Raw genomic sequence first — 144,179 nt, 5'->3', positions numbered from 1 at the left:
ATCCGTGGGCTCTCTTTGGGCCATGCCTCTTCCCGGGGGACTCCACCTAGACTCTTCATTAAGAACAGAACGTTTTCTTCATTTCCACCACACAAAGGAAAGATATTATGAGCAGAATGTCTGTGAATCTTACGTGTGGGCCTCAGGCAGTACCACTTTCCCACACATAAATCTTTGGGTGAACTTAAGTCAATTGATACTTGTCTTCATAGGTGACTCTGGGGCCAAGCACATGTTCTTCTGAGTATAAGATCAGGATCCCCCCTTTCCAATGGGAATGAGTCCACAGTTTTAGAAGGCTGGACAACAGCTCAAGGTCGGGTTACTTGTCTGCCTTTTTCCTCCTGCAGTGCTCTGGCCTGGATGACTGGAAACTCGCTCAGTCAGCTGGAATCTCAGACTCTCGGAGTCTGAAGGTGTGGCCTAGTCACCCATCCAGTCCTGATGTTCCTCCTCAACATGTGCAGGCCAGCCTACATCCTCCCTTCTCCATGGGCACGGAGATGACAATGTCTTGGAGGTTAGTCACTCCATCTTCAGACAGCTTTGGTCAAATTATGCCCAACCATGAGCAGATGGCCAAAAAAAAAAAAAAAAAAAAAAAATAGCTGGTGCTTCCAGGTGATAGAAGGTCATGCAGCTACTCAAGATCATATTTTAGAAAAAAATTACTTCACCATTTGGGAAAAGGTTTATGATAAATTATGACATGAAAAGAACAGGTTATTAGACAGTATGTATAGTATAATGCACATAGATAGTTACAGATTGATCAATAGGTAAATCCTGAGAGATGAGGAGTGCTTCGAAATACTAAAGAGCTCTTCAAAACACTGGGATCTCAAACTGAGGAGCTGTACTTCTATGACCTTCTGTTTTGCCCTATCCCATCCAGAAAGGCAAGCAGCTAGAGTACATTCCTAAAAGAAAAACAATCTTAACTATTACTCAAACACAAAAATGCAGAGAATCCAGAGCATGGTGCAACACCAGAGAGTTTTATTCCAGTCTATTCATCGAGTCACCAGTGGTCACTGGGAGCCCTTCTTCCTCTGGTCTCTCTCTCTCTTTGCCTCCTCTTACACATTTCTGTAGCATCTCAACATCACTCTGGCATTAATAGATCATTACAGTCCTCCATAGAAACAGGTTTAAGGCTTCCAGGGTTTCCAGAGTGAGGGATTTTTGCTAATCCCTCTTGCTAATATTTAGCCCATCACATATAATTTAAGGGGTTATTTATAGTAAACAACACCCTATCAGGAGTATCAGGGGTGAGAGAGACAGAAAACCCATCAGGTTTTATTGAGTTTGCCATATATAATTAAGCAGACATGTGATGAAAGATCGTGACCCAGAAAAGGAGATACCCAGTTTTTATGGAAAACAGGAGTTAACCCAGTCATAATCATGGCTAGACTTAAAAGTTGCTTGTTTCTATGTTTTAAGGTATTCTTTTATTTCTCTCTCTTAATCATCATGCTACACTCTTTTATCTCCTAAAGAAAAATGACCACATCCACCATTTGCATTGCTTCTTAGAGAAAGTTTGATATGTGAACTCTCCTAAGTAAGCTGGAGCCATGGGTTCTGGACTGAAGCTGAAGTTACTGGAGCCAAAAAAAATGTGAAGACGTGGTCTAACAATAAATAAGAAAGGCAGTGAGCATCAAATAGGGAGGTGACCTCTCTAAGGTTAATTCAGAGGATGCACGATGGAGAGTTGGGGGCATAAAATGGATAGCTAGGATGGGGCTAGACATGGAGGCCTGAGGAGTCTTGACTTGGGTCTGGAGCCCACGGGAAAGGCAACCCTAGAGTTGAGGCAGCAGGGCCTCCCCTACTGCCCGTCTGCCATCACCCTCTCTCAGCTTCTGCCCCTGGCTCTTCTCCCTCTCCTCTTCCCAGGTGGGGAGCACAGCTGTTCTGGACAACAGAATGGGAAGTCACTTAAATACCCTGGAGCCTTGCTTTTGTGATTCTGATACAGGGGCATTAGACCTAATTTAATTTGAAAATAATATGGTAAAATGAAAGGAAATCCCATTTGAGCTTCTCGTTTTAAAAAGAGTTCAAAAAAAGATGAAGTGAGCCCAGAGACCTGAACCTCAAAGAGGGCCTTCTGGTCAGTAGAGGCAGACAGGCCAGATGTTTTTCCTATCTGTGCCTGTCCCCTCTGGCACGGGGCTAGCTGTGGGGGAGAGGCACAGCACAGAAGGACAGGCCAGCTTGCTGATGCTGCCCTCTTATTTGGCTCATGGAAATCTCATAGCATCTAAGGTCGAACTTTCCCCCTGGAGTTGAGGGGAAGCCATCTATAGTCCTCTTGAACTAGTTTCATGGAAGGAACTTTGTTACTGTGCAAAATTTCACCCAAGATTAATTGAACTTGACATCCCGAATGTCTTTTGCGTGATGTACTAAGGTAGTGTTTTTGAAAAATGTCAGTATCTGATCCTTGGTGTGTGGTTTTCAGATGTCCAAAGTATTCCCACTTCTCAAATTCCCTTCAAGAAGCTGGAATGCAATGCGTTTCTGGGTTTTCTTTAGTTTGCTTGAATCCCCACCTTGCTATAGCAGTACTAAATATACTCCGAATCAACAATTCATCACAATAAAAAAATACTGAATGATATCCAGAGTGGCTGGCCTCGATTCAACACGAACCGTTCTCTAGTTTACGGGAAATTAGGATCACAGGCCAGCTTTACATTAAATGGAAAGTGTACGCTACCATCTTGTGGACAAAATATAAATAACACTGAATCATGCTCCAGACGACCTGACATCTTTCGCATTACTGTGAACACCTACCTTGTCCTGGGTCCCCACATGCATTCATGGTGACCATCCCATGCAATTTAGAATTTTTGCTCCTAAATTATCTTTGTCAACAAATCCAGTATAGTTCAACATGAAGAAACAGGAGCTTACCGAGAAAATTTTGGAACACAAATACCAGAGGCCTGGGTCTTCATGTAACCCTGTCTTTTGACTCCCACCTCTCCAGTTCTCATTTTTCTCATTGCGAAATGAAAGTGTTGATTCTGGTCATCACGTAGTGGACACATAGGTTTTTGGGTGGTGTTGACAGGATTATGTTTGCACGGTGTCCTGTGAAGTTGAATGTTCTGTATGTAAGAGAAATTAATTTATTAACCAGTTATTTTCTAACTAATGTAACAATTAGCTATTTTTGTCCTGGATGATTTACACACACACACACACACACACACACACACACACACACACACACACACATGCATACTCTACTTGCTACTTGCTATGGTACTAAAAGAAATAACATTCTAGAATGTAGAAGCATGAATGCTGCCCTCACAACTGCAAGAAAGAAGTGGCAGAAGTCATAGAATCATGGCATCTTAGGGTAGGCAAGGACCTTAAAATTCATGAAAACCAATCACCTTTTTAATGCTTGAATCACTTTTACAATATCAGGATCCTCTTTGAATATCTCCTTCCAGAATATAAGAATGTACTAGCAATGGTAACCATGTGAAAGACAGGGAAACAGGAGATTTCTACTACAAATTTCCATGGATGTATTTTTGTGTGTGTGTGAAAGAGAGAGAAAGAGAGAGAGAGAGAGATTATCAAAATTAGTCTAGTCGTTAGAGAATCTCTGATGAGGAGTCTGTAAATATAAGTCATCTCCTACCGTGGGTGCTCTGGTTCTAGTCTATTTACAGTATCCAAGTAGCTTCTTGCCCACTAGAGATCAGAAGACCTTCTAAAGTTAGAACTTTTCAGTGTTGAAAGTTCTTTCATCTCTTAAAAAAATCAAGGTATCTACCACAAGCTAAAGGTCTGTTTTATTCCCTCAATTCTTCCTTTAAGTCATCATATCTAAGTTAGGGATATACGTGCAAATATGTGTGTGTGTTTGCATGCATTTGTGCATATGTTTGTGTATGTTCATGTATGTGTATGTTTCAGTGTGTTTCTTACTTGTAGGAAAATTATTACCACCCCTCAGGTTAATATTAGTGGCAAAGCACCACTTAAGGAGGCCTAACAATGTCCATTTTGTTGTGAGGAAAAAAAATATAACTGGTCTTGCATAGTTTTCCTAGCTGTAAAAGATTCGATAATCTATACATATATCTTCTCTACCTCCCATAGGGATATTTTGAAGATTATACCACCATCTCTCATGAGCTCACTAATCTCAGCATATATATACATATGCATATACACACACACTGAATATGTTGTATACTAAATATATCATATTACTGTTGAAATAGAAACATATTTCTATTACAACATTGCATACACAACAAAGAGCCTATTTCAAAAGAAGTACGTTCCCCCTCACTTTACTGTCAATGCTAAAGCACTGAGCTTTTGCAAAAAGAAAAGCCCTAAAACCACAACAAAATGATGATGATGATGACAACAGCAGTAGCAGAGACAGCACAAACTGTGTTTGTTCCCAGCACTGGCTGTAGGAAGGACGGGCTAGAATTAGAAATTTTACTGACCACATGTGAGTGAATGAACCAGGGCTCCCAGGCCAATTCTTCCTCTGCATTTTGGGTTTCTTGATCTGCCTCCGTGGGGGTCTCCTGTGTGTGTGTGTGTGTGTGTGTGTGTGTGTGTGTGTGTGTGTGTGTTGTTATATCTTGTGGGTGAAAGTATAAATATGGTCTGTGAAGAGAGGCCATTACTTTTAAAGGTCTGAGAAAGCTTTTAAAGAAAAGCTGATGGAAACTGTTCCTCGATTAGCTACTAAACCACCAGTGCTAAAGCACCTCAAAATCTATAAGAAAATTACCTAATCCAGTGAGGAGAAGGAACTTTCTATATCTTGTAATTTTCCACAATTACAAGAATTTTCAGTTTACATATATTTTTATGTGAATTATGAATTGTTGAATGCTAATACTAGCTTTTTATGAAGAAATTGTCAATGTTCTAGGTGGGAAAAGACTTAACTGCATTCTTATAGTTTTAGGAGAACCTAGAATTATTCTTGTCTCTGAAAGAACTTGTCTCCAAATGAACAGTGCAACTCAATGAGAAAATAGGGCTCCCTGTCCAGAATGTTTCCACACAGTCCACTTTTTAAGTACTTCTTTGTTCTGTGTTTGAAAAACCTGTAAAAGAAAAGGCGTAAAAGATAATCTGAGAGTAAAGGCATAGTAGAAATTCCAAGAAAAGTCCAAGAATAAGAAGAGTGATATTATTTATGAAATATCTATGATGTACCAGGTAGTCTGCCAAGACTTTTCCAAATTTCACCTCCGATCTTTACAACAGCCAGACCATCATCATTTCACGCTTGGTGCACATGAGTCACACAGTTACAAGTACTACATTTGAGAGTCAAAGTCTATACCCTGTTTATGCTGTGTGTGTAGTCCTTATTTAAAGACTGAAGTGTGGCCTGGGTGAGTTTTGATAGGAAAAGAATAAATTTTATAAAGCCAAATACTCACCCAGAAAGTGTCCAATTAGCATTTTGACTATTTAAGATTGGAACTTGGGAGAGAAGTCAAGGCTGGTGATATGAATTTTTGGTCACCTGCATAAACATCAGAGCTAAAGCTATTAGGAGTGAGAGCACTAAGGGACGATACAGGAAGAATGGAACACAAACCCTGACCCTGGAGAATGCCCTCAGGTAGGTGGGTGGGATTAAGAAATGAGCCCAGAGACAAGGGGTGGGTATCCTCACCCACCATTTACAGATCAGGAACTTGCAATACAGAGAGAGAAGTGACTTGTTCAAGGTCACACATCAAATCAGCATCCAACCTGGGACCATAAAGTAGGGCCCATGTCTTCCAGCTCATTGGTTTTGCCCCAGGACTTTGAAGTACAGTCCTTCTGTCTTTCCTAAGCCCGTAGTATCTCCCAGACAGGTGAGAACAAATAAATTGCGAAGCGAACACTCCAGCTCTGTCTGGCCTTCCCTCTCTGTTGGTCTGACAGCTTTCCGGTTCTCTGCTGCAACGATCCCATGTTAGGTCGGTGTACGTGGAGGGCAGGAAGGCAGACGGTGCGGGGAAGCAGGGATCAGTATTAGTTTTCTCATTTAATTAACTGCATTCAACAGAACTAATGCCATAAGCAAATTACTAAAGGCCACGAATACATCCGTTAAGGAATACTTGGGGCCCATTTTTTTTTTTTTTTTTGGCCCATTAGTGACCAGAAGAACAGCCTCATAAACCCAGGTCTGCCAAAGCCAAAAGAAAAATGTGTATAATTGGAAAAAGGTTGAAAACAATCCTGGATAATAAATCACACTTACTCAGTTCCTTTGTCCTTCCAACTCTACAGCAAGCATCGCATTTCATAAGGGAGCCACGGAGAAGAGGCAGATGCTGACAGGGAGTCTGTACTTATTAGGCACCAGAGGGAGGCCTCCAAGATTAGTGAAATCAGTTGTTTACTTAGATTCCGCTAACTTGAAGGGTGCGTCATGCCCAGGGGAGGCGAAGGCTGCCTGCTTCCCTTGAGGTCCAGAGCAGGGTCCCACAGTTCAACCATTATCTATAGGAAAGCTGGCAGGAAAAGCTTAACAAAAATCTCTTCTAATTATGTGTTCTGATAGTCTCCTAAATTCCCTCGTGCGAAAGCCAGCTACCTACCTCATTTCCCTGGACCTCCCGGAGTTATAATCTGGTCTGACATTTATTGGATCTTCCTCCCTGGGAGATAGCTGTTCAGTAAAAATGGAGCTCCTCTGCCTACCAAGAGCTTTTTCTTTAGCATGTGGATTTACATACATGCATGCACACACACACGTACACACACTAGCGTCTTGCCTGGATTGCAACCAGCTGGAATAGTTTTGTCAGGGAGTGCCAAGCTTCTGTGGGTCATAGAGCTTGACGTGGATCCTCCCTGTTTGCCGGGATGAGTCCTTTGCATGTTAGTTTATGCCGTTGCCAGTGATGTATGAATCCAGTCACTCAATCCTCATCCATAAAGACCTTGTGGGCCTCATGCTTTTACACCCACAACTCCTAGGGGAGGTGGAGGTACCAAGGCAGCTTGACCTCCCTGCCAAGAGGTTCTCATTACGGTCCCTCACCTGCCCTTCCATTTATCTTACCCATCTACCACGTAAAGTAGTCTTCCCTGCCATTTCCCATGTGGAAACGTGTTCAACAAGAGCTAGCAAGCCTGTATACATGCGTCGTACAGTGAGAGCTGGGAAAAGAATTTGCTCCTAAGAAACATATTCTCTAGAAGTGGCCCCTTCTTATTACTGTTAAAATACTCTTATTCAACTCACCCTTTTTATGACCTATTGTGAAAAGAAAGGGCAGTCTGTTGCATAGGAACATTCAGCAGCTAGACCATAACACAGTCTAAGAGCAATGAATACCTTTACGTAGGGGCACTCCCAATATTAGAACCAGGGGTCATTTCTGGGTGTCAGGAAGCCTTTGTGCTGTGATTGGAGGGGCCTTTCCCTCTCTCTGAGTCCCTCCCCCTGCCTTTTTTAAAGCCCTGGTAAGAAGGTAAGCTCTGGGGAAGGAGGAACCTTGCCTGTTCTGTTCACTCCTGCGTTTGCGCATCATGTATATGCATGAGTAAATACTTGTTGAATAAATGCATGACGGAAACCAAAAGTGTTGCCATTTGAAGAGTAATTACTTTAGGTCATCAGAGCTTTGAGGCAAATATCTCTGAGAAATGGGTCACATTTTCCGCTTTCTCAACTCATGACCCTGCAGACTTTCAAAATTTATTTCATCCTTCTGACCAAGGGAAATTTTTTAATAGGAATACTAATCGCAGACTCTTTGTGAAGAATAAAGATAATATGTGTCTATTTGGGAATGTGCTGTGTCAGCTGACATTATTTTATTCTTCACAATAAGACAGTGAAGACAATAACAATCAAACTTACAGGTGAGGGACCTGAAGCTCAAAGAAATTAAATAATTTGCCTAGGAAAACCCGATTAGCAAGTGGTGGATTTGAATCCGGATTGCTTGAGGCAGAGCTTGCTCTTATCAGACACCTGGGCAAGGTCTCAGAGGAGAGTGAAATCAATTGTTTACTTGGATTCAACCAATCTAAATGCTGTTTAAGACCGAGGGCTCCTGTCCTCTTTTTCAAAATGGATGCCGTTTCTTCTACAAATTGTGATCCGTGGGCCAACAGCCTTCATGTCAGAGAGCGTGTTGGAAATACAGAGTCTCAGATATCAGCTCAGCCCTACTGAATCAGAATCTCACTCAAGATCCCCAAGTGATTTGCATGCACACGAAAGGGGAGAAGCCCTGGTCTATCCACAACACACACAGCACCAAATTCTGAGGGCAGAAGCAAGCACAGAAAGAAAAACCTGGAGTGCAGCCAATGCTCAAAGAAGGAAAGCCTGCGTCCTGTGGGCCTCGTGGTGCTGGGAACTGAGTAGGGAAGGGAGCAGGCTGTGGACACAGGGTGGAGAGCTGACTCTCTTATTGATGACAGCAACACTTCTACCTTAGCGCAATAAACCCTTTGGTTCAACCGAAGGGGGCCTCTCACTAAAAAAGCCTCTGTTAGAGTGGCCAGCTCTTCCTGGTTTACCCAGAATTTTCCTGTAAGTCCTGCATCATGAGGAAATCTTCTATTCTGGGCAAACCATGTCAGTTGGTTACCCTAGCATTTGTATCTTCCTAAAGGGGTAAATAATAAACATTGCCTTAGACTTAGACACTGAAGATCGGAGTTCAAGTTCCAGCATCATCACCTACTATTTGTGTTATCTTACGCAAACCACTTAAACTTCTCTTTTTCTTATCTGCATAATAGAGATCATACCAACCTCAATCTTAATTGCAAGATTAAATCAGAAGCTATCGACATTAAGATCATCAAGACAGGGATGATTTATTTTCCATCTTGGTAGCCCTGAATGAAAGTTTGTGAGCACACTTTGTGAACCATGACATAGTCATGTATCCGAGATGTTGCCAGTATTAAAGGGATGTGTTCTTCTCAAATACCTCTCTGCTAAATTCTACCCAGTCTGTCCCACTCTGGATGAATTGTAGTCTCCTGTGTGAAGTCCCCCAACGCACTCCAACCATAGTGGTTTCTCTCACATTTGAAGAATCTTAAGTGACTTGAAGAAAATTGTTCAGCATCACCAACATTAAAAGTCTGTGCTCTGGAGTTAGTGGTTCAAATCTTGGCTCCACCACTTAATATTCAGGTGACCTTGGACAAATTACTTAACCTCATGAGGTTCAATTGCTTCATTTGTAAAATAGAAGTAATTTAATAGTATCTATCTAATTTATAGGTAGGCGTATGGAATGAGATAATGTTAAATCTATGGCTAGTGTAAACTAAAGGCTTAGGTATGCTAGTTATTCTGCCCTGAAATAATCGAATGCTTACATTCCTAGAATCCTAACTCTCCTAGAACCTGCAACTCGGGGAAGGATCCTTCTGTATTAATAATCTTTCATCTTCTTTCAACTTTTTATGTGTTTACTTTATCTCTTCCTAGATGGTAAGATCCCTGAGGTTAACAATATTAATATTATCTAGACCACCTGCTTCAAGACCAGCAGCCGTAATAGCATTTTCAGTACCTGTTATGTGTCAGGCTCTGTGAAAAACAAAGTGCCAGCAATGAGTGAGCACCAATTATGAAGCAAGTACTTTACTCAGGTTACTTCATTAATCCTACGTGGTAGGGATTATTGGCCCCATTTTCCCAATGATCGTTGATGATATATATGGAAATTAAGTAGCTTTCCTGTCAGCCAGATAGCAGGGACTCAAACTAAAGGCTGTCTGGCTCCAAAGGCCATGCCTTTCGTACATTGCTTAGGTGCTGGGCTGCCCCAGATCATCTAGCACAATTCCCCACAAACACACAACAAAGCAGTGCTTCTTGAATTTTAGTATGGTTGGGACTCACCTGGAGGTCTTGACAGACTTCAGACTGGTGGGTAAGTCTCAGGTGGGCCTGAGCTTCTGCGTTTCTGGCACTTTCTAGGAGGTGCTGACACTGCTGTCCCAGGGACCACACTTTGAGTAGCAAGGTTGTAAATAGTTGTCCAGTTGGTTGGTTAACAGGTGAAGTCTCTAGATCTGCATCTTCTGAACTTCTTGGGGCTAGGTGTGGGCAGGGTGGGGGAGTGGCAGGAGGGGGCTATTTCATGGAACTGAGTAAGTAACCAGTCCTATAGGTATTGTTCCTAACTGGAGCAGTCATAACTTGGCACCACTCTTATCTATTTCTCTTAAATTCAGTGGTATTGGCTATTCCTCAAATTCCCTTGTCAATCAGAATCACCCAGGGTACTTATAAACCATACCAATTCCCCAGCCTCGGTTCCAGGATGGGGCCCAGAAATTTGTAATTTTACAAGTACTTCAGGTGACTCTTAATATCAGAAAAGTTTGAAAAACACTGGAAATGCTATAGAAATTGCAAAGAGAGGGCAACAAATGAGGAGTGGTGTAATCAAAGAAGGCTTGGTCAGTGGGGCTGGGGGCAGCGGAGGAGTGGAGGCAGAGTAGGTAGTGGTTATATGGATGTGTACCTTTTGTGATAATTTGTTCAGTAGTACACTTAACAAATGTATGTTTTCTTCTATGAAAATATTTCAAGAAAACACAATATGGGCATGTACACACGTGCACACAAACACACACACTCAGAGGATTTTAAAAGAAGGGAGAAGACCCCAGTCACGGGTGTTCTAAACGAGGTTTGCATTGGTTCTGTCTCTCAAGATGCATCTCTGGGATATGACATCAAACTGGCATTTGGGGATTCCTTTCCCCCCCAATCATATGGTACAAAAATAATGTTTGGCATGTGGAAATGACACTGATTCTTCCCAAACCATGTACTTCTGCAGAAAATAGCCCATAGGTCACATCCATTTTTCTCTTGGAGAGGTATGTAAGCATCACTCAACCCTGTGGAGTAGTCTTATTCTTGATCCAGAGGAAGGGCCGAAATTCATTGCTTCTGGAAACCTGCCCTAACTGTTGAGTATCACAGAGATTTCTCAATAGCACATGGTCAGTCTCGTGATTAACTTGGTGAACTCGGTGGCCAAATGTTTCCACTCTCCATATCCACCACCTTCCCACAGATATATACGTGCCTATTTGTTCTGGCTTTTGTGACCAACCTTGCAAAATCTACCTTCCACAGCTCCCAAGGCATGAGGTTTGGGTTTTCCTAATTACCCTGCTGGTCCTTAGTCCTGGCATCTTCTTCAAGCCGGAGGCCTGGGTGGTCTTTGAGAAACCCGAGGAGAAGGTCATTAACAAGGGATCATCTCCCCAAAGTGACCTTTTATGAAGCCTCAAGCTAAAATCTCCCCTGCAGCCTTGTCTTCTAGTTGAGTAAAGACAGTATCATGCGAGCTCCAGCAAGCCTTGGAAGAGCTCTGAAATGATGCAAATGCAAACGCCAATCTCAAAACAACCCAAAGCAAATAACTCATTTTAATAAGTCAGTCAATTATACTTAAGGAGGGATTAATATGCAAATAAATATAGTGAAAGGAAATTAATTACAATAAGGGGTCAGTCATTTACCTTTTAGGATACCTGCGCCTGTACAGCAGCTTTTAAAATAGAGCCTGCAAACGGACAGCCTACAGGCCTAACATGGCCCACAGGTAGGTCTGGTTTGGCTGTACAATGTTTTAAAACTCAGGAACTTCACACTAAAATCTATACTTACGGCATCTCTTTAAAAACTGAAAGACCTGGCAACATCTCCACGTATTAACGATTTGCGGGTGCCCTTACCTCCCACTGCTTTAACACTAGAACTGCTTCACTCAGTTATGTTGTTGTCTGATCCCTTAAGGCATTTGTGTTTCCTACCCCATTAGAAAAGCGTCTGTCTTCACAAACAGGTTCAATGAAAGGGATGCACACCTGGCCCTAGGCTCTGTTGATAGGATGGGTTTGGAGTGTCCCGTTTTTTCATGATGACCTCTCACCCCACCCCCTGGCTTCTCAGCCGTGGCTGACTTCACCAGGACTGCACCTGATTCAAAGGTGGCCCATCTCGAAGCTTGCCAGGGACTTCTGGCCTGGCCTGGAAAAGTGAGCAACGGCAATGACATTGCTTGTTCAGAATTTCGGAATTAGAAAACTGAGCAACTGTTTCCAGCTAGAGAAAATTGGAGAGATTGCAAAATGCACATAGCGTCCCAGCAAGCCAAAGCTCCATGCGAGTTAAATTATGCGGTGGAGCCACTCCTTGGAGAGGGGAAAGTGGATCTCATGTATCAAAAGGGGCAGCGATAAGGCACCAGGTTGTCCTGAAAGGCTGAAAGCACAGCTGTGTCCCCTCCGTTTCTTTCTCAATTCTAGTTCTGGCGAAACACGATGTGCTTGGCTGCTAATGCTGGATGTCCATGAGTTAGGGGAAATTTGCCCCAGTTGACCTATAGCCGCCCTTCTTCTTGGGGAAATAATACCCTGAATTTCCTTAGGTGAACCATTCCAATATGAGAGAAAAGACCATCTGGGAATGAAGCCTGTCCACAGGGAGAGAAAAACCCACACCCTAAATATTTCAGATGTTTTCTATTTTTCCAGAAATGGTTTTACTCACTGAGACTTCGTTCAGCATACTTGCTTATTTGAAACACAATTGGGAAGTACAGTAATCATGAAAATACATTTTATAAACATTTATTGAGTATCATCTGTATACGATCCACCATGGTAGGGACTGAGAGGGAAGCAAAGATAACCAAAATCCCTACAGTCCAGGAGCTCACAGCCCCATGGGGAAGGCAGAACAGAATGAAATAAACATTCCAGTAAATACTCGCAGGTCCTCAGAGTCCTTAGGTGGAAGAGGGGAGGATGTGATTCTCTCTAACTGGGGGTGAGAGGCAGCTGGGTAATCCAGCTTCCCCGCAAATGACAGGAGGCAATGACAGGGAGCAGTCTGCAAGGGAACCCGACAGCAGGATGATGGTGATGGACAGGGAGGGAGGAGACAGAAAGAGAATATAAGACAACTGGAAGCACAGCAGGGCAGAGAGAATAAGGCCCTTCACAGGGACCTGGGGGGATCATTGGATGACACCCAGGGTGCCCACCGCAGTGGCACCAACACTGGGCATCAGGAAGGGTCAGAGGACCAAGAGGTCTCCGTGGACTTGGAATCCTTCCCAGGGAGACTGGCCTTCAAGGGAGCTTTCAAGCTTTTTTTACATAGGATTCAGAAGAGGGTGAGATGCAGCTAGATCCTCCCAGGTGAGAGGACCCACGGGAGCAAAAGCACAGGGAGGCGAAGGAGCTGACCTTTGGGGGCAGTGTGTGTGTGTTGGGGAGAGGGCGAGTGAGCAGACGAGACTTACTGCATCGATAGTTCACCGTGGAGAGTGGTGGAAAAACACTGTTGATAAGGCCGTCTGGAGCCAGCCTGTGGAAGGCCTTGGATTTCAGGACAAAGGGTTTGGACTTGATCCTGGAGGCAGTGGGAGCCAGAGAAGACTGGGGAAAAGGGTTGACTTGATGAAAGAGTTCCTCATTCACTAAAGAAAAGCACCAGCACAGCTCATTTTTCTCCTTAGAAAACAATCGCAGAATTTAGCTTTAAATGCACCCCCAGCGCAGTGAAAAGCATATACCAGCCCCTGCAAGGCTCCCGGGGGGAGTTCACAAGTTCAGACTCAAAGCACAAGATATGTTTTACTTGGCATTTAAGCATGTCTGTGGGTGATGCATGTCCTCAAACGAGGATAGACCGATAGGATTAAACATTTTATATCAGTTGACTCTCAATGGTGCCTTTTTCCTTTGCTGTTCAGCCTCCAGCCCCTCACTTCCAGACATCTAGAGTAAAATGGCTATAAGACAGATTGTATACTGTCTTAGTAGCATCGGTGAGGGCTAGATTCTCAGAGTAAGGGCTTTGCAGGAATTGACCTACTGCTTTCTCGAGCTCTCGAAGTCTCACTGGGTCGCTAGTCGTGTGTGAGAACACCTAGCATCCTGTCTGGCATGGGGTGTCTGGTGCATGGCAGGTCCCCGACCAGAACTTGTTAGTAACAATGTTTATGAGACATAGGGGTTTAAGCAGAAACTTCTGATGTATTTCTTCTCCCTTTCTCCCATCCCTCTTGCTCATTACCTTCCCACTATTTCTTCATTTCTCTTTCCTTTTTCTTTTACGTTTTCTGTTCAGCCCAATCTTCTCTCTTCCCCCTTCATTCCCTCTTTCTTTTTTACTTTCTATCTCCTAGTAACTTTCCTTTTCCCTACAGGAACTGGGAAAGACAAGGGTGTGTGGGCGGTCATGGCACTCCTCCAAGGAAAGTGTGAGGCTTTGGGCAAAATAGATCTCTCATTTCTTCCAAACATAGGTCTAATCTGAACTGTCTCCAGGCTCTAGTCTCCAGTCCAACTTCAGTGGTTTCAGTTGGACTCCATGAGAAGGGACCCCAGGGATGCTGTGTCGTTAGTCTTGTCTTGGAGAAAACCAGCCTTCTATGTGCCCATTTGTCTCGCAGATTGGGGCATCCACGTTCCCTTCCCTCAAGTCGCTAGAGCCCGAGAGAGACTTCTGAGTGAAATGCCTGGCTGAAGAGAAGCAGGACTTCATTAAGAGTTTGATTTATCCCCAAATGATCTATTGTTATGCATCAAACATGTTTTCCCTACGAACCAGTTGGCAGGGAGCACACAGAGAAATTACTACAAGATGTAACCAGACAAGCTGTTCAAAAGGGAAATGGTTCTGTGTGTGGAGCTCAGGAGAGCACATCTATAAACATGTGTCGGGAAATCAGTTCGGTATAAACTTGCAGAAAGAAACGGGCTGTTGCCCCCAAACTACCAGCTTGTTGTGCTATCTGACTGTTCTTTTGAGGTTGTCACTCACTGTCTCAGTGGTGAGGATGGAAAAACAAGGGTACAAACTACTCTGAAGTGTTCCCAAAGGGAGGGAATATCAGGTTTTCCATAGGCCGTTGTAAATTCTCTCCCTCGGCACAAATCATGTTAATCAAACATGTTTGCTGGGGAGAATGGGTCAGAGCGATGCTACTAGCATATAACAACATTTAATTGATGTTATGATAGATTTCAAAAAAAACACAACAGTAATATAACACTACAGCACAGTGCTATACAGTTTTAATATGGACGAAAAATCCCTGGGTGTGGCATCAGAGAAAGAGGAGTATAAATCTTTATCTGACCACATGCCGTAAGCTAGCTCTGTGATTCCTGGAATGTTTCTTAAATTTTCTGACATCTTGCCCTCTTTTATAAAGGGCCTAGGTATATATAAGTTGAGTGTCCCTAGCCCCAAAATCCAAAGTCCGAAATGCTCCGAAATCCAAAGCTTTCTGAGTGCCAATATGATGCCACAAGTGGAAAATTCCAGGCATAAGTACTTAACACAGACTTTGTTTCATGCACAAAATTATTTAAAATATTGTATAAATTACCTTTGGTCTATGTATATAAGGTATATATGAAACATAAATAAATTCTGTGTTTAGCCTTGGGTCTCATTTCTAAGATAGCTCATTATGTATTTGCAAATATTCCAAAATCTGAAACAATCCAAAATCCAAAACATTTCTTGTCTCAGGCATTTTGAATAAGGGATACTCAACCTGTACTACTTGCTGTGACAAGATTGTTGTAAGAATTGTATAACACATGCAGCATGCCCTACAACTGCATGGTGGCCAGTGAACTAAAATTAGTTAAATTAAGTGAAATTAAGTCTTTAGTGCCTCCAGCACACTAGCCACATTTCAAGTGATCAGTACCCGCATGGGGCTTGTGGCTATGGTATTAGGCAGTACAGATACAGAAGACTTCCGTTATTACAGAAGGTTCTACCGGACAGTGCTGCTCTAGAACATGCCAGACACAAAGTAGGAAATTTACACATAATTGTCGTCTCCTGCTTCGTCATTTTCAAACACTTTTATACATAGTACCTGATTAAAGGTCTGTTGACCCAACAAAGCTGGAATGCCCTTTGACAGTCATCTTAGTCATCTGTGTTGCTCTAAAGGAATATCTGAGGTTCAGTAATTTATAAAGAAAGGAAGTTTATTTGGTCTACAAGTCTGCAAGCTGTGCAAGAAACATGGCACCAACGTCTGCTTCTGGTGAGGGCTTCAGGCTGCTTCCACTCAAGGCAGAAGACAAAGGGGAGACTGTGTGTAGTGATCACATGGTGACAGAGGAAACAAGAGAAAGGACTGGGGTGCCAGGCTCTTTAAAACGACCAGCTCTTGCAGGAACTAACACAGTGATAACTCACTCATCTCCCATCCCAGGAAGAGCATTAATCCATTCAAGAGGGATCTATCCCCATGACCCAAACATGTCCCATTAGGCCCAACACTGGGGATCCTCCAACATTGGGGCTCAAATTTCAACATAAGCTTTGGAGTCTCAAACATCCAAACAGCTTCTTGGACAGGACTGTCTGTCTCTGTACGTGGTGTTCTAACCTGGCTGAAGTCTACAAAGCATGATGTTTGCTGAAAAATGGGAGAGGGTACAAAATAGAGGATTTCCAGGTCTTTACTTAAGAGACATCAAATGCATATATACAGTAGCCCTTGACTCTAACCACAAAACATACTTCAGTAGAGATGACAATGAAAGTAGAAATGAAGTGGCATCGGCAAAGGAAGAAAGAAAACCCTGTAAGAATAGTCACCAAATACTCTTGCTTTAAACATGATGAGGGGAGTCTAAATGGACCTGTGCTAACATGCTTAGAAACCTTCTAATGTTGATATAACTGTCTTGGAAAAAATCTCAGAGTAGATGAAAGCTACCCCAAGATATGCAGCTGAAGCTTAAGATACTTTCTCAAGGTCAAAGGAGAGTTAGTCCAAATTTGCTTTCATTTGGTTGAGGACCATCTTGATTTTCTGGGGTGAGTCCAACACATCTATGCAGCAGCTGATGGGATTGTAGCCTGCCGAGAAGGGCCTCTTTATCTTTAGAACATATTTCCTGGCAGAAAAAAAAAAAAACAAGCACAAGGTAAAGTTGCCTTCCACAGGCAGAAGTGAAAAGAACAAAAGCAATAGCTACATTGATTTGGGGCTTATTATGTACCCTGTTCTATTTATATTATGCTGGTCATCTCATTCAATCTTTGCCATAACCTTGTGAAGTAAGAACTATTAATATCCCCATTTTGTAGGTGAACAATTGAGGCAATGAATGGTTCAGAACTCAACCAAGGCCACAAACTAGTAAAAGGTGGAGCCAGGGTTTGATTCTGGGTGGTCCAGCAAGAGTTCATGTTCTTTAACTCTGTGCTCTGAGGCTGTCAGGGTAAGTGTCCTCTCTGTGGCTTCCTTAGTTAAGTTTCCAAAAATAATGAATTCTTATATGATGTTTAGGGGTTTCTCTCTGCAGTTTCTCTGGTCAATGTAGAAAGTCCTATATATTACAGAAAATTATAGCATTAAAAATAATGATGGAAATATAGCTTTCTAGATAAGGGATTTATAGATTGTGTATAAACAAACGTCTCATGAATAAATGAAAATAACAAATACAAATGAACTAGGTCATTTTATCCTTGAAGGTGTGGAACCATTTTGTCTTGAATGCTTGAGCAAAGAATGTGTCAAGTGAAAGCAGGCACTCAGATGGGGAGGAGTGCCCCATACCCTGAGGTTTGTAGGCCAGCTGCCTGTTTTGTAAATAAAGTTTTATTGGAACACAGCCATGCTCAGTCATTTGTAGACTGTCTATGTCTGTTTTTGCAGTACAGCAATACAGTCAAGTCATTGTGACAAACTGTATGACCCACAAAGCCTAAAATATTTATCGTCTGGCTCTTTACAGAAAACATTTGCTGACCCCTGACTTATATGATGGTGAGAAAATAGGATTATGTTCTGACACTGAGTCTAACTTCTGTGATTTCCAGTAAACTGGAAATGTAGGATTTCAATGCTACAATATCAATACCATTTGACATTGCTTAGTTTTACATAACCCAAAACTGCAAATAAGGGGCGTTCATAGGTCAAATGGCAACTGTTGACACTAAAGCTCTGTTGCAGTCCTGTATTTGAGAGCCAAAGGCAATGCCTAAATAAGAGAATGAGAAGCTGCTTTGTGATTCTCCAACTTCCATGTCTGTCTGATAACTCTAATGGTAAGTAATCATCATTATTATTCTTGTTATTGTTTTATTTGCAAGGGTTTTACCTCCCCTCCCTGTGAGCTACTTGAGGGGAGAAGATGTGTCTTTTGTTAGCCTGGTGCTCAGCACAGTGATTGGTAAATAATGGACTCATAGTCGTAGCTGAATGAAGAGCTACATAGCATAGAGTTGAAAATCCATGCCCAGGAGAGTTGGAGGCACAGCAACACAAATGGGAGTTTGGGCAGAGAGCTGTCTTCAAGACTGGGTGAGCCAGCAGTGAACTCACAAAGGTAACAGGGTCACTGCCTAACCAAAGGGTAAATATATCCCAGGCTGAGCTAGGAAATCATGGCTTTTACTAATCACACATTATATGCCAAAGACACACCATTCTCAGTTCCTTGCATTTACTTCATTTAATCTTCACAACTCAAGGAAATAGATTATTCTCTTTATTTCATAAGTGAGGAGACTGAAGCACAGAGAGGTTTATTACCTTATCCCGTGATACACAGCAGAAAATGGTAGAAGTAGGTTTTAAAACCAAAGAGTCTGAATCCAGAGACAAAACTTGCAATAATTATGCTATCTGTTCTCTATGTGGCTGCATCTATGACCTCTTCCTCTTTGAGGGATTTCAAGACATTCCATAGGCAGCTGTTCCCTGAGAGCGTGTATTTGCACTTTCCTTACAAAAACCAATAGCCCAAACCCAGTTTGGTGTATAGCTATGCATCTCATAGCCCACTTCCCAGTAACCAGCCTCTGTGAAATAAAGCATAGCTCGTGAATGAGGCAGGCATACCACACTCTGTTCTCTTCCTACTTCCAGCACTCTTTAGGAATTTTCTATCTCAGGTATGCTTTTCTATGTAATTAAAAATACATTATTTCCAATTTTGAAATACTAGAATAGCTTTGGGTATAAGTCCTTGCTAGTCGTATTCTAGTCTGAGGTCCAATAGCATCAACATCACCTGGGAGCTTGTTAGAATTGAAGAATCCCAGGCCCCACCCCAGATGGATTGAATCAGAATCTGCATTTTAACAAGATGACCAGGTGATTCCTATTGAAAGTCTGAGAAGTATTGCCTGTATCACTGTAATATGATTATCACTGACTCCCCAGAAGAGAACAATTTGGATACCTCTGGTTTGGCAGGAATGAGAGGCAGGCTGATAAAAGGAGCTGTGAAAATACCCAGTGGTTTACAGCCCTGACTGCCTTTACAAGCCCCAGGGCCCAGGTGTTCACCACACTCACCAATTCAGAACCTCTAGGGGTGGGATCAGGGCATCAGAATTTTTTAGAGATCCTGGGGTGATTCCAATGTGCAGACAGGTTAATCCCTCATATGAGCTGTTCTTTGTAGGGGAAGAGTGGATGTTCTATTTGCCTTGAGTTTTTCCCAAGAGATAGTCCCTCTACTGGACCCTCTTCATCAGTTTAACTGCTGCTCACCTTTAATATCTCAGTTTAAACCTTAAATTTCTTTTCCTCCAGGGAAGTCTGAATAACGTGCCCCTCCTACATGCTCTACTTCTCTTATCAAGAGCTGTTGTAATTTTCCATGCACTTCTCTGCATCCCATTTGACTCAAAATTTCGTGATGGCAACACTACATCCACCTTGTTCAACATGGACAACAGCAGCGGCAATTAACACTCACGGCACACTGACCATGTGTCAGTCCCCGTGCATATATTGTCTTAGTTAAGACCCATTACAACCCCATTGTCATCTCCATTTTATAAGTGACAATCTGAGGTTTAAGAAAATTAACTTGCCTCAGGGCTCACTGCTTGGAAGTCCTTAGTGCTTATTCAGTTCCTGGCACCTGGTAGGGTGTTCAGTGAAGATTTGTTGAAGCAAAGAGTAGAGGCATGATCTACCCTCCCCTGCAGTCTGCTCTCACTTTCTCTGGAGGGATGAAAGCCACACTGTGGTTCCCTTACCACCCCCATCCCAAACTCACTGGAGCTCAGCCTTGACATCTTTCCGGTTCTCTGCACAAAATAGATGGGCTGAAAGTCCCGGCCTGCACACACCTGAATGGCAGCAACTTCCACATCAAAGGGCTTGTATTCTGGTTTGTTTGACAGAATGTACTTAGAGGAAGAAGAAAATGAGAGGGAAGAGATTATATGTGTAACATTTCCCAAAGTGCACACTTTCGCTTAGAGTCTCAAGCTGTGTTTCTCAGCCTGAAGGTGGACAGCGTGGTCTGGGAGGAGCAGGGCATGGAATTGTGCAAAGGCCCTTCAATCTGTAGCCCTTGTGTACATTTCCTGGAAATAAAAATAAGCTTTAGTCTCCACTCCTAGATGCACTGTTGGATTGTAACATGGTCATAACAGTAAAATATGATCTCATTTAAAATGATCAAGTCCATATTAGCTTTCCATCGTCTTAATAAATACAAACAGCAGCACTAATACATTTTGTGGGGTCCAGTGGAGATTTTTGAAGTTATTACTAGAAATAAAAGTTCTAAATATATATACATATACATATATATATATATATATGGACTGGGTAGTGTACTGTAGATGAAGATTATCTCATTTAATTCTCCATCAACTCTTTGAGGCGGGAACTATTATTTCTGTTTTATGTGTGAGGATCACAAGATATTAAAAAGCATTGACAATACTATTTCTTGCTTAATAGTGCAGTGAAGACTGGACACCTGGGAGACTGTGTCAGACCAGTGCCAGGGTGGCACCAAGAGAAAGGGTCATGGAGGTTCACACAGCTTGGGGTGGGAGGTGGGGGATGCGGAGAGCCATACCCAGATGTGAAGGGGAGGGGTGGTCTCAGATAGACTGACAGTGTCTAGAGTTTGGGAGTGGGTTGTAGATAATTCAAGGAGGTGGCACATGCCCAGAAGATTTAGTAGGGGCTAACGTGGATTTTTTGACACACAGATGAGAATGATATCTGTCTACACAAATGAGTAATCATCTTGGGTTGGATGAGAAGAATATATAAGGGACCTGGGACATCCCATGCCTAGAAGTGGTTCACATTTACTCAAGTATTCATTGAGTCCTCACTGTGTTCCAGTGGCTGGGATATGGTTCTGAGCAAAAGAGATGTGGTTTGTTTCTTAATTGAAATTGTTTAGTGGAATTATTCAAACATTAACATAAGACATAATTTAAAACTGTGACAAGTCTGATGAAGGAAAGGTACAAGGTGCTACACGAGCATATAATAGGGGAATGTGATTTCATTTCAGGGGTCAGAAAAGGCTTTCTTGAAGAAGTACTTAGAGAAGAAAGCATTCCCGGCCAAGGGAACAGCTTGTGCAAAGGCCTTAAGGTGGAAGGAAGTGGTTGGATTTGAGAAAATGAAAGAAAGCCAGTTTGTCTGGACCCCACTGTGGTGAGAAAAATGTCTCTGTCCTGAAAGAGGTGGGAGGCTCTGGGCCGGCTTGTGGACAGGGGCTTCTACCCCAGAGAACAAGACAGGGAAAAAGCATTTGAAACTTGAGTCCAGGCAAAGACCAGATGGACTAAGGCTATTGAACTGTGAGTCTGAACTTCTTCGATTCGCCCCACGCGAAGGATGCAGGTGGTCCCAGGGTGGCTCTCACTACACGGCCTGACAAGTTTTGCAGGTGGGAAGTATCCTGGTCAGGGCCAGGAAAGTTAGGTTTCAGCCCTAGCTGTATCTACTTTTCAGTCAGGAAAGACTGGGATTCTGCTGACCCGTGGGATCGCATAGAACACTGCTACTCAAACTGGGGTCTTGGACCGACAGAATCAGCGTCTCTAGAGGTGGGGCCTGGGAGTTGTGTCGAACGAGTTTTATACAGTCACCGTCTTGGCAGTGCTGGTTCAGCGAAGTGGTCTTCTACCTTAGCTGCACATTAGTCACCCGGAGGGCTTTAAAATCACCGAAGCCTCAGCCCCACCCCTGCAGTTTCTGATTTCCTTGCTCAGAATGTTGGCTGGGCATTGAGAGTTTTGGAGGCTCCTCAGGTGATACTAGCCAAGTTTGAGAACCAGCAGAGGCAAGTTCCCAAATGCCAGGCCACAGATCAGCTGTATCAGAAGTGCCTAGAAGCCTTAGAAAGAAATCTCCATCCCTGAAACAGACCTAATGTGCCAGGATTTCTAAGGGTAAAGCCCAAAAATAGGTACTTGAAAAAAATTCTCCCAATACTTAAACATAGGACCACCATTCGGTGTTTCAACCTATCCGGGTTTGGGAAGCCCTAATCTCAAACTTTAATCTGATTCAGTCTGGGGTAGGGTCTGAGATTCTGCTTTTCTAACAAGCTCCAAGGTCCTGCTGTTGGTCTGAGGACCACACTGCCAGCAGCAGGGGTGCAGGGCACTCAAATGAAAGGATGGGCAGCCTTTATTTACCTAAAATGTGCCAACGGCTGTACCTGCGATCTAGTAGCACACAGGGACCTTATTTACGCGTCTCTCCTCACCAGATCACTGTCTTCCGGGCAGGGATTGGGTCTTTGTCACTTCTCCATCTCTAGCATCTAAACACAGTGCTCAGCACATGCTAGGAGCACAATTAATGGGTTTTGAATTGCCTAAATACCACGATGTCCTTAGGGTCCGAGCTGTGGAGCCAGCTGAAGGTGAGACATTGCTATAATGCCGGCCTTCTGCCACTTCCAGTCATAAATTCCAATTGGACGGGGTCCAACGCGAAGCTGTGTGTTACCAAAGCCTGCTCTGTAGGGGGTAGGGTCAAAGCAGGCCTCTGGAATATTAATAATTCTGAGCAGTGACCACAGCTATGATATTTACAGAGCCATGAAGCGCAGGAGACAGCCTGAGGCTGCTTGCACAGCTATAGACTCCAAGGACTCGCTCTGCTCCAAATGGAGCATGTATATTGCCCGATCCTGCCAAAAGCCATACGGTTCATTAGCTTTTACTATAGAGAGAAATGCGCCAGGCCTGGTGCTAAAATGACATGATAAAGCATATTTGACAGCAATAGTCAGAGGAAAAAGCACAGTGGGAACGGAAGAGCTCTGTGGGACGCAGCTCATGCCTTTGGAACAGAAGAAAAATGCCTCTGCCTCCTGATTTGAAGGCCCAGGCTGGTTGGAATCTGACAAGGACTTATTACTTTCGAAACTTTTTTCAGGGGTTTGGTTTCATCCCCTGGATTCTCTTTGCATGGTGATAGATGTTTTTCTCCTGAATATTTTTTGGTACTGTGACTATTTGTGCAGTTTGCAAGTTAGATATTGGGAGGAGGTCGAGAGAGAGAGAGAGACAGACAGACAGACAGACAGAGAGACAGAGAGACAGAGAGACAAACACACAGACAAAGAGATAGAGAACAGGAGGAAGAAGAAAAAGAAACAGAATTGTAAGGTAGAAAATAGCAGACGGAGAACAGTCTGGAAAAGAGATGGACGCCCGATGAGGCAGGAGGGTAGGAGGACCGAGGACAGGGCGCTCCCTTCGATTTAGATGGGGGTCTTTATGCTCAAAGCTGGTCTCAGTGTCTTTCGAGGGTCACTCACGTAATACCCCCCTTCCCCGCGGAGGCACAGAACTAGCATGTTTTGTTTCACCCTCAGCCCTGATAACTCCTTGCCTCCCCTTGCCATGAAATCTCACCCCTACTTTTTTTTCTGCCACCATCACTCCTTTCCTTTCTGCCGAAGCCTAGGTTATCTGGCTCGAGGGCATTTGCACTGCATGGATGAAAACTTTCTCAGGCTATTATACCCCAGCTGGATCTGGCTTTACCGCATTTAAATCCCACTGTCCACCGTCTCTGCACACAGCTTGGGGGAAGGTCCCATCCTCTGCCTTCCCCACTCCCCACTGTGTCTGGGTATAGACTCCCTCCGGATCGTTTTTCCAAAGCCCCCAGTGTTTCCCAAAGTGTGCCTCCTAGATCATCTGCTTCAGAATCATGGCAGTGGGGTTGAGGAGGAGGGAGAAAGAAGGATTTTTTTTCACATGCAGATTCCTGGGCCTGGTTCCCCAACCCCTAAATCAGACTAAGGATGGGAGGTGGGGGGAATTTGAGAAAGCTGCATTTTTAATCTTTGACCCAGATGATTATGAAACACAGTAAAGTTTAACCTCAGCAAGGCCAGCCTTCCAGCTTCCCAAATTCTTTCTCCTTCAAGATCTGACTTGGGAGATCAGAGACTCCCCTCCCCCAACACACAGGGAGACGTCAAGAGCCTGGGCTGTGCACCTTACACGGATCCCTTCCACCCTGCAGCCTGGCACTTTTTCATCTTAAAGCAGGAGGCAGCACTGAAGTCACAAATGGGAACAAGGACAGGAGTGAAGCTGGCCCGATGGGGATTAGGAGAAGCTGGAAGCTGCACTCTCTGATTAAGGGGGCCGCTGCCCCCCAGGTGCGGTCAGCTGTGGCTGGGAGGAGTGCCACCCAGGGACCAAACCTTCCGGATTTTTAAGGGAAGCTAGTAATCAGGATTTTTATGGGAAATTTCCTGATTTTTTTATTTCTGGTTAATTTCTTTTTAACAGGCCAAGCAAAATACATATGTGGGACACATTCAAGCTGTTGAATCCACATTTGCGACCTTTGAACTAGAGCTTTCTAGGGTTGCTTTCCACAGGAAGGTTCTGGCACATGGCAACCCTGAGCATCCCTGGTTGAATAAGTTGTCCTGTTGCTGGCTGAGGCTTCTCAGCTGGTCCTTCTCCTCTCCAGGAAACCCTCACAGCTCCACTAAGCAGGGCCTGATTGCTGGCAGGCCCTGTCTAGACCGATGGTTCTCAAACTTTAGTATGCATCACAATCACTTGGAGGGCTTGGTTAAAACCCAGACTGCTGGGCTCTACCCTCGAAGTTTCCGGTTCACAATGTCTGAGGCAGGGCCTGAGAAGCTGCACTTACAGACTCCCAGGTGGTGTTGATGCTGTGGGTCCAGGGATGGCACTTTGAGAACCACTGCTGCAGGCTCACCTGTAGAAAACCTGAGAAAACCTACTGTTTTCTCTCTCCTTAGAACTGGCGCTCAGTCCTTAGCTTCTCTCTCGTTCCTAAGCCGCTTCCTTCAGCACTCACTTTCCACCCTCCTGGGGTTGCTCCTGTGAGCAAGAGTCCATTTGAACACTATCTGTTGTCTTTGAGTGTTTACTGTGTGCCAGCCATTCATCTAAGCACTCTACTGTATTAATTTAAATCTTTATCACAACCCTGTTAGGAAGGTATTATCCTCAATCTCTACATGAGGAAATTGAAGCCCAGAGAAGTCAAGCAAGTTGCCCAAGGTCACACAGTTTAGTGAATGACAAAGCCAGGATCCAGGCCCAAACTGTGTGGCTCCAGAGACTGGTTATCATATAATTTATAGACCATGCTGAGACACTTTCGAGAGTGACAGGAGACACTAGTAATACTTATGCCAGGGCAACAGAGGTAAACCAGGACTGACCCGGGTAAATCAGGACACGTCACCCGACATAGTCTGCCATTTCAAATGTACTATGGGGACGGTTACAACTTTATGAAAAGGCCACAGGCTTTGCAGCTTGTCAAATCCAGCTTAGCTGAGCAAACGCATGAAAGGACCTAACACAGTGCCTGCTCTATGGTAAGAATTCAACAGACGAGGTCTGTTTACTTCAGTCGAACTTCTAAATCCCTGCTGGAGAACCTGGCAAGTGTAATATACGATCCTCATTCTGGAAGCCCTCACAATACAGTTGGTAGAAAAAGGAACATAAATGGAAACTTTAAAAGATCATGCTAAGACTTTAATAATCCAGGGCTGAGCATAAGAGTTCAGGGATGGTGACTTCCTCAGGCTTTAAATTTTAAAGGGAGTGGAGTTTGAGATGAGTCGTAAAGACTGAGCAGAACATAGAGGTTAGAATTGAAGACAGCTAAAGAAAGACTCAGAGTTTATGCAGAAGCGTCTCTAGGCCGGACGTTTGTCAGATATTTCAACTCCATTCCAACCACTGCAATATTCCAGGAAGAACAACACAAGGAAATATATTTTCCTTTTCTGTTCTGTTCTCTTGTTTCAGTTTTGTACGCTCACAAATCCCCCAAGAACCCTGATGAGGACTTGATCCTCCGCAGGCACAGAAGGACAGACATGGAAGTTTCTCGGGAGAATTGGCCTGTGGTTTCAGAGACCTTCTGAATTTAGGGATTTTGAACAACATCTTGCCCATCACAATGGTTTTTTACAGTAAGAGCAACAGCTGCTGGGTGCCTAGTCCTGCCTGATTTATGTAAAAAGGAAGGGCAATTTCATCATACTTTTTCTCAGTCTTAAGTGCAAGAAATTCTAAACAGGCTCAACACTGCCCTCTGGTGTGCAGAATGGGCAGAGTGGGGCTCGCAGAGCATGTGTGACAAAGGCAGCTGTAGTAGTGGAGAAGGCAATGGGAAGGAAACATTTTTGTACCTGCAGGAGGCCCATGAATTAATAAATATCCAAGTGCCCCAAGAAAGAGAAAAGTACTTCTCTAATAGAAAGGTCTAAGAGGGTGCTTCGGATAGAATATAACATTCTGTAAAGCAACAGTCCGGCATGATACTCTGTCCACACACCTCCTCGAAGGGCCCTAGGGTGACGTAAGTTAGGAGCCCTCTGCATGCCATTGCAGAGTCCTCTACAAGCCCCTGTTACAGAGTCAGTGTGCCGTAAAGGCTCTGGGAAGTTAGGCAGCAATGATGGAAACTCCATTTCCCACACACATTTGCCCCCTGAACTTTTTGGCCCTCATTAACCCCACATCATCCTCTGACACAACTGTACATGGAACATTCTTTGGACAATGCACAAATGAAGTTCTTACCTTAAGCTCCCCATATGATGAAGAAGTCCTCTCCCATAGGCTCTGACGGCTCCATTTTGCGTTGGGAGCTCCAACTCTACAGTGCACCAGCACAGCTGACCGAGGCACGGAAGGACGAAAGAACGGGGCAATGACTGAAACTAAACATCTGATCCATAGAGGCAAGGACCGGAAGATCCCACAAGAGGCTGAGGGATCATCAGCTTTGCTGCACCCCAACCCCATCCCAGTCTTCAGGCAGGACAGAGAGCCTTCTTGCGGCTCTCCTAATGCATCCTACCCGCTCCCCTGGCCCCATATCTCTGTCTATCGAAGTTCAGTTGCATCTGAGGCTTAGTCCAAGGGTCTCCCTCTTAAATTTTCTGACAACTCTAGGCCTCACCAAGCATTTCCTTTTCTGGATTTCAATGAGATCACCCTTTCATTAATTCATTAAAAGCACGCTGGACACTCACCATATACATGACACAATACTGGGAATACATATCTGAAAAAGACAAAGATCCTACCCTTGAGGAGCTCACAATTTCTACCACTGGAGGAAGGTGTGAAGAAGGGACAACACATTCTCAGGTCTGAGGAAGACCTCAGCAGATGAAGGGATAGTGAGTCATGAAAACATTGTCTCACAGAACACATCCAACCTCATTCTCACCATGATCGCGTGAAGTTACTAGAACACAGCCTAGCTCATGGTAAGCAAGCCATAGATGTTAGCTTTTATTTTTGTTGTTATTACTATTATTGCTCTTATATATTAATTTATTTTATATTATTTTGGTCTCATTTTGCTGTTACTGTATAATCAAACAGAAGGGTAAGATGCCATCTCCCCCACAAGTGGTTTAGTTTATAAAATTACTCTACCACTTAGTGACCTGTAAATACCAGTGCCAATGACACTTTATTTCTCTGCCTATAAAAGGATGCGACCAATAACTACCTTTTCAGCACAGTTCATTGATTCATCAATCTCTTCCTTCCTTCATTCAACTACTTACAGAGTTCCCATTATGTGTCAAACTCTGTGCTAAGGAAGGGGAACACAGTAATAAACAAGACAGACAAGATAGACATGGCCCCTGCCCCCATGGAGTTTGCTATGTCCCAGAATTTTGGAGATTTAAATGAGGTTATGCTATGTGAATGTATTTGGTGACATGAAGGGCTGGGTAAATGTAGAATATGATTATGATTTAACAACACACCACCAATACTGTAGTCAAGTTCAGGCTCCAGGCTCAGGAGCAGAGAACATCATTGTGCTTACCTGGCACTGTGCCTGATTTCATAGGCACTTTCAGAAACGTCTGCTGAATGAACTAATGAGTGGAGGAATTAATTAGAAGCATTATTACTGAAATTCCATTTGCTATGTAGATAGTAATCGTAATGAAAAGAAGGGGGTGAATGAGAATACCTGTGAATTAATGAGCTCCTGTTATGTGGTAATTATGCCATTGCGTACTTTATAATCATTGTCCTCCTAGCAACCATGGTGTTTAGTATCAATATTCTCATTTTAGAGATGAGAAAAAATGAAGCTCAGGGATATTAAGGAACTTGCCCAGGACTTCAAAATTATAAGCACAGATAGTAAAGGAACCAGTGGCCTGAGAACACACTCATATTTTCCTTCTCCTTTAAGGAGTAGTTTTATCCTTTCCCAGGACCCCATTTTTATTATTGAGGACCATGATCTTTCCCAGACTACACTAAATGGGAATGGATGAGGGGATGAGTTCTACCTAATGTGCCGCAGCTGGAGAGGAGCACCATGGCTATTAGCTGAAATGAATGCCCCGAAGGCAGTCATTACCAGCCCCAGCCTAGGAGGGACCCAGGGCATCTCTGATAATGCAGTCTGGATTTCCTCCCAACATTTTCCAAATAAATCGAAAACAAACAACAGATTTCCTTAACACCAAAAGACTGATAATCGCTGTGCTGAGTGAATCTGGATACAGAATTCAGCCACACAGTAACAGGACCAAACAGAGTCTGAAAGTCACCTATTTCAACTGCTTACTTGATAATAAATCTGCTCTATTCCATCCCTACCAGGTGTCCTCTAGCCTGTGCTTGGATAGCACCAGGGCTGGAGAACTCCTTCGTGCTTGAGGTGGCCCATTTGATCTTTGGAATGAGCTTATTGGAAAGTCTCCTATATGTTGAGCTGAACCTTCTTCACATGGCTTCTCCTCATTGGTTTTATTAATAATTTTCTCCCTTGGGAGTCAGTCGGAAATCTGATCTGCTATTCACTTGAGTAGTGTTTCCGCACTTGCCGTACCACACACACTTATACACTTGATTTTTTTAAACTCTTTATAACTCCCCCTATTTTAATCTCCAACTAAGCAATAATGTCTGTGAAATCATAGGTTGATGTGTTTTGTTTTTCAAATAAATATTAATCATGTTATTCATGTATTATTAATTATATATTATGTATCATTATGTTTTATTCATTGTAATGTATTATTAATTACATTATAACTAGTGTATCAATGTGGCAATGGTAGTTTGGGAAACACTATACATAGCCCTTCTCTACATGCAGTATTTGAAAATAACAACCCATCTTCACTGAGTTTTTACTTTTCAAGAACAAACATCCCTAGCACTTTCAACCATATAATATTGTATAAAATTAATTTACTATCCTAGTTATTTCCCCCTAATTTGTCCATATGCCTCTTTAGGTTTGGGGGCCAGTCTTAAATATGATTCTCTCATTACATTTGCTCTGATTTTGTTGATCTGTGTTTTCATTGGCCTTTTTGGCAGTCGAACTATGTATTTCTAAAGAATTCACTGGTCCTTAACATCCTTAAGCTTTTTTTATCCTCACTAGTGTTTAATCCTCCTTCCTCATCTCGTTCCTTGTTTTGGAACCTCATGCAAGAGCTTGCCTCAATCCTCACTACATTCCAACTTGGCCTATCAGTTTAAGCTGTGCAGATGCTTGCTGATTCCGATCCTGTTGCCTAAATGATTCATTCTCTCTCCTAGCCTCTAGCCATCTATACATCTAATAAACATGCGTTCTGTATTTTCCTATAAATCACTGACAGGTGTGCGGCCCTAGAAACCTGCTTCCAGATTGATATTGATCCATCAATCATCTTGCTTTAGGCGTGGTTACCGAAATCAAATCTGTGTTTCTTTATTATTAATCCTCTAGAGACTTTTATCATTTAACATGATTTATATCATACCCTGGTAACTACTTTTGACATACTTAACTACTCCTCCACATGGACGCTTTTGGTTTTTGTAAGATTACTGAAGAATTTCTTAAAGATCACTCAGCTCTGGAAGCTATAATAAGGTTTATTGAGTACCTACTTATCCATTCATTGTGCCAACCACTTGATATATATTGATCATTTTTATTAATAATATAGTCATCTCATAATGGTAGATATTACTAAAATTAAAGATACAGGGGAGAAGTTTCTGATAGATCATGACACCAATCAAGGCAACCCAGCTAGTAGGTGGAGAACATAAGGGTCAAACTCAGGTCTGTCTGACATCAAAGCCCGATCATTTCTATTCTAAGATGGTAGGCTCAGAATGAAAAATGGGTTTGGACAGATGGGCATGTCTGCTTTCAAGTTTGCTGGGTAGAATGTCTGCATTTGCTAAGTTAATGTGTAACAGCTATCCTGGAAAATATCAAGTCCTGTGTTGAGGGCTTTAATCTGGAAAAATGAAAAACTATAGTCACATAACCTGTACAGAGGAGAGGCTCCTATAGATGGAGATGAGGTATTCTTTGATCTTGCGAGAGGTCTCAAGCGTGGAAACTCTGAGCAGAGAGCAGCACGAGGAAGCATATACACTTGAGTGTTGTACTTTGGGGCAATAGAGACTGGTATACTAAGCCAGAAACCAGAATTAAGAATGAGTTTATATGTGGTCTTTAACTGTGCCACAATTCCATAAAAAGAAAGAAATAAGTGTTGTTTAGACTCATCCTCCCGGTTCGGAAGCTGCTGCCACAGTAGCTACCGCTATCTTGCTTCTGCTGGGTAAACAGAACAGTAATGCTGTCTCTCAGCCCACTGGACGTCTCCAACACACATTCATGGACACATAAGCAATCCAGCTCCTCTCTCTTTAAGAGTTGCTGCCCCAGAAAGGGGGCTGCATTCTTCCCCATCCTACAGAGGCTACAGAGGGCCACTTGACATGGGGACCATTTCAAAGTAATGTAGGAGCCTGATGGCACCCAAAGGAAAGACAGACTAGTATTAACAGCTGTACCATATGGCCTTTATTTGGTTCCTGGACATTCACCCCTTAGGGAGAGAGTTAAGAGGGCTGCTTTTCAATAGGTGCAGCCTCTCTGCAGCCTTGGCCCTGTCTCTAGCTCTTACAGGGTGGGTAGCAAGCAAACTTTTCCAAAAGAAGGCTGTGTTTCCAGGTGCCAAAAATGCACTTGGCCATGGAGCTGTTGCAGAAGGCCCCTGGGGGAGCCTCTGTGTTTTTGCATGGTTGTGGGTTGCTAGGTCTGGGATAACCTGGGGCAGGCTGCATTGCTCACCAAATCCTTAAATGAAGTGCTTCAGAAAGGGAACGTGGGGTAAGCTCGCCTGGCTTCTCTGTCAGGGTTGGTGAAGCCAACTACATAGCTGCCATGTCGAAGACCTCATTCAAGGTATGTCCAGCTGAAAACATGGAACAACTTGGTCAGACCAGATGGCTGGACCATGTAGGAGGGAGCCAGCCATCTACCAATGCTTGTTTAAGGTAATCTAAAACATTTTTTAATAACAATTTCATTAAATTTTTTCTCCCACCTGCTTCTAAATAGCAGTGAGGCCAAGTCCATGTAACTAGGGAGAATTTCATTACAGTGGAAACTGTCTTACACATGTTGTTTTCTTCCTTGGTCCAGTAACTACACTCCCAAGAGAGATCGGGCTGGGACTTCCCAGGATGTACTGTATCAATGATGTCAGTGCCACCCTGGAGCCCCAGAGACCCCTAAATCCGATGTGATCTATAACGTGACCTGCTTCATTGCTAGAACAAGCAGAAGGCCCTCCCATAGTCCCAGGGAGGGAGAGGCTTGAGTCAGCATCCATCTGGGTGAGGCCCCTCCACCCAGTGAAGTGAACCTTCCCCTGTTTTGGATGGACGCCTCTGAAGCCACCAACATGCCTGACAGCAGCTAGCTGACACAGCCTACTTTCTTTGTTGGGCCTATGGGGCTTCTCCTTGGGGGTTTCATATCTTGCCCCAACCAAACAGCCAGAGAAGTCTTTCTTCACAGTTGCCTAGTGTGCCCTAATGCATGTGGACATTAAGGTGTATTTAGCTGTCCATGCAATGAAGTGGGGGAGATTATGTTATTTTACAGACTGGCTGCTATGATGCCCTACCCCCCGCCCCCACATTGGCCATAAAATTCTTTCAAGAGCAATTCAAATGACTTCAAAGAAACCAATTTCTCTGTAACTCTCTAAATGGAAGCTCCCTCCTTCCATTTCCCCAAATACCTCAGGACCTAAAGATGAGGTAGGCATCCTTTGTGGTTGGAATTACTAGTTCTAAATGATTTCTACTTTCTCCTTTGAAAATCCAGTTTTTTTGAAGCTTGTGTGATCTTCCATGCTGCCATGTTGCTGACATTTGCTGACGTCTTGACGACAGGCCCCATTGGTTGAGGACTTTAGCACCCGCCTCACTAGTTCTTCTCCACCTCTCTTTCTGTCACCATTCTTGATAATTTCAACATCTACAAGTCATAAATTATGCCAAGGTTTTGAGATCTCAAATAGAGAGATGAGGTTGCCATTTGCTGAGATGGGGAAAACAGTTTTGTGTGTGTGTGTGTATGGGGGGTATCAAGAGTTTGTTATTACTCATGTAAAGTTTGAGGTGCGCATTAAATGTCTACCCAGTCTAAGGTATTTTTTATAGCAGCCTGAATAGACTAAGACAATCTATGAGTGGATGTGACCACTATGATCACATCTACCTGACTAGCTTTAATTACACTAGCTTTCTTTGCCTTCCATGAACATGCCAAGCACAATCTCATCTCAGAGGTTTGTACCACCTCTTCACTTCGTCTAGAAATTTCTTCCCCCACATGAATTATATGGCTGGCTTTTGTCATTCAGGGCTCAGCTCCAAAGTCTCTGTCTCAGAGATGCTTCCATGACCATCCAATATAAAGTAGTCCATTGGTTCTAGTCTTTCTTTGCTAGAATACCACTGTGCTATAGATTCATCACAGCACTTACTACTCTATGTTAGCTTCCTTACTTATTTGTGTATTTGTCTACTATCTTCCTTCCCCGGGCTTAATCTCCAGAATAATGTAATCCTCATGAGAGCAGGGACATTGTGAGTATTCTCAGGGCCTTGAATGGCAGTTCTCAAAGTATAATCCATAGATGTCTGATCAAACTATTAATATTTTCATAATAGTACTATTTAATAAGACATTAAATGCCTTTTTCATTGTGGTGACATTTGCAATGGTTGTGCAAATGCAATGGTGGGCAAAACTGCTGGCTCCGTAGCATAAATCAAGCACTGGCACCAAACTGCACAAATAGTCATTGCATTCTTCTTTTTCATATTCTTGTAGGAAAAAAGTCAGTTTCACTGAAGAATGTTCTTGATGAAGCAGTAAAAATTATTGTTTTAAAATTGTGACCCTTGAATACACATTTTTTAATATGCTATGTGATGAAAGGGAAGCTCCCTACATAACAAAGTATAATGATTATCTTGAGGAAAAGCATTTTTGTGATTATTTGATTGTGAGCTACACTAGCTATGAAATATCATTGTTACCTGAAAAGTGACTGATGGTCAAATGATGGTTACTTTGATTTGGGTATCTGGAAGATATTTCTTCAAAAATAAATAAAAATGTCACTTCAAAATAAACAACTGACAATATAGTTGTGCAAGATGAAATTCAAAATTTTGAGTGAAAATTAAAATTTTGGAAACCTTGTATCTGCCATCATTGGTTTGACAGCTTCCTAATACTTAAAGCCTTTTCTGATGAATTTGATGTTGATATTATCAAATGTATCATTTTTTTGGATGGTATAATATAATGTGTCAACTTTTAGACTGTGTTAATAACGTAGTAAACCAATATTTTCCAAGTGAGCAATTCATGAGGCTACAAAATTATGCATGACTAAAGGATCTATTCTGACTTTAAGATAGACCAATGAATTTTAATGTAAGAGTATAAAAAGTTAATTGATATAGTTTCAAATTCCTCATTGCAACTGACTTTTAAGAACTTACTGTTAGCTGAATTTTACTTTAGCATCAAAGAAGATTATCCACAATTATCTGAAAAGGCTATTAAAATACTTTCCCCTTTCCAACTGCATAACTATGTAAGGCCATATTTTCTTTATATCTTCAACCGAAACATGTATCACAGCAGATTGAATGTAGAATTTGAGAATCCAGCTGCCAGATGAAGCCAGATATTAAAGAAGTCTTCAAAAATGTAAAACAATGTTACTCTTCTCACTAATTTTTTTGTTTTGAAAAATAAAGCTGTTTTATAAAATTTATAAATGATATTTATACTAATACATAGTGGATTTATTATTTTAAAATAAACCAATCGATATTTAAAATTTCTTAGTTTTAATTTCTAAATCAGTAGAATTGATTAATATAACAATAAAACACATTAACAAAGGCTTTTTGGAGTCTTCAATAATTTTTAAGACTGTAACAAGATCCGGAGACCATAAAGTTTGAGAACTATTGGCCTAGAATCAGTGTTGGCATAGAGCTGGCATTCAAAAACTACTTATTGAATGATTCCAATATTTATAAAAGGAAATAAATAATAAAACTACACTCTCCATTGGATTATACACCATGTCTCTGCACATTACAAAAATATAATATTGTATTCATCTGTGTGAATAAGTATACTTTCATGGTGGCTAAAAGTGTATAGCTGTCAAAAAAGTATCTATCTCAAGTTTAATGATTTTAAAAGGAAACCTCCGTTTCCCATAGATAGCCAAAACCTCAGGTATTTTTAGAATTTAGGAAGTCTGTGGGCTTAAAATTAGTTCTCATAGGCCTTGCTTTGCCCAGTAGTGTTCTTTACCTGTAGCCAAGGAACATTTATGAGAAGGAAAAATTCCAGCACAGTCTCAGACAGCTAATGGATTGGTATCTATGCTCTACCTGTCAAATTGCCCAAAGACAGGGAGGGAAGTGCTCTCTGAACAGGAAGTCTGCTTTGGAAGCCCAGACCCTTGAAGTCTCTTTTCAACCGAGATGTATAGAACCAAATTCACAGTAAGAAACACAAAGTTGACCCTCTTTCTCAAGTTCCCCTTCAAGCCAGGGCATGATGACCAGAGAGAAACAGAAAAACTAAAATTATCAACTCAACTGGGGACCCTTTGGCCATGCCAATGTTACAAAGGCTAACATTAAGCAGCCCTGAAGGGAACATTCTGAATACTGAGACTCAGAGGTGACGGTGGGTCTTTGTGCCCAACACTTTCTGGAGCTGGCCTGAGATTTTCAACAGCTTTAAAGCAGACGTACTCTACAGCTGGCCAGATTTTGAACAATAGTCCTGACTGGCTTTTATAGGAAAAGTACAGGAGGTTTGCTTCAAGTTTGTAACAAGAAGATTGTTTATATCTGAATTACAGCAACATCTTGATTAAGTAGAACCAAAGTAACAAGAGCTACATTTAAAATAACAACTGAAGTGAGAAGAAAATCAAGTGACTTAAATAATGGAGTAAGGGGGAAAGGGTGACCTGCAGAGTGTCCAGGGTTAAACATCCTTTCAGCACAGTCTCTGTCCTTTCAGTGTTCAGCTGCACTTGATATAATGGCAACCATGGCTCAACACAACGATTCAGAGGCATCAAAGATTCAGGTACTCACCAACTCCTCATGAATTTTAGGATATTAATAGACACAATTTATTATTAAAAAATTTGCATCATGTTGTGGGATCACTTGGAAGCCTATGAAATTTTGCAAAGCTAGAGTGTAGACTATTGCAATGTGTTCCCCTGGTGTGACACAGTCAAGTTGACATAAAATTAACCATCACAGTGAGTGAAATGATCCTGTAGCAGAAGCTGGGTGGGGCTTTTAACCAGGAGAACAAAAGGCAGCCTGTGCATGACAGAGGGGAATAGACAATTTTCCCTAAGAATGCTCTTCAAGTCAAAGAATAGTTAGCATTAGAAGCCAGCAACATGCCCAGTTTCCAGGAAATGAGAAACGTCACTGTAGAGACCAGGAATGTCCAAGAATACCATCGCTCAAGGTCCCTAACTCTTCCCACTCCTCATGGGGTCACATGAACCACCCCTTCCCCTCTATATACCCAGATGCCACTTTTCAGAGGAGTCACAGAGGTAATCAGAAAACTGAAAACTCTAAGACACTGAGCACTACCTAAGAGGACTATTCAGTAATCAAACATGACTAAAGTTTTAAAGTACATAGCTAGGACTGACAGTTATTTTTCCCCTGCTATCAGGAGGCAGATTAGAATTAGTTATAGATAAAGTAATGAAATTGCATTTTCTCTGCAGATTCAAGTTGTTGGGTGAGGGAATTTGTGGCCAGCTACATATGAGGGCTCCACTAGGATTTCTAGATCTGTGGGCATCCTGTGTCTGCATCTTGGGTAGATTAACAAATAGCTCAAACTGAACTCGGGAAGGCATGTCATGCCAAGGTCAGAAACAGATGTGAAATCTTCAGCAGGAGGAAGAACAAGGTAAGTTATCATGCAGCCCTTTCTTAAATTCTGAAAGTTTTAAAAGACTAATTGTTCTTTCAGAAAAGAAAGTCCAATTCCAGCTGGAACTCAGATCATTAGTTCACTGGCTGGGGATTTCTGAGAGACCTCAAAGAAGAGAGGGAACTCCACACCATGACCATGAAGCCCTCAAGAAGCAATGCAGACCCCAGGGCCTGTTGTAGAAGTCCCTGGGAGGACGGGTGGCAGCCACTCTGGTTCTGCAAGAGCCGGCTCAGCAGTACTACTTCCTCTCCCAAGCCAGGCAGGCAGGAGCCCAGGTAATAATTTGAGGAGGTTGAGAAGGGAACGTGATGGATAATTGGGTGGAATTATCCGCTGATACCTGCTGTAACAAACCAGCTGCTCACTCCCAACTATATAGGACCCACTTGTGATTTAGTTCTGCACAGGGACACTATCTGCTCCAGTGACTGAGCTCCTCGGGGGAGTCAGAGAGCCAGTGTTAGATTGAGTGACGAGCCTTACTGGTAGGAGGTGAGATTTCATCAGTACTGAAGGTTACCAGGGCAGGAGTGAAGAGGGGTTGGAGGGTGGAGAGAAAACTAGATTGAGATAGAGACCGGAGCCCAACCCACTTGAATAGGGTGACCCTTAGATGTAAGTAAAAGTTGTCTATGGATATGCAAAACTTTACCAAGGGAAAAGTGAAATGGAGATAATAATATGCTTTACTTTTTGCTTTTCCCAGTATGTACATGGCTAGCGTATCAATCTGCAGAGAGGAGAAATTAGGAATGCTGCAATTAGAATGCATAAGAAAAAGCACATTAATAATTTTCAAAGTTGATCTCCATTATAATAGCCTCCCCATCACTCACTTGCATAGCAATGTGCTTTCTGGAGTGTGGAAGAGACGCGTCTGAGTCTCAGCTGTGAATTACACACATCCTACAATGGGTCTCCATCTCACAGTGCTTTATCTTGGGGCATGCGTTAAAAATGTAAATGACACCCACCATGTGTGCATTGGCAGGAAAAAGATCGAGAACTGCTTTAAACAATGAACTGTAGTCTGGATAATAAACAGCTTGGAGCAGTACTGGGGCCGGGAAGCAGGGGGTCCTGAACCTAAGCTGTGTGATCTTGGGCAAGTTGCTTCACTTCTCTGAGCTAAAGTTCTCCCTTCTGTGGAGGAAGATAGCTGAAGATGATTTCTACGAGAACCTCCAGAGGCAACAATCACAAACTCTTCCATGCCTCAGGACACAGGGCTGAGTCCCTCCCCAGCCTCTGAGTATGCCAGGCTAGACACATTAGTGTGTACAACGGACTCTTGGCCTGCCGCAGGGACCCTGGGAGGGGCTGCACTGGGCTGTAGAGGATCATTTTGGAGGAGGGTCACTTTGGTTACGTTGTCTCTGGCCTCCCTTTTCTTCTCTAGCTTCTTATTACCTTCCCCACTGCCTCATAAACCCCATAAAATACTCAAGATGCTGTCCGTTATCAAAAATGCTTCCAGATAAGCCAGTACCAGTAATTTATCCCTTCTTGTGAATTTATGCCAAAAATCACTGCCCTTAAGGAGTCACTGGGTCCCCTCCAATGGCATGCATTGCCCCTTGTAACAATATGCTTTCAGGTTCTGTGACAGCTTATATTCTGTTCCCTTTTCCCAACACGTACCCCACCGCTGCCCCTCACCAAGTCTCCAATCTCATCTTTTAAGGCACCCTAAATAGATGCCATCTTCTCTGTATAGGCTTTGAGGTCCTGAGCCCCAGGCAGAGTTTTTGCTCCTCCCCTGAGCTCTGGCAGCATTTGGGAACGTGCCAATTCCCCTCACGGCTCCCTGGCTCCAGCCAGACCTTCCCCGGGCTGACTCCTTCAAATGCATCCTCCTTCCAAATGTCCCCTCCTCAGAGACGCCTTCGCTGAGCAGCCTGAACTTCAAGTCCCCCCTTGCAGTTGTTCACTAACCCTATTTTGATTTCTTCCAGCACCCACGGCTCTCCTTAGTTGTTATAGTATGTTGACGCATTTGTTTCATGTTTATTGTCTGCCTTTCTCCATGAAGCTCGAAGCTCCTCCCCAACAAAGGTTGTATCATTCTCTGCGGTTTCCCTGGCACCTAGAACAGAGCCTGGTACGTTGTTAGGGCTGATAACTGTTGTCGAATGAATGACTCATGCATTCCTCGAGTGCTTGTCATGCTGTCCCACATGGGACGTGTTCACTTATGTCTCTCTCTCCTCCTTGTACTCACACTCAGTTGTGTTTTCAGCAGTAATTGGGTACTTCGTACACACGAGGAGCATATCAGGTATCTGATGAAGGAATAAATGAATGAATAGTAAGACTCTTCTTCTCGTATTAAGAGAAGTGTTGTCTGATTCTATTAATAAGTATTCGAGAGTGGATGAAGAAGGAGCTACTCTAACATCCCTGCAAAAGTTGACCCAGAGAGTACTGTCTGCTCTTTCCTTGAGTGGTGCGGGTGGCTTGGGGCCAGAAGTGGTATTGAAAATATATGACAGCTGCTATGGAGGTGTCCGCCTGTGCGTTCTGACGCCAGCAGTAGACTGGAGCTGGTCTCTGGGCCAGCCATCAGCCCCTCAGTGGCTGGTTTCTAGGATGCTGTAAGGGCACCAGGAGAGAGGCTGGAGTCATAAGGGCTCATGCAGGAAGTTTAGAGCAGCCGCTTTACCAAGAGGTTCAGACATACGTAAATATTTTCACAACCACCTCATCCCTATCCTGGGTCTTGGCTGCATCTTAGCCCTGCCCGGTGCCCTTGCAGGGAAGGGCATCCTCCCAGGAGAGTGTTCACGGGCATGGCCCTGGGGCTCAGCCCTGCAGGCACACACAGCAAGAGCAGCACATCCGGCAAAGCACAAGGCAGGCAGGGATGGGGTGACCCACCCTGCACTTACAGTTGAAGGGAGTGCTTCAGGGATGAGGGGTGATAGATGTACTGGATGTTCTGGAAGACCTGAAGAGAGAGGCTGGCAAGGAAGTCCCACGCTGACAGCAGTCCTGCAGTGGGTCACACAGAAAAGTCTGTTCTGTCTGCACGTAGAGAAGAGAATGAGCCGGATCTCTGACACAGCGTCCCGGGCCACCACCGTACTGCCAGATCTGCGGGGACAACCCCTCGCTGTAAGGGTAGATTTAAGGCCCAGGGAAGAGAGAGGGTAGCGAAGGGTCAACTAGAATCCAATCTTCGCCACGGAGATTAAGAGCACAGGCTTTGCGGTCGGCCAGACCATGGCCGCATTCTGGTTCTGCTTCATGATGACCGCGTGTCACTGAGAAATCCCTTCGATCTCACTGAGCCTCAGTCTCCTTGTCTATAAATTGAGAGCAGCTGTATCTGCCTCGTGTAATTCTTGGGAAGCCCTAAGCAGGGTGCCTGGCACACCACAAAGACTCAGAGAATGTTCTTCATCACTCATATGACGACTATTACTATCTGCTATCTAACTGCAGAATACTGTGATTGGCTCAATCCAAGTTTAAACTGAATGCTGGATTTATTTAGTGAGAGCTCAGACCCAAATCTGTGCCTCGCCATCCTCTGAACCCTATTTCTACCCCAGCCACACCCAGATTTGCCACCAAACTTCCGAAAGGACAGCTGACTTGACCAGGATGGCCACAGTTACCTAGAGTCAGCGGATCTATAACACAGTGCTTGGAGAAGAAGATTCTTTCTTTTTTTTTTTTTTTTAGCAGTTTTCTGATGAAATAGAGGTTCACCAGAGAAACTCTCTGTGATTAGCCCCATCGATGGTCCTGTCCGCGAATCTGAGGCTCCTCCCTGCTTTGGTGAAGCCCAAGATGGGGAATACAGACGAACTGCGCTGATTCCGAATCTGCGGTGCGAAAACGTGGCTGCTCTGAACCTAAATTATCACCATTCCACCAAACGGTCGCTCAGGCTGGGCCTGTAGACGGGATCCCAGAAACAAGACTAACTTGAACATCGTTTACCAAACCCTCACGCCAGCTGGTCCCTTATCGTTTTTGTCTATAGCCTGAAAGTAAAGAAAAAAGAAAAGAAGAAAGATGTCTAGTTAACTAAAGGCTATTTATTGCTCATTGAGTTTTAGTTAATGAAGAGGGGAAATGTCCTTCACACCAGCCAAGCCACCCCTTTGCCTCCTGTGTCTGAATTAGCCTGAAAGAAGGAAAGAGAGTCTATTTTTTTTCCCCTTGATTTTCAATATATGTGTTGACCTGACTTTCAGGGATCTGGGAGCCCCACCCTCTGTGTCTGTACCTAAGACCTTGGGCGAGAGATTCTAGAGTCCACCTAAAACATTAGCATTCTGGGATCCTAGCTAACAGGAAGGTGAAGGTTCCTATTGTTCAGTTACGCAGTTTTCCATGTTGCTGAAAAAGGCCCTTCCCACTTGCCAAAGAGGATCTCTGTGGACTGATATTTTATGAAAGACACCAGAAGAAGGAAGGCAGGGAAGAGACAAGGTGGCAGGAGGACAAGGAGGGCCAGACGCACGAGGAGAGGGTGATGGTCCTCGGGCAGGACTGACAGGAGCGCTCGGCTGCGGAGAGCTTGCAGTGCGAGCTCAAGCTTTCACTCTTGGCCTAAGAAAACCCTCGCAGGGGCCTAAATACAACTTTTAACTTAAAAAAGTTGGGCAGTAATGAGTTCCAGCTGTATGGCAGAGCAAATTCCCAATTCCAAATAGTTTCCCTAGAAAGAAACTATTGTGTCTGTCCCTGCCTCCTTAACTCTTTCATCCCTGAGGAGGAGACACACTCGAGCCTGTTCTTTGGTCGCTGGGAGGTGGACTAGGCAGCGTGGCCTTTGCAAGCTGGGCCTGGAGCGGGTCCCTGGGGCCTCCCCTGTCCTGATCAGAACCCTGAGATCGGCCACGGTTCTGCCTCCTCCGCCTCTCCCAAACCCTCTTCATTATAGCCGTCATCTAAATCAGGGGTTGGGAAAGTGGAGACCACTGGCCAAGGCCTGCCTGTTGCTTTTTGCCTGTGTTTGTAAATAAAGTGTTACTGGCCCACAGTAACACCTGTTCATTCACGTATTGTCCACGGCTGCTTTTGCGCTACAAGGCAGGCGTTGAGTAGCTGTGACTGAGAGAATACGGCCTGCAAAGCCCGAAACACTCACGAACGAATCTTCTACAGCACAAGTTTGTACGGCCCTGACCTAAATAAAATTTAAGGTTACTGGATGCTTGTCTATCTCTGTCAGTGTCAAGGCTTGGGTCTTTTTTCCCTATCTAATTGGATGAATAACAAGTATCTTCAGTAATCACAGAGTTCAATCCATTTCAGATATAGAAAAAAAAAAAAAAACATTGAGGCTCACAAAGGAAAGTGACTTGCCCAGAAATAGTAAATGGCAGAGCTGAAGCTGGTATTGTGTCCTCCTGGCTCCCAGGTCAGTGCTCTTTCCAACAAGGGAGCTAATCGCCACAGCAAGTGACCCAAAGTGACAGATCTTTGTTTTCCATGATCGATAGCAAAATACCCACATTAAACTGGTTTTCAGAAGGGACATTTTATTAAGATCTTTTTGCTATGTATTACACAAAGATATTCTAGCATTTGCTAAAAAATATTTTATAACTTGTATGTGTGCAATGATCTGATATTTTAATGGTTGAGTATTTGCATCTGATGATTAAATAATCATCAGTGTACTTAACCTAGAAGAGAGGCAAAAAAAAAAAAAATCAAACCCCATGAACGGTGGCAGGAACTTGCATAGTGATTTTAATGGCCTTATATACTTATGCATAGAGTAAGTTATCTTTTTCAACCAAGTTTTAATTTAATTTTTTCTAATAATCTCCCATGACTAAACTTTGCATCTGACCAAATAGATCAAAAGTTCCAAGAGGGCAAGTAAGAAATCTTTTGAGATTTGTGTATTCCTTCCAGCTTTTCTAGAACTTGAATAATATAATAACACAATAAATTCACAATGAACTGGAATTGACCTAAACCGGAGCCCTCAAATAACTGAAATTCGGTTTTGGGGCCACACTTCCCATCACTCAATATTTAGAGAATAGAGCCTCATAGCAACAAAACAAGTGGATGGAAATTTAGTTTAAAAATTGACAAAGCAACTTCTGGAACATGTTTCTGGAGTCAGTACAGACATGAGCTGGGGAAGATGAGTAATTTCCTGGGGTCCCCATAGTTTGTTAGGTATATGCCCCTTGGGGACTGGGCAGTGGATTCCAGGAAGCAGCCAGAGGAGAAGGTGGGGTCACCAGCTGGAGCTAGAGAAGAGAAAAGCTCATGCTCTTGTAACCAGCCCTGTATCAAACCACCCCCAGGCACCAGGGCTGGCTTGGCTCACACCCACAGACTCCTAGGGTCTTTGTCTCACCACCTCCAACCCCAGTGCTGAGCATCTGTCAAACTGAACATCTTAGGGTTCTCCCAAAGCTCCCACGCTCACTCTCAAGAGACAGAGGAGGATGGTGTGGACTCTGGAGCTGGATTCTCTGGGATCAAATGCTAGGTTTGTCTTTTTCAGCTGCGTAACCATGAGCAAGTTACCTAATCTCTCTGTGCCTCTGTTTCCTCATCTATTAAATGGGAATAATAATGGTGCCTCTCTCGTAGGGTTGTTATGAGGTTTAAATAAGCAAATACCTGTCAAGTGCTGAAGACACAGCCTGTTACTCCAGGATTTTCCACATGCTGGTCCTTCAGCCTGGAACACCCTCATGCCATCTCCTGGGAAAGAAAGGGACTTTCCCTGACTCTCCCCCTCCGTCCATCAGCTCCTGTACAAGCCTGGATCACGTTTCCTGCCTTTGGGTTCCCATGAAGCCCCAGGCAACTAGAAGGCACTTTATCTACTTGCCTGATTCCACCATCCGATTGAACTCCCTGAAAGTAGGAATTTGGTCTTTTACATCCCAGTGTCTGGCACAAGGTTTAGTACAGACTATCACTGAAAGTCTAGTTTTTAAATGAGTGCACAGGGCATGAATGAATGAATGCATGAGAAAATCAATGTGTGAATAAATTAATAAGTGAATAAATGAAACCCAAATTGCTATTCCTTCTGTCTGGACCCTAGATTGCGTCTATAACAAACACCCACCTATCCGGCTGAGAGTGAATTAGGAAAAAAGAACGCCCTTCCTCAGGACACTTCACTTCCATCTCTTAGAACATTATCACAATACATTGGTTTTGTTAGAACAAGACATTTTACTGTCATCTTCCTGAAAATTTTAATAATAAGTATATAATCTACAGTGTGTATCTTGGGAATGGTGTCCCAGGGATTGTGCAGTGCCTAACCTATGCAAAGAGGGTGGCCCTGCCTGAGCTTCCTAAGGCAGGAAACCAGACCATTTATCTCAGAAACTCAGGAATCAGATCATTCTGTGAACCATTTTGCTGTGAAGGACTGCAAGTCTAACGGCACACGGGAACATACCACGGAATCGGTCCTTTTGCTTGGTTCATCCTTCCTCCCCAGTCATTCCTACTCTGGGACTTCCATAGGCTTTTCTTCCCAGCAGTGAGAAATGCAGTGAAAAGAGCATGGACTGGAAGCCAAGAGACTTGAGTTTTATTTCCATTAGCTCCACCACTAATCACTTGGGTAATCTTGGTCAAATTTCCTAACTGATCTGAGACTTAGTTCCTTCTGTAGAAAATCAACCATAAAACAATTTGAAGACCACAAACTCTCTGCAAAAGTAAAGTGCTATCATCATCAATAATAATAACTACAGTGATAATACTTCTAATCGATGCACCACAAATGTCACATTTTAAATTGATTCGAATAGTCTATAAGTTAGATGAGATCTATTAGTTAACAGGGATTTGAACATCTGACCAGTGCTACCGTGATCTCAGAACAGAGAGCAAGATCCTAGGAAGGAGTGGCACTTGGCAAGTTTTGATCAGTGAGAAAGAGGTTGCAACAGGAGATGTGTTCATAACAGAAGAGCATGAACCAGGGGAACAACAGGAAGGCATTGATGTCTGCAAGGAAATAGAGGTCTTGTCATCCCCAAAGTTTGGCATGAAGATTGTTTTGAACACAGGCTTCAGGGCTTTCTGGTGGCTTCTGATGGATGACTCACAATTACGCTGTGCACTATAGTGTACATACTTGTTTGTGAACCAAACGCTATAGTGACCTTATTGGCGTCAAAGGGTCAATCCTAACTCTGGTTAAAGGAGAGAGGATCAGGAGGGAATTGTCAGAACAATTCCCCTTAAAATGGAAAGGCCCAGATTCTCCTGAAACCTGGCCATACTTTGGGTTTTGGGGCAATGTTGCAACCTTATAATGAAGATAAGATATTTTGAGTCAAGATACTAGAATGTCAGAACTGGGAATGCAGATAATGTAGCCCAGTAATGTTTCCCCTAGAGACAAAGAAACTGAGATAACTTGCCCAAAGTCATGCATCAAGTTAGTGTGAGACCTACAACCCCAACCAAATTATCCCAAATCTATGGATATTGATAAGCCACATTACTCCAAATGTCTATAAACGCAGGAGGCACGGGCAACAGATTCTGATGAACATCTGGAGTCTTCACCAATGGAGATTTCTGGATGCTCATATCTAGTTGCTCCATTTGTAGCCACCGCAGGCCTTAAGGACTAGCCCCCAAGTTTTTCTCTGAGGTTTGTCACTACACAACCAGGATATAACATCACAGACTGACAGGTGTAGGGAGGCGGCAATAATGAAGACAATGAACATGATGCGCTGAGCGATGATGTTGGGAATGTGCCTGTGTTGGGTCTCTAGAACTGCTGGCGAAGGTGGGACCAGGTACAGAATTCTGCCTGGGGCTGGCCTTCTTCCCTGCCTGCTCCCCGCTGTGAGAAGCATGTGTCACTGACCAGAAGTCCCCTCTCCTACCCAGGTTTGCACTTATCCCTACAAACTGGGGCTCATCACAATGCTGGATATCGTTTTGTTTTATCTGGGTCCAACTGCATTTATTTGTACCCACTTTATGCTCACCTCTGGATGTCAGGGGCTGTAAGCCAGGGAACTACATCTCCCAGGCTATTTTGCCTCCGGGGTTGTCTAAATGTGATTTAGCCTGAATACGATTTACAGTTTGCCAGTGAGACGCACTAGTGTAAGATGTGGAAGTGGAATAGAGACCAATGCCATTATAGCCTTCTGGAAGGAGCAGCACATGATGCCACGCAGACAGGTTTTCTAATGGTTTTCTGAAATGTACCTGCCTTGAGCCTGTGGAAATAACAGGTTTCTGAGCTCTGGAAAGCTTCAAAAGTTTCACAGCTCTTGGAACCACAGCTTAAAAGCTAATGGTAATCCTCCTCACTCGCCCTCTTAGCCTTTTCAGTAATTTGTGAGGACTTCTTACTCAGCATTAAATCCCTTCTCGCTTGACAACCCTAGAGTGATTATGTTTTATTGGCTGAACTGCATGATAAAAAGCAGCCACTAACCATTGTGTACATTGGGCAAGTGACTTCCCTATTCTGGGCCTCAACTTCTTCTCTGGCAAATGGCAGTTCAGAGGAGATGACCCCTAAGTTTTCTTCTAGTTTTAAGATCAGTAAAATTCCATGAAATTCTAAGCTCTCTCTGATAGGTTTGTGAAGAGACAAAGAGGGGGGCGGGAGGGACGCTGCCTTCTAAGAATCCAGGTGTGTTCTGCAGCTCAGGGATGTGGTTCTCTGAGCAGTCATGGAATTTCTCTGGTAGCTGAAAGGCATCCATGCTCTGCTTACAGGCGTGGGTTCGACAGAGGCCACTCAGTTTCTGGTAGAAAGAATACTGGCTACATTTTCACTCCATTGTGGCAAAGGATCTCATCTCACCCAGGAGGTTTTCTTGAGATCTCCACCCACACGTTGCCACTTCAATGAGCCCCAGTTATTTCCAACCATAGGTATTTGCATTGCTTTGCCGTAAGTGATTCCTCCAAAGCCGAGAAAGGCCAATCTGCCCATGTGCAAGCAAGCCTGGAACAGCCAGAGCATTAACACCCTCAATCAATGCCTGAAGGCCGGGCGCGGTGGCTCACGCCTGTAATCCTAGCTCTGGGAGGCCGAGGCGGGTGGATCGCTCGAGGTCAGGAGTTCGAGACCAGCCTGAGCAAGAGTGAGACCCCGTCTCTACTAAAAATAGAAAGAAATTATCTGGCCAACTAAAAAATATATATACAAAAAAATTAGCCGGGCATGGTGGCTCATGCCTGTAGTCCCAGCTACTAGGGAGGCTGAGGCAGTAGGATCGCTTAAGCCCAGGAGTCTGAGGTTGCTGTGAGCTAGGCTGACGCCACGGCACTCACTCTAGCCCGGGCAACAAAGTGACACTCTGTCTCAAAAAAAAAAAAAAAAAAAAATCAATGCCTGATAGGATGCTGTACGAATACCCCGGCTCTCTTGCCCCTGGGTGGGATAACTCAGAGTAGGTGGCCTGTATTCCATGTCATCTTTCAGAGATTTCACCTGGGACTAAGGCTAGGTTGCCCATGCTGGTAACTAGCTTAAGTTTATGGCTCTTTATTGGCTGTCTTCATTTCCCAGACTTTCTTTCCAAATAAAATACCTGCACTTGGATTCTTGCTCAGGGTCTACTTCTGAGGAAACTCAAACTAAGGCAATTAGTTTGCCAAATGCTTTTCTTCATGTCAGCCAGTTCCATACAGAGGCTTGAGATAGTGGGAATGCTCACAGGTAAAGAGGGAAAGTATTAATAAATTCCGGGGTTAGAGGTAAGAGCAGCCTGTGTCAGGGACAACAGCAAGTCACGTGGGGGCCCTGGGCACTGAGGAAGAGCCAGTAAGAGCAGGAAGCAGGGTGACACAGGACACTTCCTCAACTTCATCCCACAGAACGCTCGAGAACACAGAGCCTAGCATGTAACAAGGGCTCAAAAGTCTCTGCAGCTCTTACTGAGTATGTTCATTTTCTTTAGCACTAGCCTTGGGGATCAAGTTATTCATTCATTCTCTGGTTCATTCACATATTCACTCAGTCAATGATTTCCTAAATGTGTATGATGTGCTAGTCACTGGGGTAGGTGCTGGGATGGAAAGATGAAGAGGGTGTAGCCCCTGCCTTTAAGACCCTTCCAGTCAAAAGGCCCAGAATGGACGTCCCCGCTAGCACCAAAGATACCTCCCAACTCAAGCTCACTTGCCTGGAGAATTTGTAAAGAGGTCTCTGTTTGGCTCTGGAAGGGGTCGGCTGCACACTGTATTTTGCTCATTCAAAGCAAACAAGTAATAATGGAATGGCAGGAAGCCTCATAAAATGGTTATTTCTATTCCCGGACTGCTCTGGGGTTCCATCTAATTTATAAACATTGTTTTATGAAAAATTGAGATCATTCTTGGAAGTGCCCAGAGAGAGTGACCTTTGCTTGTTTTGGTGCAGTGTTTGTGTGAGAATGTGTACACGGCTATTGTTGCTAAGGAGGCAAAGGCCAGCCATGGGTAATGGCTGTCTTTCCATTCTGCACATTCCCTCAGTCAGGGCGGGTATAACTGACGCCCCCCCACACACCCAGCTCTCCCCAGAAAGACAGAAACGGAGTCAGGCTGGGGAGTCAGCAGCCTCACTGAGTGCTTGGGAAAAGGCTGGGCTTACCCACAACACAATTAGGACAAGTTCCACCCATGCCTCCAGGTGCTTTCAGACCCAGTAACCTTTGGGCCCAGGAGTCAGGTGGTTTCTCGGAGGCTCTTCATTTAATTTTCTGTGAGAGTCAGGCATTAACATCAAGCCCTGTCTCTAGGGATTTGCATCCAATTCCAGAACTCAGAGCTGGCAGAAGCTTAGGGTGATGGGGGAGTGTGCTTTACACTGGGGAAGGCGGTAGAGAATCAGATTCAAGTGACTCTTAGCAGTGCTTAGGTCCAGAAACAATTTGGCATAGGAAGAAAAGCATCGAGATAGAGTCACTTTCCAACTCTGCCACTTAACTTGCTGTGTGGCCCTGGACACATCACTTAACTTCTCTGTGTCCCAGTTTTCTCAAATGTCAGTAAAAACTCCTATATCATGTTTTATGGACTAATTGAGCAAATACTTATACTGTATGCAAAATGCATAGAAGCCAGCTCTGTTAGACATTTGGTTAGCCTATTTCCTTTGTGTGGCATGTTCTTTCCACAAATGTCTGCCTGAATCTCCCCACTCCCTTCATTTAAGTCTCTGTTCAAATGTCACCTCCATCAGGAAGTCTTCCTGCCCACCCCCTGCTTAAAGAGCAGAGCTAGCTTTTTTTTTTCCTCTATCCCCTTCCTCACTTTTCTTCATAGCACTTATCATTACCTGAAGTTATGTCATATATGTCTTTTTGTTGAAGTAGTTTGCTTTTATTTTTTGTTCTCCTAACTAGGATGTATGTACCATGAGGGCAAAGATGGTTTTGTTCATGGTCAAACCATCAACGCACAATGCAATGATGCCAAGCACATGATAGGTGCTCAATACGTGGTAAATCGACAGTGATTATGTATATATACTTGTAGAGTGCGTATTCTGAACTAATTTAGTAATCAATAAGCCTAAATTAAGCCTAAATGTTCATTAAAGTGCCCATCATAATTTGCCAGACTTAGTTAGGTTTGCAATTGAAAGAATGCATATTTTCCCTTAATAGCCACAGATACCACCCTTTTTTTCTGTGGGTACCATTCTGTCTCCTTCTTCCCACCAGTTAGTTCTCCTTTACAGTTTGTCTCAGCCCTGGAGCTATTTTAGAAGTGAATCTTTTGACTCTGGGATCATTTTTTATTCTTTTTATGGACTCGAAGCACTTGGGGGGGGGGAAGTATGCTGCCACCACTCCTTGGACAGCCCTTAGAGGAGGTTGCAGTGGGCTACACAGCTCCCCAGGGGCTCTGCTGGAGCCCTCGCATGCATGAGCTAATGGATACCCTCTCACACAGCCAGAGTGCACCAGAGCTAATTTGGAGAGTAAATTTCGAAAAGGTTGATGTAATTGGCCCCCAGGGCCCCTGGGTGGGGCCATGAGGAGAAGATGACATTTTCATTGGGCTGGCATGGCCTCACTCTGCCTAAACAGGAATTGACGGGTAGTGCACAAGCACTAATGAAATATCAATGTAGATGGTAACCCCATTGACTCTCTGAGGCTGTTGGCGGTCCTGTAGGGGCTGTGCTGAACAAGAGGTTGAAATAAGAAAACAGAAACCCATAGAGGTTAAGTGGCTTATCCAAGGTCACACAGCTTATGAGTGGCAGAGCTGGGATAGAGCCTAGTTTGCCCTGTCCTGAGCTGGTGGTGAGCAGATTTAAGACAAGGGCTGAGTCTGACTTGCTCATGCTGGATTCCTCAGCACCTAGGACAGTGTCTGGCACTTACACAGTAGGAACATCCCGTACATCCACACAGTCACCATTTTGAACTAATATATTTAGAAAAGAGAAGTCAAGGATGTAGAGAGAACAAAAGCTTGGGTGGCTGCAGTGTTCATCCCTGAGAATTTTGCAGAGTGAACTTTTCTGACTCTGTCCCCATTTCTCCCTCCACGTGTCCCTGGCATTTTGATCAGCAGATCCAGGGTTCTTCTTTGAAGAAAGCTTTGAAAAGTTTGATCCATTAGCATTATTGAGGAAAGAATCTAAGTATTATTGCTATTCCATTTTAAGGCCTTTTTTTTTTAAAAAAAAAAAAAAAAGAAACCACTTTTGGATTTATCATATCCACATTGTGCCAATGGGTCAACTGAACTCAATTTAGCAACTCACTGAAAACAAATTGGCTGACTGAACTGATTAGAGCTGACTAGATAAATAGCTTAATATGTCACTAGAAAGAAGTAAAATGATAGGCAGCATAGTGTGGGGCAAAATGCAGATTCCTGGGTTGGAAACCCAGAGGTTGTAATCCAGTAGAGCTGCGGGATGGCCTATGAATCTACATTTTAACAAGTTTCCTGATGGGTCAGACGCAGAAGATACAAAACCTTCGCCCAACATTGGGTGCAAAAGCCTTCATGAAGGAGTCAAGAGATAAAAAATTCTAGCCTAGGACATGCCTCTGGGAACTATAGGATCTTATCCAATTCACTTGACCTCCTCCGATGTGTCTTTCTTATCTAGACAATTAGCACATCAGTCAGGGATTGCAAGCTGGCAGCTTGGTGACTCCACATGGCTTCCAGAAAGGTCTGGTATTGCCATTTTGTTCAGCGCACTAGGCACTCTTTTTCTTGCAGGCCCATCAAATCTATCAAGCATGTTATAATAATGTCCATCATATTCCTCATTCTAAATTAAATATGATTTAAATTAGCTATAAAATAGCTGAATTGCAGGTGGTTGGTTGGTATATTACATTTTGTAGCTATCTAATTAAATATTAGTTTTTATTTTGTAATTTTATTTTTATGTTTTAGCGCCAAAACATTTTTTTCTAGCTCTTAAAGATTTCTAGAGGGTCTAAAAAAAATCTCAGGTCCCAGATATAAATGTCTTTAGTTTCTCTAATAGATGAAACTACTCTAATTGTGTTTGGCTAACAGAGTATTTTAACAAGCAGTGAAACTAGTCAGGAGTTAGCTTGATGGAAATATAAGATGCTTAGCCTCTAGGGTTTTATACACCATCCATTTCATGCTATCCAATTCTTATTACCTGCCTGGCCCTGGAATTTGTACTCATTATCTACCATGGAAAAAACATTAAAGATGCCTTCCCACCCTAACTCTTATTATTTTGTAAATGGAAATGTCCCTGTCTACAAAACATAGTTCCAGCACATCCAGTTGGCTTGTATAGTTGAGGTATACAATTGGCTGTATTCAATTATTTAAAATTATCCATTTAATGATAAGGAAGGAATAAATGTTTGGTTAGATCCAGGCCTTAGCTTCATATTCACCTGCTTAATGATGCTGAGGAGATGGACATATAGAGCAACACATTCCCTAAGCCTGCATGGCAGAGCCATCAACAAAAAGTTACACAAAGAATACATTCGTGATGATTTTAGAAACTCTTTTTGCAAAGTGAAAAGTCAACCCATATAAATGAATGATGAACAAATGAGTGAATGCATAGGATATGTTCAAGTTGAAATTTCCTAGTTTGTGTAATCTACTCCTGAGAAGGATCATCACTTGGAAAACAGGGAAAAGGAGAAAACACAAAGGAAGACATTTAATAAGTAGATTCCCACTTTCTAGTTTAGATTAGTTTTCCTCACACAGGTACTAGAATTAAGTCCATATGACTAAGAAGATCTGTGCACATTAGTTCCTGGATCATCCATCTTTGTAATCCTCTCACAAGGCTGTTGTCCCACTAATGAAGATTTGTGATACCAACGTACCTTACCCTGCCAGAATCTAAGTTCCATGAAGACAGGAATTATGTCTGTCTTGTCTAGCACACCTCCAGGATCTTGCCAAGAGTAGGCATGCAAGAAATATTTATCAAATAAATGAACTCCAGTTGCTTTTGAGATTTGTACCCTGCTACCAAGTGGCAATAAAGAAAACAGGTAGTCAGAATTTAAACTTACTAGAAAATCTGAAAATAGCATTAGCAAGAGAAGTAGATATGAGTTTGACAAAATAAGGTTGGCATTTGTTCTACCTATCTGGAGATAGGAGAAACTAATGAAAATCTTACAGAATATTTAGGTAAATTTTGGGTTATGCCATTATGACATGGTGTCTATGTAATATCATTGCTCCTGCTTTGGTCATGAGCTACATCACACTATGCCAATTGATTAATCTGCATAAAACTCTCTCGGGACAGATGGCCTTTCCGTAGTCCAGTACAATTAGCTTCTGGCTTAGTTCTGACTTTATTTTATCCTTGACCATCAACCAGGCTAAAAACTATCATGCAACATTGGCTAATGTCTCTTATAAGCAATAGTGATATCTTTTGTTAGAGGATACAATTTTCTCATATCAGAAAGTACTCTTTTAGAGTAAAAGCAACTTAATTTTCTTTAAAAAAAAAAAAAAAAAGTCCAGCCCCCTTAAACAGAAAATTTTCTAAAATATAATTTCTAAAATTTCTTAAGAAAAAAATTCATTATGAGAGTTATATTTCCATTAAGTGAGAACATTTGCCTGTTTGTGTAAATCGATAAATTTATCTCTAATAGCACTGAGTGTATAAACAAAGGTCATCAAATAGCTATATAGTTATTTTATTTTTATTTTGCCATATTGTAGTTGAGTTCTTTTATCATGACTAATTATGAGACTAATTATTAAATAGAATGTTCAAATCATTTTATGAAAATATACGCATGAATAATTGTGACTTCCTTTGTAAAGAAAGGGAATCAAATGTGAATGAAAAAGTTTTCTCCCAACTCTATTTAAAAGACAGAACCTTGGGCAGAATGTTTACTACCCTGTAGGGTAGTTTACTACCCACTGTGTAGGCCACTGGCCACCTAGGGTCATTTAAATTTAAACGTAGATTCATTAAAATAAAATAAAATAAAAATTTAGTTCCTTGGGCACACTGGCCACATTTCAAGTGATCAATGGGCACACATAGCTAGATATAGAATATTTCCATCACTATAGAAAGTTCTATGGATAGTATTGCTGTAAGGAATGTCTCTTGCCCTTAGAAAATAATCTACTAATTCATATTTTGTTCAAACATGTTTAATTATCTGTGTTTCAATTTCTATGTCAAATACCAAAACAAGGAAGTATGTTTGGTGCCATGGGTAATCAATGGATTGATGAAATGTTGTTTGATTAAGTGGATTTTGTATTATATTAATATGTCTTAATGTAAGGGTCAAACATGTAAGTTCTGTAACCACATGGCTTGAATTTGAAACTCAGCTACCACTTGTAAGCCCTGTGCCTCTGCCTCCTCATTTGTAAGATGGGGAATAATATTAGGCTTACTTCATAGGGTTACTGTGAAGAGTCACTAGGTCAATGCAGGTAACGCACTCAGTACAGAGCCACTCACAGAATGAATATGTCGCAATGCTGATTTTGTACCGAAAAAAATGCATTAAGTGTTCTGAGAAGTCCCGCATAATTAAACACCTGTTTAGCTTTGCAAAATGTGGAGTTTCCTAAACTTATTTGACTTTGGAATCCTTTCTTCAAATATAATTCTTTAGACTCTTCATGGGTCAATAACTTAGGAAACACTACTTGGAAGGCTTGTGTTTGAAAGCCAGGAGCTCAGAAAAGCAGCTGTTTTCCTTCAAGGTACTCTTCTGTGTGAGAGTATGCTGCCCCCAGGTGGACAGAAGGACCTTGGCCAGACACCAAGAATCTGCAGAGCCAAGCTCTCCCCAGGTGTAGTTCAGAAAAAGTGGAACAAATTATTTTTCTGTTAAGAAGCATTTTAAAATAATTTGAAGAAGAGTTCTTTACACTAAAATACTAAGTGTAAAAGTAGATGTTACCAGGCAGAGTGAACAGCAAGAGCTGACTCTAAGTTACTTCCCATAAAAAAGACATTCTTTCCATTTTTGTTTCCCCTGCTTGGAGCACTGTCCAGACAGGTGCACAATAGGTGATAGACAAATATTTGCAGAATAAATGACTAGCTGAGGGATTTATCTACATGGAGGGGCAGAAAATCTGAGTGAACGTTATGCCTCTAATTTGGCTGTCTAGAGAGCTCAAGGAACTGCTGAAGATGGATATAAAATTCCAGGTAACAGAGCTGGGAACCTTTTCCCTGGGATGATTCCGTACTCAACAAGGAAGGGAAGTAAGCTAATAACATTTTAACGAAGGTGTCAACTAGAATTAAAATTCAAAGGTGCTGAAAGTCAACCAGAAAATTCAGCTAACCAGGGCAGCCAACTCTATAAAAATTTCAACCCTATAATTTAAGTTTTTCTCTAAAACAGCAATGTGAGAAAGTGGAAAGTGGGACCAGTGGTTCTCACAGGACATGTCAAGGAAGTTCTCCTTTCCAAGTTTCTAAAATCATTGTTACTGCTTGTTCCTGTTGTCCTTCTCCTTGTCCTCCTTCTTCTCTTTATTACTGCTATTAAATATGAGCTCTTTTGTTGAATGCAGTTGGGAATCTAGACATAAAAGCAGTGATCTAATATTAGGGAAGACTGGGGTGACTGAGAGAAACCCTGGGCGTTGTTCAGTTAGGCAACTGAGGTTAGGAGCAGCAGTGAGTGCCTTCGGTCGGGTGAAGCAGAGGTGAAGGACTTATCAGAAAGGTCCTGGGAGCTCAGCTCTCAGTGTGTAGAAGGAATGAAAACAGAAAGGCTCAAGCCCCCTCAGCAGTGGAAATCTATGGACTTTCTGTCATGAATCATTAACAGTATTCATTTCTACTGACAGTCTCTGTGTCTCCATGTTTTCAATCTCAGCTTCTAGAGAGAGGGGAGCTGGTTGGCCAAACTGAGATCACATGTAGTGAATATTTTCTGTTCGCTCCTTCCGGTCCATTCTTCTCCCTTTTCCACACTTTTCCACTTTGCCCTGTGTCCCAGGGAAGTCAGTGTGTATAGACCGAGTCATGGGCCCTTTGCCCTCTAATCTCCAGTCAGGTTCAGCCGATGTGAAGCACTGTAGGAGATCAAAGGCAAAGAGGGGAGTGATTTGGGGTATCTGTCCCCCCAGCTTCCTCCCTGCCGGGCCACGTGGCCTCCCTACCTCCCTCCACTCCAGGTCATAGCTCCTGTCAATTATCTTTCCCTTTAAGCCTAGGCCAGGGCATTGTCTACCCCTTTTACATTTCCTTACACCTTGCCCACCCCCTGTATCTAGTCCCAGTATTAACCTCTTCCCAATTTACCCAATTTGAATATCCCTCCTATTTCCTGCTGGGTCCTGATAGGTACCAGAGATCTACTATAGAATCTGTCAGATAATTACTTAACCTCTCCAGGCTACAGTTTCCCCAGCTGAAATACTAGGTCAATGCCTCATAGTGTTATGGTGAGGCTGAAGTGTGTTAATGCATGTAAAGCTTGGTGCATAAAAAACCCTCAATAAATCTAGACTATAATTATTATCATTTTGTCTTTGCAATGAAGATATTAAATATATGTATATAGGTAAATGTTATTTAAATGTATGTTCCTAAGAGTTTTCACATAAGCACTTTTCAAACTCAGGAAAAATTAACGTGTGATCAAGTATCACCCTTTGAGCTAGAGGAAAGTGGGATCAGAATGGCTCTGGGGTCCTGTCCAGGGGTAGGTAGGTAGCAGATTCTCAGTGGTCACAGACTGACTCCAGTTAACATCTTAGAGATGGACTATGAATAGATTTTCCACCCACTGATGGAGTGCCACGGCTGAACACAATGAGAACCAGTCCTCAGAGAAAAACCAAAGGCAAACACTGCCCTCCCCCAGAAAACAACACTACCTGCTGGCCCATCCCACAGAATTAAAAATATAACCATGGAGAAAATAGTTCTTCCAGGGAAAGCTCTGAACGCAAGAACACTACATGAGGGATTTACTTATTCTCAATAGTGCATAGCCAGTTCCACAATGTCTGCTTTTAACTTCCTATGCTCTAGGTCTGTGGTAGCCTAGAAGGGAAGAGACTTGCTGAGAAGGCTCCATCCCTGGGACACGGGCCCATTTGTTCAGCCAAAGGGATTTTTGTTTTTGTTTTCTTTCCCTAAGAGAAGTTGCAGCAGTCCTAAGGTTGAGGAGTGTCCTTAAAGCCAGGCAGCATGGCCTGGTTGACAAAGTATAAGCTCTGAAGCCAGAGACACCTGAGTTTGAATCCTAATTTGGTCAGATATTAGCTGGGTGACCTTAGGGAAGTTACTCACCCTCTCTGGGCCAAAAGATTAACAATAGTAAAATGGGAAATACATCCTATTTCTGTGGGATGCTTGTGAGAACTGAGAGAAGATATAAAGTGCCTAACATGATGCCTGGCACACTCATTAAATAGCGGCTAGTACTGGCAGAAATAGTAATAGCTTTCATTGTTAATGTCCTTGCCTGTCATGCAGAGACACTCCATCTCACAGGCCCATGCATTCTGAGTTGCAAGGAGCCAAAATATCAAGCTACTTGGACATCCTCACTTCTGTGTCCCCATGCCAGACGGGACTCCGCAAAGCCAGTTGGGCAGAATGTAGGGATACTTCTGGGACTTTCAGCTGGCTTAAATCTAGCCACACAATAATAGTATGCATTTAGTGAGGGTCCACTCTGTGGTGGGCACTGCACTAAGACCTACATAAACATTCTCTAAGCTAATGCTCAAAACAATCTATGCTGTAACTCCTACCATTGCCCCCATTTTATAGATGATGAAACTAAGCCTCACAAGGGTTAAGTGGCTTTCCCAAGTCACATAGCCCATGAGTGGACCCGGAATTTGACCCAGCTGGCCTGATCTCAGAGCCCTCATTTTCAGCCCCTCCAGTGTACTGACTCCATATCTGCCTAAAAGATACAGCAAGGCAGAGCCACAGGCTCCCATGCCAGGATCACTGTGGGACTGGGATGATCAATCAGCACAGAAACTGACCGGATGGATTTGGGCACGCGGCATCTATGGGAAATGCAGGTGTCCTGTAGATCAGAGCTTCTCAACTCCGGCAGCGTATCAGGATCACTCAAGGAGTTTTTCAAAAGGTACCAATGCCTGGACCTCACTAAAAGAGATTTTTATTTAATTGCTCTGGGGTGGAGTCTGGGCATAGAAAATTTTTAAAGCTCCCCAAGCAGTTCTCATGTGCAGCCAGTGTTGAGAAGCCCTGGTGTAGACTCTCCTTGCCCTCATGGTGCCACTTAGTCAGAGAGCTTCTTGGAGTTCTTTAGGGGTTGAGTTTGTTTATCTTGACATTTAGTTCAAAACTAATTAGCTGATCCTCATACGCTAGGCAATAATGCATTGTGTAAATTCTAACTTGGGACACTACTTTGTGTAGAAATATGAGACTTTCCAAGGAGAACATTTTTCTCTATTACTAAATGTAGTCAAGTTTCCTTTGGAAAATGGCAACATCCAAATCTCTTTTTCCTACTAATCATGTGTTGTAAAAAAAAAAGTTGTCTTGAAACATTGCAGGGCAGCCAACACCATTCAGTAAATTACACCATGTAACTGGCTTAGGCCTCATTAGGCTTGCCCTCTTTGGCCTTATCAAGGGAACAGCCACTTCCCCTTGCAATCCCTTCTGGGAATGGATTTCTTCACTTTTCCCTGAAAGGTCAGGACCTCCTCCTTTCCCTGAATCCCTCATCAAGTAGTGACAGTTCAGCCTTTTGTTATCTTCTTGAGCTGCTCCCTTGAGGATGAATTTAACTTACAAATTAAAGATGTCTGCAATTGTAGACAATTTATATTTGAAAAAGAAATGGAACAATTTTATTTTGAATGAGGATACTTACGGTGAATGCTGTTAGATGTCCATCCAGCATTCCCCTTCTTCTTACTTACCAAGGCATGAATTTGTTTAGGTAGCTCTCTCCTCCTCCGTACAGCTCATGTGTGCTCAGCATCCCATCTGCTCCTCCAAATACACCTCTATCCTTCTCCACTCTGACCTAGGGTCTGGGGGGCTGATCTGATGATAGGTGTGCATGGATGGCATTAATGACTCCCTTACACTGTGGCTCTCAGAGTGAGGTTGGGTATTTATTGTGCTGTCTTCCTTCTTTGCTAGGTAGTTGCAAGCTGACAGCATCCTTCTACAAGTGGACAAAGATCCTTGTGGGCAGCCCTCTCTATCCAGTTCTCTGTGTGTATGTTCTAACAACACTCCCTACTCTTCAGGCTGAGGGCAGTATTGGCTTCCAGTTGTTGCCAGCTCCTGGGTGCTGCACCATCCCTTGCTGAGCTCCCTGAACTTTGCCCACAACTTCATAAATAGTCACTTCATTAAATTCTCCTCATTTAAACTAGCTTTAATAGGCCCTCGCCTTCTTGCTGGGACACTGACTGAGACATTGTGTGACTCATATCTCCAGTTTCAGAAGCTGGATTCTGACTGTTCTAACCTGGTCACCGTACCCCATTTACCAGTGATCAGTGCAGACAGCAGGATTAAGGGAATCAGTGCCTGGCACTCCCTTAGGAAATATTTTTGATGTGGAGGTGGACACCTGATTTACATTGGCCAATTAGATGGAAAAGAAAAGGGAAGCACCTGGCCTCAGCTTCTGCCAGTAGCCACCTTGTGAGTGAGAGGGAAGGTCCGGTGCAGATGAAGACAACAGCTCGCAGGGCAGAGCCCAGAATAATGGTATTGGAGCCCTGCTGCTACACCTCTGGGCTTACTGCTATGGGAAGTAATAAATATCCTCATAGGCTAAGCCTGTTCTAGTTTTTTGTTTGTTTATTTGTTTGTTTTGTTTTGTTTTTTGTTTTTTTTGCAATTTGTTGCTGAAAACACAATACCTGATATACTTTTGTTAGCATATCTTCTACTTGTGTAGCAGCCATAGTGTTTAAAGCATTTCCCATGCAGTGTGCCATTTGATTTTCTCAATAGCCATGTTAATGGTTATACTAACAGTAATGGCTAAGGTAATAAAGAATAATAATAGCTATGTGGTGGCACCATTCAAAATACTTTATACATGTTAATTTGGTCAATTATCACAATTCTATCATTATTCCTATTATGGTTATTAGATGACAGAGAGAAGGCCCCGAGATACAAAAACATACATCAGGTCACCCACCTGGTAAGTGGCAAAGCTGGAATTTGAACCCAGGCAGTCCAATCCCAGAGCCTGTGTTCTTTATCACTATGTTCTACCACCCATATTTCCGATGGGGAGACTGAGGCTCAGAGACCAAAGAGCTAGTTAGAAGAATCAGGACTTACATTCCATCCAGTGCTATTTCCACCATGTCACATTTCCATCCCAGCGAGCTTCCCATCAGGGCCTTTCTAATAATCTGTGGAGCAGTTAGTGCAAATGTGAGCTCTCCATCCTTCCAAATTGTCCTTGAAGTGAAACTGGGGCAACCTGTGAGGAGAGACTCCCTCTAGGGGCCACTAAATATAGTGCAGCCCACAGATTACACACATGGCATTCCAACCTTATCTCCCACACTCCCTGAAAGAATATTGCAAATCTCTATATCCCTCACATATATTTAAGTTATCATCAAAAATATTTTATCATATGTTGCAAATAATATAATTCATGATATATTAAACTATTGACATTTAAAATAAAACTGTCAGATCATTCTTCTATTGGTATCCAGTACAACATGTACATTAGCCTAAATTTTCAGCCATATTCTTAGGAAAGATAGGGATCTGCCTGTCAGATTCCTGCATGATGTTGGCAATGATGGTATTTATTTTCAGTGCAGATGAAAAGCCTGCCTGGAATCTTCTCCTGGAAGGATGAAGGGTATAAATAATAAGTTACAAAATGGAATTAAGACAAACAAGGGTGCTTCATTGCAGGGTTATAGTGGTCTGAGCTGAGCTCATACTTGGTTACAGGTTTGACAGTTGACAAGCTCGTATTTTCCTTGGAACCCAGGGAACTGCAAGAAACAGAAGGGAAAATATCTGAATTAAGAGAGAGAAAAAAAAACATTAAAGTTAATTATTTCGTAGGCTAAGAGCTTATAGATGGGAATCTTGGAAAGGAAATAATGCAGAAGCTTGTATGAGCAACACATACAATCATCATCATCATGATGATATGTACCTCTGACTTAGTTTGAGTTCTCCCAGAAGCAGACCCTGAGGAAAGGATTCTTGTGCAAATGGTTTAGTTGGGAATTGAAGATAGGAAACTTGGAAAGGGAGACAGGGAAAGAAAGGCAATAATTAAATGGCGTGTTACCTCATAGTTATTAATATTATCGTGGGCAACTGAGCTTAATGCCACTGATGAAACTCTGAGAGCCAGTGAGGGTCATTGGTAGAGGGCTGATGGGAGGGGGATGATTAATTATCAGGCATGTTGGTCTACTATAAGGGCAATAAAGGAATAAAACTCCTAAGAAAAGAAATTCTTAGCCATCCTCACTGAGGGGAAAGGGCAAAGGGCGAGGGTCACTGACAGCATCTGAAGTGATTCTGTTTTTAGAGAGCAAGAGGCAAGTGGGAGCTAACACTTACTGAATGTTTAGAATTCATTTAATTATCACAGCCACCATATAAAGTATGTATTATTGTTCGAATTTTGTAGTTAACAAAAAGTACAGAGAGTTAGCATAATCACTCATGTGGGAAAAGCTGGGAACTGGTAGAGCCAGGGGTTGAATCCAGGGGGGGTCTGACCCTTAAAGCCATCATGTTATTCCATCTAACTATGCAGACTGCAGCTTCAAGCCCCTTAACCTAGTAATCTCCAGCTCCATTGGTCTTGTTCACACTGGATATTTCTGAAAGGATCCAATTTACTTCTAATAGGTTTCCACTCCCCTTGATTTACATTTTTCCAGGTGGGATTAAGGACAAGAGTGATTGACGCTTAGCATTCTCCTAGATTCTTTACAGGTATCTCTCTCTTAATACTCTCATCAAACCTATGAGGTAGGTACTATTATATTCCTACCTTACTGATGAGGAAACCAAAGCACAAGGTGATAAATAACTTGCTTGAGGCCAGATACTCAGAGAATGGGAAAACCAGGGTTCAGTTTGGCTTCAACTCCCTTACTTACTCACTATGTTCTGCTGTCTCCTTGGTTAGAAATATTTGAAAGAACAAAGGTTTGAGTAGACTATGGCACTTGGCAATTTCAGAAACTTCCTTTAAAGTGGAACAGATTTGTAAGCGTAGCCCATCCAGGGAAATGGCAGAACTTTATTCTCAGTTTTGGTTCAGAAAGTCTGAACAGGAAAATACAATGATATGCCCCTTTCTTTTGGGTGAACACGTACATCACTGAGCTGTTGTTTTAAGGCATAAATAAACAGGTTGACACTAGATTTAGTGATGCCATATTTTACGTCAATTTTCATATGGACCAAAGCACCCTCAGCCTTGGAAGCAGGTCTGGATTTAAAATGATAGATCTTTGCTTTAAAGGACTGAAAAGGATCAGCAACTGATGTCTTCATGTACTTGTATATTTCTCATTTTAGTAGTATTTTTAGTACGTAAAATATTGAAATAAAGAATTTAAAAACAACAACAGAAAAAAGTTCAAATTACCTTCAACCACATCATTTTCCTTCTCTTCAAAACAGTATATAGAATATGTAAAGAGTAACAGTATATAGAGCAAAGAGAGAGCAGTGTCTGACCCTTATTCCAACCCCAGGAGTAACCACCGTCAACATCCCTACTCACCAATCCCTTTTTCCTCTGCCATCATACAAATATACATATACACCATGATACATATACACTATTAACAGATCTTTTTTTAAAAAATGAAAATGTAACCATTCTGGGTTTTTTTTTTCACTTAAAAATACCTTCTAGACATCTGTAAGTCAGCATTTATGGATTTACCTCATTTCATTTTTAGTTTCTTCATAATATTTTATTATATATTTTATAATTTATCTGGCCAATTTTTTACTGATGGACATTTGGCTTGTTTCAAAGTATTTGCTAACACAAAAATTGCTACAGAGATCATGTTGGTATACTTTTTTACATTCGTGAATTGGTGTCTTCTTAGAGCAAGTAGCACTTGCCTGAAGATATCAGGGGTCTGGGACTTTCCCCCCTGAACTAAGTAGGAAAAGACTAACTATTTAGTTTTCGGATTCTCAGACCGCCTTCCACAGATAATTCTTTCTTCTGATTCTAGTTTAGATGCCCACAACAAATAGCAATTATTTAAATTCTAAATCCTTAAAGACAGTAGCATGTCTCAATACATTCTCATTCTAATGCCCAACCAAGAAGAAAGCTTAGTAGACATCTTTCTGCCTCCTTCCATCTTTTCCTCTCCCCCTCAACCTAGGTCCAGCTTGCCACTCTGACCGCTGTCTTCCCAGCCAGCCCTGAGTCCTTTTGGGGTTCAAAGAGACCAAAGGCTTAGAAGCCACTGTTCAGATGAATTAAAATATGCCTCCAGGACTTCCCTATCTCCCCCATACACAAAGAAAGATCGCACTCCTTGAAAAAAGGCTGTGATCTGTGCAAAGCTTCTTCACTCTTGGAACAACAGGAAGACTTTTTCTCTTCGAGGTCAGCCCGCACACTTAGAGTGGGAGCCAGCAGCAAAGATCAGCCTGAAGCAGAAGGACCTCACACTCCCTCCACACCTTCCAACAGAAGGTGAGAACCCCCAAGCCCCAAACACAGCTGGGCCCTGGAGACCTGAGAGGGATCTCAGCTCTCTCCATAGGACCTGGAGATTGGCAGGTCAGGAAAGAGGAGGGGTGGGGAGTGTGGAGACCTCCCATTGGTTGGTGAAACGGGAACACTAAGAAGAAATATGGGTGAGGGAATTCCTTCCACGTCTAGCCAACCTCTTCCCTCAAAGAACCAGGTTAGGAAGGGCAAGAAGATGGCATGGGGAGGGGAAGGCTGAGGGGACTGCATTTACTATGTAGGGAAATATCAGCTCCACTGTGCAGAAAGGCCATCAGATACATCTCTCTTCCCTTTCCCTCATTTTTGGAAGTGAATGCATTTCCTAAGGGAAGCAGGACGTGGATGACATGTGCTGCCTTCAAAGTCAGCCTCCATTCTGTCGCTGGGGGTGGGGGCGGAGGAGCCGTCCCACAGCCACCTCTTCCCGGTTGTCATCCGCATAGGCGCTGCCTCCCCGCGTGGGCGCGGAAGCTGAGCTCCCAGCCAGCTGCAGACCTCTGTCTTCATGGGGCGCCCGTTTCTCCTCTCTAGGGCTCTGACTCCTGAGGAGCCTAGCTGAAAGCCCGGACTCCAGTATCTTAGAAGACACCTGGGGGCAGGTGGGGAGGGCGCAGGACAGGAGAAGGCAGATCGGGTCAGCAGCCATACTCTTGATCCTCCCCGGTGGAGCTGGAGAGCGCCCAGGGCTGGGAGGGTACAGGGGCCAGGGGGCGGGAGCGTTCCGTGGTTCTGGCCGGCGGGACACGTGGGTATTTAAGGCTGGACAGCCCGCCTACCTTTTGCTAAAAGGCAGGGAGGAGTCGGGGCAGCAGAGACTAAACTGGTTTTAATTAACCCGCGCACAGGCAAGGTCTGAGAGCCGCGTTTCTGCGCCCTCTGCAGCGCACGTCATTGCAGGGGCGAATCTGAAATTTTCTTCCCATGTTTCCCCTCACTGCCATCTCTCTTTGAGGACTTAGAAAACTTTGACTTTTTTGATGCCCCCCACCCCCCGGAATTTATTCACCACCTTCCAGTTTCCTCCCCTGTCCCACCACAGGATCTAGGAGGAAAAGCGCAAGGTGAGGGCTGCGTGGCCAAGTGGTCATTCCCAGCTTTAGTCCTGATCGCCAAGCTCCAGTCCAGGGCAGACTGGAGCTGGGATTGGTTTAAAACTCACCGCTCTGGCCTGTATGTCAAGAGGATGCAATTTTAAGTTCTTCAAATACAAGCTGCATTTTTGGAGCCGTGAGGTTTGAATCTCTGAAAATGGAGCGTGTGCTGTGGTTCCGTCTGAACCGATTCTGAGCCAGGACTGATGCACGGAAGGTGCTCTTCTTCGGGTCGGAGCGCTCCTGGGCGGCAAGAGAACAGGTCAAAGAATGAAGCGCTGCATGGGCAGAAACACAAATCTGCTCAGTCTACTCCGCGCGGTGGGGCGATAGAGGCTTTACAGCATGGCACTCACAGTAATCATTTCAATGCGCCTGGCCTTGCGCTGAGCGGGAAGAATGAAGCTCGGAAAATACAATAGGTTGTGTTTTTAAATATTGCATATTAATGGTTTTTCTCTTCCCCCCTCCACCCCTGTCAAACTATACATCTGATGGCAGATTTTGGCGACTTTTATTCTACACTCTTTCCATGAGTTGAACGTTCCTCCATACTCCTGGAGGAGCAGGGTGCTTTCTTATCACATCCTCGTATTTGAAGGACTGATATGTCCTACTGTATTTTGCAAGAATCGTTATTTCCATGCAGCCTCTTAAATTGGCTTCTTCTAGGGGTGGCATTGGAGCAAAGTGCCCACAGGGGGAAATGGTTTGACCACAGTGCCAGTGACTTTTATTTTTAAAATTGTTCTCCACTTCCTGCTCCTGAAAACAAAAACAGCCCTACTAAATTTGATTTTTAGTTCTAAGAGTTTTTTGGTGCCATCTTTAGTATTTTCTCTATATAAGAATTTTACTTATTTTTTTCTAATTTGAATGCTTCTCATTTCTTTCTGTTGACTAATTGCTGTGTTTAAAACTTTCAGTACTGTGCTGAATAGAAGTGACAAGAGTGAGCATCCTTGCCTTGTTCCTGATCTTAGAGAAAAAGGTTTCAACTTTTCACCACTGAGTATGAAGTTAGCTGCAGGCTTGTGATGTATGACACGGATTGTGTTGAGGTGTATTTCTTCTACACCTAATTTGTTGAGAGTTATTATCATTACAGGATGTCAAATTTAGTCAAATGCCTTTTCTGCATCTATTGAGATGATCCTGTGGTTCTTGTCCTTCATTCTGTTGAGATAGTATATAAAATTTATTCATTTATATATGTTGAACCATCCTTGCATGCCTGAAATAAATCCAACCAGACTTGGTGAATGATCCTTTTAATATGCTGTTGAATTGTTTGCTATTATTTTGGTGGGGATTTTTGCATCTAGGTTCATCAGGGACATTGGCCTGTAGTTTTCTTTTCTTATACTGTCTTTGTCTGGCTTTGATATCAGGGTGATGCTGGCCTGCTGAATGAGTTTGGAAGTATTCTCTCCTCTCCAACTTTTGGAAGAGTTTGAAAAAGATTGGTATTAGTTCTTCTTTAAATATTTGGTAGAATTCAGCAATGAAGCTGTCAAGTCCAGGGATTTTCTTTGTTGGGAGACTTTTTATTATTAATTTAATCTCTTGTTAATTGGTCTGCTTAGATTTTCTATTTCTTTATGCTTTAGTATTGGTAGATTGTATGTTTCTGGAAATTTATCCATTTCTTCTAGGTTATCTAATTTGTTGGTATATAATTTTTCATAGTAGTCTCTTATGATTCTTTGTATTTCTGTGATATCAGTTGTAATGTGCCCTGTTTTATTTCTGATTTTATTTATTTGAGTCTTCTCTCTGTTTTTAGTCTAGCTAAAGGTTTGTCAATTTTGTTTACCTTTTCAAAAAAACCAGCTCTTAGCTTTGTGGTCTTTTCTATTGCTTTTCTAGTCTTTATAAGATCCATTTCTGCTCTCATGTTTGTGTCCTTCCTTATACTAACTTTGGGCTTAGTTTATTCTTCTTTTTCTTGTTCCTTGAGGTGTAACATTGGTTTGTTTACTGAAGATTTTTAATATAGGCATTCATTTCCGTAAACTTCTCTCTTAGAACTGCTTTTGTTATTATCTTATAAGTTTTCATATGTTGTGTTTCCATTTTCATTTGTCTCAAGATATTCTAAAATCTCTCTTTTTCTTGTTCCTTGAGGTGTAACATTGGTTTGTTTACTGAAGATTTTTAATATAGGCATTCATTTCCGTAAACTTCTCTCTTAGAACTGCTTTTGTTATTATCTTATAAGTTTTCATATGTTGTATTTCCATTTTCATTTGTCTCAAGATATTCTAAAATCTCTCCTATAATTTTTTTCTTGGCTCATTGGTTGTTTAGGAATGTGTTGTTTAATTTTTATATCTTTGGGAATTTTCCAAAATTTCTCCTGTTATCGATTTCTACTTTCATATCATTGTGGTCAGAAATGGTACTTGATACAATTTTAATCTTCTTCAATTTGTTAAGACTTATCTTGTGGCCTCACATATGATCTACCCTGGAGATTGTTCTGTGTGTATATAGTTGGGCCTTGTGTTTTATCTATTCAGCCACTCTATGTCTTCTGATTGAAGAATTTAATCCATTTAAATTCAAGGTAATTATTGATAGGTATGGACTCACTACTGACATTTTATTAATTGTTTTCTGGTTATTTTTTAGATCCTTTTTTCATTTCTTCCTACCTTCCTTTGTAATTTATGAATTCCTGTAGGTGTATGCTTAGATTCCCCTCTCTTTATCCTTTAGCTTTATCTACTATATGATTTTGTTTTGTGGTTCCCATGAGGCTTGCATAAGACATCTTATACAGGCTATTTTAAGCTGATAACCACTTAATTTCCATTATGTATAAAAACTGTATACTTTAATCCTTTCCCTACATTTTATGTGTTTGGTGACATAATTTATATCCTTTTTATTATATATCCCATAAATTATTATAGTTATAGTTATTTTAATAGTTTTGTCTTTTAACCTTTATAGGAGAAATGTTAAGTGATTTATACATCACCATTTCAATTACTTTCATGAGCGTTTTATACTTTCATATGTTTTCATGTTACTAATTGGTGTCCTTTCATTTCAGCTGGAAGAGCTCCCTTTAGCATTTCTTATAAGATTTAGTGGTGATGAACTCCCACAGATGCTAGGTACTAAGGGTTTCAGAGGTGAAAATAAAGTCAAGATTTCTGTTTTTATAAAGCTGATATTTTATCAGTAGATTTTTAGAAGCACAACTAAACTATATAACTTGGAAACCTAGAATTAAAATTTAAATTCCTACTTTCAGAAACTTAATGAATATGAATGCCAGACACTTGTAATTTTTATATGCATTTATTTTGATTGTACACAGCAGGATCATCCATCAGTAGAACATTACTATTGTTTCCAAAATACTTCATTTACTAGAAATTAAACAAATAATAATAATAACACATTGGAAATGTGCTGAATCCCATTGCTATAGACTGGGCTTTTATATCTGGATAAAAAGAGCTAAGAACTGAGTAGCACATCACCAAAAATGCAAAGGTTATCTTCCATCCAGAATTTAATTTCTTTCTGTGAAAATCACAGCTTACCCCTAAACTTTAACATTAAAATATTTTTACTAGGACTAAAAATCACTGTTCAAAAATCACTATCATTCTGAAGTACTATTTCATATTTAAGTTCCAGAGTAAATAATTTACTTTTAGTGTGAAATAAGGAAACATCAAAATAGCCTATTTGCAGAATGTTTTGTGTCTAGGGGAAGGCCAGAGGAGAAAAGTCCATTTCTACTTTTAAAATCACTAGGTTTTACAAAGGCATGAGAAAATAGATACAGACATGAAAATTCTAACTTCAAAGCAATGAGACCCTAGACACATTCAGACTAAATTACTCTTTCCTCCCAGTGTATAGTTAGGTAGTTCTTATTACACCCCATTAGTGGATCAGGGACAGCTATTTGAAGACACATATGAGCATTTGAATCATATTTCAAGGCTGGAAAGGACCATGGTTTACATAGTTTAACTCCCTCATTGTTAGAGTGAAACTGAGATCTAAAGAAGGGAAGTGATTTATCCATGTCAACATCATTGGCAAGTGGCAGGCTGTCAGAAGTTAAGTTTTTTCAAACTTAAGGTACCCCGTATATTTGGCTGTGAATATAAAACTAATAACACTGGGGTACTTAAAAATGCAGGTCTCAGGACCCAACCCCAGAGATTCTAATCAGGTAGAGCTGTGATGGTGCCTAGAATTTGCTGTGGATGATGCCACAGCTGGTCTGAGAACTACACTTGAAGAGACACTATGCAAATCCTTTATGACTTAACTATTTCCAAAGTAAAATCTAAAGTAGTGTAAAAGTTTCAAATCACACCCTTAAAGACATTATTATTATCCCCACTGCTTCTTAGATATTCATATGTTCATGTATAATGCACAATTCACAAAAATCAAAGTCCTTTGACTGTCTGGTCATGACTTTGATTATCACAATGAGACCCTGCAATGGAAATCGGAGCCTCTGATCATTCCTTCGTGTTTCAACATTATCCAGCTAATGTATTTCTAAGGCAAAGAGAGGAATATTTCATTCCAGGAAATATTTGAAACTGCAAAAATTTGTAACTACTAATGTTTTTTCTAACACAAATAAAACTCTCACTTTTATAGTGAATTTTTTTTAAAAAAATATATTCACTAATTTATTCAAGGAATATTTACTGAGTATCAACCAGCAGGCCTTTAGTCAACATCTGCTGCATCATAATCTGTCCCCTAGAACAGATTTGACAATCAACTGGAAAACAATCCTGGAAATCGTGGGGATTAGGTGAGGAGTTCCATTACCTTATACAGCAGTATTTGTGATTACAAAAAAAATACAAAAATGTTTCTATATAATGCTATAGAAAATGTTTGTAACTATTTTAATTGGGCTCCTGAATTAAAGGAGATCTACATAGACACAATAGCAAAGCAATAACTGGAATCATAGTTAACTCAAATAGAAAATGAACCTTGTAGGTCAAGATTTGTATTAAATCCAATAATACAATTCTAATGACAGCCTTTTGTTTTACATTTACCCATATATACTCTTTTATGAGTTCTCTATGACAAGTAACAAAAGCATATATGAAGCTTGAATGAAGTAGGTCTCAATTTTAATTAATCTCATGAAATGTGACAGATTATTGATTTAACTCAACTACAAGTCTGGAATTATCTTCTCTAAATCAAAGATGACCCCAAAAGATCTACCATTATGTTTTGGGTATGTTTTAATATACTGTCATTTCAGATTATTTTGATTTATTTGTTAATTCCCTGTCTTGTTCCAAAAGGATTTAAGGTTGTTATTTCAAATTAACATGTCCTTATCAGACTTTTTTTCTGATGAAAGAAGTAGCTGGATTCCCAGCAACAGATTCTCTTTTGACAGATCAAGTTCTGCCCATGGCTTCACTTTATTTTCTGGAGGGCACTGCAAAGGATTCCAAATTCACCTACAAAAAAAAAAAACACCACCCGAATAAGCCACTCATATGAAAAACAAGCACCTTTCAGGTGTCCACAACATACATAGCTCTAGGGGATCAGTTGGCTGCACGGATAAGCTGGTTGCCACCCCAACCTTCAAGGAGTTTACAGCCTAGTTGTGAAGACAGGATCTGGGTAGTTATAGTATAGGTATTAACATGTTTTAGGGAGTGCTAGAGCTACTAACATAATTAGTTTCCTCTTTCCATAGGCCATTTCCCAGGGAAGGACTTAACAGGTTTCTCCCCAGGCAAATCAGTAGCTGCTCTGTTTCTCTTTTACATAACTATCTAACAGATGCTTCAAGAAGCTAAATAATTGAACCTAAAAGTATGGTTCACACAAATCTCTGGTGTCAGAATCACCTGAGGTCTACAAATTCCCAAGACTTATCAAAAATTTGGTAAATTTAGTCTGGGGCTATGACTTAGCACTATCAATTTTTAACTCGCTCTCCAAGTGATCCTAATGCACACTGAAGTTTGAGAATGCCTGGTTTGAGCAGATAACTCAGCCCAGATGGCTAGGATGAAGGTGCAATGCAGCCACTTCCATTCATGCCATGTTCTCACATGCCAAGGGGAACACAGGGACATAGACTCTTCATAGAGGTGGAATCTTGGATAAGTCTCACTCTCTCCTATATCCTGAGGAAGGAGAAGTGTAGACAGGCAATGAAGCCTTAAATAAGATCATATGGCTCTAAGGATGCTTTGCTGCCTAAATTTGTTATTCCATGACTTTAAAAACTCTCATAATAGCCTATGGAGTTATTTTTGCCTTTTTCGGGACAATGAGAAGAGAGAAAAAACAGCTATGGCCTCACCCCTCTGTCTTATATCCTAACTTCTGGAGCACTTGGCGGGCTTCTTCAGTGAACAAACCTACTCCAGCTGAGTGTCTAAGATAGAATCTTTGAGGGTGAATCAGCCTTGGACTTTTTCAACATGGCTGATCACAGGTGTCCACACCTAATGGGGGATGATTCTCACGGTCAGGGCCAGCTCTGGCCTTATGTATTAGAAGTGACCCCAAGGATATTAGAGGAACCCTTCAAGCCCACCTGACCTGTGGGCTTCACTGGCATTGCATAAAGCAGGGATGCCCCACTTGGCCTAGAGTTTCTCCCTCTGGGCTCCCCCCTTTGGAAGTTTTATCCATTCTTTCACCAGCTCTTGAGTGCCTGATGTAATTTTTAGAAATAGGGCTAGGAACTGGGAATTTGACAGTGAACCTGACAGAGCATGTTGTTCAGGTCTAGTTGGGGAGACTGACAAGTAAACAACTATATAACAATGCAATGATAAGTCCTCTGAGAGAGGAATCTGTAGGAATGCAAAGACACAGGACGGACATCCAAACCTGGCTTTCTACAAGAATAGACACCTACTCAAGACATAAAAGATGAACTGGAGTTGGGTGTCTCTTAATGGGAGTTGGAAGGAGGGTATTTTAAACATAAAGAACTGCATGGGCACAGGCTGTGAGCCAGGAGAGAGCAGGGGAACTAAAAGTCAACCAGCATTGTTGGAAAGGAGTATGAAGGGCTAGAGAGAGAATCGGGTGATGAATTAGGTGATTTAAGAAAAACTTATAATATCCTCATTATCAAGGAAGAGTGGAGGGCCAATAGCTGATGGCTGACAAAGTAGATGGAACCAGGCAGAGTCATACCACCTGGGACAGAGAAGCAAAGGAGAAAGAGCAGCATGGCAGCGAGTGGCCAGGTGTGGAAAGGTGGTATGGGAGCAGGAGGCGGGGTGGAATCTAGGAAGGTCAAAGGGACAAAGACACTCAGGCAATTCTGGCATTTTTGCCAAGTTCCTCACCCTCAATGAGCCCATGGTTTGCATGGAAATGCTGTTCTCCTTAATGTAATATTTAATAAATTTCTTATTGTGCCTCTATTACTGGGAACGAGACTGGCCACATAGGGTGTAAGTTACTTACTGTTGATGGAGTCGGCCAAAATCGTAAGCTGCTGGACATTGTCCAAGACCTCAATCCTTTGGGTGTAGGGGTCATAACGAACTGAGAAGGGCCGAGGGATTGTGGCAGCAAAGTTCCTGAAACCCAAACCACAGGACTGAGTGAAAGGCACCATTTGGAGAAAGGTAAGTTTAAAGGATTTCTCGGTGGCATTTTACTTTGCTATGAGTGGCACTGAAACCTCACTAGAACACGGGCTCCAGAAGCCAGGCCAAGAAGGGAAATGGAGTTTCAGTGAGTCTTTTTGGAAGGGCTTTGTGTGTCTGTGTGTAGATACAAACACATGTATGCACATATTTATTTAGTCATCTGCTCCAAAAAGACAGAGGTAGCTTACAATGAAAGCACAGAATACAGTAAAGCCACAAGCTCTTATCATTAAATAAAATCAAAAGAGTATAAAATATAGCCAAAGAATGTTATAGAAAAAAACTCTGAAATGCTTGACAAGTAATGCAAAGAGGGAAACAGTTCTCAAGGGTCGAAGAAAGCACTATGTTGATAATGAAATTATATGTGGATTGAGTGCCTCCTATGTACAGAACTATGTAGAGAACTATGTTAAGTCATAACTTCTCTATACTCTTTGCAAGTATCATTCCTAATTTAGCTTTCACAAAAACCTTAGGAGGTAGGTACTATTACTATCCCCATTTTACAGATGAGAAAACTGAGGCTTGGGAAGGCTATGTGACTACTAAGGCCATACTGTCAGTAAGCTGTGAAGCCGGGAAGGGGCCCAGACAGCCTGACTCCAGCCTGCACGCTTGGCTTTGCTGCCTTCTCAATGTACAACTTGACTCCCAGATCTGGGAGGAATCTGCCACGAGGGCCTGTGTGAGGGATATCAAGCAACTTAATTAACAAGATGTTCCAAAGTCATCACAAATGCTATTGCTAAGTTGGCCCCTGGTCAAAGTAGAAGCTGCCAGTACTGAAAAGACAATAGTAAGGGGAGAGTAGGGCCCTCCGCATTAGGCAAGTGTGGTTCCCAAGGTCCCGCGTCAGGCTGCTTGGGCTGAAATCTTGCCTCTGCCTGCTGTGGCCCTGTGGCCACGGGCAAGGGCTCCACTTTGCTGCACCCCAGTTTCCTGACTCCTCTGTAGAACTGGGGTGCCAGCAGTACCTATGTCAGAGGGCTGTAGCAAGTGCTGTTAGAGAATGGAGTGAGTGCTCTGTGAGTGTTAGCTGTTATCTTTCATGAAGAACAAATGGTCGAGTGCATCTCTCCACCTCCTCTTCCTCAGGACAGCAGGTGGCATGAGTCACGGGACGCACGTCTGTGACTTTGCTTGCTCCACACATCTTCCTCTTCTCCCCACAGAGCTCCTTGCTTTGCTGTGCGCAGTCTGTCCCTACCCCGCTGGACGTGTCTGTCAGGCAGTCAGTCCCAGGCCGGCCCTCCTCTGGCCCAGAGGTAGCACGTGATCCAAGCTCAGCCAATCAAACCTCTGCCTAGAATTTGAATCTGGAAACTGAAAATGGTCGGAGTTGGTTTCCCTGAGCCGGAGTGCTCTGAGGGGATCCCCAGAGACGCCCAGGTCCCCTCCTTGTTCTGTTTGACCCTCGCTATTCAGCACTCTCTTTCACCCCACGAGCCACTTCTCGGCAGAATGGAGCTTTTGTGGTTGTCTCCCTTGGGTCCTGGCAAAGCAGGTGGGCTTTCAAAGGCCTGGCAGGCCCGTGTCCTGCTGGTCAGGGACCGATCACTTGCTGTCTTCAGAAGGGCCCATCCAGATGTGATCTCAGTGGGACAGGTGCTTACGAACACTGGAGCTAAGCACCACTGCCTGCTCCAAGCCCCGGGCCAGTCACGACACTGGGACAGTTGCTCATTCATTCTATGCTTATGCACCCTTGTCCACAAACTTTGTAGTCTTATTTGAAGATTAAATTATTAAATAGTTAGTACATGAAAAGCACTTAGAACAGTGTTTGGCACATAATAGGCGCTAGGCATATACTATCCATTATTACTGTTATTAATTACCCAGGTGGGGTCATGCACTAATCCACTAAAATCCATAACCCTCAAGGGGTCCCAGGGAGGGCATAGCGGAGCCTTTGGAGGCTGGAGGGAGGCTAGGCTCCCAGTGTGGAGTGGGGGATTAGGAGAGAACTAGAACATCACTTGGCAGCCCTGGTGAGAAGAGGGAGAAAGGAAGTCATTTCAGGCCAACCCAAGTGGACTTGTGGGCCAGCACTGTGCCATTAATTACTTAAGCCCAGCGCACTGGAAGCTGACAGACCCAACTTCGTAGACTCCCAGAGGCCTGTACGTCCTTTGTCTATCATTCATCACTGATAAGATGTATATTTTTTGAGTAGTAACAAATGGTGAGTGTTAGGATACATGTCCAGGTAGACCCTCTGCCGGGCCTGTCTCCTGCTCGGATGAAAGCCTGGTTGAGGAGTTGCCCCAGCAAGCTGTAGGCAGGGCTATCGGAGAGCCGAGCGACAGAGGGTCCCCACACCATTCCTCAGCCTCTTGCTGAACCGCCTCTGAGACTGACGCCTTCGCCAATTATTTGCCGAGTGCTTACTCTGAGCCAGGCACCATTCCGGGGGCTGGGGAAAGAGCAGGAAACAGAAAGAACACAAAGTCCTACCCTCGTGGAGCTTAAATGCTATAATGTATTAGATGTTATTAATAATAAGTACTAAGGAGAAAAATAAATCACAGAAGCACGGGTGGCAGAGATGGGTAGAGATTTTAAATGAGTTGGTTAGAGAAAGACACACAGACATTAAATGTGGGTGAAGATACAGAGGAGGTAAGAGAACAAATTATGTAGCTGTCTGGGAGAATGGGGGAATAAAGTGAAGAAAGGACCTCCCAGATTGGAAGACTTCTTTGATTTGGTGGGGAGAAGTTTAGTGGCTATTCTGTGCCTGGGAGGGTTCAGTGACTAGACTTGATGGCTACATTGAAAAGGGACCAGGTGGCAGGGCTGTCTGCAGGGGTCAGCATGTCCAGCCTCCCACCAGCCAGTGGAAAGGGATGAGGGTGGAGAAAGTGGGGAGATAAGCTCTGTCTGCTGCACAGTTGCTGTGGGCTTTGGAGTCCACTCTCCTGGCCGACCACCCACAGATGAGTGGCACCAGCCTGAGTCAGGAGGCCCACAGAGCTAATGGCTCACCTTGGTCACCACCTCACCTCACTTTCTCTTTGGCATCATTGAAACTCTCAGCCACATAATACAGGGGCTGGAACTCCGTGACGGTGTAGTTTTGGACGGCTGTCTTCTCCAGCTCCAGCGGCAAGAGCTGCGGCTTGTCTGATAAGCAGTACTGCAGGCCCCAGGTGAAAAGTTTCCATGGTTAAATCAGGATCAGTGGTCCCTGCTACATCCCACAGGTCATTTGTGCACCTTCTCTCATCACACCCTCATGCCTTCTACGCCCAGCCCAAATGCAGCCCAAACGCAGCCCACGTTATTTTGCATGTACTAGATTCTACCCTTCATAGCTCATCTAAAACCTCCAGCCAGGATAGAAAGCAGTAATTCATTCCGACCACTTCTGAGTAAGGTGATCCACAGACAATGTGGGAGCCAGCCACACTTTCTGGCATTATGTTTGCATACAAACAAGGCTGCACGCGCAGTTCAACCTTGGGATAAGGAGGCCCCTCCTGCCCAGGCACCTGTGCACTTGCAGTTCAATTTCTACCATGAACACCCACAGCCATGATCAAATCATAGCTGCTAAGGTACCAGTCACTGGAGGGTGAATGAGCCCCTAGGTTGCAGCTCAGAATGGATGTAAATGGGGTTTCAACAACACCAAAAGAAAAAAAATGGTCTCCTGAACCCACCATTTTCAAATCCATCCTTGTTTCCAGGGTCATACCTGTAATTCACCAAAGGATGACAGGAGCCCAGCACCATATGCCTTTATGGAGTCTCCTTGTTTGCAGAGGCCAAACTCCACGGTAAACCAATAAATCTGGAATAGAAAGTTAAGCTGAGAGCACACCTGTGATGGTTAATTTTATATGTCAACTTGACTAGATAAGGAATACCTAGATAGCTGGTAAAGCATCGTTTCTGGATGTGTCTGTGGGGGCGTTTCTGGAGGAGATTGGCTTGTGAGTTGGTGAACTGAGTGGGGAGGTTCTGCCCTCCGTGTGGGTGGGCACTGTCCAATTGGCTGAGGGTCTGGATGGAACAAAAAGGCAGAGGAAAGCCAAATTCTCTCTCTCTCTCTCTCTCTCTCTCTCTCTCTCTCTCTCAGAGTAGGACACCCTTCTTCTCCTGCCCTTGGACATCAGAACTCCAGGCTCCCTGGCCTTCAGACCCCAGGACTTGCACCAGGCTGCCCTTACTGCTGGGTTCTCAGGCCTTTGGCCTCAGACCAAGAGTTACACCATTGGCTTCCCTGGTTCTGGGGCGTTCGAACTTTGAGCCATCCCACCGATCTTTCTGGTTCTCTCTCTCATTCCTTCTCTCTCCCTCTCTCCACACACACACACACACACACACTCCAGGGAAGGGGAAGGCAGCAGATACCCCAGGACTACGAACAGAATTGCCCAGGGGGGATCCTGTGCACGTTTGTTCCCTGGATCAGTGGTGACCTGTGATCACTTCCCTGGACCCTGCATCTCAGTCTGTCCAGTCACCTGTTGAATCAAGAGCTAGCAAAGTGCAGTGTGATGGAAGCATAAAGGGTGCTGAGAAACCCCAGAAAAATGCCCCCAACAAGTTGCTTTCCCTATGACAGGAACTATCCCACCCCTTTTGTCTTTTATTTTTCTCTGTAGCATCAACTAGCGTGAGATGTTCCTAAGATGCTGTTCTGTTGGTAGGACTTATCAGGCAATTGCATCAGGCACAACAGTGGGAGGTAGGGGATTGGGTAGTGATCGAATCAATGAGGGGGACATGCTGTCACCCACGCTAACACTTGGGGAATTTCTGAAATCAAGCATTGCACTTATTTTCCCAAATAACCAAGTCCTTTTCTCTCAGCAGCTCCCAGTCCAACATGCCTTACACACCCACTTTGGAAAAGAGTCGTGAGGTTCTGGGGCCAAGAGGAACCCAGGGCTCAGATAGCTGCTGGAGACAGTCACAGTTTTGGAGAATTAGGGCCAGTTAAGTCTGTTTATTGGACTAGAGAATGTTTTACCTGGGAGACTGTCAGAATCCAGTCGGTTTGACATCCTCACTTAGAGATGAAGAGAATTCAGCCCAGGGTAGAAAGTCAACATCGTATAGTCACACAGCAAATTTAGGGCAGAGCAAGACTCCAGGACTCTTATCAGCCCAATGTATCAATAATATGGGAGAAGTTAGGTTGGTGATCAGTCCTTTATTACTGTTATGGCAGGTAACATGATGCTCTGAGTTCCACGTTTATTTTCTCTGTGCAAGTGAGAAATTCTATCAAGCTTTACAGCGTCTTTGAAAGCTGCTTCTTGCATTTCTGCAGCATCTGTCATTTTAAAACTTGTGGTCACACAAGTTTTCCTCTTTAGACCCTCATGATACACTTTTGAAATGGACAGGATATAAACTATTGTATCCATTTTTAGAGATCAGGAAACGAAAACCACTTGCCCAGAGTCTATTTGCAGCTGGTGAGTGACAAAAAACCTTCTTGGAGTTTTTAGCCCTTCTGATGGACTGGATTCATAAACTTCTACGCTGATACAGTTTAATGATAGATTTACATGCATCTGTGGTCCCTAATTACATTATACATTTTTATTTTTCAACTTCCAGGCTGGGTACATTATAAGAAGTGTGGCTTAGTGATTGGGGAGGGATGTGCTAAGGTTGGGAAGGAGTGTGAAGGAAGGAGGTCGCCTGCTATGCAGAGTTGCTGCTTCCCCAGCTTCAGTGGATAAGTGTCATCAGATACGCTCAGGAGAGGGAAGCATTCGGCAGGAAGGGGAAGCCCGTCCCCATTTCTGCCTGAGAGAGGAAAGATCCTAGTGTATGCCACGCTCCAGTGCAAAGGAAGAGATGTGAATATGCCCTCTTCAAAGCCGTGAATCCAGACTACTTCATAACACACTTTGTGCCCAAGGGCTTTCAAGGGCTATTAATACAGCCTTTTGGTGTTTTCAAGACACTCTGTTTAAAATTATGTGTAAACATCTATATGCAGCTGATTTCAAAATAAAATCATTAAGGAGAAATCAAAATTGTGAAGTTTTATTTGTGCAAATGTAACCAATAATATTCTGATTTATTTTCCAAACGGCCTGGCTTCCAGGGAAGGAGCAAAGCCTCAAAGATCTGAGAGCCATAGCCCATAGCACCCCTACCGTTAACCGGGGGACAGAAGGGACTTACTGTGGCGAGTTTCTCAATGTACTCATCAGGCGCACCCAGAGAGGCAAGGCCAATTTCCTATAATTGGGGAGAAACAGAGTCATTGTCACAGCCACAGCTCATGTCTGCCTACCTTCAACCTTAACCCTCAGTACCAGCCTGGTACTTGACCACAGGAAGGTGATGGTGGCCAGAGGCCTTCAGAAGGGCCCAGATAGACTCTGAATATTCTCTCAAGTCTTTCCTGGCCACACATTGTAGAAGCACAGATCTCCAGAGCAGAGAAAACCTTTCACCATCACTTGGTTCTGTGTGTTCATTTTATAAAGGAGGAAACTGAGGCACAGAGAAGGGAGGTGACCACTCATGGTCACATAGTTGGTTAGTGTCTAATGCTTTATTTCTTGACTCTAGCTCAGTGATTATTCTCCCACTGCACAAGTGGAATATTCCAGGAGTATTGGATGAGTCTTAATCATGTACCCTGAGAACACCACAGGAGAACTGCAGATACGTGGTTGACATCCATCCAGGCATATGCATAGCAAGAGAGTCTGACATGCCATGGATCACTTCTCACCAGAGCTCCAATTGCAGGATTCTTCTAGTGGTCTCTTTGTCTTTATATAGTATTTTTTCCTGCCTGCCATGTGTGTGTGTGTGTGTGTGTGTGTGTGTGTGTGTGTGTGAGAGGGAGAGAGAGAGAGAGAGAGAGAGAGAGGTGTGTGTGTGTGTCTTCCCTACTATGTGTGTTCATTCATTCCAGACATATTTATTGAGTGCCATCTATGTGCCAAGCAGTGAACATAATTGATAAAGATACTTGATCTTGTGGTTTTTAGTAGATACAGAAAATAATACATATGTACATAAGTATGTTACAAGGTGACAAGTTTTTCAGAAAGAAGAAACAAAAGGAGAAAGGGACAAGGCAGATCATGAGTTCCAGGGGACCTGGGGGATGCTGCGATTTTAAACAGGATTCCAGGGTAGGCATCACCAAGAAGGTGATATTTGAGCAAAGACTTGGCAGAAGTGGGGTTGTTGGTTCTGTTGACATCTGAAGGAAGCACATTGCAGGCCAAGCATACAGCCAGTGCAAAAGCTCCCCAAGGAAGGGAAATGCTGGTTGCTTCAAGGAAGAGGGCAGGACCAGTGTGGCTGAAGCAAAGTTAGTGAGGCAGCCGTGGCAGGTGATAGCAAGGAGGGATCTGGAGCCAGATCATGTAGAATAATTTTAGGCATTTTAGGGCTTGGGCTTTTCCTTTCAGTGAAACAGGGAGCCATGGGAGGATTGTGAGCAGAGAGGTGGCATGGTCTGACTCGTGTTAGCAAAGACCCACTCTGGCTGCTGTGGGGAAGAGACTGTAGGGGTGGAGGGTAGAGCCAGACACTAGTAGACTTTAAGGCTTCAGGACAAAGGCAGGTTGTCAGTGAGGAGGCTACTGCCGTCACCAGGGTAAGACACAATAGTGGCTGAGACCAGGTTGGTAGCAGTAAACTTGACTGAAATGGTCAGATTCCACCATATATTTTGAAGGTAGAACACAGAATTTTCTGAAAAATTTGTTGTGGGGTAAGAGAGAAAGGAACTGGAAGGATGGAGTTGCCATGAACTGATAAGGAAAGGCTGTGGGTGGAGGTTTGAGCAGGAAGATCCAGAATTCCGTTTTGGACAGGATGATAGAGACAATTAATAGACATGCAAGGGGGGTTGTTGAGTAGGCCGTTGGCTATGGAAGTCTGAATTTTGAGACTGAAGACTGGGCTTCAGTGCATCAACAGAGTAGAGATGGTTTTTAAAGCCATAAGATTGGGTGAGAGCACCAAAGAAATGGGTGTAGACAGAGAGGAGGACTAATGATTGGGCCCCCTTTGAAGCATGGCATCTGCATCTCTGTATCCCTCCCAGACCCTGGCTCAGATTAACACTGTCTGATTCAAAGTGAACAAAATTCAGAGAAATTCTTAGCTTGACTCTACTCGCCTGCCCCTCTCCCATCTCCACTTCATTCATCTGCCCAGACATGCTACAGTCTTGAGTCCAGCAGAAGCCACTGATAAATCCAAGATCAAGATGGTGCTCTGTTCTCTTAGTCATTGTTCTTTGTGAGCCAGAGCTTGCCTAAAACAAGGGCCCCCATATTTCCCTATGCTCCAACCCCACCCAATCCTGCACTGTAGTAGGAAGCAAGTCTTGCTTTTGGATCAAAAAGGAATGTTCTCAGGGACTTTCAAAATGAATCCCTCTCTTGGGACTGTCCAGATCAAAGCTGGGACCAGATGACACTGATGGCCCAGGAGCTCCTGTCTGTTGACATGAGTAATTGTCCATTCCTCTATTCAGTTCCCCCAAAATGAAAATGCCTTGAGGAGAATCTCCTCTTAGCCTCTGACTGGGCAGAATAGCTTGTGGCAGTAAGAATAAAACATTCCTATTCTCCAAGGAAAATCCTGATTGTTTTGTGGCCATAGTAACAATTCCTGGTTTTAAAATTTTCCCAGGCAGTCAGTGACATCTTGACAGCAGTAATCACAGCTCTGAATGTCAATGAAGATGCTTCCACAGTTAAAGTTCAGCTAATCCCTAAACACTCTCACTTCTAAAAGTCCAACAATCTTTGAACCCCGTAATTCCCAAAACTTCATGTGAAAGTAACAGTTCTCTTTATTTAGATAGGTTGCATCTTGCAATGACAATTTTCCCTTACTTAGCAAACAATGGCTTCAGTCTTTCGCTTGTTTGTTTCAAATATTAAGTAGTACCCTCTTCATTCACCAGTGGAAATGTTTATTTCTTCCAGAAAAGGGAAGATGCTTATAAAATTCACATACAATCACATTGCTTTGAAATTCATACTTGGCCTTGTATTTGCTCATGGATCATTCCATTTGATCCTCATTCTTCCTTGTGAGGAAAAGGACTGGCAGGGAGGGCTTTTTACTAATCCACATCTGTGGAAACTGAGGCACAGTGTGGCTGGCAATGAGTTTTGGGTCCCACAGCTGGTCACTGGCAGTGTTGGGGGCAATGGGTGCATCGGAGCCTTCATGCAACCTTCCCACGAGCCCAACGCCCCAGCCATGGCTTTAGGCTGCCTTTCAGTGCCTGGCATTAGTAGAAGTCTCTCAGTCATCCAAAACCATTGTTTTGAGCTTGTTCACCACTGTGAAAGATGAATCAAAGTCTACGCTGCTGCTTTGATGATGGTGACATGTCATTTGGCTCTTCATTTTTTTTTTTCAACTATAAATCAGGCTATTGATTCTTGGCAAATATCATCTTCTTTAATTCAAGCATATACACAAATGACTAACTGACAAGGCAGAAAGTTGCAAAAGCCTTTAAAAGGTTGAGGGGAAGTAGTAGGAGAACTTGGAAGCAGGTGAGATAACCACTACATGGGGATCAGGGAGATTTTTATGGATAAAAGAGCTCTTTTATAACTACATCTGATAGGACAAGTGAAATCGGCAAATTCAATAACACACATAAAAGTCAGAGGGTGTGTAATTAACCAAACCCATGCTGTGGTCCCTGGAATGGGTATTTAGCTAGCTTCACAGAACAACACACTCATCTCAGGAGGGGTCATAGAATGGTCTGGTTTCCGTTCTTGCAGAGGGTGCAAGGGCCCCTCCATGGGCTCAACTCATTTGAGCAATCTGGGTCCTAGCCGTATAACTAGAAGGCTAAAGAGATCCATTCCTTACCTGGGAAAACTGGGCAAAGCTGCGATCTGAAAACAAGGGCACGTGTCCCAACAGTTCATGGCAGATGTCACTGAAAGACAGAAAGTACAGAGATTGGGGGAAGGAAGATTAAGCCAAGCCAGACTCAGTCTTTCTGCATGAGAATTGGGCAGGAAGACAGGAAGTAACTCATGGACTTATGACCTGTTTCCCAGGATTGAGTAATATGCAGAGTTTGGGTCAGATGAGGCAAGGTACAAGAGAAAAGTATGAAGGGGAAAGAAAAATAAGGGACAGGACACATTAGCCAGTGGTCTTAAGAGTATGCCCAGTGGGGTGCAGGGCAGAAGAGCCAATATTCCTGTGGGCATCCTCTCATACACCTAAGTGAGCTGTGGGTCTTGGATACTTCTCATCCCAAGTCTTCTCCTTGGTAATAACTTCCCTGGGCAGGTACAATATACTCAGTTATTCACACTGGGAACCAAAAAAAAAAAAAAATAATGCTGCTCTTCTCTGAGTCTGGAGAGGGGCAGTACTCAGGGAGAAAAGCTACATTTATTTAACACTTTAGGTGCCGCATCCATTTGGAACAGGTCTTTCCTGATTTGTAGCAGTGAATTTTGTAGACATAGAAAAATAGTTTGGGGATGTCCTACTGATTTTTTTGTTTAAATTGTGTAAGTTTTATCTGACTAAGGATATGGCTAAACACCAAATAAGAAGCACAGTGGCTGGCCATTCCCTATCTCTAGCCAAGACACAATGTAGACAAGGAAAGATTAGAATCATCTAGATATGTATTGAGGAGGTGTTGAGAGAGTTTGGCTGAGACTTGTTCCTGTTCCCATTTGCAATTTCACATCTCTGACTTTGAAACTTGAGGAGGTCCTCTCATTTCCACTGCCAGGGGAGTTCTGAATCCTTGGATCACAGGATGCCCAAATTTCCAATCAGTCTGGTGGATTTGGACGGAGAAAACATTCAGAGTTGATGATTATCTTTCTGCCATCAAACAATCCACACAACTAGTCCTGTGGACCAGCCAGCAACGAACCCAAACCTCATTCCTGGAGCAAGAAGAGGTGACACTCACTGTACCTGGCAACTGGTAGCTAGAGGACAGTACTCACGGTTCGGGTGTGTACATGGGCTTGGATCCATGTCTGATGTACTGTGTGCAGTGGAAGACTCGGAAGGCCAGGCCACCCAAGAAATCCCGAGAGGAAAGCAGGCCAGCCACAGGTCGGAGGCGGAAACCAGTGCAAGCTGGGAAGCAAGAGAAAAAGAAAACTCAAGGCCCACGACAGCACAGCCAGAGAGGCCTGAAGACCTTCAGGCAGGGAAGAAAGTACATGCAACTGCCCAGGAACATGCCAAGTAGACTTGGCTTCAAATCTCTGCCCCATTACTTTCTAGTTGTGTGATTTAGATCAAGTAAATTCACATTTCTGAGCCTTAGTTTTCTTATCTGCAAAATATGGATAGATACTTCTTTTGGATATTTCACTAATCAAAAGAGAAAGAGCTAATAACTATAAAGTGCTTAGCACAGAGCCCAGCATATTGGAAACACCCAATAAATTTAGCTTTCATTACTGTTTGTTAGGGTGGAACACTTATTCCTTACTTCTCTTGTTTCCAGAGTAGGAAGGGATTTTCACTCCATTTTCCAGAAGGGAAGAGTATGAAAGGAACCCTTCTTGCTTCTTACTGCACCTCAAACAGTCCACCCCATAAGGAGCAGTGACTTGTCTGGTTGGAGCATTTGGGAAGAGGAAATGAATATTCTCAATGTAACCCTTTCTGTACTGCTCTTTCTCTCCTGATTGCCCACAGAGGAGCATATTCTGGTCTGCTCCTGGGGGCCCACCACCCAGAAAATACATGTACCTCCTAAGCTGCTCAGATTCTGCTCTTGGCTATACAATGGACTGTGCTCCGTAAATTGGCAGGTAAGTTTACCTAGTCAAGGAGAAGAATATTGGAAGTCCATTTGGCTACACATCTACACCACAGTCTCTACATAGGTTTTTTTTTTTTTTTAAGCTGACATTTTGATCACCATCTCTGTGGTTCCTATATCTGTCTCTTAATTTTTTCCAAACTTGGAAGGAGAAGAATAATAATAGTTAACACTATATATTACTTGCCATATGTCAGACACTGTTCTAAGCACTTTATGTATACTACTGATCCTCACATTAACCCTATGAGGTAAATGTTCTAATTATGTCCACTTTACAGATGGAGAAGCTGAGATGCAGAGAGGTTAAAGTTCTGGTTCAAGGTCACAACCATAGGCAGTGTGGCTTTAGAGCCTGTTCTCTTAGTTACTATTACATGACTTTCTAACTTGCAGTATTACTATTTTATTATTCTCATTATTGGCCATGGCAACAGGGGTAATCAGCTAAAGAATATCTTTAGGATCCCTTGGGTTTCCCTTCATGTTCTGTGTGTCTTTGGGCTGAAACACACTGTGCTTGGATTCTCACATGTTTCTTTAACTGAGAAACAAAGACTCTCTAAATGAAAAGGACCCAAAAGGTCATCTAGCCCACCCCCGATATAACCCAATATATCCCAGCTACAACCTCTCTCCCTGCTACGTAGTTTCTCTGGCTAACTGCCCTGGCATTGTCCATCTCTGCACGGCTCTGTGCATAGAAAATTCTTTATTTCTGTAACCTGCGGTCTGTCTCCCTACTTTTTCTCATTCTATCTGACACATAGTAGGTGTTCAATAAATGTCAGTTGATTGTTTTGTTTTTGCAGAATTAACACCTTCCTGGCAAAAAAGAAAACATTAATCACCCCTGGACATGCTGTGCAGAGGCCCACCACCCAGACAATGCATGAGCCTCCCAAGTTACTCAGACTCCAATTCGGTCCAAATTCACAGAGCACCTACTGTGTATGCAGCACTATGCTGGGTGCTTTCATGTGCGACATCTTATTTCATTCCCACAATTTCCCTATGAGAAAAGCTAGAGTTGACACAGTCTCCATTTGACAGATGACAAAACTGAGGCAAGTTCATCCAGCTAGAGGGGATCAAAGACAGGATTCATACCACACGCACAGACTCAGAGCTCAGGGCTCTTGGTACTGCCCCCACAAATAACTCATTTCTTAGACGCACACTGCAGTCAACTCATAACACAGCAGGAGCTGCCCGGAGAACCCTCACTGGGAACCCGGGGCTTGAAGTGTGAAAGAAAATACTTTTCATATGTATACAGCCAAATCCACACCTGATGTCTTTGCTTGGATGAAAGTAAACTAGCAGTGGAGGTTAGAAGGAAGGCATAGCACAGCGAAATTCAGTTCTTTCTGGGAGAATCAACCTCCACACATCCACAAGCACACATGCCCCTACTCACTTCTGTGTATGGTTTTTCCTCTTCCCTTTCCTCTGCCCTAGCCCTCCCCTACTTCCTGCTGGGCCCTTGCCCCTGATGTGCACTTACATTGCAGGAATTGAGAAACATCTTCCAGCTGGGGAATGTTATCTTCGTGGAAGCCACAGTACTTTTCCAGAAGTGGAAAAATGTGATTGTGCTCGTAGCAAGCGTGGGTTTTGTACAAAGACTTCAGAGTCCTGAACACTGTACCCCATGTTTTCTTTTCTTCCTCCGTGTATTCCACTCGAGGGATGGGCTGCCCACTAGAATACAAGCACAAAATATGTGTCCCCAGCAGGGCAGGGGAGGAGCAGAGGACACAGGTAAGATTACAGACAGAGTGGGGATCCAGAGTCTGTGAGCTGCAGCCACTGACTATAGTGGATTTCAGAAGTTATTTGACAGAGGACAACTTCACTTCTTGATACAGGAAACACTGTTTTGGAAAGAGTGATTTGGTTAAGCGATGCTACAAGCCTTACAACTGCATTGAGGATTTGCTCTTACTCTGGGAAATCACTTGGTTTTCTGTTCTTCTAACTCTCCAGTTGTTTACCTCGTGTGGAAATTCACTTACCTTCAGGGGCCAGGCAGGTAACACAAAGGCATATAGTACCAGGTGTAAGGCAAGGAGAGTGAGGGCTGAGACAATTAGAGAAGAACGCATTCTCTTTCTAAACAAAGACATCTAAGTTCAGTGGAAGCAACATAACGTTTTGTATTATTTCAACTAAAGCAATTATACCTGTGGGCTAAACTGGATTTCACACGTGGGCCATGAGTTTCAGAGTCCTTTGTTTAGTGGGCATGTACTTATTGGATTTGATATTTCTGCTCCTGGGAAGTTATAAAGGTATTTAAATACCTGCTACGATTCCACAATGTATACATATATCAAAATATCATGTTGTACACCATAAATACATATAATTTTTATTTGTCAATTAAAAATAAATACATTCTAGATCAAAGGTAATAAATAACTATTGGAACAAAGAGGGGATCAATAAATAAATAAACAAATCCACACTAGACTATATGATACTATGATGCCTTATACCTTACCTGCATGGAGCTAACTCATACTGAGCTTGTTAAAGTACAAACCCTGCCTCATAGATCCTGAATCTTTGGCAGAAGGGAAGGCCCAGGTACCTGGATTCTAATAAATTCCCCAGGTGACTGTGATGCAAACTATATTTTAATAGCCATTAGTTTGAAAAGTCATTTTGTAAACTACTTAAGAACGAGCTGTGCTCTGAATGGCAAAAACAAATGAAAACCAAACAAAGTCTGACTTCAAAGGCCAGTGACTATTCCCTGGGCTGGAGGTCTGTTTCCCTAACAGGGGACACAGAGTCTGGGACAAAGTGAAACTGTTTACCTCAGAATTATAGATCATCATCAGGCTCCAAACTAGGTCTCTCCTGTCCTTTCAGAGTTGTAGCCCATCCAAGGACACTAAAGCAAACTCTTTGTTATTTTCTACGGAAAGGTGGCAGGGATCAGGGAGAAAAGACAGGTTTTTTCCTTAAGAACTGAAAGCAGGGCAAGCTCAGAGGGCCTTGTGGTAGGCAGAAGGGATGACAGTGAAAAACATATCAAGTCCTTGCCTAAGAAGGCAGCACTATTTCAGGGCTAAGCACTGAGGGAAGAGAAGAACAGAGAGAGACGGCTCAATGCTTGGTCCTGCCACTCACTAGCTGAGTGATCTCAGGCAACTTAGTAAACCTCTCTGAGCCTCAGTCTGTGCAGCTGTTACATGGGCTAATAATAAATAACTATTTGTAGGGTGTGGATGAAGTTCAGGGAAATACTATGTATAAAGTACCTCCCATTGGAACTGACAAATAATAATCACTGGATAATTGATCATTATCATCATTACTGATTCTCATTTAAAAGAGAAAGGCAGCTGCTCTTTCTGCAGAAAATTTCAAGAGATGGTAACATTCTGGACCAAGATTCCCCCTGGTTGACATTTGCTGTTCTAGGGACCCAACATCTGTTCCCTCTTCTTCCAGGAAAGCACCTTTCTCCTCTCTCAGTCTGTGAGGTTCAGGTGAGAAGAAACCCCTACCTTCAGAGGGGAGCATGTGACCAGACTATGCCAACTGGAGTGTCTCAGTTCTCTGGCCACAGTGGCTGCCTGAGAGATGGGCCCATCACCTAATCAGAGCCAGTGAGACTCAACGGCAGGACTTTGGCTAACATTCTTGGAAAGAGACAGAACCTCTAACTGAGTTGAGGTGTCAGCCTAGAGGTGCCAGGGTTCCTCTCCAAGAGATGAGGCCAGTGCCTGAGGGCAAGGCCAAAGCAGAAGATACTAGAGCCAGAGGTGGGGAGCCCTGGAGCTGCCTGTGCCTAACCCATCTCCTTAAATTCTTCATTTATAGGAGCCATGAAGTCCCCCTTTTTGTTTGAACTGACTTGCAGCTGAAAGATACAAACTTCTATGATCCATTTCATCTATTCCTAGATATAAAACGTAAAAGCCTCATCCCCACCCCCGTAATATAATCAAAACCTGCTGCAGCTGCGTTTTAGATGGTTCTGGACACAATTCCCGGCTCTCCTTCCAATGCACCACATTGACTCTTCATTCTCATATCTTCTCTTGGATTCATTCATTCATTTAACAAGCATTTACTGAGCACCCACTGTGCTCTGTACAGCAGTGAATAAAACAGTCAACAACTCCTGCCCTCATGGAGCTGACATTTCTAGTGGGGGCAGACAGAAAGCTGATGTGATTCTGTTAGGTGGTAGTAAGTGCTATGGAGGGAAAAAAAGAGCAGGGTGGAGGGCAAAGGTATAGGAAGTATCAGGGAGGGTTTCAGTTTTACATAGGGTGTGGTGAGCGCCTGGCTGAGAAGATGACACCTGAGTAAAGATCGGAGGAGCTGAGGCCTCCCTGCTTCACTTTGGAGTCATCTTTTCAGCCTGCACATACCTGTTTGAGGTTCTAACTGCACTTTCCTGCAGTCTGCTCAGCACCACTCCCTGAAGTCTGGGGCAGTGACAGCCCGATGCCTCTTGTGTACTTCCTGGGCAGCTCATCCTGACCCAGATATGTTAGTGCCCGAGAGCCCCTGCTTTCCTGGGAAAAGGCGAGAGAGCCTGAATTCTAACTCTGCAACTTCCTAGCTGAGTGAGGCCTTGGACAAGTTTTAAAAAGCAAAATCACCATAAAAACACACACAGACACATACACACAAAAGAATGTGAAAACGTGACACTAAATAGGCCACGTAAAGGTTATACGTTTATAGTGCGAGAGTGGAAACAGGAAGGCAGAGTGCTGCCTTGTTTGACCTCAGCTAGAGATGTGAGCCTCAGTAGAATCAAATTTTCCCTGTGCTTTGCAGGTCCTGGAATGACAGTGAAAGTAGACAGCGAGTATTGATTTGGGGGTCACAAACACACTTGAGCAAGTAGGCAAGTTCACAAATACAGGATCTGTGAATCATGAGGACCAACTGTACCAGATGCCAAGGGGAGAGGCAATTTCAAAGGAAGGGTGGTAAACAGCATCGAAAGCTTGCAAGAGATGAGATAAAATGAGGTCTGACATAGGCTTTGAGTTTGAGGACAAGTTCAGCCCTTAACTAGTGAGGTGACCCTGGGCACATCACTTAACCATCTGGGACTGGTCTATCAAAGGTGGGAAATTGACTAGAAGATCTTTGATGTCTTTCTGAAAGCCCAGCCATCTATGGATGGTTTTCATAACCAAGTTAACTGATTCCCATCCAGGATTGTGAGGCATTCCACCAATTCCATTCTTCATTAGGTTTAACATTTTTATGGAAAGGAGGGTGAGGAGGATCATTTATACCCTGGAATATCAACAGCCCAGAAGTGAGGGAATGTGCCCCCCAAGCATCTCCTCCTTGATGTATGGAGAAGTGCAGTCTCCAGCCTCAGAGTCCCCAAACACTCAGGGATGTGGCTGACAATAACTTTGGAGGTATAGGACCTTGGCAAGTTCCTTAACCTTTTTAAGCTTTAGTTTTAAAAAAGAGGAGATGTTATCAAGACTAAACAAAATAATGCACACAAAGCATCTAGCAAAGCCCCAGGCACACAGCAAGGACATAATAAATATGATCTGTTATTATCAACTATCTGAAGAAGGTCTCTTGCCTGTACCTGATGGGATGGTGTCCACCTGTCCATGCTGGGGCACAGGTGGGCACAGGGGTCACCATTTTCAGTGATCCCTGCTTGACCCAAGCCAAGGCCCAGATGGACCTAGATCTGTCCAAGGGCGGCACAGTTCTGGATCCTTCCAATACCAGGAGTCATTCAGAGAAGAAAATTGTCTCAATTTCTGCGGAGGTCTTCATGTTGAAGGTAACTTGGTATTCAGTATACCAGAGGCTCATCACCTCGGTTTCCCTGAGATTCTATCAGAGCTGCTAAAGCAGTGTTCTGAACAACTCTGAAGTTTCTTCTTGTGCTTGTCTTTCTCATTTCTGTAACTCAGGAGTGGCGCTGTCCGCAGAACACTAAGTTTCCCATGGTAGCATTTCTGTAGTTCCTGAGTACTCCAAACAGCGCAACTATTCTCGTTCCAAACAATGTATTTGATATTTGCATTTTCTTTTGGCTAAAATAGGGTAGGGGAGGAGCATAGAATCCCAGAAAGAAAAAAACCAAACCCATCCTAAAATTGCCCTTCACAGCTGGGTCAGACCAGATAAAAGTAAAACGCTGAAGCTTGGCTGGCCTGAAATCTCAAATGATTCATTATTTCTGCAAAGCAGCCAGTTCCTTCTTGAATGTAAATGATTCTCTTTTTCCTTCTTCCCTGTTTAACGTGGAGAAGACCAGAGGCTGCTTTATTCAGGACTGAGGCCTTTTATAATTACTTCAGACACCACTGCATAATTAGACAACAAAGCTGGGGAGAGAGCCGGGCCCCAGCACAGTGGGTAATTTTGTTTTGTCTAACAGCAATTTTTTAAAACACATGTTATCAAAGGGGGGTGGGGGCGGGGTTTACACACACACACACACACACACACACACACACACACACACACACACACACACGCAGAGAACGCAGGACTCTCCACGTCTGTATTTTCCAACCTCGACTGGTTGAAGGCAAGGGAGAGGCAGGCTAGGGGTGTGCTCTTCTCTCTTCCCCCCAACAAACACAGCAGACTTACTGGCGGTAGTTGTAAGCAATATCAGCAAACTGCTTCCGTCTTCCTCGGTACACAGGATCTGTAAAACCCTAAAAGAAAAGAGACAGCTGATTCCTCAAGACTTCGGAGGGAAAGGACTGGCACCTTTATGAATGCCTTGCATGGGGACCCTCGAGCTGTGACAGTTCATGTCTCCTTTCTCAGTGCATGAGACAATGCATGGCTCACATCATGAACTGAAGTGTCACCTTCAAGTCAGCATGAGCCTCCCTGCTGTGGGCTTCCAATGTGCAAATGACACACAGGTACACCCCAGTCTTAAAGAAATCTCATCTACAGCACATCTAACTTGTAAACTTGCTAAATTAGGCAAAGTTGTAAGATGAACGTCTGTGATGAAGATATACATATCCATTTAATTCCTGACCAATGAATGGTGTGTGTCTAGCACTGCCTCCTAAGTTTTTGGTAGACAGACAGGTATATGCTTACTGCTATTGCAATTTTTAAAATTTCCATTTATTGAGTGCCTACTGTGTGCCCATCTATGTACACTACGAACTTAATTTATTTATAACTCTCATAACAAACGTGTAAGGGACAGCAGTGTGATCAGCCCATCCTGCCCAGAAGAAACAGTGAGTCAGAGCACTGCAATCATAGTGAAGACGAGGCCAGGACTTGGGTCACCCAGTTCCCTGCTCTTTGGACCACACACCAGTAATTGTCGACCTTTATACCACAGTGGGGGCTCAACTAAGTGAGAAATTGTTCTTGGGATCTAAAAAGGATGATAATGTTTCTCCTCTGTGGCCGACTTGCAGACAGCCTTTTCCCAAGGATTTGTAAGCATCACATTTCCAGGCAAAAAGAGGCTAAGTGTGTCTTTGAGTGTTTGGGGTGGGGGTGGGAGCACCTCCCTGATTCAGAAGTGATCCCAATTGATTAAAAGAGCATTTTCCAAAAAAGTTGATTGCAAGACAAACGCCTGGTGTCATCAGAGTAGAACTCTGCTCTGTTTCCTCCAAGCCTTTCCCAATAAGCCATGCCACCCACCACCGCAGCTTGCAGTTTCTCTGCTCTACCAACCCTCCACTTACTGAATCCCAGACAAAGGCTTGTATTATGGAGAGCAATATTTAAAGGAGTCTTTTAAAAAGAGAAATATTCCCTGATTTTTAGATAATGCTTTTTGTTTTGTTTGCTTAATTGGTTGAGTTGTTGCTTTTTGGTTTTCTATTATTTATTTATTTATTTATATTAGAGTCTGTCTGTTGCCTGGGCTAGAGTGCAATGGCATCATTATAGCTCATTGCAACCTTAAACTCCTGGGCTCAAGAGATCCTCCTGCCTCAGCCTCCCGAGTAGCTGAGACTACAGGTACATGCCATCGTACCTGACTAATCTTTTCTATTTCTGGTAGAGAAGGGGTCTCACTGTTGCTGGTTTCGAACGCCTAACCCCAAGCAATCTCCTGTCTCGGCCTTCCAGAGTGCTAGGATTACTGGCGTGAGCTCGCCTGACCTGGTTTTTGATTTTTAAACAGGATCTACCAGTAATTGCAAAGAAACAGGTCAATGTATGTAATATAATTTCATCTGTGACTCTGTAGCATAGAGTCTGGTACACAGAAGGAACCACAAACACGTGTTGAAAGAAAGAAGAAAGAAAGAGAAGGAGGAAAAAAGTTTTTTAGTTTGCTTCCTAGAATATATTTTGAAGAATAGAAAAATCCAAATGTTTCACATTGGAAAAGTGAAGTAAAATTATTACACTTTCTGTATTCCAAAGCTAACTTATAGATAAATTAAGTGATTCTTCAGTTTAGAGAAGATTCCATGCCAACTCTATTGTTTTCCTTAGAGCACTGAATGGTCTTGAATAATTAATTATAGGTAAGAAAGTTTAGGAATCTGAGAACTTAAAGCTACTGTTGGCCCTCAATTTCACTGGGTGAAGATAAGTTGGTTTGAGATATGGTAAGAAAATTGGGCATGACGAATTGATTTCCAAGCAGCACTAAGATACCCTTTTAGAAACCTGTCTACTGGACTAAATGAAGAATACTTATTTATCCACATTTCCATACTTATGATTCAAAATAAAACTTTAGTATTAAGTCAAACATTAAGGTTTGATTGTTACAGTCATCCTCACCTGTGAGTCTTATTCAATAGTCACTAGTAAATGGCTTTCTTCAGCCTCTAAGTATAAAATGTAGACTTTTGAACCTGTAAGTCACCATGGAGACCATCTACTTCTCTATTTTGACCCAGAAATGACAAAATGAAGCTCATAGGGCTATTTGCCCAGGGGCCTTTAGGTGCAGAACCAGCACCTCCATTAGGATTGTATAGTCACACCCAGGCTGGCAAGGTGAGATTTGAGGGTTGAAGCAGGAAACCAGGGAGCCAAAAGAATTCCATTAACCAGATTTCCACTTCATCATGCTGCCTCTGGGAATGGGATGTTCACGACCATTTCTCACCCCTTTTCAGCTTTATTGTTTAACTTTAATGTGCCTTGTCTAGGTGGCTTAAAATCTTTTCCACTTATGAAAATTAACAGCTTAATATAAAATTGTATATCCAGTAGGCATCAACTATGTCAGAGGGAATATATAAATATATGAATGGAATGATGGAAGAAATACACCAAACTCTAATAGCTGCTACCTCTAGGAAGTGGGAAAAACAGATAACAGTAACTGTTTTATCCCTCTATACTATTTATGCTTTTGGAGTTTTCTACTGTAAGCATGAGTTTCTTTCATAATTAGAAAAAAAAAGCAAAATAATATTAAAAATCCATCTCAAATCATTTTGGGGAAGTGGCAGAAGATAAGTAAGTACACTGAGACACGTGAATATACACATATACAATTTACTGTGCAGATTTTCCATGTGGGAAGGTATCTAACCATGGTCCTTTCCAGCCCTAGGCTTCTAAGACATTCATTATCTGCCTGCAAGGGACCCCCACCAATCAGATTGCAGGGACTTCTGCTCTGTCAGTTACTGGTGGTCAGAGAGATCTGTGGCCTCGAAGCCCAGCCTCCTGGGGATTTGGCCTTGCATCCCTTGGGCTGCCAGATGACCACAGGTCCTCTGTGGTCACCCACGTGGAGTGCATTCTGAATTAAGCTACACTTGGTGATGACTGATCACCCTGTCTCAATTTAGACTAATAGCAGCAATTTGGGTAGCACTGCATGTAATTTATTTATAATCACCCTGTCTCAATTAAACTAATAGCAGCAATTTTGGTTGCACTGCATGCAACCAAGTATGTTTTGACAGGAAAACATATTGTTGGTGAAGGACTGGTGGGGAGAGGGGGCAGAGAGGAGCAGAGGATGGGAGAAAGTGGAGAGAATTCTATAGGATGCAAAGTTGTAACATCACCTGAAGCCTATAGGCAACCCCTTTTCTTAATCTCAGAAGTTTTATTATTTGGGTATGTTGAGGAGTGTGATTTCTTGTGGCGGGGTTTGAGGAGAGGGTAACTACAGTCGTGCATCACACAACAACATTTCCTTAGACAAAAGACACATATAAGATGGTGGTCCCATAGATTATATAGTAATACCATATTTTTACTGTACCTTTTCTATGTTTAGATACACAAATACCATTGTGTTACAACTGCCTACAGTATTCAATACAGTAACATGCTCTACAGGTTTGTAGCCTAGGAGCAATACTCTAGACCATATAGCCTAGGTATATACCTCCTAGGTTTGTGTAAATACACTCTGTGGTGTTCATACAATGATGAAATCACCTACTGACACATTTCTTAGACTATATCCCCATTGTTAAGTAACACATGACTGTATATGGACAAGTTCTAGACTGAGACATTTATTTCATCATTTAATTTTTTTTCTTTTTTCTTTTGTTATTTCATCATTTCTTGATATCACAGCTGAGGTTAAATGTGGGTTTTAAAGTCAGACAGACTGGGTTGGAATATTAACTTATTCATTAACTAGGAGCATGGCCTGGGATTGGTCAGTTTGCCTTTCAGAGCCTTAGTGTTCTCATTAAGACTGTTAATCATACCCACTTCACAGTGTTGTGTGGATTAAATTAGGTGGCATAGGCAGGGCATCAAGTAAAATTCTGAGCACAAAGTAGGCACTCAAAGAATGATGCATTAGTGCAAAATGGTGGGAAATCTAAAAGCTGAGGATATACTCTGGAATGGGTCATTGATCTCCATCGCCCACTCCTGGGCTTTTTAAACAATGCCTGCAGAATTCTTACTTCACTATTTACATTTCATCCAGGCCAATAACAAGAGGCCTTTTGCATTTCATACAGTCTCATGCCAACTGGGGGAAGGATGGCACATAGGAGACAAAAGGTTCAAACTGGTATTTATTACATATCTGCCATTCCCATGCTGTAGACCTTAGGAGAGTACTGATTGTACCTCTTCCCCTTGCTCATGCCATGGCTGGCCAAGAAGGATTCTGGAAGGATTTGGGTACCTTATTGCCCAAGCCAGTAAGCTGGGAGTCACTGTTTTACTTCTCCCCTCCTTTCTTCCTTCACATCTAGTTGTTAATTTCTGCCCAGTCTACCTTCCAAACATTGCAAATCCATCCTTCAACTTCATTCTCTCTGCTACACCTCATTCAGACCACCATTATTTCTTGCCTGGACTTCAGGGGGCCTACTGTCCCTCCATTTCAGCTCAAGAAGACTTAGAAAATGCAAATCTGGGGGGCTCACCACCTCCTCAAAAACCTTCAGTGGTTTCTCCTTACTTTTGGAGTAAAGCTCAAGACCCTTAAGGCAGTCCACAAGGCTTTATGTGACCCGCCCTTCCTGTGTGCCCAGCCTATGCTGAACCACACAGGGTGCTCCAGTTGCACTGGTTTCATTGTAATTCTTTAAACATTCCATGCTCTTTCCCGTATCAGGGCCTCCACACATGCTCTTCCCTGTGATTGGAATCCTCTTCCCCACCCTTGTAGACCAGTAAGCTACTACCTATTCTTTCTGTTTTTGTTTAAATTGCACCTTTAGAGGCCTTCCTAGATTTTCCCAAAGCTTATTGGTTTCCCTCTATAACACACTCCCTCAGCAATCTGTATGTTTCTCCTTTAAGTCAGTCATCACGCTTGTTAAACATGATTAAACTTAGGAACTGGCTTTTCAGTGCATAGCATACTCAGCATAGCCCTGAGTAGGAGCTGTTAAGAAAAATTATGCAAAACCTAGGAAAAAGGCAAGAAAAAATTACTGTGTGCCTTTTCAATGTCATATTAGATCATTGTCTAATAAGCTCACTGTATGCTCTGCGGGGACATATATTTAACACTTATTAAGGTCCAACCACTTCAAAGATTGATAAGTTGCAAAATATTTATTTTATGATCAAATTGCAAATGATTTCTATCTACTAGAAAGTATAATTCATGGCTTTATTGCTTTATGGGACAGTAATCATTTGTGCATCCATCTTACTGATCATATTCCAGCATTCTATTTTTCAAAGACCATTTATACTTTGGTCTTTTGTATCTTTATCATTTTTCTGGTTCCCTCATTAATGAGTCAAATGAATCTTTGACAGGTGTTTACTATATACTCGTATAACAGTTATGTTTTTAGCCTTTTGAAAATTATGCTTCGATAGAGCAAATTAGTCACAGTGCAACCTAGTCAGAGTGCAACCAGTCTTTGATGATATACCTGGCTGATCCTTAGAATAATCTCTGACAGAGCCCCCAGATGGAGAAGGTTGGGTGGGCAACAAGACGAAGAAAGGAGAAAAGTATTGGAAAATATAGCTCTGTTCTTGAGGAGTTTTCTGGAGAGTAGGGAAACTCAATGCTCACATCTTGGAAGATTAAGACTCAGTTTGAGAAACTTGGATCAAGAAGTAGAAATATACACAGAAGGACAGTTGTCTTGGCTGAAATTTTCTCCATCAGGAAGCCCTCTGGAGTGAAGGTCTTCAGCCTAGACTCAAGTGCAGGTGTCCAGTAAACTAGAAAGTGGAGCATGGGGTTAGGGTGTGTGTGGCAGAGACTGCTAGTGCCCCCAAGGTCTGTCCTCCCTCCTTTTTTTCAGAGGTCATTGCTAAACTGCTTTCCCCATCTTCTTTGCAGTTAGTAGTGGCCATGTGGCTGAGCTCCACTCTATGGAATTTGAGTGGAGGGATTTGACTCATCTCTAGACATGGCCCACAAAAGCCTCCCAGGAGCAATTTTCAGTCTTTCTTCTCCCACTCACAGGCAGAATGGAGAGGACTCCAAGGAATTGGAGGAGGGTGCAGCCATTAGTGGAAGGAGCCTTGATTTCTGAAAGACCATGTGGGGCAGTTTCCCTACTAGCCCACACTGGAAGTAAACTTTTATTGGGTTAGGCCATGGAGGTTGCTTGACAAGCAGTTAGCCTACCCTGGTTGCCAGAGGGTTCAACTCAGACTTCTTCCTTCCAGAAGTCCCCCCAACCATCCAGTCCACAGTGAACTTAGAACTGATAGCACATGCTATCTGACTCATGAAACCTGGCATTTAATTATGTACCTTCTTGAGTTATGATTCAACTAACTATTACCCAATTTGTGTTCCATGGAACTCTACCATTCATGATAATGTTACTAAGTGTTCCATTACAACGGGGTTCCATGGGTAAATAGTTTGAGGAAATATTAGGTTGAATAGGTTTCATTTTTTGCAGGACTTTCCAAAGCCCTAATGAGATAATGGGAATTGTATCTGCTTTAAAAATGGGGTTATAGAATACAGTGTTTCTTTCTTTGAACATCGGATTTTTTCATAGACTACATTCTGGGAAACATGAATATGGCCCTTTCACTTGCATATATATACCTTGTGCTTCTTATGAGGTTACAGGTCATAAAGAAGGAAATTTATTGTGATCTGATGCTCTGTGCACGAAGTGTAGAACACAACGTGATAGTTACCATCTCTGAGACATGCACGCAGTTCTTTCCACAGTAACAGTATGAAAAGCTTACCCCTGGGAAAGAAATAGGAAGGAGGCTTTAGGGAGGAGAGATATATGAATGAGACCTCAAAAGATGAGCAGAGGTTCACCAGTGGGGAAAGAACAGGTGGGATGATAAGGAAAAGCATCTCAGGTAAAGGGAACAACATGGACAGAAGCTGGAAAATGGTCAGAGAAAGGGAGTCAATTTTGGACATGGAAATCATACAGGACCACTTGGCTTCTGCCGGCCAAGTTCACAGCTGCTATCCCAGTTCCCCCTGGCATGGCTTTGAGAAGAATCAACACCCTTTTCCCTCTGCTGCACAACTATAGGCTCCTGTAAGGGAAGGATCATGTCTTATTTATCGTTTCAACTCCCTTTCCTTCACATGGCCTGGCACATAGTTCAAGTACACGTGAGGCCACACGGCCTTCCCCATTTGAGATTTCTCATCAGAAAATGGCACATACAACCCTCGCAGGGTGGTGCTGACATGTAAATTAAAAAATGCATGCCAGGTATTTAGCATCATGCCTGGCACACAGCCCATGTTCAAGAAATGTTAGCTATTAATATCATCAGCTTAATAAATGTTTGTGGAAGGAAGAGAGGAAGAAAGGAAAGAGGGAAGGAGGGAGAACGGAAACGGAGGAAAGGAGGCAGGATGGACGGAGGGGAGCCCAGCGCACCCATTTCATTTTCCCACTCAGCTGAAGCTGAAAGGCACATGCTCTTTGCCCTGCGTTTTGGGAACAATCATCCCTTTACCTCATTTTTCAAAGTGGCCGTTTGGAGGCCCTGATGTGAGATACTGGGTCAAACATCAGTGCATACTGCCAAGGGCAGGGGTCAGGGGAAGAAGAGATCATGCTGCATATGATGGCACGGAGGGAACAGAGGGTCCTTTCAAGAAGAACACCCCACCCCCCAACGCCACCCCTAGGACCGGTGTCTGTTTGCAGCTCACCCGCTGAGGCCAGGCGTGTGGGGCCGGGGGCCACTGGGAAGCACCCTGGAGGGTTTGTGGTGTTCTTGGCCCACGTCCCTGGGATCTGATGAAAAACCAAAGGAACAGCGAGAGCCTGGCGCCTCCTCTTCAGGGGACTGTGTACCTGATAAGTTGTATTTTTATGATAAAATACATGACATTGAGAGGCCATGGAGCCAAAGCTGTGGGCTAGGCTTGTAAAGAGCGGTGAATTCCAGAGAGTTTCAAGGCCAGCCTGGTCTGCCTTGGAGGGGACATAATGATAAAGGGAGGGAAATGTCTGTCTCTTCGGACTGGCTTCTTCCACTGCCCCAGATGAACAGGGAGTGGGGCCAACGGCAGGAATGTGGGGTCAGGGCTGGGAGACTGGGGGTTGGTAAGAGAAGAAAATGTCCTGATGGGCAGACCCCAGGGACGGGGTCAGAGGCAAATGACAGCTTTTCTGAGAAGCAAGATCTGTGTAGATGCTTTGTGGACAGGCAGAGACAGCTAAGACACCCCAGACAGAGACCTGTCAAAGGCACGTAGGGAGCCTGGCCTGGAGCGACCGTTGCCACCGCTGGCTCCACAGGAGATGGAACTGGAGACCACGCCTCCAACTCCACCTTGGTTTTGGGGAGGGAGAATATTTAAGCAAACTGTGTATTAGGAGACTTAAATATAATTTCTATCCTTAGTTAAACGATAGTTAATTTCATTTCACAACTAATATTCAAAGAAACCTTCAGAAGTTCACATAAAAATACAAGAATGTTCACTGCAGGGTTATGCTAATAGTGAAAGACTGGAAACCTCCTACATCCTTGCTATGGAGGGCTGGTTAGTAACTTAGGGCCCTGAATTAAAAATACATAGAAAGATAGTTACATGCACACATAAAGAGAGAGAGAGAGAGAGAGAGAGAGAGAGAGAGAGAAGGAGGAGGAAGAGGAGGAGGAGGAAGCACATCCAAATATTAATATTGATTATATTAGGATAGTGTGATAATAGGTGATTTTTTTTTCTGTTTTGAAGTCTGGGAGACAGGAAAAAATTCACCTTTATTTCTGTTTATATATACTTTCTCATTATTAAAAAATGCATAACAGAATGAGAGAGAAAAATAGAAATATCTGAAATTCTGGTTGACCTCTATTTTCCTCCTCACGCTTTTCCGTATGTTCAAGTCCACTATAAGGGGTTTTACTATTTGAACTAGAACAGGCATCAGTTGTTCCTATTTCAAGAGGCCAGCCTGCCCCTGCAGCAGTGTTCCCTCTGCCTCGGGAGAGGGACCTGGATTTCTGCCCCAACTGGGCCTCTGTCTTTGGGCACGGTGAACACACAGGACCAGAGTTTAGCACGGACCTTAGGAAAGTAATTCACCTGCACTGGGCCTCCCCACATCTGTCTGGTCTCTAAGATGGAAACATCTGCTTTGTTTCCTGAAAAGTGCCTTTGTGAAGGGCAAGTTCCTTGTCAACGGTAAAGACCAACACATTCGTGGGAAGAGACCAGGCTCCTGAGGAAGCAGAGACGTTCCTTCTGAGCCACACTAAACCCCTGTGATGGAAACAGCTTCCAAGCTGTTTAAAGACGAAGGAGTCATTTGCCTGGCAGAGAGTAAAGGGCAGCCCACAAGATGGTGGTTCCTCCCACCCATGGGGGCTGCTGGAACTGGGCTGTGCCCTCCCAGGACCCCCTGTCCCACCCTGGCCCTCTACTCAGAAACCATTAAAACACAAGGACTTGTCCATGATCCTCTTTCTGGCATATCAGACTTTTTAAAACCTGTCCCCAAACACTGACCAGCTTCATCTTTCATCCTCATACCCAACGCACCAACCAGCATGCCCCCAACATTCCGATGCTTTCAGGACTCTGAGTCTTCACATGTACCATCCTCTCAGCCCTAAGGCCACCCCTTTCCTTATTGGACCAAAATCTCCTACTCAGTTTTTGAGATCCAGTTCCAGTGCTGCCACTCCCCACCACCCCTGCAGCTGGCAGAGTTGTCAGCATGGGTCACTGTTTACCATGCGCTTCATTTAAACCTCTATAGATGTACAAAGGCAGAAACAAAGGCCATTTACATCTCCGTGTGTCTGTGTATGTATAGAGACAGTCATTTCTGGACAGCGATTCATATTTGCTCCAACAATAATAATGATCATGATAATGATGATGACAATAGTGTCATGTTAATCTTTACTTCCTCCACCCTGGCATAAGTAGGAACTCGTTTGTCGAACAAGTAAACAAACACATTGCTCCAAGCAGAGGATGTGGGAGAAGAAGGGGCAGGGAGGGGAGGGGAGAGGAAGGGAAGAGGGGGGAAGGAACTGAGAGAATCTCATCCTGAGGGCTACGGACTCACCGGGTGGTCTGCATCCAGTTCCGCTCCATAGCTGAGAATCTGGTTGGCAAATCTGTCCAGCTCTTGGATGGTTCTTGGGAACCAGGGCACTGCAACACAGAAAGGGCAGAGTCCTGAGTCAGCCTGGCGGGCCATGGCCCAGGGCCTCGCTGAGGTCGGCAGCACGGGACCAGCTCAAATGAGTCAAGTCAGCAGCGATGGCGAGTGGGGTTCCAGATAACCCCCAAATTACCATGATGCAAAAATTAAATTCTTTTTTCCCTTGGACACTAATTTTAAAACACGTTCCCAAACAAATCTCTTTCTTGGAGATTTTCTCTCTATTATCTCAAAACTCTTCTCCTTCCCACCCATCATGGTAGTTGTCTTCAGTGGTTTTCTTCGGGTGCAGAATATTACATATAGGTCCAACCTATAAATTAGATAAAACCAGAGCTGTTCTACTGCAAACAACATACAGCCCATGAGACCCCATCTTCTTACCACGTGTCTCCCTCCCAAAGGCTCAGGCACACCGGCACAATCTTTTGATCCCAAAGCCAGTTAGAGAGCCACTGTGGAAGCTGAATGAACAGAATCAGATAGTTTGGCATTTGAAGATGTCTTCACTATCTAAAGAACTTGTGGACTTGCTCTGGAAGCACCACAGTAGGGGAGGGAGGTGGGATGTGAGCTCTGTGGTCTATAATGACTGGGTCCTGCTGAGATAAGGACCCCACGGTGGCACCAGATCCCTGTGGCTTACAGGAGAAAAAGACACACTGGAGGTGGAATTGTCCCAGAAATGGACAGAGACTAGGAAATTTTGGACTGTTAAGTTCCATGAGGGCAGAAACTGCGAGTACTTTGTAGTTCCAGGCACACAGAGGAGAGGAAGGAAGGAAGGAAGGGGGCGGGGGAAGGAGGGAACTAATGAACTCCCTCTGGTTATGTTAACAGGTAGCATTAACAGTCACCACCATCCACAGAATGTCTACTCTGGTCTGCCTCTCAAGTATGTCCAAAATAAGGAAGGTAGTATAACCTTTATTGTACAAATAAAAAATTGAGGCTCTGAAAGCCTAATAACTGGTTTAAGATCACACTGGGAGTAAGAAAGTGGTAGAGCCAGAAGGAATCCAGAGGGCAAAAGTAGATGCGTGTGGCGGGGCACTTCTGTGCTGAACCTGCAGTCAGCGTCAGGTCTGGCTTAGAATCCAGGCTCCATGTTCCTACCCACCCTCTCTGCCTCAGTCCCTCCTCTGTAAAGCTGGGATAATAACAACAATAGGAAGCATAACAAACGTGTTTCGAAGCCTTAACATATGCCAGGCGCTGTGCTTACAATTCTGTGGGGCGCGGCTCCTCTAATCTGAGGACGGCTGCGAGCAGCAAGCGAGAAAGTGGGCGAAGGGCGCAGCTGGGTGTCTGGCACCAAGAGGGCTGCTTTCCCACTCGGCGCTATTTCTGACGCCCGGCCGCTCAGGTAGGGGGGGAAGAGCATGTGTGCCATCTAGTGGCCAAGCCGGGGAAATGCCATCCATGCTCTAGATCGGAGCCTTAGGACGGGAAGCAGCCGTGTTCCACCCAGACAAGGAGTGTTTATCCCCACAGTGTTCATAAAGGTCGATTTAGAGCCCCGTTTCCATAGAGCTGAGGTGCTTCAGCTCTCTACTGCCCATGTTAATAATAAAAATTAACTCCGAGTGCTGTTTGAAGTCTTTACCTATAAGATGGGTACCATTGGTATCTCCATGTTGTAGACGAGGAAACAGGTACAGAGAGGTTAAGCAGCAAACCCAGATACACACACTGCTAGTGAACAGTGGAGCCAGGATTCCAACTGAGGTCTATCTGACGCCATGGTCTCTCATCTTGACCACTAATCTGTCCTGCCACTTCTGGGAAGGTGGCAGAGTGTGCCGGTTAGGAGGGCTGGCTCTGGAGCCCAGCTGCCTGGCTAGCTGTTTGCAGTTTCCCACCTGGAAGCTTCCATGCCCCTAAAGCCCAGTGCACTTCTCCAGATTAGCTCCCTATAGGTAGTAATAACGGAAGCAGACGCCATAGTCGTCATTCCAGCTAATGTTCCCAGGGCACTTGCTTTGTTGGACACTGTCCTAAACACTTTACACATGCCACCTCCTTCAGTCCCCACAACAGCTCCATGAGGTATGTATTATTATCATCCCTGTTTCACAGATGAGGAAACTGAGGAACAGGGAGAGTAAGTCTCTTGATGGACCTCATTGGCCCTAACTGCTGAGACCTTGGCGCTTCAGATGACTAGATGTGTATATACATATAGCGTGTGTGTATAAATGTTTTTTCACTCTGCCCTTAGCTCACCATAGCACAGAAGACAGAGTAGAAAGTTTCTCAGCAAGGCTAGAAAGCCTGCTACGTATTTCATTGTGTAACTGAGCAAGTATTTTTTTTTCTTTTTTTTCTTTTTTTTTTTTTGAGACAGAGTCTTGCTGTGTTGCCCAGGCTAGAGTGAGTGCCATGGCGTCAGCCTAGCTCACAGCAACCTCAAACTCCTGGGCTTCAGCGATCCTACTGCCTCAGCCTCCCAGGTAGCTGGGACTACAGGCATGCGCCACTATGCCCGGCTAATTTTTGCTATATATATTTTAGTTGGCCAGATAATTTCTTTCTATTTTTTTAGTAGAGACGGGGTCTCACTCTTGCTCAGGCTGGTCTCGAACTCCTGACCTTGAGCAATCCACCCGCCTCGGCCTCCCAGAGTGCTAGGATTACAGGCGTGAGCCACCGCGCCCGGCCTGAGCAAGAATTTTTTATCTCAGAGCCTTAGTCTCTTTATCCATAAAATGGACTAAAATGGATCTTTCTATATTATTGGATGAATTAAATGCTATAGCACATGTGACACATCTTGGCACCGTCACTGGGCCTCAGTAAGTGCTCCATCAGTGTTAACCATTAGGATGACAAAGATTTTAATGCTAATGATGAAGATGAGATTAAAGAAGGAGGAGGAAAGAACAGAGATGGCGGCAGGTAGCTGTCTGACTGTCCAGCTTTGATAGTAACAGGCTTTTAGTCTTGGCCCTCAGTTTCCTCTCTGTCACATACAGGTGTCAGATCCACCTGTTGCCACAACCCCTTTTGGGTTTCCTATTCTGAGACCTGCGGAATCTCAGAAAGGGCCGAGGCTGGACCAGAGGACACATGAAAAGACAGTTCTGCTTCAATTACTGTGTCAACCTCGTTTATTTCCCGGAGGTACAGTCCTTGCATTTGTTCAGCTCCCAGTGGGTTGCCTCCTTTCCCTTCCTCCTCTCTCCAAACAAACCATTCTTCCCCCCAGGAAGCCGGCATGCCCCACCCACCCGCTCTCAGAGCTCCACCGGCTGCCCATCGCCCAACTGGACGCCAGAGGGCGGCAGAACCAGTATATTATATTTCCAGCTCTGGGTGACTTTTTTTTTCCCCCTTCTCCAAAGGGAAAAATACTAATTGGGCACATACATGGCTTAGTTCAAACCTCTTGGTGGAGAAAAAAATCGGGCATCTTGAGAGAGTTGCAAAGACTCAAAAGATTCAAGTCTTGGCGAAGAGGAGACAAAGACCAAAGCAACCCACCGTGCCCCAGACCTTTGAGCTCGGGACCTCCTCACAGGGGCTGTGAGGGACCCCGAGGCAGCACAGCGTGGCTGTGGGTGCTCACCTGAGTCCAAGGGCCTCTGGTGGCTCCGGGGTCCCTTCATCACTGAGAAAAGGCACAAACACAGCCGGGCTGGGGAAGTGGCAGAGCTTCGGAGCTCATCACAGAGACTCTGGAGCCAGACGGCCTAGTTCCAATCTCATCTTTGCTACCTTGTAACTTCAGGACTTGGGCACGTTCTTTAACCTCTTTGTTCCCCAATTTCCTATCTGCAAAATAGCTATAATGATAGGACCTCCTTCAGAGTGGTGATGTGAGGATTAAAATGAGCTAATAATGCACTAAGAGTGCTTTGAATAGTGTTTGGCAAGTGGCAGGTGCTTTGTAAGAAGTATTAGGCAGCATTATTACTATCATTAAGCATTGTCACCATTACAGAAAGTCAAGTGACAGAGGGTGACGAGGCCTGGTATGCACGTCCTCCAGTGAGCAGCCCAGCCCCATCTTTGATCTATTCCCTACCTCCTCCCCAGGCCTCCCTTGAGGTTAAGGCCTTGGGTACAGTCTATGTGTCATCTGGGAAGGAAGGACGGCCCCGGTCAGGCCTAACAGTTAAGAGGAGTTCACCGGCTGTCACGTTGGAGAGCAGGGACAAGCTTGAGGAACTGAGACCCAGGACAGGCACGTTCCAGGTGCTGGAGAGGGGGATTAAGTCCCAATGTGGCTCACTGCGTCTCTGGCCAGTCCCGGCTGTGCAGCCTTGTGAGGACACCAGGAACAAAAGGCAGGGAGACCACAGAGGACCCCCAGACAGACTCAGAACTCAGTACTGAGCCTCCACATTAATGCTGACGTTAGATCCTGTGCAAAGGGTGTGCTCATCCTGGGCCTGAAGCCAGCAGGTCTGAGTTCAAGTTTCATCTCACCCACCCACACACTGCGGGAGTCTGAGCAGATTACTGACCCCTGAGTCTCTGGCTTTGCAGCTGTCAAATGGGTGCGGCACTGAGCCCTCGCCTGTCTCCTCATTTGGGGTGGGAAGAAACTGACCCACGGCAGGTCCATCTGTGACATCAGTCATTGCACTTGCACCCCACAACAAACCCCGGAGATGCTTGTCTGGCTAAGCAAATACAGTCCTACAGGCGCCTGGTGCCGAGCCAGAGTCCATACTTGTATCCCCCACCTCCACACCTGGGCTCTTCCAACTTTCCCAGCCAAAGAGTTATAGCTACTTTTTTTCCTCTAAAGGTTTTGCGATATGTTTTTGGAAGCTTACTAGGCACCAGTTACTGTGCTGAGCACTTTATGTGCCTCATCTTTTTTTTTTTTTTTTAACTCTCAAAGCAATCCTAGGAGGCAGACAATATTATTTCAGTTCACTGATGAGCAAACCCAGGCTCCAAGAGATGAAGTGACTTGCTCAGGATCACTGGGCTGGCTGAGCTGAAATTAGCATTCTGTGGCCTGTGGGCGTCTCCACAATGCTGGGCTGGCTTGGAATAAATGGGGGGCTCGGGCTCCTTTCCTCTAGATCCCTATTCTCTCACCTCCAGAGGGAAAGGAGGTGACAAACTGAAGTGGGCTCTAAAGGTGCTTAAAGAAGACCCCTTGGACAGCCCTGGGTCCTCCCCACCTTTCCATCCCCAGCCTCCCTGGACTGAGGGATAGAAACATTTTAACCTCAACTCTCCTTCACACATCCCAACTCTTCTCCAGCGAAGGTCCCCTCCCCCACCGGCTCTCTCTCACAGTGCTGGGAATAGAGACTGACCCCAGCGACCCAGGCCTCCATTTTGAAAAGTTAAATCAGATTAGCTCATTAATGACCTTGCCAAATACCTCGGCCGGTGGGCTGGCCTCTGCAGGCCCCTCCACGGCCTCCCGGGCTGCCGGCCTTAGCAGTTAATGAATGACTCGGGCAGGCTGGTGTGACAGAGGCCCTCTGTGGATCTGCCCGCGGGGGGCAGATCATTAATAAATATTGATTTGGCTCCAAAGGAAGCAGCCCGCTGGAGAGCTGGCCCCGGACACCCACATCGTGGTCCCATTAAGTCGGGGTCAACTGCTCAGCCAGGACTGCCAGGGGCAGCTGGCTCAGGAGGGCTCCTGAGCAGAAGGCCCCCGCAGGCCTGGCTGGAGCCTGCTTCCTGGCCAGTGGGTCAGAGCAGGCCCATTAAATTTACAGCAGTTCAAGGTGCAGGCTGAGTCCAGCCTCGCCCCCTCCCTCCACCAGACGTTCCCCAGCCCCAGGGGTTAGCCAACCAGGCACCCAGGCTGGCCTCCAGCCTGTCTCAGGGAGAGCAATAAATCCTTGTTTCTTAGGTCCAAAATAGAAGGGCATTTCCCCCTGTCCTCCCAGGCTCCCAGATGTCTCCTCTGAGGAAATAGCCACCAGCCCCACAGAGAAGCAGACCCTGTGCTGATCCCAACAGCTCCCGCCAAGGGAGAAGGGATGGGTTGCCCACATCCCATAAGATGGAGACTTGAGGGCTTTATTTTTCTCTTTTAAGGAGCTTCTACTTTCTTTCTGGAGCAGGACTGTCTTCGGGAAGGTCTTGGCAAGAATGGTGGAGCCACAGGGTGCCTGAGGGTGCCAAGCTTTCGCCCTCTGCCTCCTGGACCATGCAGTGGTCAGGGGCCAGGCCTGGTGTGTTCAGGGCAAAGCATCTGTTCTTTCTGTTCACACGCTAAAATGAGAATCGCAGAACCAGATAAATACAAGGGGCCTCACGCATGAAATAAAGAGTGAAAATGTGTTGAATAAATACAACGAGTGAATGGATATAAGTGAAATTATGAACAAATACAATAATGACCTGCAGGATTATTTATTCCAACCACCCATCCAAGCTGGAACTACCCTTCCAATAGCCTTTCTGCAATGCCACATATCTTACAAATACATCTATTGGCAGCTTGCCCACCACATCCCCAAATACTCACTTCTGTCTTCTTAGCGCTCACGTTGTACTGAGATCTGGTTTCCTGTTGCTTCCAACTAGAGTTAGGGTCAACATACACTGGGGCAAACAGAATACATCTAAAGCCTCCTCCATATGTTGCTTACCTCACTCCAGAAGCTCCTCCTTGCTCTCTCTCCCCTAATCACCCTAACCCACCACTGGGCTCAGTGCACCTCCTAAGTCTACTCCTGAGTCAAGCCACCTTCCCTGTCACTGCCAAGGATTGTGCCATATAGCCGTGGATTATAGGACAAGTGAGCCTCGGCACCACGTCTGTCTTTTTCACTGCTGCGTCCTATCAGTGGCTGACACTGAATGGGCACTCAATCAATATCAGTGGCATGAATGGATGGTCCCCTGAATTAGGGTGTAAATATGAAAAAAAGAGAAGGTGGCCCTGTGGTATTTGAGAAAAGCAGTAAGAGAAGAAGGAAGAAAATCCCAATAGTCAAGATTTTAAAAAGTAAGAGCCACATCATTTATGAAGTGCTAAGGAAAGAGAGAATTCCTGGGGGACAATGGTGACACATGCTACAAAAATGTCAAAAAGGCTATTGGTTTGGGGAATGGGTGTTGTCAGAATAGCAGGAAAGAAAGGAAGAAGAGAAGAAAAAAAGGAAGGAAGAGAGAAGGGAGGAAGGAAGGGAAAGAGGATGGAAACAGGGAAGAAAAGAGGAAGAAAGACGGGAGTGGGGTCTAACACCTGCAAGCCAAGCCAGCCAGTCTCCCATGCCAGTGCTACATACAATACGGCACACAGTCAGGTGGATGATGTTAAGCACAGGAAGTGATATCTGGAAATGAGATCATCCACAGGGCCCCTCACAGAATCTAGCACATGACGGTTACTCCCTGGCTGCTAGGTAAGTCTGTACCCAGTGACAGGGTGGCTGCCACCAACTCCTTATATAATATATTAGCCATGGAGCTGGTGGTGACCAATGGCCTGCTGTTGCCTGGGGTTATAGAGCATGGAGATCTCTCCCTACTGGGGCCTAAGGATGTGTAAGATAAGGGCCTATTCAACTCAAGTTCCACTTGATCCTTCAAACACCCTAACACACAGAGGATCTCACGTGATGCCCTCCATAGGAAGCAGCAGGGGAGTCTTAGCTGCATTTCACAGATGAAGAAGAGGCTAATGAGGTCACCAACTGGTAGGGGGTTGGATGGAATTCAAGCCTATCTGTTTGTATACAAAATGCAGATCCAAATCCAGGCTCTTCACTCTACATCCATTCTTCTTTCTGAGCCACTAGGTTGCTTCCCCAGTCTACCATGAATGGCACATTGAAATTTAGTCACAATTGTTTCATGTCCTCTTATTACCTCCTTCAATGCAGGGGACACACCTGTCACACAGAGAAAAGGTGTCTCAGCCCAATTCCTTCTAACTTTCACAATCTTTTGGATTGACCCAAATGGCATGTCATGGTGGCCTTTCTTTACCAAAGATCAGGAGTTTTGGGATTCTGGGCTTGCTCAACCATAAAATTCATTGTGTATCCTTATGAACGACTCAAGCATAAGTTTACCATTATCATTTTTCATGGATCCTACATGCCAGACACTTTATGCAAATTGTATCATAGAATCCATATAACCACATTGGCACCCAGATATCTTCATTTTACTGACAAGAAAGGGAGGTGTAAAGAGGGCAGGCAACTTGGCCAAACAGTTACAGCCCAGGAATTGAACTGGAACAGTGGAGACTACAAAATCCATGCCGCCCTTCAACTTCACCTCTCTGTCTTGTTTTTTAACACTGAAAACAAGAATAATGTTATCTACTTGCTCCAGCAATCCTGGGTTGGTTGTTGCAAAGCTTAAATGAGATAATCTAATAGGAAAGAAATTTGAAAACACTGGATTTGGCCTACTAAGGAGGAATTTTTCATAGATTGAGAGTCTGCTTATAATGTTATGGTCTTCCTGAGCTTGAAGCCCTATGACCTGGCAAACTGGGGGTGAGCTACAGAAATAGCATTTGCTCGGGATCTTCCCATGCCAATGAATAGAGCTGCCCCTAATAGACTGCAGGGAGCAAGCAGTATACTACTGACACTAAGAGATTCTGCTTCCAGCTCCTGGGTGGGTGTCACCTCCCCCTGAATGAGCTTGTCCTCTCAGCTGGGGCCTGCTGGTCTCGATGTGGCCGTCTGCTGAAGCAAAAGTCACTTCCTCAGCTGCCAGGACTTAGAACTACATCAAGGCATCTGGCAAGCATTCAGGTAAAGGTTGAAAAAGGCAGTAAAGCCTGTGTGTTTTTACAGACAGACAAATATTTGGTCTCCTGCAGACCCAGGGCCACAGCATATATAGCCATGAGAGATACACGTGGGGCAAAGGGAAATGCAGAAGGTTTAGAGCTGAGGGGCAGGTCAAGACAGAATAGCCAAGCCGAGGAAGGAAGAGAGGAAAGAAAGGCACAAGTGGTGGAAATAGGTGAAAACTCCAATCATCTGGATTCCCCTCCAGCCCTAAGCAGCTTCTTTCTAAAGATTCTTAACTCTTTGGGAACTATGGCCCCTGTGAAAATTCTTCTCTCCTAAAAAATCTGCATTCACAGACACATGTACCGCTTTGCCCACAATCCCAGAGGCTTTTCAGAGTCCTAGAAGGAATCCTATCCTCCCCTCCAACCTCAGTTGATCTGAGACATCAGCCTTACTCAGCACTGTTCTTCAGGGCAGCAATATTGAAGCAGAAAAGAGAAAACTGAGGAGGGCAGGGAAGGGCTGTAAGAGGGAAGGAATAAGTATAACGATGTTGCTTTTGCCTTCCACAATAATTATAAGTGCCCGTGTGCTAGCTAGCTAGATGGATAGATGGCCTTTCTGCTTTCCACAGAAAACAGGCTTGCACGGGCAGTGTGGATTCACTCTGCTTGCCTTCCGGGATCCTTACTATCACAGCTTAAACAAAATCCAATAAATGTCCATTTGCTCTTGGAAAGTAACTCCAACTATAAATTTCTGAAAAGGTGATGCTCCTATACCTCTGTCTGCCCAAGACGTTTTGTTTGTCTGCTTCTCCTGCCTGCAATCTGTCTCCATGTAGGAATTTTCTATCCCCCACTAGATGTAATGTTATGCAGAAGACTCAAAGGGAAAGGTAAAAGGATTAGTAGATTGATCGATGGAAGATATTAATGCTCTTTCATGTTGGGTTGAAGAAGGATTTGAGGTCATCAGGAGAGAGGGTAGCAGGAGAATAGACTCAAGTATTCAAAAGACTCTCTGGATTAAAATCCTATTAAACTCACATCAGCTTCTCCAGGAGGCATTTGAGAAGGTTGGGGTTTCTTTAACATGTCACCATAATTAACCTTCCCTTAAGCTGTTTTGGGTGGGGAACTTTAGCAATTAAGAAACTGAAAAACTTTCATTTTCTGTCACCCACATGGCTTTTTGAATGGGAGAAAAACTGGAGTGGAAAGTGGTTTAGCTTAATTGATTTGAGGGGTTCAGATCTCCCACTTGAACCTGCTGTCAGACTCACCCCTGAGGTCTGAGTCCCTCAATAAAAAGGGTATTTTGTCCAGAGAAAGAATCAAAGGTTCGGATCTACTACGATGCTTTTCTTCCTCTGATCATCCTCCCACTGAGTGCTACAGAAAGAGCAATTTCGCAAAGGGCTGGCTGTTTTCCCTAAAAAGTTCTGTTCCTGGGCCCAGACTCCACTTCACAAAAACTACCAAAGAAACCCAAAGGCTGTCTCTCTCAGCAGGGGTAAAATCGTGCCGCTTCAGCATCCGCTGTTCCGGTACATGTAAGTTATAGTCGGGGGAGGGGGGGGCAGGGCAGCCACTATGGGATGGGGTGACAAACTATCCAAAGAGATAGGGTCATGAAACACACGTTGTTTTAAAGGGTTGGTCTTAGCGATTTTTTCTTCACTAGGTAAAATATCATCCAAACTTCAGATACCAACACGCTGCCATTTTGAGCAACAGGGTGAGAAGCCCTGCTAGGGAATTGAACCTGTGCTACGACCAGCCTCTGATAAGCCTGACAGTGATCACATGATACCCCTGTGTGAAAACATTAGGTTTTTTGCTTTCACACTTCCTGGGTCCTCAGAGTTAAACACAAGTGGAGAAGAGACTGAATTGCATCAACCTTGTCTCCATTGCAGCACCTGTCCTTCCACTGTATTTATCTGGTGTCGCCATCCCCCCTGGCAGACTGTGAACCCCTCAAGAACAGGCAGTATGACCCTCTCTCTCCAGCTCTGCCCACGGTGCCTGGCACAGAGGGTGCTCAACATGCCTGTGCCCCTGACCACACAGAATCCACTCTATGCCTTAGGCAAGTCATGGCCTCTGTTTTTACAATGAAAATTAGGGAGTCAGTAGGGCTGCATGACCTCTGAGGTCATTTTTCAGATCTCAGAATCTCTGAACAAGCAGTTGTGCACAGGCCGGCTTTTGGTGGCTCCTGTGCTCATGCCAGTGTTTATAATAACTATTAAGCCCTTAAGCATGCTCGGCTCTTTCCTCAGTGTGATTTCATCAGTCGTTTAAGGTGTAGGCTCATGTTGCTCCCATTTGATACAGTGGGAGACTTCGAGGGTTAATAATTCGCCCAAGGTCACACCAAGCACGGTACGCCCTGGGTCGGGGATCTCAGCTCCTAACTCTCCTGCTATATCCCTGCTAAGAACCTCCTTTCTGAGCCTCCTGTTCAGGCTGCCAGCACTCCAGCTGGTCCACTCCATCTCCCTGGCTCCCCCAGGGGCTGCCTGCCTGCCTGTCAATTGCTTTGATTTCCTCCCCCAGGGCCCCAGCTGGCCCAGCTTCCACCTGCTCCGACCAGAGGCAGAGTAGCCCCAGGATCAGGCAGCCCCTTTGTCCAGAGGCCTGCAGCTCCTGTTGGGAGCAGGTGGCCGGAAAAGCAGGAGAGGGCAGTCATCAGGGAAGCATCTTGGGAGGTTGAAGGGGGGGAAAGGCAGACAGGGCTGATCCGGGGAGGAATTCCAAGTGCCTGCCCCCCGAGACCTGAGCCCATCTGCATGGCTGTCTACTCTTTGCAAAGGCAGAACCCTGAGGTGGGCTTCCTTGCCTCTGTTATATCTACAGGAGGACGAAGGCAGAAAACACGGGCTGTCTTAGGAAGGCCTTGGAGCTACCTTTTAGAAAATGTTTCAGGGCCCTGTTTATGAGGTGGATCTTGTCTCATTTTAAAGCATTTCTGCCTATTAAAATGCTAACTTAAGCTACAGTGCTTGACATCTTCTTGACCTAAAGTTTTCAGTATTTTGCAAAGAAACTTGATTTTATAGTAGGAAAAAAATTGATTATTTTTTTTTAAAAAAGGTCATCTCAGCAATCACACTCTTAGCTATTTACTCAAATCAGTTGGAAACCTATGTCCACACAAAACCTGCACATAAATGTTGATAATAGCTTTATTCAGAATCACCAAAAATTGGAAAACAACCAAGATGTCCTTCAATAAGTGAATGGTTAAAAAAAAAAAAAACAAAACTGTGGCATATCCATATAATGGAACATTACTCAGCAATAAAAAGAAATGAATTATCAAGTCACAAAAAGACATGGAGGACCCTTAAGTGTGTATTGCTAAGGGAAAGACGCCGTTCTGCAAAGGCTACTGTAGGACTCCAACTAGATGGCATTCAGGAGAAGGCAAAACTAGAGAGACGGTAAAAAGATGAGTGGTTGCTGGGGGGAGGGTGTGCAGAAGGGAGAATGGACAGCAGGAGCACAGGGCGTTTTTAGGGCGGTGAAACTATTCTGTATGACATTGCAGTGGTGGATATAGGACATTATGCATTTGTCAAAACCGGCAGAATTGTAAACACAAAGGGTGACCCTGAATGTAAACTGTGGACTTTAGTTAATAATAATACATCAATATTTAGTCATTAATTATAAAAAAGTACACCACAGTAATGCAAGATGTTAACAGGAGAAACAGGGGTGGGAGCAGGGTAGGAGAGAGAGAAGACATATGGGAACTCTCTGCAAATTTTCTGTAAACCTAATACTGCTCTGAAAAATAAAGTCTATAAAAATGGTTCATCTGAATATGCTTTGAACCCTAAAAAGTGATCACCTTGTGCCTCTGTATTCTTTTTAGGCTAATTATAATCATGACAACCACCATATGCCATCATTTATCCAGGCCTATACTGTGCCAGGCACTGTTCTAAGCACTGTGTATGTTTGATCTCATTTAATCCTTGCAAAAGCTGCATAAACATTAAGGTCAGAGCAGTTAAACGGACTTGTCAGGTGTCTCAAAGCAGCAAGTGGAAAAGGCAGGACTTGAACTGAAGTCGATTCAATCCCAAGTCCATACTTATAATTCCTATACTCCATTACTCTCCTCCCCCCCAGAGGACAGTGGGCAGCATTTCAGTAAGCAGATAATGGGACCAAGCAAGTCCTGACAATTACTGTATTTAGTCATTCACTCACAAATATTTGCTGAACACCTGCGTACTAAGCATTATGCTAAACTCTGAGGATATAAATATAGGAAAGAAAGTCTCCCTGCCCACAAGGAGCACCTAATTTAGTAGAAGAGACAGATAAGGAGATGGACAATGACAGTGAAAGTTCTAGGGACAAGGAGCCTTGCAGTCCCAGTTCCCGGAGTAGCACATCACCAGAAGGACTTAGGGAGAGCCCTCGGGTTGGAACAGGCATCTTGCAGTGAATTTGCATTTATATAAAAAGCACCCCAGACACTCTAACCATCTCATCTCTGCAGATAGAAGATCAAGAGCATGATAATCCAGTAATGAAAAATATATATAAATTGCAGCAACAGAAAGAAAACTACTAATGTAAGCAATTACTATCCTGAGGAAGAGGAAAAATAACTAACATTCATTCTATGTCTACAACATGCTAGACACTTGTCTAGGTCCCCGACGTACATCCACTCACTTAACCCCCCAATAATCTTACAAGGTAGGTATTACTTTTGCTGGTATTTTATAAAGACAGTGTAGAGTCACTTATGTCACAAAATCCATATTAATTCTTACCTGTGTCTTTCTTCTTATCTCGGGAAAGCTCGTGGACCGTGGCGCCAATGTCGTGCCTCAAGATCTTGATGATGTTAGCCAGGGCAGGCACACTTTGTTTATCCAGATGGGTGAAAAACTCATACTCATCTTTCTTTAAACGAGAAGGTCTAGATTCAATGTGGGTCAGGTTTATATTATTCTCCTAGAATGAAGAATGGAGAGAGTGAGGGAACAATCCTTGGGACTAACGTTGACCAAAGATGCAAAACCAGAACAAAAAACTCAACACGATGAAATGTAGAGTTGAGGAATAGGATTTTTTCTTTTAATAAGAGTAGAAGAAAAGTTCTTAAATTAGCAAAAGTTGTTTACTTTTTCTTCTTTAAAAACAAGTACCAAATGGCAAGAGTGGGGATAGATTTCAAATGTCACGGAATTTAGTTACATGGAAATCTGCTAAAGGCCTGGAATTGCCATAGTGAGATTTTGGTTTGGTTCAAATATTTAGAACAGTGGTTGCCAAAAATACTTACCAGAAAAATCCCCTTTCCCAAATGACATTCTGTACAATCTCAATAAATAAATAATGTACAAATTACATTGTTCTGCTTGAATAAGGTCTACAGGGGTCAGGCTTATTGAGTTTATATCTAAATTCTAAATCATATTGGCTATGAGTCCTTAGATAATGAACTTTCATGTCTCTAATTCTCATTTTCCCAATCTGTAATTTGCTGGTCTTAATGATACCTGCTTCATAAATTCATTGGGAGCATTGGATGAGATGATACATACACACCTCCTGGCACATGGCAGATGCTCAGTAAAAATTATCTATTTATTAATTACCACTAATATATTTATATAATTACTTTCCATTCAAGCAATTCCTTGTAGCTCCCACCAGTGGCCAATCACCCTTCTAGGTGCTTGGGATCCATCAGTGAACAAAACAAAATAAGACATTTTCCTTTATAAAGCTTACAGTCAAGTTTAGGGGAGACAAACAACAAACATAAAAGATAAGTAAGGAAAAAAAAAAAACACAAGGCAGAGCAGGGTGAAGGGGATGGCAGTCCTGAGGAGGCGTGAGGACATATTTCAGTATTAAATAGGACGGACACATGGGGCCTCATTGAGAAGCTGAGATTTATGTACAGTCCTAAAGGAATTGAGGGAGATGAAGGCCCTAAGGTGGCAGCATGCCTGGCCTGTTGAAGGGACAGCCACGAGGCCAGGATGACCAGAGCAGAGGAATTGAAGGAGGAAATAGCAGGAAATGATGTCAGAATAATAACAGGGCTGGTGGCCAGTCATGGAGATCATTGGAGGCCATTTTAAGGAACGTGGTTTTGATTCTGAAAGAAATAGGGATCTTTGCAAGGTTTCAAGCAGAGGAGTAATATGATCTCATGGACTTAAAATAATCAGTCTGACTTCTGTGTTGGGAATAAACTTTGGGGGAGAAGAGAGACCATCAAAACCTGTCAAGAGGCCGTTGCTGAAATCCAGGTGAGGTGTGATTGACAGTGGCTGTGCCCATGGTGGTGGGCCAGGGGTGGTGAGAAGAGGTTATCCTGGATATCCTGTACAATTTTCTCAAAAGAATCAAAATTATCTAGGGGAATGAGAAGAGTTCATGGGTAAGAAAATGGAAAAAGGTCTATCATATTCCAAAGTATTAATATTATACCACTCTCAGGTTTGACTATGACTTAGATTTATAATGTGGCTGAATAAAGAAGGTCTCAGAAATCCAAGAGGAAGAAGAGGGCATCCCACACCTCCCTGGAGAATCTCTTCTTTAAATCAGATTTTGTGGGCCAACTTAGGTACTAATGTAATGCAAAGATGAATAAGTTATCCACATTTAGACATTAGCCACTCCTACCTCCATCACGCCATCTTTAATGGTTGTCTGATGGTCTGTTGTACAGATATGGTCATAAATGCTTTAACCAATACTCCAGCAATGGGCATGTGAGTTGCTTCCTATTTTTTGCAACTAGAAATGATGGAGAGCATTATAAATACATTTTTGCCTACTTACCTAACTGATTTCTCAGCATAAATGCCTAGCGGCCCAATTGTTGAATCACAAAGTATTTTTATATATTGTTTATATATTGTTCCATTGCCCTCCAGAAAGCCTGTGCTCATCCATTCTACCGTTCCACGAGAGAATAGGTATACACTCCTCACCTATACCAACTTTCAGGATTTTCAGTATTCTTGACCTGATAGCTCATAACTCATTGGCTCAATTTTTTATTTAATTACTGATGAGTCTAAATATTTTTCCTAGGTTTAGTGGCCATTTGTATTTCTTCTTTTATGAATTACTAATTTATGCCATTTTCCTACTATAGAGCATTTTTAATGATTAGTAATAATTGTTTATATATTGACGTTAATTCTGTTATATATAATTTTTTTCAAATTAACATTTATCCTTGACTATTATTAAACACCCCCATGTAAAAACAATTTTTTAAATGCTCCCCAAAAATGATGGAAAATAACAAATTTAAACAGTCTTAGAGTTTTTAAGGAAGGGTAACTTCAATGTGTTCTCAGAAAAAGGCAATAACTTCTTCCTCATCACTGCCTGAGTATCAAGGTTTCCCTGATACATCTCAAGCACTGCCTAATTTTAGAATTAAGTTCCCTGGGCTTTTCTGGTTTATTATGGCATCTACTGAGTGCTAGTTGCAAAATCACCAGACAGGAAGACGAAGCACAAGGTAGGTTGTGCAATGTGTCCAAATTCATTCCCTAAGAAAAAAAACAAAATGAGGCTGGATGACTCAAAAGTCTTATCCACATCTGGATTACCCCTTTCTAAGAAAGGGGAGGGCTGCAGAGGACTGCGGCACATTTCTCATTGTGAGATGCCTCCATTTTCTTGCAAAACCTGGACTCTTTAAACTGGTTCAGAAGCAAAAATGGACTAAAAAATGAATGTTGGTCAGCTGCAGAACTTGGCAGAGTCCAGTAAAGCACACTGAACTCCCAACACAAAGAAGTCAACTCGCAGTCATCAGTCAGTGTTTCCCTGCTGGAAATGTGCACCACGTGTCAAAACACCCGACTCCCACATTCATGCAAGAGCTGGGAAGCAAAGAGCTTTTATTAAGTGCCATAAAAATGCAAAAATATGATTCCTTACAATAGCCACTCAACTTCAATGTCTTTAGATGGTGATATGTTAGCTCTTATGGCTTTTATCACCAAAAAAAAAACTAGTTATTTGCTTAAGTTGGCCCTGAAATGTAAATGCTTGACAAATTGCTACTTACTCAAAATGTCTGCGATTTCATTGGTAGTGCTGTTCATTACCAAGAAACCAAGGAGTGTTGTCTACACGTTATTCAAACAAACAGTAGGGATTACCCCAATATTTAAATGGAGAAAGTATCCTGAAAATACAGTAATTTGAGTAACTCTAAAATTTCAAAAAAATGAAATTCACCAATCTTGGAGTTGAAGAGGTGTATCTTTTGCCTTGATTGTTAATGGTATAAGGCTGAAGAGAACATGTATAATTACAGAAATATTTTTTCACATGAAAATATCACTTTACAGTATAGAATTTTTTTTCTATGATCATATCAACAATGCTTTGAGGAGGTTATGGAAGACATAAAAAATAAAATCCAAGATGAAGATAACTTTGCTGTAAGTAGCAGGAAAGGGAGATATGTTTTTTCTAATCTCAGTGTCGATGGTTTCCTAATCACACTACCTTTCCTACCATGGATATAGTGAGCACTCCACAAACGTCAATTTATTACGATTATGACTATTAAGCCAAACACAAAAAATTAAAACCACAGGGTGTAGTAAATACAATAAGTAACCTCAAGCAGATGCTCTTCCTGTTGGTTCTTCTCTGTGATGCCTGAGGGCACACGATGCAGCCATTATCTGTGGCTCTAGCTGCAGAGAGCACACCCCTGATAGCTGTGGCCAGGTAAAGCAACACGGGGGCCCCAGCTGGAGAGAGAATGGGGAGGAGGGGAGGCCAGAGAGATAGCAGTAGCCCTGAAGCTTCCTCTGGCAAACAGAGGTTATTTCCTAAACAAAGCAAAGAGCAATGTCACCCTTCTTGGCTCAGGAAGAAAGAGAATGGGTGGGTTTCACCTGCTATTTACCTAGGTTGAAACTTCAAAAGAAGAGATAACCAATCCCTGTTCTGTGTAGAGCAGAGAACACAGCAAAGCCAAGCAAGGACACACCTCTGGCACGCTTATTTGTGGAAGAGTTTGGGAAGGTGGGAGGGGGCGAGGGGGAGGAGGGGGTGGGTGCACGGAGAGGAAGAAGTGTTGGAAGGCAGACCACAGGAGAACAGTGCTCACCCCTACCCCCTGCCCCTCCGCTTGAAGCAGCCACTTCCACAGAGAAGATTCTCACTTTGTGTATAACCAACTGTAAAACAATTTATGCCCCATGACTCAGTTTTTCTAATACTAGAGATCTAACTTAAGCAAAAAAATCACAAACTTTTTCACTAAGATTTCTAAGCAAACTAAACCCTCACAATGGGGGAATGATTAAGTGGATTGTAGTATAGTCACTCAGTAGAAGATTATGCAATCATTAAAAAGCAAGTGTAACATTTATTTTTTTGCCAAAAGCCTTATAAGAGTGAAATTTCTGGTTAATTATATACTGAACATCCAACTGAATTGTTTCAACCATTTCTTTCCCATTTGAATCAATTTGTTAATAATTAACCTTCTAGTTTGGCATGCAATTTGCTTTTTGGGATTTTTCCAGCTTACCAGTATGGATCCTTAGAAACCAATAATTTTGATTGCTAAGAAAGGCTTTAGAAATTAATCTCCAAGCCTGAATAGGATCATAGTTTTAGTAAATGAATTTATATTTTTCAACCAGAGGTCTATGCAGGTTTATAAATTGACACATACACACTCACTAGATCTTTGGTGTGGGATAAAGAAAGAACTCTTGATACTACTCCAAGGTAATATCTAGGAAAAGGCAAGAAAGGTTTAGAGTTAAATTTTCCAAAAATAATTTCAAGATTTGTCTAATAATTGATTTATGCATAAAAGATAGCAGCATAAAATCCTGATTAATCAGTGTGGCAAATAATATCATAAATCCAAGTAAAATGAAAAAGAATGAAAGAAAATATTTGTCACACATATAATGGTATTCAGATTATATAAAATGTCAAGAAATCAGTAAGTAAAAGACAAAATTGCAACAGAAAAAAGTGGCAGTGTGTGGACAATTCACAATTTACAAAAAGAAAAAAATTAGAATGTCATGAAAGATGAAGACATCCTCATCTTACTATTACTCAAGGAAATGAAAATTAAGTCAATAAATTACCATGTTTCACCCATTATATTGTCCAAGATTAAAAAGCAATAATAAGCAAGTATTCTTAAAGTTATAGAGAAATGTGTATTCCCATACTGAACTACTGGGAGTATAAATTATTACAGAACATTTGGAGAACAACTTAGTAGTTTCCGTTAAAATTAAAAATGCCCATACTCTAAGACCAGCAATTCCATTTCTAGATATGTGCCCTAGAGAAATATTTGCATGTTACATAACCAAAAATATTGAACAAAATAAGTACTGCAGAATTGTCTGTGAGTGCAGAAAACAGAAACATCATGGATACCAAAAATAGGGGGATGGATAACTAAAACGTGGTACGCACATATTAAGAACTGCATTTCAGAAATCAAAAGTTACAAACTTGATCTATATGTATCATCAACATGTATATATTTCAAAGAGGTTGCATTTACAAAATATACAGTAATTCTTACTGAACAGTTTATAAGTAACTATTCTGAGGGTTTTACATGCATTGAGTCATTTAATCTTCAGAACTACCCTATGAAGCAGGCACTATTATCATTCCAATTTTATAGATAAGGCACAGAGAAGTCAAGCAACTCTCTACAAGCCACAGCCCTGTGTGTTCCGAGTCTACCCTCTTGACTGCTGCACTGTGCTGACTCAAAGAGGTTGCAGAGCAATGTGCACAGCATGACAGCTGTCAACATCAACATTCTTTTTCAAAGGACTGGAAGGAGATACACTAAGCTCAAAATAATGTTGCCTTGGCCAGGACGTTTTTAGGATGACCAGGATTGAGAGGAGATTAGAAAGGACTATAGCTTTATCTTTAATGTATGATTTTTTTTCCTTAAAGAACAGTATGTTAATCTGTAATTTTTGAAACCTTAATCACATATGAAAATGTTGAAAGTGAATATGTCAAAATGTTAGCAGTGGTTGATAATGAATGGTGGGAATATTAGCAGTTAGTTTTCTTGTACTTTGATGCATTTTTCAATTTGCAAGAAAGAAAGAAAGAAAGAAAGAATACCCAGAGACAGACATTCCCACCTCCTGCCGGCAAGAGTAGGACACTGGGACCAGGATATTTGCATTAAAAAAAAAAAAAAAAAAACCTCCAGAATTGATTCAGATGTGCAGGGAATGCTGCATTTGCCAGAGGTGTGGTGTGTAACGGAGACATCATGGGCTTTGGAACCCTGAGAGCCAGGGGCCAAGCCTGTTTCCACAGTACATTAGCTGTGTGATCTTGAGCAGGTTACTCAGCCTCTCAGAACCTCAGCTTCCTCATCTGTAAAGTGAGAGTACTGCCTTCTCCACTGAGTTCAATGAGGATCAAATCAGGAATCATATGTGCCTGGCTTATCACATAATGCAGTTCCAAAAATACTAGAATTTGATTCTCTCCCTTTGAATGATGGTAACTTGACTCTGCATTTTGCCAGGTTGTTAATAAGATGAGAAGTTATGCTGGCTTATATGTTTTGGGAAAAAAAACCAAAACATACTAACAACTCTTCACCAATCACCCAGTGACTTCTGTTTTCTCCTCTGTAAAATACGTTTAATAACATCACTTAGCGATCTGTGCAGTTGAGATTTTGGATAATGCTTCGAAGAGTTCACCCAGAGTATGTGCTTGTACACACACACACACACACACACACAGATCTTGAGTGCATTCCAGCCAGTTCTGATAATTTAGTTACTTATGGTTTATTTATTAAGTTGAAAACATCCTGTTCATTTACTATTATTTAATCTATTAACTCTGACTTAGTCCTAAGGGGCAAACTCTCAAGGAAAGAAAACATTGATTGCTGTCTTATACAAAGGCTAAAAATTACGTAGCAGCATTTTACAGATATATTCTTTCTCAGGAACAGTTTGGCACTTAGAAAGTGCTGTCTTCTCAGCACACATTGCTTGCTCTCACCCAGACATACACTTCCCCCACTTTGGACACATAGATTTATTTTTAATAGACTTTATTTTAGAATAATTTCAGATTTACGGAACAACTGAAATGACAGTAGAGAGTTCACACAAGCCCCAGACCCAGTTTCCCCGATTATGAACATCTTATGTGAGAGTGGAACATGAGTAACAATTAGTGAACCAATATCGATGCATTATATAAACTAAAGGCCATACTTTATTCAAATTTCTTTAATTTGCATCTAATATCCTTTGTCTGTTCTAGGATCCCATTCAAGATACCACATTATATTCAGTCTTCATGTCACAGCTTTCCTCTTGGCTGTGACAAGACATTCCTTATTTTTGATGACCTTGAGAATTTTAAGCACTACTGGTCAGGCATTTTGTATCATGTGCCTTGATTAGGATTCGTCTGATTTTTTTTTCCTCCCAGTTAGACTGGGGTTATGGGTTTAGAGGAGGAAGACCACAGAGGTAAAGTGTCATTTTCATTACATCATATCAAGTACATACTATCAACATGACTTATCACTGATGACATTGATTTTTCTTTCTTTACTATTAAAATAATGTCTGTTTTACTATTATATTGGGCTTCTTTTTTGAGGCTGTTGACCTTGGTCACCTGGCTGGGGTGTGTTTGTCATATTTCTCCAGTGTAAAGTTACTCTTTCCCCCCTTTCAATCCATACTCTTTGGAAGGAAGTTACTATGCAAAGCCCACACTTAAGAGTTATGTTCTTCCTCTTTGAGGATGGAGTCCCTACTTGAATTATTTGGAATTCTTCAACATGAGAGATCTGTCTTTGCTCCATTTATTCATGAGTTCAATCACTCGATTTAATTTTATTAAAGAACACAGGGTAAAAATGAATGGGGTAAAATATATTCCTTCCTAAAATCCAGGGCAGAAGAGTAAAAAGATTGTAATGTCGTTTGCTCCTCTTTAACTTCAATTTCATTCTTAATTGAACACTTACTATACATAAAGCTCTGAGTCTGTTGAGGATTACAAAGATGACTGAGATAAGGTTCCCGTCCTGAAGAAACCATCCTCGGGGCCAGACAAAAACATATTCACTGAACAAGGCAAATATGTGCTGCAGTTAAAAGTAAAAAGATTTTTGGGAACACTGAGAAGATAGCATTAATAATTCATTCAAGGAAGGTCGGCTTCCTGGGTGTGCGACCAGTGCTGTCCCACAAGGATCACACTTGGGGTTTAATGCTTTTTGTAGCTCTCTTGAAATTCCTAATAATGTGTTTTTGAATTTGTGTTTGGTAAGCAAAGTCCAATGGGACAATGAAGCATGTGCTGGCTGCTTGGAGCCTTAGCTCACATGCAATCCCACCTTCTGTCCTCTGCCCCCCAGCAGGGGTTCTAGGGGACTTCCTCCCAGATTCCTGCACTCTGGGCCCACCCAGGCTCCCCCTGTCTGTCCTCCCCTCACCATTGCTGCTGCCCTCTGCCCAGAGTTGTGACCAGGTGAGGGGAGGGGAGGCCCATATTCTGCTGCCACCTTCCTCCACTGGGGATTTGGTAGGGGATTTGGTGGGTGACTTGGGCATGGGAGAGACTCTCTTCTACCTTCCATCCAGAAGTTGCAATCTCTTGAGGAGGGGGCTTACTTGTCACTGTGGGTTGGTACACCAGGCCCATGGAAATAGGAGATGGATTTCCCTGCCCTTGATGGGAGCATGGCTGTCAGTCCAGTGGTGGCAGAAGCAGGAATGCAGCAGCCAGCAGGCCACAGTGCCCAAGAGAAGGGAAAACAAAAATAGCAAACCAAAAGCACCATGACAGGACAAGAGAGAGACTGCAAAAGAAAATACAAAGTTGTATGTCTTAGTACTTTTAATAGCACTTGTCTCCTGTTATTTGAAGAAGAGACCCTGCATTTTCATTTTGCACTGGGCCCTGCAAACTATGAAGCCAGTCCTGTCTGGGGCAGTACCAAATAGCAGTTAAGAGTGTAGGGTCTGGGGTCGGAATGCCTGAGGTCAGATATCTCCAGTATTTGCTAGCTATGTGACCTTGGGCAAGTTTATTTAACTTAACTAAGCCTCCGTTTCTTTCTCTGAAAAATAGGAACAGAAATAGCCCCTACCTCATGCTATTTTCCTAAGATTTAGTGAGATTGTGTCTGCAAAGTGTGGTCACTGAAAGACCATCTCATGTCCCCTCCACCTCCCACCCCTGCTCCCCATCTACTCAGAGTGCTTGCTCTTCTTGCTAGATCCTAAAGGAGGAAGTTTCTCTTCATTCCAACTCTTTGTATTCCTCATCTTTGCCCCTCTCTCATAGTCCTGAGAACATCATAGGATTTTACCAGATATCTCATTATATCCAGCCATATCCAAAAAGGATTTGTTGAATTCGTGACCAAACACATTGAGTGCTGTGTGCACAGCCCTGACTACCATGCTACCCCTGTCCTCCAGTCAGCTAGAGTGGTCACAGAAAAATGAGCGAAAAGCAATGCATTCTCAGGTAGGAAAAATCCCAGCTAAAACATTAGAAAAGTACTTGGGAGGAATCTGGGTGAGGAAATCTATTTGGAGTTATATGAAGTTTGGATGCCTAGCTAAAGCCAAAAGCAGCATTTCCTAAACTCTGTTTCAAGGTAATAAAATGTTCTTAAAATTAAAAGGGTCCACCATCAAATAAGCTCAGAAAATGGTACATAATTTCCTTTTTCAAATGACCTAGTATACATTAGAGTTTTATAGACTCTAAAACTCCTACAATAAAGAAATTTGATAAAATGATATGAACCCAAGTTCCCTAAATGTATTTACCATGGAACCACTTTAATCACAAGACATGTACCAATGTCTTGAAGAACATTAGCTATCTTCTAGAACATCGTCTGAGGTTAAGCTGCTTGAAGAAAGGGATGGTGTCTTATTTGTTACCTTATGCCTAGACATAGAAGACAATACTAATTTAGTGAATGAAAGAATTAATGGTTCTTTCATTTCCATTTTGTCTCATCTTTATGATAATGTGCAACATGTATTCAGGCATTTTACAAAACATGATTTCATCGCAAACCCCCTGTTGACACGAATAAGGCATGCACTATCAGCACCATATTATTAATAGAGAAACTGGAGCTCAGAGAGATTGAACGACTTAGCTAAGGTCACACAGTTGGTTAATGTAAGAGCCTGAGCTGAAAATCAAGCCTTCCAGTTTCAGATCCTGTGTTCTTTTCATTGCGTATAACTGGAAAATAACATGCACATTTGCTATGCCATTGTCCAAGACAAACACGAATAAAGCATTTACCTCAAATAAACGCAAGACTTTAGCCAGTGCACCAACTTCTTCTTTGAGCGAGAAGATCAGGGATACAGCACCACTTTGATTGGAGTTGTCTTCAATATAGCTTGTTTCCTAGAGGATAAGAGGAATTTGGTTAAAATATTTTCCACAGTTTAGCAATTCATTCCCATTAAACCTCCAAGGAGGAGACAAGCATGAACTCTTTCTTCTAGTTAAGCCTTGGAAATACAATGAACCACATATACTCTATACAGAAGTATATAGTGTGATGGAAAATAAGCAAGTCAAGGGCAAAAAAGTGATCAGTGATGCTACTGGGTCAGTTTTCAACTCAAGGAAGCTTTGATTATTCACTGATGTCACCAGTCAACCCTATAAATTTAATACCTTTTAATATACACCAAGTGCCAGGCACTACTCAGGCTCCGAGAAATACTAGGAGGAATAAGACAATACCCTGTCATTTAGGAGCTCACAGTCTGACTCAATAGACACATACACAACAAATCAAAAGATCCTTGGAGGTGATATGATATGGTACTTAAAATGTCCCAGGAAAACTTTGAGAAATACCGTGTGGAAAGTACTACAAATACACATGCTCAGGCTTTGAAGTTCTTAGAACTGGGTTGAAATTCCCTCTCTTTCATTTCCCAGCTGGACCATTTTGGGCAAATCACTAAGCCTTCTTAGTTTCCTCATCTGTAAAATCATTATAATAATAAGCCCTGTCAAAATATAGTATTCAGATGATGAAAGAAAGAAAAAGATAAATTTAAATATTTAATAGACTATTCAATAGAATATTAAGAAAAGTGTATAAAAATGATGGTGATATTATAGGTACACAAGAATGACCTCTTGGCCTTTGGCAAAGTTAATCCTGGAATCTGCAATACCCAATTGTTGAAAGAAAAGACACAAAACACATAAAAGCATACAAGTAGCCTATCAGAAGATGGATGTCTTAAACTAAATAACAAAGAATGTCCAGGATCTAACACTTACTACATGCATGTGACAGTAAACTAAGGTGGAATTAGGGTTGACCTTCCAGAGTTTGCCAAAACATCTGCCTAAGTTTTAAAGTAATACATAAAATTCTATGTGTTTCCAACAGAAGCATGTACCTAAAACTTGAAAGAAAAAAATGTGCAGAACAATTACTCTCTTGTAAGTGTATTGATGAACCTAATGGGATGGATGTTGCATCATCTCCATGAGAGAAGTCTGTGTTGGGCAGATTTTTAACTGTGACTTAGAATAATAAGTCCTGCATGAATACTAATGACCATAGGACAAAATTCTTTCGATTCAGAAAATTCAGCATTTTCCCAGAACCTCACATGAATATAGGGGTGTGGAGAAAAAAGCAAATTTATCAGCAAATGTGATTAGAGAGAGTTTCAGATGAATTGGAAGACTGAACTATAAAATATCCCTATTTGGATCATGATATTACCCTCAAAAAATTCTGTTAATGTACCATTTATTAAGAACCTATAATGTCCCAGGTATTATAATAAGAAGTTGATTTGGATTATCTCATTTGATTTTTGTAACAATCTAGAGGTAGGTTTATTATACACCAAGCAGCCGCTTTTATTGACGACAAACTTAAGGCTTAGAGAGGTTAAATAACTTGCTCATAACTATGTAATGAGCAGTGCAGCTAGGATCTGAACCCAGGCCATTTGAGCCCTGAATATGTCTATGAATTACAACCTCTTGCAGAGTCTCCCCTTCTCCCTCTTTAAAACCCTGTAAAAGAGGTGCAGATGAGTTTCTGACTTTAGTCTCTTTCTTCCTTCCAGAGAATACTGAGCTCTTCATCCTTCCTTTCTGGTTTTCTTGAAATGACAAAGCATTTCCTTGTTTCTATTGTGTAGTTTACTTGGCAACATCCTTTTCTCCTGTTGGCCTCCAAGAAAAGTAATATATTCCTGACACAGATGCCACCTTTGACTAGGGCAATTCAGACTTGAATGCACCCATGCTCGAAACTCAGTCTCCCCACCCCCACCCCACTCCTCTGTGTGTCCAGCCAATCACCAAGTCCAATCTGCCCCTCTCCAGAGATGACTGTTGGTGTCAGGTCTGCCATCACCTGAATCCAGCTCTTAGTGATCTGCACTGATCCAGCCCTAACAGTTTTGTTCGTGTCCTCCTTCTACTCAGAATTCTTGCAAGGCTCCCTCCCCAAGGCCATCAGGTTAAAATGCCTCTGGCTGATGTTCAATGTCTCCCTGTACCTCACCTCCAGTGGCCCACCCCCAGGGACCTCCCCTCCAGCCAAACTGGTTCCTTCCTTGCCTTTTCAACCCCTCATTAGAGTAAATCACTGAATTCCCCTCTCCAGTAGCTCAGCCTCCTTCAAAGGCTCTCTTGGGGCTCACCTCTCTCTGAAAACCTGGTGCCCCTCAGCCTTGTGCACAGTCCTCTTTTGTCCACGCATTTCATACGGCTTCTGATACTCACATGGGACTGGATAGCAACTGATTCTCAGACGGAGATTTGTCCTTAGAGTTCACCCAGTTCAACTTCCTGGTCTCACAGATGGGGAAACTTAGGACTAAAGAGCGAAAATGCCTCACCTGAGTTCATACCGGTAGTGGAGGTGTGTCAAGAACTCAGGCTCCCAATTATCAGTTGTTCTACATGATTCCATTTGCTATGGGCATAATGTGGGGATTTAGGCTTCTGTTTCTTGTGAAATAAAACATTTACTTTGGTCCAGTCACCAGTTACTCAACACCACACCCAGGAGCCTGCATTTCACCCATGCCCAGTTCCTTTCCTTGCTGCGTTCTCCCCATACCCTTCCTAAGTCAATGCTTCTCAGGGAATTCCTTCAATCTCCACTCCAAAATTAATCAGTGAGTCTTTCTTATAATGCAGGCCCCTGGGCCTCACCCAAACCTATCAAATTAGAATAGTTGTGGTAGGGTCTTAGAATCTTCAACATCAAAGCCATCCCAGATGATTCTTAACCACAGAAAGTTTTGAAGCCATTAATAAATAGACAGCCAATTTTTTATTATAACTTTTTCCAAATGTATCTGCAAATTCATATTTACTATATGATAAGGCACCACTCTTTGCTGTTATTAGCATAAATACTAGGGTCTGACGTTGACTGAGTGAGTATGCACTGTGTGCCAGGAGCCATTCTTGGTACTTTTCGCAGTTAATTAAACGTCATCATTGGCAGCAACTAGCATTATTTTAAGGATTTACATGTAACCCATTTAGTTTTCATAGTAGCCCCATGAGGTAGGTGCTGTTATTTTGCAAATGAAGAGATAGACTCAACAAGATTAAGTGGCTTGTCCAAGAACACCTAGCTAATGAGTGATGGAGTCTGGACTTGAACACAGATGCAACAACTCCAAAGTCCAGTCTACCTCCTAATGACAGACTCAACCAGGACATGTGAGTTGACTTTCAAACACATGTATACACAGGGTGGGTAAAGGATACAGAAAAGTAGCTCAGAAACTATATAGGTAGAAATAGGGTAGGAAGAAAGGTCTCTTTTTAGGAACGAAGAAGGAAAGAATTTTGATCACTGAACAATACATTCAACAATAGAAATATATTCTGTTTGGTTTTATATAACAAATGTAAAAATGTGTATAACAAATGTTATCTTTGGAAAAGAGCAGTATACAAATATACAAGCAACACATTTTGATAAAGATATTCCAAGGGTACTAACTTTTTTTTTTATTTCAGCTTATTATGGAGGTACAAAAGTTCAGGTTATATATATTGCCCATGCCCTCCCATCCCCCCCGAGTCTGAGCTTCAAGCGTGTCCATTCCCCAGACAGTGCACATCGCACTCATCATGTAGGTATACACCCATTCCCTCCCCCCACCCCTTTTTGGGGTCACGGTAGGAGGTGTGTATTTGCATGTGTGAGTACACACACACACACACACACACACACACACACACACACATCTGCAGTGAAAGACTACTGAAAACAAGACACAGACCTCCTGCCACGGATGCAGCGTGTCTCTATATTCAGCATTTATCTACAGGCGAAAGTATCATAGTAGAGAAAGGTGCATGGTTGGAGTCAGATCTAGGTCTGAACACTGGCTTCACTGTTCTTAGCTATGACTTCTATGTTCCTCTCTTCTCCTATCCCACAATCCTGCTCTATTTTTCTTCACAGCATTTATCTATAGGAAATTATATTACATGTTCATTTGTTAGTTTTTTATTATCTGTCTCCAGCACTAGACTGTGTGTTTCACCAGGACAGAAACTCTGCTGGGCCTGGCACACAGTAGATGCTCAATAAGCCTTTGGTGGATGAATGAATGCATCAAACTTCTCTTATAGAATTTGCATGTTTTTTGCATGTATGTGCACTTGACATATCACATGCCCTCATCAAATGGTGGTTCCTTCCCACAGTCTGCACTATGTCCAGATTCCATCCAGCGTGTATTTATCTGGTTTGGGAACTTTAAGACGGCATAAAGTATGTCTCTTTTGCAGAATGTCAGAGCTGGAAGAATTAGGATTTGTCCTAAAAATGCATCCAGTCCAACATCCTCCACCCCAATTTTACAGATGTCAAACTCAGCCTCCTTAGCCCAATTAAGTGACTTCCCTATTACATTATATCAAAGATGAGAAGCCAGGCCTCCTGGCTCCACATTCAGCAGATTTTTCTATGAATAGGATCTACCTGCTTCAGTGTCTGACGTGTTGATCACCCTTCCTGCCAGTGTTCAAGATGCAGTTTTTTAAACAAACAAATCAGTTCTGTCTAGACCAACACACTGACACTTTCTTATGCTCCAGGAATTGTGCTAAGAGCTTTATAAGCACTACTTTACTTAGTTCTCATGCCACCCCTAGGACATGAATATTTTTATTCCTGTTTTTCAAATGAATAAACCTGAAGCTCTGCAAAGTTAAATGCTCTGCTTTCAATGCAGAGGGGGTGCCAGGACATGTTCAAAACCCTCCTCTTTACTAGTGCCCCAGCCATTGGTAGTGGCAATTGGTGTATTCTCAACCTCTTAAGTGCTGTATAAGTAAAGCTTGAAGTCCCCATGCTTCCCTAACCAGATCGCTGCACCTAACCCCTCCCATGGATGTGGGGGCCCTACTGCTGGCAGCACAGAAACTAACTGCAGGATGGACCTGGAATCTGTTCTGGGATCTGTCTGACTCCCACGTTGTTCCTCTTCAACACTAAGTTCTTTTGTTTCCCCAGCACCACACCATTTGCACAGGAAATCTTTCTTTTCTTTTAGGATCCGAAGAAAGTCAGTCCAAAGTTCTGCAGTCTCTCTAGTTTCATCAACTTTAACACCCACCCTCCTCTTCTCCCCAATCTCCCTGTTCTATACAGAGGATTGTTCTCCCTAATCCTACATGTGACAGGAGACTGCCGTCTCAGATAAGCTCCCGCATCTGAATCTCAGAGTGCAGGAGTATGATTTCCCGTGAATATATAAGTCAAACTAAAGAACATATTCTACAGTTATTCACCTCAAGAGAATGCCATTAAATCCTAGGGAATGGAACACACCCTGGGCATTATCCCCAAGTCAATTTATGGTTCTTTCACAATCCACACCCAGGGAGCTACCTTTTGTTCCTGTTCCTCTCTGCTTAGTTCTCCCTTCCCAGGTCTGAGTAAGTCTCTGTCCGACTCCCCTTCATGCTTCACCTTTTCCCCAAAGTGAGAAGATGTTTCTTACAATTTTGCCTTTTCAATGCAGGTTGAGAATCCTTTATAAGCATCACAGAAGAGATCTAGAAGGACCCCAACCTCCTACCCGAGATCATTAAGGACCAGCTTCTTCAGTGTACAGAAGAGAAGGCAACACAGAGGGACAGTGACTCTCCCAAAGACACACAGCTAGTTGATGGCAGCTCTGAAAGCCAGATCCGCAATCCCTAAAGCAGTGCTCTTTCCTCTGAAAGCCACATAGGACTGATGTTACCCCACTTGGAAACAACTGTTGAGGACATGTCTTACCTGTTGACTTGCTAGACATTCTCATCATCTTTAAATGAATGTGGACGTCTTGGTGAGCTTATGAAACTAAGTTACACCAACATTTCTCAGACCTCTGTCCCCTCTCCCCTACCTGAGCATCTGAGGCCTGCCCTGGCTCACCTGTCCGAAGTCGGAGAGTTTCCTGCCGAAGCCTCCGTTCTCCAGGACCACAGCTGACATGCTGGCTGGGCGATTGAGGTCTCAGCTCTAGAGTGAGGTCTCTAGCTGCAGGGCGTCAGTCCGTCAGTAGCTGGTAGGTTTGCAAACAGCACGTGGGGTTGAGGGTTTTAACCTGGCATTAGGGAGGAGAGGAGAGGTTCCAAGGGGTGTCTCCTGCTGCGTGTGCCCCACAGTAACCTCCTGGTGGGCGTCGTTCTGACGCAGTGGGCGAGGGCAGCCCACCTCCTGCTCAGAGTCACCTGCCCTGGCTGGCCAGCCGGAGGGGAGGGGCCGGGGAGGGTGGGGCGGAGGGAGAGGCCTGACTTGGCTGCCAGCCCGGCGATGGGAAGATGCCGGGGAGCTCAGGGCCCCCGTGCCCTGTGGATTAGGCAGGTTTGACATTTCTGGACTCTCAGAAGCCTGGGAAGCGGGTTCCCTGCAACTGGAGAAAACCTGCGACTGGCTGATGATAGCAATTACCATCTGTGCATCCAAAAATAATCTGTGCACCGACCCCACCCCCCCATATAGACAGAGTCAGGATCCTAATTCAGTCGTGGTTTTTTTTTTTTTCTTTTTCTTTCTTTCCTTCTTTTTCTTTTCTTTTCTTTTTTGTCCCTTCCATTATATTAACCGCTAAGCAAACTGCCTTGCTGTGCTTTGGCTTTAGAAAAACTACAGGCAGATGACATTGTGAATCCTGAGCACAGTAGCTAAAGAGCAAAGGTAAGAGTGATGGGGGCTTGAATTGTGTTCTCCAGGTATTTACATAACCGCTGAGAGCTCAGAAAAGAGGATGGTGGAGCCACCTTGCTGGAATGTTTTAAGAATGTGAATACGAATAGGAATGGAGAAATGCATTAAAATTTAGGACAGTGCTTGCCACATAAACACTCAGTAAAGTGGAAGATATTGCTTAAAAGTATGTCAGCATAAATTTGACTGCAGATAATTACGGAGGACTTATACTGTGGGCCAGGTGGGGTTCCAAGCATTGAAGATACAGCAGTGAATAAAACAGAGGACTCTGCCTCCGCTGTCACGCTGCCATTCAAATGGGCAGGCAGAAAATAAATAAATAAGTTTAGGCAGGGCTAAGTCTTCTGAAGAAAATAAAATGGTGGGGGGGGGTGGGCCAGGAGTGAGCTGGGGGGTGTTTGGGGGTGGTCTTTTTCAAGCAGGCAGGAAGATGTTATCAACCACATTTTTTTTTCAGTTGAGGAAACAGAGGTGAAGCATGAGTGGCCAGCAAGTAAAACAAAATATAAAAGAGCACTAGGAAGTTAGAGGTTCAGAAAGGATGCAAAAAAACAGGGGCTTCAAGGTCTTGAACACCTGCTTAATATCTTCCCTGGAGAGGTTAGTGGGTTGTGAGAAAATAAGCCAATAATAGGGGTTGCTGGAAATCCACCCCCTCTCCTCCCACTATTTTTTGACCAAATGACCAAGTATCTGCCAAAAAAAGGGAAAAAATAAAAACGTCAGGTTTGGGATCCAAAACAAGTGTATTAACTCCTTGTTCTACCACTGATAGATTAGCTGTGTAGCTTTGATCAAGTCTATGCCTTAGGGGTTTTTTTTGTATTTAAAATGGGGATTTTTAGGGCTGCTGTTTAGAATTCCTTGAGCCTCTATAATGTGCCAGGCTTTCTACTGTCTGCTAAGAATACAGTCATAATAAGTACAATTTCTGTCCAAAAGGAGACCTGGGGTACCTGAGTAATATTTCCTATGGTAAGTTGGAAGCTCAATGTCACTGAACACGGATGGCCAAGACCTTGACCTCCATGACCTCCATCCTCAGGGAAAATTCTTGTATCTGACTCCAGGATTTTTCTAGTAGACGTAAAATGCAGTGTTTTCCTCAGCCCCTGGATTGCCTTACAAACATTCTTTCATCCCTTGATGCTGCTAGTGTACTAAAAAGAGCAATGAATGTGACAGCACCTGAAATATTACAGGCATGCAATAAATAAAACCAAGCAGTAAATAAAATAAATTAAAACTGCTTATTTGCATGCACACTGTGTGTTAGACGCTGTGCCAAGCTCTCCAGCTGCCTGGTTTCATTTCTTCCTTTCAACAATCCTATGCACTATGCATCTCTTAATAGGTAAATTGAGGCCCAGGAAGTTTAAATAAATAGCCCAAATTCAAACTATGCTTCACCCTCCACTAAGGCCCTGGCTCTCAAATGCTTTTTCTTTCCTGTTTGAATGAAGACAGCATGATTTTTGGAGACAACAAAATGATAGCTCTTCTCTTTTCGTCCCATAGCAGCTGAAAACTGACTTCTTAATCTTATCTCACATTAAAATGCACCAGGTCTGGGCTGGGAGGAGAGCACATTTAATTGTTTGCTACCTCCGAGAAATACAATAACTAATAGCTTCTCTTAAAAAAAATTATTCTGGCAAAAATGGAGAATTTTTTATGCACTAAGATAAAAATTCATTTAATGTGAGATTGCTTGTGCCATAAATTTTGTAGATGAATATTAAGCTATCTTCCTGTTCAATTTGGATGGAATACAATGTGTTGCTGAAATGAGAGCTGTTCTGGGTGCAAGGAAATTTAGGAGAAAGTGCAAGTCTAAAAGATGCATCCACAAAGTCAGTTTGTACGTCACTGAGATATTGTTTATGGCCATGCAAAAGCACATGTCACAAGATGAGCAGTTGTGTCCTTGGAAAACTTAGAGCTGACCTTCACTGATTTGGAAGTTGAATATTTCCCAACTGTTGGAAGTTTACCAATCCCTTTTTGTTTAACCTTATGTGCAGAAGGTTGAGTTAATCATAATCCATGAGTTCACAGCACAGAATCAAAACGTACATGACCCCTCTCTTGTTCTATTTATTTATTCTCTTTTTTCTTAATTTGTCACTCTCTATTTGCCTTTCCCCAGAGCCAAATTCTTGAATATGTTTGATATTTAGCCTTGGACTTATAAAATACATAAAAATGCTTGTGCATATATGTATTTTTCATGGATATGTGATGTTGCCGTATAGATTTAGTATAGTATGTAGGTGTACCATAGTTGCATAGTTTCTAACATTTTTCTATTAACTGTGTTCTTAGGATCTAGCCATGTTGCTGAACATATATCTAGTTCTTTGTTTTTCTAAATGGTGCAGAATATTCCCCTGTATACCCACCATATTTGATTTCTCTATTCCCCAATGATGAACACCCAGGTTGTCTTAAACTCTCCCCCACCCCAAACAATGCTATGATAAACATCCTTATCTTTGTCCCCTTACAGACCTAGGGGAGAATCTTCTGGGATAGAAGACTGGGGTTCCGAATCATAGGGACCACTCATTCTGAATTTCACAATGTACTGCCAGATTGCCCTAAAGAGTGGCTCATACCAGCTCGCCTGTCCACCAGCAGGCAAAAGAGTTCTTGTTGCTGGGTATCCCTCTCCAAAGGTCAGAATTTTTTTCCAATTTGAACAGCATGAACTGGTGTCTCGTTGCTGTTTTTAATTTGAATTTTTCTTACAACTAATGAGTTTGAGCATCTCTTTATACACTTACCTATCTTAGATTTCCTATACTGTGAATAGTTCATCATCATATCCTTTGCCCATTTTCTTACTAGGATGCCTGTCTTGTTGATTTACAGCAGTAATTTATATGGTCTATTATAGACACAAGGCCAAAAATATCTATTAGCCTTGTGCCTTTCTCAGTCGCTGAAGATATCATCTCCCAATATACCACTATCAGTTTACTACCAGCTGGTGTCCTTCCTTGAGCAAACGACAACAAAAACAAGTAGTTCTGATATAATAAAATCCTATCTTTTTTTTTAAAAAAAATTGTGGTTTGTGCTATTGGAGTATTGTTTAAGAATTCCTTTTTTTGCCCCTAAGTTGCAAAGAGAGTCTCCTCTTCTCTATTCTATCATCATTATAGTTTTATCTTTCCCAACTAGATCTTTAATCTACCTGCATCTCTTCTGTGTATGGACTCTGTAAAAACTCAATTGTTTTTTCTTGTCCCTCCACACTGTGAGTCGACACCATGTACAGAGACTTTTCCTCATTGACATTGTTTATGTCAGAGTTTTCTGAGAGATAAGAGGAAAGGATCTCTTCTCAGAGATCCGTGGCAGGAGATGCCTCTTTGACTTTTGGTACCATGTGCACAGTTTTTCAAGCTCCCATCTGTACCTGTGTCTGTTTCTGATGTTTAGTTTTATTCTATTGGTTTTTCCAGTGTGTCTCTTCTTGTGTCATAACCATCCTGCATCTATCACTACAGTATGGCTTGGTAGTATATCTTATTATTTGGTTGGCAAGTCCCCCTTTTAGCTTTTATTTGTCCCCAGGTTTATTCACCTATTAATGCACATTCATTCTTCCATATTTTAGCTACAGTGTTGATTGATTTAGCTTTGAATTTATTGGTTAATCTGAGGGTGTTTTATAAACAGTAGCAGTAATAGTAGGCATACATGCTGGATCCCAATCTTGTTATGAATGCAGCCAAAATTTCTCCATTACTATTATGTTTGATTTAAGTTTTTGATGTAATAATCACCGTCAAACGTATAAAATCCCTTCTATCTCTAGTGTGCTGAGACTGTTCGTTTTTATCAGGAAGTGTTAAATTTAATAAATGCCTTTTCTGCATTTACTGAGAAAATTATGTGATGTATTCCTTTTAGTCTATTAATGTGGTGTATTCCACTGATAGATCTTTCAGACATTAAACTTTTCTTGCATTCTAGGATAAACTTCACTTGTACATGATGTATTCATTTTTAGTACACTATTAGATATGGTTAGCTCATATTTTATGTAGATTTTTTCATCTATGTTTATTAGTGACATGGAACTGCAATTTCATTACTTGTACTGTCATTATCTCATTTTGAAATCAAGATTACAGTAGCTTTATACAAGAAATTGTGCAGCCTTCTCTGCTTTTATAATTTCTGAAATATCTTATGAAGATAGAAATTATTTGTTTGTTGAGGATTTGGTAGGCCCTCTTGTAAGTATACTGGGCCTGAAATTTGAGGAAGGGGCAGGAAAAAGTAGTAGATTATATTTCAATTTATTTCACTATTATTGGTCTATTCTGTTTTCTATTTCTTCTTATTTTATATTTTTCCAGATATTAATTCAGTCTATCAAAGTCCTAATGAAATGAATATATTAAATGTTCATAACATTTTTGTTTTTTAAAGCTCTATTTTGTCTGTATTTGTTTTTTTCTATTTTGTTCTGTTGTTTATTTACACCTTCTCTCATCTTGCCAGATGTTTTTCCATTAAGAATCAGCATCTATAAAACTTCTCTTCTAAGTTTGTGTTGTTTTCTATTTCACTGATTTCTCCCCACTTTTCTTTATTATTTCCTTGTCTGAGTTTGCTTTGTTAGGTTTTTCCCAACTTCTTGAGTTGAACACTTAGCTCATGTGTTTTCAACTTGTTTCCCAATAAGTACATTGAAAATGATGTATTTCTAAGCACTATTTTAGTTGTGTTCCATTACTTTGATAGTTAATGTTTTCACTATTGTTCCATTCTAAGTTTTGAATATAATTTTCTCAATAATCCAAGAGTTTTTAGGAATATATTGTTTTAATTCAAGGTACTTGGGATATTTTTTACCTTTCCTTTTTATCTTTAACTGTATTACATTATGGTTAAAGAGTTCAATCTTTATTTTGATTCTTTGGAGTTTATTGAAGATTTCTTTGTGGCCAAGAACATATGACCTGTTTTTATAAGTGATAATGCATTCTAGCAATGAGTAGGTATTCTTTATTTCTTGTGTGAGTGTGTGTGTGTATATATATAATATATATATATATTTCTTGGAGATTGTATATATTGTATATTTATATATAAGATATATGTATAATGGTAATTGGTTATTTTTAACCCTATATAAGATGAGAGTGTTTTAATCTCAGTGTTCCTCAGCTGTGAAACAGACCCACTGTGTTCCCAGAATCCATCTGGATCCACTTTATATTGACACCCATGGGATTCGGGGGACAAAGGGAATCAAGGAAAACATGAAATTCGTGTTGTCTATGGTGCCATGAGCAATAAACTGCCTAAATCCATTTGGGCTCTTACTGCCTAAATCCATTTGGGCTCTTTGTTCACTTACTGGCCAATGTCATGGAAGTGTGGAAAGTCTGCCTGGAAGTGATACTGATGTCTAAGAGCTGCTTGACCACTTGACAGGAAAGAAAAGGAGCTATGGCATATACAGCTAGTTGGCCAATTTTATTTCCTTCTCTCTCATGGAAATAGAAACTTTGAATGTTAGCTATGTTCAAGGCTTCACAGAATAATAAATTTTCCCATCCTTTCTTGCAGGTAGGTGTAGCTACATATCTAACATTTGACCAAAGAAATCCAAGAAGAAGTAGTCTGCCCATGACCTAAGAAGTGCCCTTTAAAGGAGGCATGTGCTTCTCCTTCCATCTTCTCCTTCTTATGGGTTGGGATGCAGAAGTATGGACTGGAGCAGGAGCAGCCCGATTGGATTATGAGGTAAATTTAGGAATGGTAGCCATGCTTTCCAGAGCAAAAAGAGAGAGAAGGAGATCAAGATAGAAGGATCCTGGTTGTTGAGACTATGAAGCATTACTCTAGCAGCCTTGGATTGCTGACTTAGACATTGTTATAGGAGAAAAATTAATTTCTACTAATATTTTGTCTAAACTCACTATTTCAGTTTCTGTCACTCACAGCTAAATCTGATCCTAATGATATAAGAGACAATGGGAATGATATTTAAGATGGATTTATTTGTCCTAGAACTATTCTTTTCCTCATCAGAATTTAGAGAACAATGTAATGTATCATTGCAAAAACTAAGGAAAGTCCCACCCTACAAAGTCAGCCTGGTTCACAAGCATCTTCAGAACCTCATTTCCATGGCATCCTTCTTTTCAGGCTAATTTTCCCCACAGACAACCCAGAAATCTTAAGATCACTATCAGCCAATGCCCACACAAACTCAATGTCATTAAGGTATGAAGTCATGGTTTTTATCAAAATAAGATTTCAGGCAGGCTATTCCAGGAATTCTTAGCAGAACTTAGACATTACATTGGGTCATAATAAAATCAGTTAGTAAATCAAGTGCATTTGATCTAAGGTATATAGATAATCTCAAGACTCTGGAGCTATTGCATTAGCATCCCTTCTGGGCAACATCAGAGTGAGATCACTGAGCGTTGTCATTCATGTACTCATTCAGTCAATAAATAACTGTTGAAGATATACCATGTGGCAGGCACTGTTGTAGACACAATGAACAGGACAGTCAAGGTTACTACTCACAGTGATTTCACATTCTGTCAAGGGACATGAACATTAAACAAATAGACAAAAAATGGCAAAATAAACTCAGTACTTATAATGACTAACCAGACATAAAGTTTTAAAAAGAGGTAAGAGACTGACAGTTTTGCGGGGGTGGTTTTAAGTTAGGTGCTGAGGGAAGATCTATTCAACAAGGTAACATTGGAGCTGTGAGCTGAATTATGGGAAGGTGCCAAATGCAAAGAACTTGGGGAAGAGGGTTTCTGGTAGAGGGAACACCTGTACAAAATATTTAAAATATGAGCAAGTGGGACTTTTCTGAGGAACACACATAAGCCAGTGTGGCTGAAGTAGAGAGAAGGAAGAGGAGAGAGGTGTGAGCTCAGTTTGGAGAGGTGAGCAGGGGACTAAGTCATCGTAATCAGTGGTGGGCTGAGACAGCTCAAACAGACTCTCCAGAGATGATTATTCAGTAATTTCATGAGCATGTCGCTGAACACAACCACAATTAAAAACTAAATTATGTAAACTTGCAATTAAATAAGTTATATTAAAAAATGAAGGTAATAAATACTGAAAAGCCATTTCTTCCAATTATTTTACTGCATTTTATTACTATCTATGCTGTTAAGGTTATTTTATGTCCCTTGTAGCTGTGTGGTAGAAATACTGCATAATAACATGCCACAGTACTTCTCCCAGTTCTGTGTTCAGTGACATCATCACAGTGTGACTACTCACACCATGGAAATCAGCAGACACTTTTTGTTTGTCTTGGTTGGGCAGGGTGGGCGGGTTGCTAAACATTTACCACTAACTACTACTAACTATAACTAACTATAACTATACTAACTATAGTATAGTTACTAACTATAACTACTACTAACTATAACTACGGCAGCAAAGTCACAAGTAGGGCTGGATTGAAGCCAGATGCCTCAGAGGGTGGAGGAACAGTGTCACTAGGCATTGAAGATCCTTATTAATAGGAGCAGAGCAGGCTCAGCCAGTGGTTAACACAGCAGGGGACATCAAATCCAAGCAGAGCAGCGTGAAGTTTGGTCTGGAGAAAAATCAACAGTCAAAGCTAGTGGACAAGCTTGGGAGTAAGGGTTGGTACTCAACTGGTCAACTCAAATACCACCACTTCCAAAGAGCTTTCTTGGACTCACTGCTCCTAGTCAAAGGAGGCCACCCTTCCTTGACTCAGATAGTGACTTGAAATTCCCACCATAAACTCACAAACTCCCCTGTGGTCTTATTTTCACTCTTTTGTCTCCTCTCCTAGACCAGAGACTGTATCTTAGTATTTCTAAATTCTTAGGACTAAGCCCAGTGCCTGATGCTTATTAAGCACTCAATTCTTATTAGCATAATCAGAACTGTAGAAAAATATACACAAAAGAGTTTGGGGCAAGATTATTCTAAAAAGTGTGGGGAGAAATGAAATCTTCAACAATAAGGAAATAACTAAATTAATTACGTTCATTCACATAATAGATGCAGCTACAAAATATTATTTTAAAAATCATAAAAAAGCATGGTACCTTAAAATCAACACAATTAATCTAGTTACTGGTAAAAGTAAGATATAAAGCCTTGTATTCCCCATTATGTAAATACATCAAGAAGCATACACACACACACAAAAAAAAAAAAAAAAAAAAAGAGAGAGAAAAGAAAGAAAGAAAGAAAAGAAAAGAAACCAACCCAGGAAGAGACATTTTGTCTAGATTGTGGGATTAAGAGTGATATCTCATTTGTCATATTTATACTTTTTCATTTACACATCTATAAGAAAGGAAAGTTGTAAAGAAAAACAAGTAGTTTGCCGAGAGAAGTTGCCCAAAGCTATGTTAGGTTTGTAGTTTGAGATACATGAAATATCACTCAGCTTTATTCTATTTCATTATCTCTGGGAAGAGAAAAAAATAAAAATTAATTCAGCAGTTAAATATGTATTCAGTACCAGATACATTGCAGAGGTTATTTTCCTTAATGCTTTCTAGAGTCCAACGACATATGGCTCTAGTATTCCCCTTGTATGGATGAGGAGTCTGAGATATTTTGGGATAAAAAGCAAAAGATCTGAGATAGTGTCAGGGCTGGAAGAAGTCCCCATTATTCTTTCCCTTTGTCTCTCAAGGGAAACAAAGTGCTTAGTAGAAGAGGAGAGTGATTTAAACACACCGTCCACTCAGAAACCCCTGGCCCCTGCCGAGACTTGGTAGGTTTGACCATTTGAAAGCTTCAGTCTCTCTGACTGCAGTCATTACTCATCTAGTAAAAATTCTGGGAGGAACACATACTAAGGCACTCAGTCCACCAGACCAGGGGAGCTCAGTTTCTTGGTAAGACACAGACTTGATCTTGGGTATGATGCTTTCTCTCATTCCTCTGTGTCTGTCTCACTGGGGGAAAACCTGGCTGAACTCTAAGGTTAAGGAGACACTTGGGGAACTATTAAGAGAAGTAAGTGAGATTCATCCATATAATCTAAAAATATCTATTCAGCTCTCAGTATGGGACAGCCAGTGTTCCAGGTTCCAGGGATACAACTGCCTCCCTGAGTTTATGTTTCTTTTAGGAAATGAACATTAATCAAATCACAAGAATAAATTCAAATTTATAATCATAACAAGTGCTATGAAGGAGATGTACATGATGCTGCAAGAACTTTTCCCCAGAAAGTTTTCTTAATCTAAGGATATGGAGTAGAAAATACCTAGATGAAAGCACAAAGGAAGAACCTAAGACCTTCTGGAAACTTACAGGCAGGGGGATCAGCATGAGCAGACGTCATGTGGTGGAAAGGATGTTGAACATGGTTGAAGGTGCAGCTGGAGAGCTGGGGAGAGCCAGGCCGTGCAGGGTTGACATGTAAACCATGGTGAGGGGTTTTCATCTTCATCCTGAAAGGGCTGGAAGCCACTGAAGTACGTGGCCAGAGGTGGCTCTTTGAGATGTGTGTTTTGACAAGACCACTGGCTGTGGTGTGGAGTGGAGTGAAGGGGAACAAGAGCAGTTCAGAGGCGACTGCAGTTGTCCAGGTGAGAAGTGGCCATGGTACCTTGGACTAAAGTGGTACTGAGAGTGGAGGTGAAGAAAATGGGATAGATTTGGCAAAAATTTAGAAGGTTGAAACAAGGGTTCAGTTTAGATATGGTGGGCGAGCGTGTGAAACAGGTCTGCTATGACCCCTAAGTAGATGGAGACGATGCCGTCCTCAGCTGTGGCTCCGTCCCTGCTCTAGAAGGGCCACAGAGACCCATCTGAGCTGGTCTCTCCAGGCTAATCGCTGAGAAGATTCCTGTGGAGCTAGGGCTCATTGAGATATTAAGTTAGTGGAAGAGAACCTAGATTTTCCTTTATGTGTTGCATTTCTAAAAATAATTTTTCTATGTGTATTTTGCTTTTTGATTTACAGAGTATTTTCAAATACATTATCTGTAAAGGTATAGATTGTTATTTTCATTTTGAAAATGAGGACATAAACTCTGAGTACTTAAGTGATTTGTCCAAAGTCACACAGGCCATCTGAGTCCAAATTCCAGGCCCTTTTCCCTTTATTTCCGCTATTCATCTATTCATCCAGTATGTGTTTACCGCCTACTCACGGGCCCCAGAGGCAGATTCATCAGGGAGCTAATGAAGCTTAAACTTGAGGGTCCTGCATCTACTGAGGCTCCAAGGCTCTTGGAGGGACCCTAGAAATGGGTTTAGCTGGTTATATATGGTCAACTAGTTTTGTAAAATTTGCCAAAGTATCATAGTTAAACCACAATCAGGTACGACTGCCATTGTTTTCCTAGTTGTTGAAGCAGAAGGTGAAGTTCCAGGAACACTCCTGCTGTCCACTGTGCTGAGTCCCTGAGTCCAAGGTCTGAGCAGACATTTTAAAAGCATATGCTATGGTGTCTAGTTCTCTCCAATCCCTGGTCTAAACAGAATTTCTCTCCTTGTCGGGAATATACTTGATGATCAAACATAAACAATTATAAACACATACTAACTTTTTCCCTTTTTTGATGAGAATTGTGTGGAATCAATTTATCAGAATGCCTGAGTTCATATGGCACAAATCTATAGTAGTTCTACAACTGCTAGTTCTGGCCTATTTGTGTGTGATGTGATATGCCTTAAGCATCCATACTATCAATAATAAAAAATTTCAATCATATGTTACAGAAAAAAATGAATTATCTTTTCATTCTTTCTAAAGATGACAGTAAAAATTATCAGATGATCAAAGAGTATGCACCAAAGAATGTAGAAAATGTTACTGTACAAGTTTATTAGGTAATTAATTAAAAAATATTGTTCGTTTGTCCAGAATTTATGGCATTTTGCCAGCTTTGAATAATGTGTAATTTCCTGGCATTTCTGTTCGAAAGACATATTCATTTCATACCTAATTTTATGTTTAAAATTTTGTATTCCTTCCTTTAGATAGAGATCCAAAGTTTTATAAGCCTCAGGTTCCTAAAATTCAGATGTTCCCCCACCCAGGTAGAACCATACGAGAAAGTGCCCTGCTCACACCCAACTTAAAGCTATGGGAGGGGAATGGCCGCAGGGAGGGAAAGTGTTAGGCTGGGCAGAGGCCAAGTACTGTGGGAAGCACAGCAGGTGTCCCGGCTGGCTCCATGGTTGATAGTGATGGTTAGGGAAGGAAGACCATACCCAAGCAGAAAGGGGAGGTGAAGATTTCTTAGATAGAAAGACTAGCCTGAGTCTCACAGAGACATAGCATTAATCTTCACTGATTGATCTAAGTTTCATGAATTGTTTCTAATGCAAAGCTTTGATGACTTCTGTGTGGGAGCTCTTCTAACATTGCTGCTCCCCTGAATTTCCTTGCCTTGCTTCCCCCAGGGGAGTCCGCTGCCCCTACAGGTGGTCTCTCTCAGTACACTGTTGACATAGTGGTTTTGCATTCAGAATTGCCTTTTTGCTTGCCCTCTTGCAAAAAAGGAATATGATGTAAACTCCTTGAAAACAGGGACTATGTCTCTTTTCTCAATGTTTGCATCCTGGAACCTACTGCATGCTTTGTATATAGTAGGTATCCAATAAATGTTTATGCAGCAATATTTATTGAGCTCCTATCATGTGACAAGCCCTGTATGGACACAGAAAACCACTGGTAAATGAAACAGACACAGTCCCTGCCCTCCCAGGGCTTACGTTCTAGTATCTGTGGAAAGAATAAATGGTGGCACGCATGCTGAATCATCTCAGGAAAACGTGACGTTAGGAAAGGGGTTTGAGTCAGAGGCTGTCCCCTCCAATCTTTTTCCCATAGCTCCAGACTTACCTTCCATGAACATAATACTGTTAGCTCTCTGTTTAAAAATCTCTCAGGCCATCATACCTGAACGATTTTTCTGTCATTCAAGGCTTCCCATAGCCCAGCCCACCCTGCCCTACCCAGTCCCTTAGCACTCACCAACACAGGGCCCCTGCTCCCCTGACTGTGCCCCTTCTCACACATTTGTGGAAATACTCATGACTCTGCTTGTGAGCATTTATGATGTGCCTGCTACACGCCAGGCTCCTAGTATTCCTTGGAGAGAAATCCCAGTTGTTTGAGATGAGGAAGGTATTCACATCAAAAGATCACTGATGATCCCTGGGAGCCCGTGCCAAATGGCAGATGAGGCCTCAGACATGCCAGGAGGGGGAGGATTGTTTCTCTGAGTCCATTAAATTAATTAAAAGTGTTTTGCATGCCACTTTCTGTATCACATACATACATCTTATACCCTCTCAACAACTCTGGCCCCACAAGTCCATGCATTCATTCAACAAGTGTTTACTGAGCACCTGCCTTAGTCCAGACACCATACTGAGGGCTGGGCCTGCACAAGCAGAATCCCTGCCCTTATGGAGCTTCAAGGGCAGCGGGCTCTCATCCTATGAACAATGGGAGGCTATCGACTGCTTTGAGCAGAAGAGCAGTGGGGTATGTTATACTTTGAAAAGAATACTTTGTCTGCGATGTGATATAAAGTACCATTTCTTTACACTTTCATGCATTTCATACGAGTGACCATGTCATGTAGTTAGATCATTATGGTGGCAGTGAGGAGAAGGTATTTGAGGGCGATGAACTGGACATGGGATGGCCAGCTGGGAGAATACTGAAATAAGGCAATGATGTTAGTGATAGAGAGGAGGGAAATGCTTTAAATAC

At 42.8% G+C, this 144,179-nt stretch overlaps 1 protein-coding gene across 1 annotated transcript; it reads right to left on the bottom strand.

The window, feature by feature from the left end:
- Positions 1-67,265: 67,265 nt before the first annotated feature.
- On the bottom strand, positions 67,266-130,948 carry PAH (phenylalanine hydroxylase). Its single transcript, XM_045553092.1, has 13 exons — positions 130,640-130,948; positions 124,489-124,596; positions 113,925-114,108; positions 100,332-100,420; positions 90,037-90,104; positions 84,926-85,122; positions 82,586-82,721; positions 81,474-81,543; positions 77,781-77,837; positions 75,328-75,423; positions 74,633-74,766; positions 71,437-71,552; positions 67,266-69,452 (listed from the first exon to the last, which is right to left on the bottom strand). Exons 1-13 carry the CDS (start codon positions 130,697-130,699, stop codon positions 69,409-69,411), a joined length of 1,359 nt encoding a protein of 452 aa, XP_045409048.1. The 5' UTR covers positions 130,700-130,948; the 3' UTR covers positions 67,266-69,408.
- Between the last annotated feature and the right edge of the window lie 13,231 nt (positions 130,949-144,179).

The sequence above is a fragment of the Lemur catta genome, chromosome 6 (assembly GCF_020740605.2).
Source record: "Lemur catta isolate mLemCat1 chromosome 6, mLemCat1.pri, whole genome shotgun sequence".
NCBI classification, from domain to species: Eukaryota; Metazoa; Chordata; class Mammalia; order Primates; family Lemuridae; genus Lemur; species Lemur catta.
The sequence above is the reverse complement of the archived record's forward strand: the minus strand, read 5'-3'. Positions and strand labels throughout refer to the sequence as shown.

Coding starts and splice junctions, on each gene's coding strand:
- PAH (XM_045553092.1), bottom strand. CDS start 130,699: ATGTCAGCTGTGGTCCTGGAGAACGGAGGCTTCGGCAGGAAACTCTCC. Junction 124,597..130,639: donor AACTCTCCGACTTCGGACAG/GTGAGCCAGGGC, acceptor CTTATCCTCTAG/GAAACAAGCTATATTGAAGA. Junction 90,105..100,331: donor AACTGGATGCAGACCACCCG/GTGAGTCCGTAG, acceptor CTTTTCTTTTAG/GGTTTTACAGATCCTGTGTA.